Source organism: Salmo salar, chromosome 15, assembly GCF_965601325.2.
Source record: "Salmo salar chromosome 15, fSalSal1, whole genome shotgun sequence".
Lineage (NCBI taxonomy): Eukaryota > Metazoa > Chordata > Actinopteri > Salmoniformes > Salmonidae > Salmo > Salmo salar.
In genome coordinates this window covers 48,476,960-48,621,138 of record NC_138305.1, presented here as the reverse complement: position 1 = coordinate 48,621,138, position 144,179 = coordinate 48,476,960, and the positions used below count along the sequence as shown (strand labels likewise).

Here is a 144,179-nt window from a genome sequence, read left to right as displayed (position 1 = left end):
CTGACACTTTTTTTTTGCAATTTCACTTGGTTTTAAGAAACGTACGCCACCAGTGATATAATTCCTCATGCTCATTCAGCAATTGCAGGGGCATGATAAAACATGAACAAAGGCTCCCACACCTAACGACTTGGTTTTTAAAATGATATGAGCAAAAAGTATTCCACTTTATTTGGAATGGCAAGTCAGACAAAATTAAACAGGCCTATTTATATAATGAATATTCGGAGGGCAGAAATTATTAAATATTAAAGCATTGGACCTCTCACTAAAGGCTTCAGTCATACAAAAACTATTCTTAAATCCGAACTGGTTCTCTAGCAGATTAGTAAGAAATGGTTCACCCAGAGTTAAATAACGGCCTTTTCCCTTCATTCACATTACAACCTCTCACTTTCGGTTATTTGAAAATGAAATCATCTCCAAAATATCGCTATTTTTAAAACAAGCTGGTTGAAATTTCAGCTTAATCCACCAGAAAAGACAGACCAAATATTAGAACAAATATTATGGTAGAACTCAAATGTAGTAATTGATTTTAAAAAAAATCATTATTTGGGGAAAAAACTATAAAAAACTAATCTTTGTAAATGATATAATAAATAGGACTGGTGTAGTTGTCACACATGCAGTTAACAAAAAATATATGGAAATGTCTGCTCTATCCAAAATTACAAACAACTGAGTGCAGCATTACCACAAAAATGGAGGAGACAAGTGGGAAAGGGGAGAAGGTAAGAAACGTGTCTGTCAGTCCTGCATTAAAGACCAAAATTGGCTAAATAAATAAATAAATAAATATATCAGTTTCATTTATAGACCAAAAAATGGACAGCTGCGCCATACAGGTTGCAAAATAGCTCGGAGGACATTTTCAATGTACCGATTCTATGGCACAATGACACCAGATTAAAAACATAGTTTTTCTATTTAAATTATTATACAACAATTTTGCAACCAATAGAATGTTATATGTATGGGTGATACACAAATCCCAGCTCTGCAGATTTTGCTGCGAAGAGTCAGAATCATTAGATTACTTGTTTTGGTACTGCCCATATGTAGCTTGTTTTTGGTTGCAGGGTCAGGAATGGCTGAAAAATTGCAACATTTAATTGGAGCCAACTCTGCAAATAGCACTGCTGGGTGTTTGAAAAGTCATAGTCAATAGTAATTTATCTTTGCTTATTTGAGCTGTTCTTAGCCCTATTTGGTAAAAGACCATATTATGGTACCTTCTGTACACCACTCCTACCCTGTGACAACACAACTGATTGGCTCGATCGCATTAAGAAGGAAAGAAATTCCACAAATGAACAAGGCACATCTGTTAATTGAAATGCATTCCAGGTGACTACCTTATGAAGTTGGTTGAGAGAATACCAAGAGTGTGCAAAGCTGTCATCAAGGCAAAGGGTGGCTACTTCGAAGAATATAAAATACATTTTGATTCGTTTAACACTTTTTTGGTTCGTACATGATTCCATATGTGTTATTTCATAGTTTTGATGTCTCACTATTATTCTGCAATGTAGAAAATATCAAAAATAAAGAAAAACCCTTGAATGAGTAGGTGTCTAAACTTTTGACTGGTACTGTATATATTTACAATAAATATAAATGGGGGATTGGAAATGATGCAGACAATTACATTGCTAGAAGCCACAATATATCTGCAATATTAAAGCTGATTAAAGCAGTAAAGTGACTTTATGCGCAACATTACATTCTACAGCGACACTTCTCTGTGTAGCCCGCACATACGCACACGGAAAAGTATAGCTCGAGTCACACAACATGGAATATAACGTTGCGGATAAATTTCGGAATGACACAATTGCATGTGTATAACATCTAAAGACCTGCATCACTATACGGCGTCACTTTTAAAACGATGTATTTGGGTGTTTTTGGAGCCTTTGTTCATGTTCTATCATGCCTCTACAACTGCTGAACAAACATGAGGAAGTATAATCGCTGGTGGGGCATGTTTCTCAAAACCAAAATATATATATTTTTTAAGTGTCTCAGCGCTTTTTTAACATTAACGTTACATCCAAAACACAGATTTGGTAAAAAAAAAGTGAACTTGTCCTTTAATACCTTTATTCATGTATGTAGTAATATAACCTACACAGTAGATGGCATGGTTTACGCATATTCAAAGCACTCGTAATCTAGATTCTTAACATTTTTATATGTAGATCAGAACGGTCCTTTCCTACGTATTTCAGAAACACTGGCCAAAAAAATCTGTCGGATTTATATGATCCTGGATTGCAAAATAAGGGATTACAGAATCCGTATAATTTTGATCAAGATTAAACGTTTTGAAAAACCGGGTCCAGAAGATACAATATTGAGCTTGCTTCATTGGAAAATCTGTGAGGAACAAATACATTTTGACAATGAATATGATTTTATATATATGTATATATGTTAGGCATTCTAAAGCTAAAAATTGCTAAATTTCCCCTGAGGACATTTTAAGTCCTGGATAAACCATATTAAAAAGTATGGTGCCTATAAAGACACTCAAGTGCCTTCACACTTAAAATTGGGGTTCTGTGAGTACTTTTATATTTCGTTTCTGTTTTGGTAAGTAATAAGTACTACCATAAGTTTACGCAACAACAATAGGTGTCTCGCTCTTTTGAAATGTGTAACATAACTCATTTCTTTTTAGATGCTCCAGCTTCTACCCTGCTCTGCAGGTACTTATCCAACTCTGCCTGTTTCTTCACAGCTTCTTGCGAGATCTTTGGAGCACCAGGGAAACACACCAGCACCACACTCATGTTGTCCCGGCTTCCCTGTTCAGAGAAGAGAGTTGAGCAGAGAGGAAATGCAAGTTATGCATTTTGCTATAAAACATGCTTTTGTAAAAACTCTGAAATGATGGTTATTTGAGTGGATTTACATGGACATACTGTATGTAGCGTGAACAAAATCACAAGACGTCTCTTGAATGCCTTCAATTGACCCTTCTCCAAGCCCCGCCCCAGAATTTTGGGCAACTAATCGTAGCGCTCTAATGGATAGCAACGACTGACACCTCAGACAAGCTCACATTTGAATGGCATGAAAGCCAGTGAGGGCTATGGCAACAAAATATGTTTTCCTCAAAATGTACGTTTGAATTGCTAAATAACTGAACAGTACACCAGGAGTACTTGCTACTGTGATTATTGAAAAGCAGAGTCTGTTGGGAGTATTTTTTTCTAATCCAAAATTATACATTTGTTACATTATTTGCTAGCTCAGCTGGTTAGATGGTCTCATTGACAACAACATGTTGATACGCTAGTTAGCTAGCCACTTAATATAACTTGTTTTCTCAAAATGTTAGCTAGCTAAGTTAGCAATGTTATGAATACAACTCCCATCTGCTATCAACATTACAATACGATTTGAGAGCACTAGTTAGCTCCAAAAGTGGTTATAGCTTTGACTGAATGCTGACAGTGAATTAAGAAGCCATTCAGTGGCTAGTTACACTACAAACATAATTTATACAAGTTCCCGTGAAGCAACTTTAATGACAGTCCACCACAACATACCAAAGAGTTTCCTGATTAGCAAGGGGTAGTCTGCGTTTCATTTCTTTGTGTAATAGAAACACAGTTTCACCAGTGCTTGAATGGGGAATTGGGCTTCCTGGGAAAATGTTGTCCGAGCTTGCAAGGGGGGCGGACCTTAGCGAAGGGTCAATTAGTAACTCTAGAATGTAATAAATTCAAGGCATATATTAAATATACAGCACATTACATTTTCTAACAGTTCATTCAAAACTTCAGTCAAAAACCAAGCCAATGTTTTTAAATTGGATTTGTGTGGGGAGGAGTGCACATTTAAATGAGAAAGGACATAGAATTGGGATTGAAAGCGGTGTTAAAGCGCCTACTCTTGTGACAAATGCCATGGGATCTTTAGTGAAGAGTGGAGGGCCCGCCAACACTACTTCCAACAGCATTGGGTCCCGTCCTAGGATTGACCAGGCCCAACACTGCTTAGCTTTAGAGGCAAGACAGCAGTGGGATGCAGGGTGGTATGGCTGCTGGACATCTAATTTGATATCTGATAAAAAAGTCTTGAAATTGAAGCTGGCAAACACTTGAATTTATCTTGATAGCTTTGTGAGGTACCACTAACTATCTGTGCTTGACTGTCTGGCTGATTTACAATCATTATTTAACTGAGCCATTTACACTGAACAAAAATATAAACGCAACATGTAAAGTGTTGGTCCCATGTTTCATGTGCTGAAATAAAAGATTCCAGAAATATTCCATAAGCACAAAAAGCATATTTCTCTCAAATGTTGTGCACAAATTTGTCTACAGTGAGCATTTGTGAGCATTTCTTAGCCAAGATAATCCATCCACCTGACAGGTGTGGCATATCAAGAAGCTGATTAAACCGTATGATCATTACACACGTGCATCTTGTGCTGGGGACAATAAAAGGCTAAAATGTGCAGTTTTATCACACAACACAATGCCACAGATGTCTCCAGTTGACATGGTGACTGCTGGAATGTCCACCAGAGCTGTTGCCAGATAATTGAATGTTAATTTCCCGACCATAAGCCGCCTCCAACAGAATTTAGCAGTACGTCTAATCGGCCTCACAACCGCAGACCAGGTGTGTGGGTGAGCGGTTTGATGATGTCAACGTTGTGAACAGTGTGCCCCATGGTGGAGGTGGGGTTATGGTATGGGCAGGCATAAGCTATGGACAACGAACACAATTGCATTTTATCAATGGCAATTTGAATGCACCGAGATACTGTGACAAGATCCTGAGGCCCATTGTGAGGACGATTTTTTAGATGCATATCTGTATTCCCAGTCATGTGAAATCCATAGATTAGGGCCTAATGAATTTATTTCAATTGACTGATTTCCTAATATGAACTGTAACTCAGTAAAATCTTTGAAATTGTTGCATGTTGTGTTTATATTTTTGCTCAGTATACTAAAAAACAATACAGTCCGCAGAAAATCACAGTCGTTTTGTAGTCGAGTCACTAAACGTCGAGTCCCAAGTCCCCTGTGCTCGAGTCACGAGTCCCTATGGCTAAGTCCGAGTCCAAGTCTTAGTCACCAATGGTTGAGTCACGAGTCCAGTCAAGAGTCCCTATGGCTGAAGTCCGAGTCCAAGTCTTAGTCACCAATGGTTGAGTCACGAGTCCAGTCAAGAGTCCCTATGGCTGAAGTCCAGTCCCAGTGCTCAAGTCCTGGTCCAAGTGCTCAAGTCTGAGTGACTTGGTCTGAGTTTTGAAGTTCGACGTGGTTCCAGTCTCTTCTATTTTTCTGTTGCATATTTGACATTGCGCCACAATCTTTGCACCATCGGTTGAAAAACTTTTGAAAGCTAAACTAATGATTTGGCGTGCTTTAGACATATTTGGCATTTTGGTTAGTGCTGTTTTTTTGCTCGCTCGTACTGCCGTGTTGCTGTCTCAATGCTCGTCTGTTGTTAGATTCGCGCCTCTATTGATTTGGCTCGGATTTGGTATAAGAAATCTGCCAGAACTTACTAGTATCCGGCTGGCGGGAAGACTTTCATGAAAGCATTGAAGTAACGCAAATATCTTTCTCCTGTTGGCCAATGGTCATAATCGCCTCCAATATGCAATAGCTTATGAAACAAATACATCCTTCATACACACATATTTTTTATATATTGTTCAATAGTTATGTCAAATCAATAATGATGTTTTGAAGGGATGAATGGTCTCTAAACGGAATTGGCTATTGCTCCTGTTAGATTTACCAGATTACTATTTACAATAATTGTAACATGCTATCAGCTACTTTTTTGTAATCGGCAACTGATATTTCTGTATGTTTTTTAATGCAGAGGGAAAACTAACAGGAGTCCTGTCAGAAACTGGCTATGGTATGCAGGTGGGAAATTGGGAGGGTAGAGCGAGACAACAAATTCAAAGACAGCCTACTTTTCTATACTCAAGGGGAGAGGGAGACAAATAGACTGTTGTTTTACTATTAAACTCAGTACTATTGTTTTCAATTTCGTAAAACAGTTTGTATTTCTTAACCAGGCAAAGATAAATAGTAGGCTGGTGCCTGGTGGTTGCGGGGAAGCAAAAGAGTCGCTTGCGCGATGTGTAGCTTTCGATCGAAGGCGGAGCGAAGCCTACCTGTCTGCAAACACACATTGCTTGCTTGCCCCACAGCTCACCAGCTGTTGTGGGCTGTGTGTGGCGCATCCTTCCCACTGCTAGAGAACAGAACCCTCACTCCACCCAGTAGTGCTAATATTCTGCTTATCATAGTAGCCTATCTGGTTCAAGTGCAAATACAAGTGGCAAGAAGTCATAAAAATCCAGGAAAACTCCTGGACTCGAGTTGGCCCATAGTGTTCCATCTCTGGGAAATATGCTGTAGTAGCCAATTCAACAGCAAAGCACACTTAAGTAGACTATTCAAATCTCCTCTCCATTGTAAAACGTTATCTAGCTGACCTTACCTTGTATAAACATGTGTCAACAATCTCATTGCACACTCTCTCCAAGTCCTCTGTCACCTCTAGACGTAAACGCACAAAGTCACATAGCTCCTCATTGGCCATCACATCCCAGATGCCATCACACGCCAACACAACAAACTCGTCATCCGCCTCAGATCTTTCAATCTCATACACCTCTGGCTCAGGCGACACAAGCTGCTCTGTGGGGCCCTTGCCATGTACACATTTATAGTCAAAGTCACCAAGGGCCCGAGACACAGCTAGCGAGCCATTAACACGTTGAATCATGACAGAGCCACCGGCATTCTGGATGCGCTCCTTTTCCAATGGATTGCTGGGCTTGTGATCCAGCGTAAAGAAATGGACCCGGCCTCCCCTGCTGAGGAGTGCCCGTGAGTCGCCACAATTGATGAAGTACATGTGGCGAGGTGAGATCATGACTCCCACTGCAGTAGAGCCGCTGCGGTCCGCACCATGCTTACGCTCCGAGATAGCTCGCATCTGCTCATCAATCTGCAGGAAGCCAGTGCGAATGCCACTCTTCACACTCTCCACAGATGGCTCGGGTCCATGCCTGTCCAGAATTGCCCTGCCCTCCTCTTCTCCACCTCCTGGTCCTGCACCCCCACCCCTGAAATCTGGGTTGCTGGTGATGTGCTCTAGCAAGTGCTCGCAGCAGTAGCGGGCCACCTGAGAGCCAGCATGGCCGTCATACACGGCAAAAAAGGACCAGGGGTTGAGGCCATGGGGCAGGCCAATGACAGCCGTGTGTGTATCCTCCATCTCTACCCGCCAGCCCTGCATGCTGCTCAGGCCATAGCGTAGGCCGTTTCCTTCTCCGTGGGCATTGAACTTCTCCATCTTTGGCTTGTCCAAAAATGCCCCCATTTCTTTTTTGGGTAGCTTTATCCTATAAAATGATAACAAGAAAAATGTGCTAATCAATTAAGTTGCCTTTGCAGAACAATCAAAAAAATGTAAGTGATCATGTTTGTAACTATTTCTTTCCTATCACTGTCTAGGCCAGAGGACAGATTTACTTTTGTGGTAGCACAAACACTATTTCTTCTTTGCCTGAAAGGCAATTACTGCTGAGCAAAAATTTGTCAGAAGACATCTGTCTAACGATTAACATGCAGTAAACTAAAGCATGTAATAGTTTTGATGTGTGCACAATGTTAATGCACAGCACAATCACATTCTTCTCTTATTACTGACAACGGTCTGTAAATCAAACATTCAATTGAACACTGTCATTCCACATTCACGTAGTCTGATTAAACAGGCTGTAATACAAAATTAATTGGTACAGTATATACAGCCTGAAACTAATACCTGCAAAATCATATAAATGTTCCTTACAAGCCAGAATGTTGAATAAAATTTAATTTAAACTTACTCTTCTGGTTGTCTTTGCGGTTTGTCCTTCAACTGCCCAAATTTTTTGACAGAATATTCACAGGAAAGTATTGTATAGTTTTATATATGATATTTGTTTTCCTTTCGCCAATAGATATTGAACCAAGCCTGCCATGACAATGAATATATTCTGAATCAGGGGAGGCTGGAGAACAATCCACACATTATTTGAATTGAATTTTAAGTTTTTTTGAAGATTGAAAAAGGTTGATTGTTCTCCATCCTCTCCTGATTCAGAATTTACCATTTTCATTGTCTTGTCATGCTTGGTTCAAAAGCTATTAATTATAGAACCAAATATCAAATATTAAAACTTTCTCTCATCAATAGCTAGTGAACCAAGCATGTCATGGCAATGAAAATGGTATATTCTGAATCTCTTCATATTTATACATTTTTTTAAACAAAAAAGTCTGGATTGTTCACCATCCTCCCGATTCAGAATATACCTTTTTCATTATCATGGCATGCATGGTTCAATAGTTATAGATGGGTTAGCTGACAACATCACGAAAATGATGTGTGCGCTTCCAAGGGGCAGAAGTCAGCATGTTGTGATTCTGGATGGCCAGATTGCTAGCAAGAATGACAAGAAACTGTGGGGAATCGTAAAAAAAAATGTTTTAACCATTATTTAACTAGGCAAGTCAGTTAAGAACAAATTCTTATGACGGCCTACACCGGCCAAACCTGGACGACGCTGGGCCAATTGTGCGCCGCCCTACGGGACTCCCAATCATGGCCGGTTGTGATATAGCCTGGATTCGAACCAGGGTGTCTGTAGTGACGCCTCTAGCACTGAAATGCAGTGCCTTAGACTGCTGCGCCACTCAGCTTGTTAATCTTGTTATTGATAGCATGTCTTGTTTTGAGGTGTTTTGACTGATTTCAGGTCAATGCAAATATGGCTAAAATTCGCTAGCTAGCTAACCAAAACATGTAACGATGTACACTACATGACCAAAAGTATGTGGACACCTGCTCGCCGAACATCTCATTTCAAAATCATGGGCATTAATATTGAGTTGGTCCCCCCTTCGGTGCTATAACAGCCTCCACTCTTCTGGGAAGGCTTTCCACTAGATGTTGGAACATTGCTGCGGGGACTTGCTTCCATTCAGCAACAAGAGCATCAGTGAGATCGGGCACTGATGTTGGGCAATTAGGCCTGGCTCGCAGCCGGCGTTCCAATTCATCCCAAAGGCGTTCGATGGGGATGAGGTCAGGGAACTGCGCAGGCCAGTCTAGTTGTTCCACACCGATCTCGACAAACCATTTCTGTATGGACCTTACTTTGTGCACAGGGGCATTGTCATGCTGAAACAGGAAAGGGCCTTCCCCAAACTGTGCCACAAAGTTGGAAGTACAGAGTAGTCAAGAATGTCATTGTATGCTGTAGCGTTAAGATTTCCCTTCACTGGAGCTCAGGGACCTAGAGGGAACCATGAAAAACAGCCGCAGACCATTATTCCTCCTCAACCTAATTTTAGTTGGCACTATACATTGAGGCAGATAGAGTTCACCTGGCATCCACCAAACCCAGATTCATCCGTCGGACTGCCAGATCGCGAGGCGTGATTCATCACTCCAGAGAACGCGTTTTCACTGCTCCAGAGTCCATTGGCGGCGACCTTTACACCACTACAGCCGGCGCTTGGCATTGTGCATGGTGATCTTAGGCTTGTGTGCGTCTGCTTGGCCATGGAAACCACTTTCATGAAGCTCCCGACTAACAGTTATTGTGCCGACGTTGCTTCCAAAGGCAGACGAGTTTTACGCGTTACACGTTTCAACACTCAACCGGTCGCGTTCTGTGAGTTTGTGTGGCATACCACTTCGCGGCTAAGCCATTGTTGCTCCTAGACGTTTCCACTTCACAATAACAGCACTTACAGTTGACCAGGGCAGCTCTAGCAGGGCAGAAATTTGACAAACTGACTTGTCGGAAAGGTGGCATCCTATTTTAGTGCCAAGTTGAAAGTCACTGAGCTCCAGTAAGACCATTCTACTACCAATGTTTGTCTTTGGATATTGCATGGCTGTGTGCTTGATTTTATACACCTGTCAGCAACGGGTTTGGCTGAAAAATCCAAATCCTCTAATTTGAAGGGGTGTCCACATAGTTTTGTATATATAGTGTATTTGAGAGACAAGTGCTCATTGTGCAAATGTATTTATGTTTTCAATAAACATCGGAGACTAAATAAAGCTTACTAGTTGTCAATAATCTAAGCCAGCCCCATCTGTTTTGCCCCATAGTTGCAAACGGCTCAGTTTTGTTGCTAAACAACCAACAGGTCTATTGACGAGAGAAAAAAATACAAACTTTACCTGGGTGCTGAACCAACCATATACCTACTGGCTCTCTAAAAAGTCAGGTAAACAATACTTTCCAGTAGATATTTTGTCTCAATTTTGAAGCAGCTGAAGGACAAACTGCACAGACCATTGGTAGAGAAAGTTTAAACGTAATTGTATTCAAAATTCTGGCTTGTAAGGGACATGAACACGATTTTGCAGGCATACGTTTCAGGCTGTGTATAACAGCCTGTTTAATTAGACTACGTTCACAGCATCCTGAATGCACCGCTAGATAGGTGGAGGTTGATGGGAGATGGGTGGGATAAATGGATGAAGGGAAGTTGGAGAGATTTATGGATAAAAACGGGTTAGAAATGTTTATGGATGTCAGGTTTGAGGGGTTAATGGATGGATAGAGATTGGAGGGGTATGCTTGATGGATGACAAAGCTTCAGCGTACAGTTTAATAAGTAACTAGCTATGATATTAAAACTGAATATCAGAATATAGGCCTAGCATACACCTAGTGGAGCTTTCTTGATGAAACAAACATACTGATGATGTAATACACAGCTTCAAATCACGTTAAGAGTAACGTAGTTAGCGAACGTTAGCTAGCTAATGTTGCTGTCATCATGACTTGTAATTTATTGATAATTAAATATATCAACAGTAATGCTTATTACTGTACCTAGTTTTGAGACAATTTCGGATGCATTTTGCCCCACTGCTTAGTAGCTCGCTAGCTACATTTGACTCTTGCATGGAAATATTACATCACAAGCTCTGTTTTGTCACAACGCCCCTAGCTAGCTTTAGCTAGCCGGTTAGCTAGCTATCTAACGTAAGTTAGTAACCTTACGTCGTAAGGTAGAGCTAGCAAGCTACCTTGGTTGGCATGCAACAACAAAGATGCTGCGTAACGCTAACTAAAATGAACTAGCTACTTACCAAATCCTCTAGTACCTATGGCTATAACGTTAGGGAATTCTGGCAGGTAAACAAACTGCTAACTTATTGGTTAAAAACCTAGCTAAAGTAGAATCTGAAAAAACAGATAGTAGTGGAATACTGTGAATGAAACGCCAACGTCAGTGCCTTGACCACCGTCAAGTGAGTAGCTTTAGCGATGAGGAGCAATAGGCGGTTCGTCTTCAAAATAAAAGTCCCACATTGAACCCAATGACGTGTAACCCATTGTCTTACGTCAGATAGCCTGCACTGAGAAGGCTTATGACTCATTTTGTTGCATCTTTTTTGGCATTGTATTCATGTAAGAAAACTGTGTCAAGACATCAGTAGATTTATAATTGAACACATTTATGAAGATCTTACACTATTGTGGAGAGATGTACTGCTTGGATTCTTTACCTATGATAGAAATAAGCTGAAACATTTTTATGTAATTAATTTCATTATTCTTTTGGAATAATGATAATGATAATGAAAATTTCATATTCACAAATGTAAATTTACAAACAAAAAAAAACACATTTTCTTACCTTACAAAAAGAAATTGAACTGTATTTTAAGACAATTAAATACTCTACTAACAAAAAAAGCAGTTAGAATTTTTGTGTATAAGTGTCCCTTAAGGTATAAGTGTCCCTTAAGGTTCTTATGTAATGTGATATTGTACCCCTTACCCCAATTGTCCATTGTATATTATTCATATATACTTGTGTTCCCACATGTACTTCCTGTATTGATTTGTTGTTAATAAAATAACATAATAAAATGACTCATTTAATCAATAGACACGTTGATTAACTTTTAATAAATAATTCATAAAAAATTAAAGGCTTGTAAAAAAAACAAACATTTTAAGACCAATAATAAAAAATACAATGTTGAAACTGGTATGTTCAGAATATTGGCCTGTAAATGGGGGGAAAAAAGTGCTTTGTAAAGCACTAGCGGTTCTGGGGGGGCCAGTGCCCCTGTGACAACAATTTTAGACCCCTTGTGGCCCCCCTAAATGTGGAGTATGAAATCATTTTTACATAACACATTTTTGCTATCTTTCTTTTTTTACATCAGTTATTAGACAGTGGCAACGCAGAACAGTCATTTAACCCACACATTTCTAGAGCGACGGCTTTAGGCGGAACACAACAGTATCGTACCTCATGCAAAACGATATAACAACAATAATGTCTAATGTAACTGGCCCCTCTAACAGTACAACTGGCCCCAGCTTGGCCCCCCCAGTTGAAATGGTCTAGAACCGCCACTGTTGTAAAGTAGCATTCAAAGTACTCAATAGGGTCTGTACAACAGATGCAGTGGCAGGATTTGAATGGGTGATCATGTTGCCACGGAAAACAGATTGCCTCCATTCGAATGCAAAATCTATCATTTGCATTCTGGAATATCTGAAGAAAGTTTTAGAATCGCTGCCAGTGGGCAGCTGGAAGCTGTATTTGTAGAACGCTACTGTGGTCCACTGCGCCAGCTCACAATCATGTAGAGGAGGCTACAGCGTATCTCAACGGAATTATTATGTGGAATATAATCAACGGACATAGGGGTTGATTCATTTCACGTTAGGGCAAATCAAGTCTGACATTTTTAAGTGGAAATTACAAACTTTAGAAGCTTTATAAAGCCTTGAATACACCACAAGTTTGCCTAGTGTTGGTGCTCCTACAAACAGCCTATTACTGTATAGCCTAGTGGATCTACGAAATCAGGCTGGTTTAGACTCAAAATAATTAGCTAGCTTGTTAGTAATGCAGTAGTATAAAGCTGTCATTTACATTCAACAACGTAGTTATGGTCTGATCTGTTTTTGACAAGTAACAGAGCAAATGTTTAGTCCATTCACACTTTTCTGCTGATGGAATAATGCTTTACTGGTCATTACCTGCATCCGTAATGGGTCAGCGGTCAAACGACCTCCACTCATCACTGTCAAATGCTCCCTGAAACATTTCAGTGAGCAAGCCTTTCTAATCGACCTGGCCCGGGTATCCTGGAAGGATATTGACCTCATCCCATCAGTAGAGGATGCCTGGTTATTTTTTTTTAAATGCCTTCCTCACCATCTTAAATAAGCATGCCCCATTCAAGAAATTTAGAACCAGGAACAGATATAGCCCTTGGTTCTCTCCAGACCTGACTGCCCTTAACCAACACAAAAACTTCCGGTGGCGTTCTGCATTAGCATTGAACAGCCCCCGTGATATGCAACTTTTCAGGGAAGTTAGAAACCAATATACACAGGCAGTTAGAAAAGCCAAGGCTAGCTTTTTCAAGCAGAAATTTGCTTCCTGCAACACAAACTCAAAAAAGTTCTGGGACACAGTAAAGTCCATGGAGAATAAGAACACCTCCTCCCAGCTGCCCACTGCACTGAGGATAGGAAACTCTGTCACCTCTGATAAATCCACTATAATTGAGAATTTCAATAAGCATTTTTCTACGGCTGGCCATGCTTTTCACCTGGCTACCCCTACCGTGGTCAACAGCACTGCACCCCCCACAGCTACTCGCCCAAGACTTCCCCATTTCTCCTTCTCCCAAATCCAGTCAGCTGATGTTCTGAAAGAGCTGCAAAATCTGGACCCCTACAAATCAGCCGGGCTAGACAATCTGGACCCTTTCTTTCTAAAATTATCTGCCGAAATTGTTGCTACCCCTATTACTAGCCTGTTCAACCTCTCTTTCGTGTTGTCTGAGATTCCAAAAGATTGGAAAGCAGCTGCTGTCATCCCCCTCTTCAAAGGAGGGGACACTCTTGACCCAAACTGCTACAGACCTATATCTATCCTCCCCTGCCTTTCTAAGGTCTTCAAAAGCAAAGTTAACAAACAGATTACCGACCATTTCGATTCCCACCGCACGTTCTCCGCTATGCAATCTGGTTTCAGAGCTGGTCATGGGTGCACCTCAGCCACGCTCAAGGTCCTAAACGATATCGTAACCGCCATCGATAAGAAACAATACTGTGCTGCCGTATTCATTGACCTGGCCAAGGCTTTCGACTCTGTCAATCACCGCATTCTTATCGGCAGACTCAATAGCCTTGGTTTCTCAAATTATTGCCTCGCCTGGTTCACCAACTACTTTTCTGATAGAGTTCAATGTGTCAAATCGGATGGCCTGTTGTCCGGGCCTCTGGCAGTCTCTATGGGGGTGCCACAGGGTTAAATTCTTGGGCCAACTCTTTTCTCTGTATACATCAATGATGTCGCTCTTGCTGCTGGTGAGTCTCTGATCCACCTCTACGCAGACCACACCATTCTGTATACTTCTGACCCTTCTTTGGACACTGTGTTAACAACCCTCCAGACGAGCTTCAATGCCATACAACTCTCCTTCCGTGGCCTCCAACTGCTCCTAAATACAAGTAAAACTAAATGCATGCTCTTCAACCGATCGCTGCCTGCACCTGCTCGCCGTCCAGCATCACTACTCTGGACGGTTCTGACTTAGAATATGTGGACAACTACAAATACCTAGGTGTCTGGTTAGACTGTAAACTCTCCTTCCAGACTCACATCAAACATCTCCAATCCAAAGTTAAATCTAGAATTGGCTTCCTATTTCGCAACAAAGCATCCTTCACTCATGCTGCCAAACATACCCTCGTAAAACTGACCATACTACTGATCCTCGACTTCGGCGATGTCGTTTACAAAATAGCCTCCAATACCCTACTCAATAAATTGGATGCAGTCTATCACAGTGCCATCCGTTTTGTCAACAGAGCCCCATATACTACCCACCACTGCGACCTGTACGCTCTCGTTGGCTGGCCCTCGCTTCATACTCGTCGCCAAACCCACTGGCTCCAGGTCATCTACAAGATTCAGCTAGGTAAAGTCCCCCCTTATCTCCACTCACTGGTCACCATAGCAGCACCCACCTGTAGCACGCGCTCCAGCAGGTATATCTCTCTGGTCACCCCCAAAGCCAATTCCTCCTTTGGCCGTCTCTCCTTCCAGTTCTCTGCTGCCAATGACTGGAACGAACTACAAAAATCTCTGAAACTGGAAACACTTATCTCCCTCACTAGTTTTAAGCACCAGCTGTCAGAGCAGCTCACAGATCACTGCACCTGTACATAGCCCATCTATAATTTAGCCCATACAACTACCTCTTCCCCTACTGTATTTATTTATTTATTTATTTTGCTCCTTTGCACCCCATTATTTCTATTTCTATTTTGGACTTTCTTCCACTGCAAATCTACCATTCCAGTGTGTTTTACTTGCTATATTGTATTTACTTTGCCACCATGGCCTTTTTTGCCTTTACCTCCCTTATCTCACCTCATTCGCTCACATTGTATATAGACTTATTTTTCTACTGTATTATCGACTGTATGTTTGTTTTACTCCATGTGTAACTCTGTGTTGTTGTATGTGTCGAACTGCTTTGCTTTATCTTGGCTAGGTTGCAATTGTAAATGAAAAATTGTTCTCAACTTGCCTACCTGGTTAAATAAAGGTGAAATAAAAAAATTAGGCTACATGAAAAGTTATCAAAATATATTAACAGCATTACATCTTTTTAACAGCATTAAAACAATTTGGGCTGACTAAGGCTGTGCGCTTTTGCGGATGACAGACCGCTGTATCACGCAAACATGCTCAGGAAACTCTGCCAGAGCATCCCATGCAAGTTGACAGTTAAACAAACCAACCCGGCACTTCTCCCTGGCTGTCTGGGCTCATGACATCAGAGCATTAATATAAAATGTTAATATCTTCAGCTGTCTGTGAGTGATGGAAAAAAAATTGACTTCGGTTACAATTATTTGAATAATTCAATGAATGTTTTGTGCACAAAGGTGGTTAAAGTGTCTTATTAGGAAATTTGACTTCACTATTGGGCCATCTATAGGAATTCTCTTTTTGGGCCAGATTTCAGTTAAACTCCATTACCGAAGCTGACCTGTAGGTACTCTTCAAAGCGTCTTTCCAGATCAGAACCCTGGGGCCTTGCTAGAGAGATGATGTTTTGTTTTTACAAAGTTCTCACTGTCGCAGTGTGCGTCTGTTTATGTTTCATAGCAAATCATGCTGCAAGATAAGTTGCAGCAGACAATGCTCTCTAATGGGTTTAGAATTTGGGAAAATTGACAAGTGGATGCGTGTGTGCATCATGTGTGCATCATCTAAATTCTTATTTTGCCCAAAACAGTGGTAGACTCGAGTGATCACTGTCTAACACATCAGCAAGTAGCCACTCGACTGCTCAAGTGTTAAGTTTGAGATTCAGCCTAAATCTGTTGTGTTTTAGGAATAGGCATAGAATTACTTCTAGAAATAAGTTCCGTTGTAGCAAGTGAAGAGGGTTAAACCAAGGCCTTATACCTTTTAAAGGGTTAATAAATTATGTTATGGTAAACTGTAAGGTCTCCTCTTCAGGAGACCTCTCTGTGTGTGTTAAAACCTGTTTTTTGAGTGTTGTGACCTTCAAACACTATCAGAAGGCGTCTACATTCAGACTCCCCTTGTCTGGATCCCACCGTGGTTATCTGGTTTTCTGAGAACACAAGGCTGCCACAGACCTGATGAAACTGGCCACCTGTCAGAAGATGCTTACACTCGTTCACATTTTTATGACTCTATACTTGTGATGAAAGGTCAGGTTTCGGTCAAACCCACTTCTGTTGTTGCCAGGGAAACTCACACAAGGAGGACTGGGAGAGGCTATATGAGTTACATGATGTCTTAGACATTTTGCAGAACTTGGAGAGAACTATCATATACTGTTATTCTGTACTCTGTACTGACTTCTGCCTACAATTGTATTACTAAAGGAGTATCTTAATACTAAACAAAGAGTCTGTGTTTCCTTTCCATTACTAATGCATGTTTGATAATTATAAAGACCTGATCATTTGTTGAAGAAATTGACCAACACAAGTCGGATAAGATAGTAAACATATAAAACAGCAACATTGACACATAAAGGATACAAATGCAAGATAAATGTAAGAGACACATTTTTATTTAAGTCCTTAAGAGTCTATTGACACACATGTGCATCAATCTAAGTAACATAATTAAAAAAATGTTTTTGCATGGGCTGAGTCTCAATCCACTCCATCCGCCTATGTCAGCCTTCTGCATCTGCGGTGGAAGGTGTCCGAGCTACAGCGGTTTGTCAAACCATGAGACATCCGGAAAATTGGTCTTCTCACGAAAATGTCTGTAGAGTCCGAATTGTTTGGGCTACAAACTAATACCCCACTATGAAAAAAATAAGTGTTAAGCAAATCAAAATATATATCATATTTTAGATTCTTCAAAGTAGCCACCCTTTGCCTTGATGACAGCTTTGCATACTATTGGCATTCTCTCAGACAGTTTCACCTGGAATGCTTTTCCAACAGTCTTGAAAGAGTTCCCACATATGCTGAGCACTTGTTGGCTGCTTTTCCTACACTCTGCGGTCCAACTCATCCCAAACAATCTCAATTGTGTTGAGGTTAGGTGACTATGGAGGCCAGGTCATCTGATCCAGCACTCCATAACTCTCCTTCTTGGTCAAATAGCCCTTACACAACCTGGATGTGTGTTGGATCATTGTCTTGTTGAAAAACAAATGATAGTCCCACTAAGCGCAAACCAGATGGGATGGCGTAATGCTGCAGAATGCTGTGGTAGCCATCCTGGTTAAGTGTGCCTTGAATTATAAATAAATCACTGACAGTGTCACCAGCAACGCACCCCCACACCATCACACCTCCTCCTCCATGCTTCACGGTGGGAACCATACATGCAGAGATGCAGAGATCATCCGTTCACCTACTCTGCATCTCACAAAGACAAGGCGGTTGGAACCAAAAATCAACATTTGGACTCATCAGACCAAAGGACAGATTTCCACCGTTCTAATGTCCATTGCTCGTGTTTCTTGGGTCAAGCAAGTCTCTTCTTCTTATTGGTGTCCTTTAGAAGTGATTTATTTGCAGCAATTCGACCATGAAGGCCTGATTCACGCAGTGTCCTATGAACAGTTGATGTTGAGATGTGTCTGTTAATTGAACTCTTTGAAGCATATATTTGAGCTGAAATTTCTGAGGCTGCTAACTCTAATGAACTGATCCTCTGCAGCAGAGGTAACTCTGGTTCTTCCTTTACTGTGGCGGTCCTCATGAGAGCCAGTTTCATCACAGCGCTTGATGGTTTTTGGGACTGCACTTGAAGAAACTTTCAAAGTTCTTGACATTTTCCAGATTGACTGACCTTCATGTATTAAAGTAATGATGTACTGTCATTTCTCTTTGCTTATTTGAGCTGCTCTTGCCAAAATATGGACTTGGTCTTTTACCAAATAGGGCCATCTTCTGTATACCACCCCTACCTTGTCACAACACAACTCATTGGCTCAAATGCATTAAGAGGGAAAGAAATTCAACAAATGAACTTATAACAAGGCACACCTGTCAATTGAAATGCATTCCATGTGATTACCTCATGAAGCTGGTTGTGAGAATGCCAAGAGTGTGTAAAGCTTTCATCAAGGCAAAGGATGGTTACTTTGAATAATCTCATACATAAAATATATTTTGATTTGCTTAACACTTAACACTTTTTCTACATGATTCCATATGTGTTATGTTGTAGTTTTGATGTCTTCACTATTATTCTACTATGTAGAAAATAGTACAAAATTAAGAAAAACCTTGAATGAGTAGGTGTGTCCAAACTTTTGACTGGTACTGTACATGTTATGTACATGTAGGTAGGGGTAAAAGTGTCAAGGCAACAGGCACATGTAAGTAGAGATAAAAGTGACTAGGCAATCAGGATAGATAAACAGAGTAGCAGCATCGTATGTGAAGGGTGTGTTTGTGTGTGTGTGTGTGTGTTTGTGTGTGAATGTTGGAGTGTCAGTGTAGTATGTGTGAGTGTGTGGGTAGAGTCCAGTGAGTGTACAGAGCCAGTGGAAGAGAAGTGCAAAGAAAAGGGGGGGTCAATGAAAATAGTCTGGGTAGCCATTTGATTAACTGTTCCGCAGTCTTATGGCTTGGGGGTAGAAGCTGTTCAGGAGCCTTTTGGTCCCAGACTTGGCTCTCCGGTACCGCTTGCCGTCCGGCAGCAGAGAGAACAGTCTATGACTTGGGTGTCTTGAGTCTTTGACAATTTTTAGGGTCTTCCTCTGACACCCCCTGGTATAGAGGTCCTGGATGGCAGGAAGCTCTGTCCCAGTGATGCACTGGGCCGTGCGCACTACGCACTAATACCGCAGGTTGGGACAAGCTTGGCTTGGGTGAGGTAAAGGGGGGAGAAGGAGAGGGATGGGTTTGGCTTGGGAAAGAGAGAAGGAAGAATTTATATATACTATACTGCTAAAAAAAATAAAGGGAACACTAAAATACACATCCTAGATCTGAATGAAATAATCTTATTAAATACTTTTTTCTTTACATAGTTGAATGTGCTGACAACAAAATCACACAAAAAGAATCAATGGAAATCCAATTTATCAACCCATGGAGGTCTGGATTTGGAGTCACACTAAAAATTAAAGTGGAAAACCACACTACAGGCTGATCCAACTTTGATGTAAAATCCTTAAAACAAGTCAAAATGAGGCTCAGTAGTGTGTGTGGCCTCCACGTGCCTGTATGACCTCCCTACAACGCCTGGGCATGCTCCTGATGAGGTGGCGGATGGTCTCCTGAGGGATCTCCTCCCAGACCTGGACTAAAGCATCCGCCAACTCCTGGACAGTCTGTGGTGCTGTAAGCACTGTGGGCTGTAAGCACAACCCCCACCTGTGGACGTCGGGCCCTCATACCACCCTCATGGAGTCTGTTTCTGACCATTTGAGCAAACATATGCACATTTGTGGCCTGCTGGAGGTCATTTTGCAGGGCTCTGGCAGTGCTCCTCCTGCTCCTCCTTGCACAAAGGCGGAGGTAGCGGTCCTGCTGCTGGGTTGTTGCCCTCCTACGGCCTCCTCCACGTCTCCTGATGTACTGGCCTGTCTCCTGGTAGCGCCTCCATGCTCTGGACACTACGCTGACAGACACAGCAAACCTTCTTGCCACAGCTCGCATTGATGTGCCATCCTGGATGAGCTGCACTACCTGAGCCATTTGTGTGGGTTGTAGACTCCGTCTCATGCTACCACTAGAGTGAAAGCACCGCCAGCATTCAAAAGTGACCAAAACATCAGCCAGGAAGCATAGGAACTGAGAAGTGGTCTGTGGTCCCCACCTGCAGAACCACTCCTTTATTGGGGGTGTCTTGCTAATTGCCTATAATTTCCACCTGTTGTCTATTCCATTTGCACAACAGCATGTGAAATTTATTGTCAATCAGTGTTGCTTCCTAAATGGACAGTTTGATTTCACAGAAGTGTGATTGACTTGGAGTTACATTGTGTTGTTTAAGTGTTCCCTTTATTTTTTTGAGCAGTGTATAATGTCCTTTTATGTATTTTTGTGACTTGCAAACCTGATGTAAAATATGCTAGAGTTCTGGACAGATTAGGAGAGTATGTTGATTCATTATTATTCCTTGTAAGATTCAATGGTGGTTATTGGTGAGAGTGGAGAGTGGCTCTACCCAAGGGATTGGGATGGGGTGATTGGGAGGGCATCAGACACTTCTCTGAAGTATATTTGGAGTAGTCCAACCTGAGACTAATACACCAGGTATTCCTCTTCTGTTCCCATGCTTGAGACCAGGCCTTGATTACTATCTGTTACAATGGTGCCAACATTTTGTGGCTGTTCTTTCAGCGGGGGACTAGGTGAATGTGTCATCCGACGGTATGGCTAGTTATATTGTTGTCAAAGACCTGACTAGGCCCAACACCCCACCGTATGGCTTGTTATATGGTTGTGTCAAAGACCTGACTGGGTCCAGCACCCCACGGTATGGTTTGCTATATTGTTGTCCAAGACCTGACTGGGTCCAGCACCCCACGGTATGGCTTGTTATTTTGTTGTGTGCGTGTTTGTGTACTGAGGAACATGTAACTCCAGAAGAAAGCCACTTTCAATTTCCTTACAGTATGTTGGGGGCTTTCATCAAGGTAAGTGTTTCTTGGTGTTTGTGTAACAGTGTAGGTTCCGTCCCTCTCTTCGCCCCAACCCGGGCTCGAACCAGGGACCCTTGCACACATCAACAACTGACACCCCACGAAGCATCGTTACCCATCGTGCCACAAAAGCCGCGGCCCTTGCAACGCAAGGGGAAACCCTACTTCAAGTCTCAGAGCGAGTGACGTCACTGATTGAAACGCTATTAGCGCGCACCACCGCTAACTAACTAGCCATTTCACATCGGTTACACTCACCCCCCCTTTGACCTCCTCCTTTTTTCCGCAGCAACCAATGATCCAGGTCAACAGCATCAATGTAACAGTGTAGGTTCCGTCCCTCTCTTCGCCCCAACCTGGGCTCGAACCAGGGACCCTTGCACACATCAACAACTGACACCCCACGAAGCATCGCTACCCATCACGCCACAAAAGCCGCGGCCCTTGCAACGCAAGGGGAAACCCTACTTCAAGTCTCAGAGCGAGTGACGTCACTGATTGAAACGCTATTAGCGCGCACCACCGCTAACTAACTAGCCATTTCACATCGGTTACATTTGCGCACACAGCACATACCGTATAAGCCTGGGATATTGTTGGGGGTTACCCTGGGGGTCGGGTGTGGGGCTACACCAATGCCATGATTACTGTGTATATGCAATGCGCAATGATGGAAAAGTACTGGGTAAATGGAGACGTACTGCTTTAGTTCTCAGGCTGAAAATTGTCTGCATCTCCTGATAGTCACGCAGACTCAAGGCCGAGATAGTGGAGTGAGAAACCACAGTGTAGACATGTTTTTCTCATCTTAGATACTTTGTATCTAATCCAATGCAACAATGTTAAGGTATGATTGACTTAGGTTGTCCACACCACTAGTATTTAGAGCGTTGTCTCCTGTTTCGCCACACAGATCTTTACTATAGACTACTGAGGTACTCTGTATGTGAATCTCTGTCTGCAATTGCATTTTATTTCTAAAGAGTTTTATACCATGGTTCCTGTGTCTTTGTCATCTATCTGGAAGACTGATTGTTAAAGGAAAATGACATCACCCCATGCAAACGACCACCCAACAACATCAACCATTCAAAGTTGTTCTTAGTGGGAGTGACCATATAATTCTGTGGGAGTGACCTTACTGAGTAAAGTATTTGTCATCAGGCTATGTTAAATAAAGGTAACACTTTTAAAAAAATGAAGAAAAAAAGTCCTTTGCTAGCAAAAACATTCCCACCAGTCGTCACTAGTTAACACAGCGACAAAGTCATACTTATGACTAAACCCTGCCCTTTTCCACAATTTTTCTTATTATTAAAATTGTATTTGAAACCTAACCCTAACTAATGAAGGCCAAGTTTGATGTGTTGGTCCACCAGACCTTCCATGCATTTCAGCGGAAGTATCTGGGAACGAGATTAGGTGTAATGTGACTTCACTTTAGAGCGTGTGTCATCCTTCAGCACAACATGTCACCCTTTATAAAGCACATGTTTATATCATCTTTGACATTGGTGGTTATGTCACACAGTTATGCCACATATATGAACCCTTTATAAAGCATGACATACTGTTATAGATGCTTTGTAACACATTTATGTAGTGCTTATGAAGGCATTATGAAGGCTTTATGAAGCCTTTATAAGCTGAACGTAATTTATAGTGTGACCAAAAAGGTCATATCACAAAATGTATATTTTTGACATCAGAGCAATCTTAAGGGAATCCTATTTGAGTAAGAAAAATATATTCATATGATAGGTAAGATATATAAAACCTTGCAGAGAGCCTATCCAACTGACAATCTCATAGAAAGAAATATAAACTATTGGAACCAAGATTTAAAAATAACTGATATTGGCACAAGATGGAGGGAAGGTTGGAACAGATAGTGCCTTTCAGAAAGTATTCACACTGTCTTCATACGAAGGAGACCAAAGCGCAGCGTGTGTATCGTTCCACATTTTTATTTTAACTTTGAAACTATGCAAGACATACAAATAAACTAATAAACAAAACAAACCATGACGAAGAGGTGCAACATACACTAACTCAAAATAATCTCCCACAAAACCTAGTGGGAAAAACAACAACTTCAATATGATGCCCAATTAGAGACAATGATGACCAGCTGCCTCTAATTGGAGATCATCCCCCCCAAAAAACATAGAAATACAGAAACTAGAACCCCACATAGAAATACAGAAACTAGACAAAAACCTCAACATAGAAAAAATAAACTAGAACCAACATAGACATAAATAAACTAGACAAAACCCCTGTCACGCCCTGACCTACTCTACCATAGAAAATAAAAGCTTTCTATGGTCAGGACGTGACAGTACCCCCCCCCCCCCCAAAGGTGCGGACTCCGAACACTCAACCTTAAACAACAAAAAAAAAACAGGGAGGGTTAGGGTGGGTGTCTAATGTCTGGTGCAGGATGAAGAACCTTCACAACCCGCGGATCCTCCTGCATCGGAGGCGGTTCAGGTGCGGGACGAAGAACCCTCACATCCTGCTTATCCGCCAGCATAGGAGGCGGCTCCGATTCGGGGCGTAGCTCCGCCAGCTGATCCCTCCGCTTTCGTGTCACCGGACCGTGGATCATCGCCGGAGACTCCGGACCGGAGGCTGCCGCCGGAGGCTCCGGACTGCGGGTCGCCGCCGGAGGCTCCGGACTGGGGGCCGTCGCGGGAGGCTCCGGACTGGGGGCCATCTCGGGAGGCTCCGGACTGGGGGCCGTCTCGGGAGGCTCCGGACTGGGGGCCGTCTCGGGAGGCTCCGGACTGGGGGCCGTCTCGGGAGGCTCCGGACTGGGGGCCGTCTCGGGAGGCTTCGGACTGGGGGCCGTCTCGGGAGGTTCCGGACTGGGGGCAGTCTCGGGAGGTTCCGGACTGGGGGCCGTCTCGGGAGGTTCCGGACTGGGAACTGTCGCCGGAAGCTCCGGACTGGGAACTGTCGCCGGAAGCTCTGGACTGGGAATGCGCACTGGAGGCCTGATGCGTGGGGCTGGCACAGGTGGTGCCAGACTGGTAACACGTACCTCAGGGCGAGTGCGGGGAGCAGGAACAGGACACACCGGACTGGAGAGACTCACTGAAGGCCTAGTGCGTGGAGTCGGGACAGGTGGCCCCAGACTGGTGACACGCACTTCAGGGCGAGTGCGAGGAGCAGGCACAGGGCATACTGGGCTGTGGAGGCGCACTGGAGGTCTGGAGCGTAGGGCTGGCACAATCCATCCTGGCTGGATGCTCACTTTAGCCCGGCAAGTGCGGGGCGCTGGCACAGGACGCACTGGAGACACCGTGCGTATCACCGCAAAACATGGTGCCTGACAGGTCACACGCTCCCTAAAGCGAGTGCGTGGAGGAGACACAAGACATACCAGACTAGGGAGGCGCACTGCAGGCCAGATGCGTGAAACTGGTGCATATGTCACCGGACTGGTGTCACGCTCCTCAGCACGCCCGCTCTGCAGCGCTCTAAATGCCAATACCTCTCTCCGGAATCTTGCGTCGAGTTCCTCACTCGTCTCCCTGACTGGCTCTGGTTCACCCCTCGGCTCTCCACGGTAAGCACGAGGAGTTGGCTCAGGTCCCAAATCTGACTCCACAAAACTCCCCGTGTGCCCCCCCCAAATGTCTTTTTGGGGTTGCTTCTCGTGCTTGCCTTGATGATATAACGCCTCGTAATATCGCCGTTCTGCTCTCGCTGCTTCAATCTCCACCTATGGATGGCGATACTCCCCTTCCTGCCTCCAGGGTCCTTTCCTGTCCAATATTTCCTCCCATGTCCATTCCAGTTTACCACGCTGCTTGGTCCTTTGGTGGTGGGAGATTCTGTCACGGTTTTCATACAAAGGAGACCAAAGCGCAGCGTGTGTATCGTTCCACCTTTTTATTTTAACTGTGAAACTGTGCAAGACATACAAATAAACTAATAAACAAAACAACAAACCGTGACGACATACACTTACTCCCACAAAACCTAGTGGGAAAAACAACAACTTAAATATGATCTCCAATTAGAGACAACAATGACCAGCTGCCTCTAATTGGAGATCATCCCAAAAAACAACAACATAGAAATACAGAAACTAGAACCAACATAGACATAAATAAACTAGACAAAAAACCCTACATAGAAAAAAGAAACTAGAACCAACATAGACATAAATAAACTGGACAAAACCCCCTGTCACGCCCTGACCTACTCTACCATAGAAAATAAAAGCTATGGTCAGGACGTGACACACACCCCTTGACTTTTTCCACATTTTGTTGTGTTACAGCCTGAATTTAAAATTGATTAAATTGATACCCCATAATGTCAAATTAGAATTATGACTCACAGCTGTAATCACTGCCAAAGGTGATTCTAGTGGTTAGAGCATTGGGCCAGTAACCAAAAGATTGCTGGATCGAATCCCTAAGCTGACAAGGTAAAAATCTGTTGTTCTGCCCCTGATCAAGGCAGTTAACCCACTGATCCCCAGGCCCTGAAGACGTGGATGTCGATTATTGCAGCTCCCCGCACCTCTCTGATTCAGAGGGGTTGGGTTAGTTGAAGGCATTCAGTTGTACAACTGACTAGGTAACTCCCTTTCCTTTTCCTTTCCTTTCTACAAAGTATTGACTTTCTACAAAGTATTGACTTTCTACAAAGTGTTGTATTTCATTTTCAATAAGTTTGCAAACATTTCTAAAAATATGTTTTAACTTTGTCATTATGGGGTATTGTGTGTAGATGGATGAGGAAAAAATCTAGTTAATCAATTTTGAATTCAGGCTGTAACACAGCAAAATGTGGAATAAGTCAAGGGGTATGAATACTTTCTGAATGTTCTGTAACTAACAAAATGACAGTTAATGAAAATATACGCTTAGTCCAGTATAAACAAAAATATATCATTTTCATACAAGAAACAAAATTCACAAATTCAACAGCACTAATGTCAGAGTCATGTCTAAAGTGTAAAACTAACAATGACTCAATAATCCATGCCTTCTGGGAATGCTATGAAGTAAAAAAAAAAATGGGTGGAGTTAGAAAGTTGGCTGACAGAAATATTACAATGTAAATGTACTTTTAATCCGTCTGTCTGCATATTTCAAGACATGGTATATGAGGGTGCAGTGAGATACCTGATGGGTTGGAGGATACTTTTCTCATCAATCATCTTGAAAAAACGTATACAACCAATCCTCCATCGTTAATACAGTGGAATGGTCAATGCTTATTATCTAAATGTTGAAAGTGCATGGGTGATGAAGAGAAACAAAACAGTGCAGTTTGAAGCCATGTGGTGGAGAGTGAGACGAGTGATGGAGATGGGGGTGTGAGCAGCTGGGTCTGGGCAGGTGTGATGTTGTTGATGTTTGTGTATGTCTGTATGCTGTCGTTTGTATGTGTATGTATGTTTTGTATTGTTTGACAAACAAAGAAGAAGGAAGTATTCCACAGGTTCTGTAGCATCTATATATGGTGTCTTTTCATTGGGTACTGGTTAATAGGGACCCTCTGAACACATCGACAAACGTCTCCCACTAAGCATCGTTACTGATCGCTCCACAAAACCCACAGCCGATGCAGAGCAAGGGAAACAACTATTTCAAGTCTCAATCGCGGGTGATGTCACCAATTGAATGCTATTAGTGCACACTGCTAACTAGCTATAGGCTACGCATGCCGGTGGATCTGATGCTGGTGACAGAGCAAGAGATGCATTTTGACAAGCCATCATTGCCAGTCATTTTCAGATTTGCTATTGTCCAAGAGTTCCAACTGCCTATTTCCATAGTCCTATTTTGTATACTACATTATTGATGTTTTCCTTTTCAGCAGGGAACACCGAATCTGACTTAAAATAAAGACCATCTGTAATTTGGCTACGGAAACAAATTTCTTTATAGTTTCAGAGATAAAACAATTGATCAAAAGGCACTGGTAGGCTCTGTGATAATACATATGGGAAGATGTCCAAGGTTATCTATAATTTGCCTATGTTAGACGTGCGTTTTATCTACTTATGTGCGCAGGCTTATGTTGTTGCAGGAAGTTGGTTTTATATCAGAAGACTGAAATTAGCCTATTTGTAATAGTCAGTACTAGCAATGAATGACCGTGTCCTGAAAGGTCACTAGGTTACCTATGAAAGAAGTAACCAGTTATTTGACATGGTCTATCATGTATGTAATAAACTAAACACTGTTGTACAAATAAAAAAGTTGAAAAAAAAACAAGTACAGTACAGTACAGTATAATGTAGAAATTCTATTAGCATTGACTGCTATTAGCATTTTTTTGTACTTCAATCGAAATCATCTATGGCCGTGTCTAGACTTGACAATTCATGCGACTTTAGTATTCTAATCGTAGAGTTCTGATCATGAAATTCCGAATGCGTCATTCATCTACACCTACATTTAAATGTGTCTACCGTGTCTACAGTGTGTCCGGATTCTCTTTTCTTGCACTATATTCAAATGACAGTGTGCATTCTCCAAATGGTGGAATAGGCAAAATATGATACAACAACTAATGGCAGTAGCTAACTACTGTAATTAACTAGCCAGCTAACCTATGTGGCTAGCCAGGCTAGCAAGCAAAAGGGCTTGCATAACTCTAAATATCAGCTTGCTGGCTAGCATTTATGTGGCCAGCAAACACGTTCCTCACACGCTAGGAACGTATTTCCTCCAACGTTATAATGAAAAGGTGCCTCTCGGTCCCAAAACACACATTTTCTGGAGACTTGTGGGAGGAGTGCTGACTGAGGAGAAATCCACACACAATGCCTCCCTGACCACCTCCTGAAGTAGTCAGAACACAAAGTGACTTTTGTGCTTCTAAAGTGCATTCGGAAAGTATTCAGACCACTTGACTTTTTCGTCATTTTGTTACGTTACAGCCTTTTCCTAAATTGATGAGAAAAAAAAATTAGCATCAAAATACTCACAATACCCCATAATGACAAAGCAAAAACTGGTTTTGTATACATTTTTGCTAATTTATAAAAATTAAAAAAACTGATATCACATTTACATACGTATTCAGACCCTTTACTCAGTACTTTGTTGAAGCACCTTTGGCAGTAATTACAGCCTCGAGTCTTCTAGGGTATTTACATTTACATTTAAGTCATTTAGCAGACGCTCTTATCCAGAGCGACTTACAAATTGATGCATTCACCTTATAATATCCAGTGGAACAACCACTACAAGCTTGGCACACCTGTATTTGGGGATTTTCTCCCATTCCTCTCTGCAGATCCTCTCAAGCTCTGTCAGGTTGGATGGGGACCCAGCTAGCAATGAGGAATCGGCCCAGAAGAATCCCTATTCTGGGAGGCCAGAACTGATTGAATCGGACCGGATTCGGGTGTTGGACTCGGCCCGGAATCAAAATGAATGACTGCCCAGAATCGGCCCTAGTACATCAGGCCGTTTCTGTCCACCGAAATTCAACTGACTTTGCCGGCATCTTACCAGAATCCCCCCAGAAACGGCCGAATGCAAATAAATATATACACAATTACCCGATTGAGTAATTTTAAATATGACTATTATAAATTTGATACATACAAATTATACCCATCCACAAACAAACATTTTGTGTCAGAGGAAACACCATACACCTGGTGACTGTGTCAGCATGCATGCGCCTGGCCCGCTACAGTGCGATGGGACAAGGACATCCCGGCCGGCCAAACACTCCCCTAACTTAGACGACGCTGGGCCAATTGTGCATCACCTCATGGGTCGCAAATGGGTCTTCCAAATGGACAATGACCCCAAGCATACTTCCAAAGTTGTGGCAAAATGGCTGAAGGACAACAAAGTCAAGATATTGGAGAGGCCATCACAAAGCCCTGACCTCAATCCTATAGAAAATATGTGGGCAGAACTGAAAAAGCGTGTGCCAGCAAGGAGGCCTACAAACCTGACTCAGTTACACCAGCTCTGTCAGGAGGAATGGGCCAAAATTCACCCAACTTATTGTGGGAAGCTTGTGGAAGGCTACCCGAAATGTTTGACCCAAGTTAAACAATTTAAAGGCAATGCTTCCAAATACCACTTGAGTGTATGTAAACGTCTGTCCCACTGGGAATGTGATGAAAGAAATAAAAGATTAAATAAATCAATCTCTCTACTATTATTCTGACATTCCACCTTCTTAAAATAAAGTGGTGATCCTAACTGACCTAAGACAGAGAATTGTTACTACGATTAAATGTCAGGAATTGTGAAAAACGGAGTTTACATGTATTTGGCTAAGGTGTATGTAAACTTCCGACTTCAACTCTAAGTGTCAAGTGTAGACATGACCTATACATAACTTTATTGAGCTACACAATCCATTTTAGATACTAGGATGATTTGGACATGAAGCCGAAATGTTTTAATATCTGTAGGGTAATGTGGGGTAACTGCCCCACCTCCTCAGATGATTCTCACAGAAACCAGTTCATGTCACTCATTTTTTCCAAAACTCCCTGGCTGCCACTATTCTTGCTCAACAAAAATGTTGATCTGTCTCATCTACATTTTTTAAGTCACTCTAACAAAACAATTCTGAGGTTAGTTGAACTAATATTTCGTCATTTATAAAAACGTATATATATATAATCTAATTAAGTTAGATCTATATACTTTTTATAGGGCAGTTACCAGTTACCTTTTCTAAAAACAAAATGTAATTAAATAACTAAAAAGTTTAAACTGTAGCCACTTGTTTCCACTTATTTAGTTTGTTTGCCTAAGCATGACCATCATCCACATACCTACACTTTACCAAACTTTGCTTTTTTGTGTCAGCAACTGGACATTGAGTGTCATTGGATTTGTGCCACAAAAAAAGTTAGCATTTGAAAACAGTGGCCAGGTAAACAAAAGCAAAGCAGCCATTACTCTCATACCTTGTCCATAGACTGCTTTATAGGGTAAGGAAACCACTATGTAATTTGGGTGAACTATCCCTTTAACTATTTTAAATCTAAAACACATTAATTTAAAAAACATGATTAAGTAAACATCTTAATTTATATTAATTTGATATTACTTGACAGATATTACCGCACTGTTGGAGTTCAACGCCACTTTAAACGTGTACATGACACTGCAACAAAATTTCCCCATGGGGACAATAAAGTCAGTAAGTAAGTAAGAAAGACAAACATTTTGCTACACCGCAAAAATTACATCTGCTAAATATGTGTATGTGACAAATAAAATTTGATTTGATTTCTGTAAATTCACCAGTCGGGTGCCAGCTAGCTGCCTGGAAGGCAAATCATTATTCTTCATCTTCATCTCCAACATTAATTTCTGCAATTCCACATAATAATCACTCATTGAGATATGGAATCACTGCATTTGGAAAAACTTCACTGTTTGTGTGTAATGGGGTGAAGCCTGTAATTATCATCAGGCTACCGAAGTCTTTTCTTCATTAGGTTAAACCTGCACATGCCGCTGACTTGCGAACTCCTGAACTAGCCATTCAGCCAAACTCCTAGTTTTGACAGAGCAACCATGTTTAACTTTATGCACAGATACACGCTAAACCACACGTAAAACCTCCTTTTCCATGTAAAAAACATTGCCTTGCTCAAACTACCGCTGTCCTGGCCAGATGCAAAGAAACTCATCCATGCCGTGATCTTCTCTCGGATCGACTACAGCAACGCACTGTTTGGGGGCCTCCCAGGCAAATCACTACAGCACTGCTCTGCTTTCTTGACATCGCTATCAACAAAACAAGTACAGGCCCTAGTTTTGTCACACCTGGACTACTGTCCAGTCATCTGGTCAAGTGCCACAAAGAGGGAGAAACAGAGCAGCCCAGAGAGCCAGCATTGACATGTCAATCTCTCCTGACTCAAGGTGGAGGAGAGATTAACTGCATCACTGCTTGTCTTTGTGAGAGGTATTGACATGGTGAAATCACGAGCTGTCTGTTTAAGCAACTAGCCCACAAGACATGCCACTAGAGGTCTCTTCACAGTCCCCAAGTCCAGAACAGACTACGGGAAACGCACAGTACTACATAGAGCCATGACGACATGGAACTCTATTCCACATCATGTACCTCAGTCAAGCAGTAAAATAAGGTTAAAGAAATTGATAAAACTACACCTTATGGAACAGCACGGACTGTGAAGAGACACACACACACACACACACACACGCATTCACACAGCATTTGCAAACACATGCTAATACATGCACGCTTCACACACATACATTTTAATACTGTTATTTTGCTGTATTATTTCTTTTTATTCTAGATATGTTAAGGTAGAGTAGTGTGTAATAATGTGTTGTGTTTTGCATTGTTTTATTGTATGTAATTTTGATTGGACACCAGGAAGAGTAGCTGCAGCCTTGGCAGCAGCGAATGCGGATCTGGAATAAATACAAATACAGAGGCTACAACTAATTCAGAATAGTGCTGCCAGGGCCGTGACCAGGAACAAAAAAAATCAGACATCATCACCCCCATCCTGGCCCAACTCCACTGGCTACTAGTCAACTGCTTATGTTTAATGCCTTGTATTGATCCCCACCTACATCAGCCACCTCATTTCAATCTGTGAGGCACCTCGCACGTGCACTTTTAAAACATACTCTTACAGACTGTCTTTCTCATACTGTAGGCTTGGTCTTCATCTAAATGTATTTTTAGCACCGAGCCTACTATTGCTATTTTTTCCTGCCTTGACTACCTCATCACTAAAGTGTGATTCAACATCACCTCCACGACATAAAGCGTAGCCGTGTGGCCAATGCTAAGTGATAGTGCAATAGCGATAAAACTTAAAATTAGAAATGTATAGTGTCAAACTATCATGTTTTTTATTTATTATCATGTGGGTGTCATGGTTGGATCTAAAGCACTCTATGAATTTGAGACGGTAACATTTTACTTCCTGAACAAAACTGTTTCGAGTCTGTGTCAAGGAGATGGAAATGTTACATCATGTTAAAGGTGGACCCAGCGAGATGATGTTGCAACGAGCAGCACCGCAGATTTTGGTTGCGTTCCCTTGCTCAGACGTAGAATGCATCAACCAATGGTGGTGATCCACGTCATCGGCTGTGCAGTCCGGTACCAGATTGCTTTAACATATGATGTGGTTAGCTGATACGTAAAGTAGTTATCCAGGCGTTGTAAGATCTGGCAGGCATCAGCTACGTCTGAGCACAGGAACACACCCATTACGCAAGACTTTATTCTCACACAGTCACACAGAATATCTTTGCATTGGTCCTGCTGCTACGGGACCTCGCGCTTCAATGCTCTTAGTAGTAGTCTACTTTAAATGCTTCTATTTTTTAAAGGTCATGAACAGTCAAAATCATGTCTTTCATGAAGTTGGATGATATTTGGATGAAACCAGATCAAGGTACGATGACCAAAGTATGAAAAATGACTGTTGCTTCTACATTGATACATTTTGATCACAAAGTTACTGGTCCCCTCCCCCGTCTCAAACACTTGGATTCAGGAGGCGGGATTATTAAGTGGATAGGGTGAAATCACCCTAACTATCATTTTAAAACACCAATTGTAACATGATATTCTCTGAAATTGGAATAAATTCTGGCTTATAACCAACATCGGAGAAGACATGTTCAGTCTGCTGAAATGTACCTTTCAGCAAGACAATAAGCTAAAACACAAGACCAAATATACACTGGAGTTGCTTACCAAGACAACATTGAATGTTCCTGAGTTGCCTACTTACAGTTTTGACTTAAATTGGCTTGAAAATCTATGGCAAGACTTGAAAATGGCTGTCTATCAATGATCATCAATCAACTTGAAAGAGCTTGAAGATTTAAAAAAGAATAATTAGCAAATATTGTACAATCGCAGCTGTGCAAAGCTCTTAGAGACTTACCCAAAAAGACTCAAAGTATTGGAGTTGGAATACTTATGTCAATGAGATGTTTCTGTATTTAATTTTCAATACATTAGCTAAAATTTCAAAAAACATGTTTTCACTTTGTAATTATGGGGTATTGTGTGTCGAGCAGTGATTGAAACAGGACATTTCGGAAAAATGTTATGAATGCCGACAGATCATTTGTTCGTTTCACTTTGTCATTATGGAGTATTGTGTGTAGATGGGTGAGACAAAATATATATTTAAACCATTTTGAATTCAGGCTGCAACACAACAAATGGCAGTATGGAACAAAGGGGGGGGGGGGGGGTCGTTCAAAACTCTGACGCAGTAGTCATGTCAACACATCTGTCACTGCTGCTGTGAACTGCATCACAAGTGACATGCTAAATGGGAGATGTATATAAAAAAAATCATTGATGCATTGATGTTGTTTGAGTTGCTTTGTGTATCACCAAATTTGCACGAGATGATTTTACTGCAAGACTGCATCCAATTTACTTGAAATGGCAGTGGAAATGCCTTTGTGCGCAAATACTGATATAATAAGCAATAAGGCACGAGGGGGTGTGGTATATGAAAAGTATCGGAATTGTCTTTAAAACTGACATAATTTTGCACATGACACAAAGCATTTACTTTAAGCAGTCACAACACTTTACATTGTATCTAGTGTGCATTATCACTGAGACATATTTTCTTACCAATGATATTCATTATTGCCAGGGGATGGAACCAATAGGAAGAAAATACCACAGATTAACTGTAGTGAGCTAAATCAGGGTCACACAGAGTTTCTTGGTAGTCTTAAACAAATCTACTTTGAAACAGAAGTATCCACCTCACACACATGGTTACGGGCTTAAAAAAAAGAAGACCTGAACCATGTCAGATATAGAGTTGGAATGTATTACATTTTGAGTTTCCATCCCAGTATTACACTTTAAACTCAGCAAAAAAAGAAATGTCCCTTTTTCAGGACACTGTCTTTCAAAGATCATTCGTAAAAATCCAAATAACTTCACAGATCTTCATTGTAAACACTGTTTCCCATGCTTGTTCAATGAACCATAAACAATTAATGAACATGCACCTGTGGAACGGTTGTTAAGACACTAACAGCTTACAGACGGTAGGCAATTAAGGTCACAGTTATGAAAACTTAGGACACTAAAGAGGCCTTTCTACTGACACTGAAAAACATCAAAAGAAAGATGCCCAGGGTCCCTGCTCATCTGCGTGAACGTGCCTTAGGCATGCTGCAAGGAGGCATGAGGACTGCAGATGTGGCCAGGGCAATAAATTGCAATGTCCGTACTGAGACAGTGCTACAGGGAGACAGGACGGACCGCTGATCATCCTCGCAGTGGCAGACCACGTGTAACAACACCTGCACAGGATTGGTACATCCCAACATCACACCTGCGGGACAAGTACAAAAACCCAAACCAAACACACACCTATATATAGGACTCTCAATCAGAGGCAACTAGAAACACCTGCCTCCAATTGAGAGTCCAACTCCCAAACCTAAACATAGAAAAACTAAACTAGACAGAACGTAGAAATACATACAAAACACAAACCTCTGCCACGTCCTGACCAAAACTAATACAATTACTCCCTCTGCTGGTCAGGATGTGACACTACTAGCTTCCCCTCCCCCTGACTATATCATTATTTAGAAACACATGAAGATGGACTACTAGGTTATTAAAATAACAGCAGGCCAAAAAGAGAATCATATTCTCACATTATTTGACTGTCTTTCTGTAACATAGGTCTATTTTGAAATAAAGAGCCGTACTTGTGAGGTCAGTGATTTTTTTTATACATTAGCCCACACATTAACTTGTGAAGAGCAGTAGGCTATTGATGGACATACTAGTGCAGGGTGCGAGATACTACTGAACTTTTATGGGTGGGGATTTTGGATAGAGAGGGCTCTACCTTCGGCTGGAGCTGAGGAGGCAATGGAGCCTAGATGTCAATTTCAGTGTTTAAAATTTGCCGCTATGGCATTTTCTACCTCTTGCGCAAAGTTTGTCAATTTACCTGTTTAACATCAGCTGGCTTGCACTGAGAGGGAGGAATTCACATATTTGAGGTGAGTCCTTAAAAGCAATCGCAAAAGTGACAATTTCATGCAGCGCAATGGGGAGATATAAGACCCACCAAAAGCATGTCTTAGCGGTAACAAGGTTGGCAATGGCATAGACTTTAAGAGTGTAAGTACAGCATATCCGGCCGTGACGCACAGTCCTGAATATGACATGGAACAAGATATGTGTTTTTTGTGTTTTTTGTTCTGGTGAACCACATATTTAGGAACATAAAAAATGAATGTGTTTTTTTCTCCATTTTGCCGTCTCCTAAAATTAGTTTGGTTTTTAGTCGTGCCCAATGTATTCGTCAAGTAGCCAAGTCTATCAATAAAGGGTTTTGCTCGTGGGACTGCCTTGAAATAAATCTTAATCACCAAAGCTTTATTAAAAGATCACGTTTGGGAGCAACAAAACAGTAAGTGGACATCCCCTTTTAATCCCCCCCCCCCAAAACAACCTCAGACTGGGAAAACACGTTTTGAACGGTCATCCAACTCTGAATTCCAAGTCGGGAACTTGGGCCTCTTTCTAGAGCTCCGATCTGAAGATCACTGACGTCATGAGTCATCCTTGTTTTTTTTCCAAGTTCCCAGTTGTCTTGAAAGCACCATAAATCCAGAGAATGCCAGACTTTGATGACAAAGTGTGATGACAAAATTTGCCCACGAAGGACCACCACGACACCTTCCTGTTCAAGTGAGCACAGTACAACAAAGTGAGTCCAAAAATGTATTGTATGCTGCTGCTAAATTAAGTGTATGTTGTGTAGTACGCTGTTAGTAGCCCATGTGCCTGACCCTAATAATTTGGTCCCTTTTCCCCTCATAACTTTGCCTGTTTTAGAGAAATGTCATCATCGAATATTGTAAGAGCTTTCATTAATATAACGGAGCTGGAGGGATGGCTGCCATTTTACGGGCTCCTAACCAACTGTGCTATTTTGTTAGTTTTTTCGCATTGTTTGTAACCCATTTTGTACATAATGTTGCTGCTACCATCTCTTATGACCGAAAATAGCTTCTGGACATCAGAACAGCGATTACTCACCTCAAACTGGATAAAGCTTTTTTCTTTAATGAGTCAGACATGAAGTATATACTGCTTTGTCAAGACAAGGCCCAAATCCCTGTCATCAGCATGAAGAAAAGACAGAGGAAAAGGGGGAGGAGGGCGGGGTGCCTTGTAAGAATTCACCGACGAGTAGGTAAACCACCACTTACTTCCATATTATTGGCCAACGTGCAATCATTGGAAAACAACCTGGACGATCTACGATTAAGACTATCCTACCAAGAGCACATTAAAAACGAATATCTTATGTTTCACAGAGACGTGGTTGAACGACGATATGGATAATATAGAGCTGGCTGGCTTCTCAGTACATCGGCAGGACAGGGCAGCTACGTCTGGTAAGATGAGGGGCGGGGGTGTGTGTCTATTTGTCAATAACTGCTGGTGCGTGATGTCTAATATTAAAGAAGTCTCGAGGTATTGCTCGCCTGAGTCAGAATACCTCATGATAAGCTGTAGACCACACTATCGACCAAGAGAGTTCTCATCTATATTATTCATAGCTGTCTATTTACCACCATAAACCGATGCGGGCACTAAGACCGCACTCAACGAGCTGTATAAGGCCATAAGCAAACAAGAAAATGTTCATTCAGAAGCGGCACTCCTAGTGGCCGGGGACTTTAATGCAGGCAAACTTAAATCCATTTTACCTCATTTCTACCAGCATGTGTGACGACCCTCTCTCTCTTTGTTCTTGTTCCTTATTAGGATGCCGGTGGGCTGAGATGGGAGGGTCGTCAGCTACATGGGAAACACCTGGGCCCGGGTGTGTCCCAGGATAAAGGCACCTCTTCCACATTCATTGGGGAGACTCTCTCCATGCAGACACCTTGTTGTTTTTGGTTGTTGTTTGTTTGGTGGCTTTTTGGTTGTTTGCTTTGGCACCTTTCAACACCTTGCATTATTACATTCATGAATGCCAAACACTCACTTACACTACTGATTACACACACCATGGTTCATTGTTCTTAGGTTACTTTAGTTAATAAATATATATTTTGATACTCCTTGTCTCCACGTTGTCTCCCTTTTGTTGCGAACTCTGAGCCGGTTCGTAACACATGTCACATGTGCAACCAGAGGAAAAATAACTGTAGACCACCTTTACTCCACACATAGAGACGCATACAAAGCTCTCACTCGCCCTCCATTTGCCTAAACTGACCATAATTCTATCCTCCTGATTCCTGCTTACAAGCAAATCAAAAGCAGGAAGTACCAGTGACCCACCCAATATGGAAGTGGTCAGATGACACGGATGCAACGCTACAGGACTGTTTGCTAGCACAGACTGGAATATGTTCCGAGATTTATCCAATGGCATTGAGGAGTATACCACCTCAGTCACTGGCTTCATCAACAAGTGCATCGATGACATCATCCCCACAGTGACCGTACGTACATATCCCAACCAGAAGCCATGGAATACAGGCAACATCCGCACCAAGCTAAAAGCTATAGCTGCTGCTTTCAAGGAGTGGGACACTAATCCGGATGCTTATAAGAAATCCCGCTATATCCTCAGACGAACCATCAAACAGGGAAAGTGTCAATACAGGACTAAGAATGAATCCTACTACACCAGCTCTGACGCTCGCCGGATGTGGTAGTCCTAAAAATATTACGGACTACAAAGGGAAACCCAGCCGCGAGCATCCCAGAGATGCGAGCCTACCAGACGAGATAAATGCCTTTTATGCTCGCTTTGAGGCAAGCAACACAGAAGTATGCATGAGAGCACCAGCTGTTCCGGATGACTGTGTGATCACGCTCTCCGTAGCCGATGTGAGCAAGACCTTTAAACAGGTCAACAGACAGATTACCAGGACGTGTACTCAAAGCATGCATGGAACAACTAGCAAGTGTCTTCACTGACATTTGCAACCTCTCCCTGACAGTCCAAAATACCTGCATGTTACAAACAGTCCACCGTAGTCCCTGTGCCCAAGAAAGCTAAGGTAACGTGCCTAAATGATTACCACCCCATAGCTCTCACGTTGGTAGCCATGAAGTGCTTTGAAAAGCTGGTCATGGATCACATCAACACCATCATGCCAGAAACCCTAGACCCACTCCAATTCGCATACCACCCCAAAAGATCCACAGATGACACAATCTCAATCGCACTCCACACTGCCCTTTCCCACCTGGACAAAAGGAATAGCTATGTGAGAATGCTCTTCATTGACTACAGCTCAGCATTCCCCACCATAGTCCCCACAAAGCTCATCACTAAGCTATGGACCCTGGGACTAAACACCTCCCTCTGCAACTGGATCCTGGACTTCCTAACGGGCCGCCCCCAGGTGGTAAGGGTAGGCAACAGCACATCTGCCACGCTGATTCTCAACACTGGGGCCCCTCAGGGGTGCTTGCTTAGTCCCCTCATGTACTCCCTGTTCACCCACGACTGCATGGCCAAGCTCAACTAAAACAACATCATTAAGTTTGCTGATGACACAACAGTGGTAGGCCTGATCACCGAGAATGATGAGAAGTCAGAGACCTGGCAGTGTGGTGGCATGACAATAACCTCTCCCTCAATGTGAGCAAGACAAAGGAGCTGATCGTAGACTATAGGAAAAGGAGGGCCGAACAGGCACCCATTAACATTGATGGGGCTGTAGTGGAGCGGGTTTAGGGTTTCATCACCAACAAACTATCATGGTCCAAACACACAAAGACAGTTCTGAAGAGGGCATGACAACACCTTTCCCCCCTCAGGAGACTGAAAAGATTTGGCATGGGTCACCAAATCCTCAAAATGTTCTACATCTGCACCATCCTGACCGGTTGCATCACCGCCTGGTATGGCAGCTGCTCGGCATCTGACCGTAAGGCACTACCGAGGGTAGTGCGTACGGCCCAGTACATCACTGGGGCCAAGCTTTCTGACATCCAGGTCCTATATACTAGGCGGTGTCAGAGGAAGGCCCATAAAGTTGTCAAAGACCCCAGTCACCCAAGTCATAGACTGTTCTCTCTGCTACCGCACGGCAAACAGTACCGGAGCACCAAGTCTTGGATCAAAAGGCTCCTTAACAGCGTCAACCCCCAAGCCATAAGACTGCTGAACAATTAATCCATCCAAACTATTTACATTTCCCCCCCTTGCTGTTTATTATCCATGCATAGTCACTTTACAAATTACATCGACTAACCTGTATGCCCTCGACTAACCTAGCTCTTCGCTGGCCATGGCAGAACACTGACATTCCGGTCTTGCAGGAAATCACGCACAGAACGAGCAGTATGGCTGGTGGCATTGTCATGCTGGAGGGTCATGTCAGGATGAGCCTGCAGGAAGTGTACCACATGAGGGAGGAGGATGTCTTCCCTGTAACGCACAGTGTTGGGATTGCCTGCAATGACAACAAGCTCAGTCCAATGATGCTGTGACACACCGCCCCAGACCATGATGGACCCTCCACCTCCAAATCGATCCAGCTCCAGAGTACAGGCCTCGGTGTAACGCTCATTCCTTCGACGATGAACGTGAATCCGACCACCACCCCTAGTGAGACAAAACTGCGACTTGTCAGTGAAGAGCCCTTTTTGTCAGTCCTGTCTGGTCCAGCGATGATGGGTTTGTGCCCATAGGCGACGTTGTTGCCGGTGATGTCTGGTGAGGACCTGCCTTACAACAGGCCTACAAGCCCTCAGTCCAGGCTCTCAGCCTATTGCAGACAGTCTGAGCACTGATGGATCGATTGTGCTTTCCTGGTGTAACTCGAGCAGTTGTTGTTGCCATCCAGTACCTGTCGCGCAGGTGTGATGTTCGGATGTACCGATCCTGTGCAGGTGTTGTTACATGTGGTCTGCCACTGCGCGGACAATCAGCTGTCTGTCCTGTCTCCCTGTCTGCCCTGTCTCCCTGATTTTTGCGAATTATCTTTGAAAGACAGGGTCCTGAAAAAGGGACTTTTCTTGTTTTGCTGAGTTTATAACGAAGTTTGGTTCAACGGCAACGCGTCATTGCGTCTTTTTTATCCTGTCCATGAATTGGCCAAGTAGCCTATCAATAAAAGGATTTGAAATTGTCTATTCATGAGAGTGCTTTGAAATGTTTTGGAGGTTTTTACAATTCACATGCCTGCATACCTAATTTTGCAGGTTCAAGTATCTACCCAATTTTCAAGGACGTGCTCCTCCAAATATTTACATTATTCAGTCCTATAATGCCATATCAACAGCGGATTTATCTTGCCTATTTAGAACGAGCCTTGCATATAAAATACACTTAACATTTTTGTATGAAACATATTTTTAGCATAACAAAAAACTAAGGGGAGTGTATGGTTGAAATCACATTGTATTAAACACCTCTGCATTAAACAGCTTAGTAAGTTCTAAACACTACTATTTGGTCTTTAAACATAACTAAATCATGTTGTACTGGAGGTGGTAATTGAGAAACTAAGGCACAGATTTAATCACGCAATAATATCAAATTTAGAATACATTTGTGCTAATCATCTCATGAAGATTTATTTACCTTAGGTCGGGTTTTTTATTCATCTCTACATGCATCGTTATAGTGTGCTTGTAGTTTTTATAGTGTAGTCTGCAGTTTTTAGCTTCATTGTTCATAGTGTACATACATATATTCTGTTTGTCTGCCTGTATATTCTGTTTATTGTCTGCCTGTATATTCTGTTTATTGTGTGCCTGTATATTCCATTTATTGTCTGCCTGTATATTCTGTTTATTGTCTGCCTGTATATTCTGTTTATTGTGTGCCTGTATATTCCATTTATTGTCTGCCTGTATATTCTGTTTATTGTCTGCCTGTATATTCTGTTTATTGTCTGCCTATATATTTTGTTTATTGTGGCAGCACCATTTCAAATTCCTGTTGCAAATTGTGGTGGCAGAATTTAGTGTGAGCTGTTGTAACTTCTCAAAGGATATGTTCTGTGTTGGACTGTGATGTCAGATTGTTCTTTATTATATTGACGGATTGCTTCTGTATTGACGGATTGCTATTTAGAACGTGCCTCGCATATAAAATACAAATTATAGGAGCCTAATATTTTTTTCTTACTTCTTGAGAAGTGTGAATGTGCTGCGTAAAAGACATTTAGGCCTACTTGTTGAAGCCAAGAATAACAATGTGGACTTAAAACATCCCAAACCTATTTAGCAAAACTGGGTGCATTATAAAAAAATCTAGTAGTTTATTTTCGACTTAACAAAGGTATTGTTGTTTCAGCCAAAACGTTTTAAGTGTTAGCTGGTTATTTAGCACCCTCCATAATAATTTGGCTAATATTTTTTGGAGAAGGTAACAATCAAGTTCAAGTTTTATTACAGGAACATAGCATTCAATACAAACTGAAATCCATGAGCATGCTAGTGGAAACGGATTGTACCAGAGTTAGCTGATTTTGAATGCACTGCTAACCCGCGGAAGACATATTTCAGTTGAATACATTCAGTTGAACAACTGACTAGGTATACCCCATTCCCTTTAACCCACCGGACAAAACTGGTTGAATCAAGATTGTTTCCACATAATTTCTACCAAAAACATATATGATGACATTGACTCAACATGGAAAACTGATTTGCAAAGAATCATCAACATAAGGCCATTTCTTATTTTTTTCACCCAACTTTTAACCTAAATCCAATGACATGGTGACCTTTTCGTTGATTTCACATTGAATTCACATTAGTTGAAACCTCAACCAAATGTAATTCAAAACTAGATGTTGATAAGATTTCTGTGCCCATTGGGAACTGATACAAACTGTTTCCACTAGCATTGCTACATTCTCCAAAAGTCAGATTCTGGACATTGCTATATGACCAGCTAACACATTTCTAAATGGTTTGGTTGAAACAACACCCTAGAGAAATCTAATTAGCTAAAACTGGCTAAAATCAAACATTTTGTTTGAAATATTATTGTGCTTGCTCATATTTCAAAGCACACGGTGAAGGTTCAGATGACACCAATACAGACTAAATGTGTCTTAAATGAGGCCGTGATAAGACCAAATGTCCCAACAAAAATAATTTCTCAATAATCCTTGAGCAAACAAATGTCAAATATTCCAAAATGTTTTCTTCCAAAGTACCTTTCTATTAACTCAATTTCAGAAATATCCAAAACCTAATGGTATATTTTTGTTCCAGTTTCACTGTCACGTGTGCTCCCTCTCCGGCCTCTAGGTCACCAGGCTGCTGGTTATGGCGCACACCTGTCACCATCGTTACTCTCACCTGGACTCTATCGCTTCCCTGATTACCTTCCCTATATTTGTCACTCCCTTTGGTTCCTTCCCCAGGTGTGATAGTTTCTGTTTCATGTCTGTGTGCTGTTAGTGGTTCTTGGTTTGTATTATGTTCTGTTATTTTATTAAAACACTCACTCCCTGAACTTGCTTCCCGACTCTCAGCGCACAGCGTTATATTCACACTGAATGACCCATAGTCGGGAATTCTATCAAACGTATTCTGCAGAAATCACATTGTTCCTGTGCAACAGCTAACAACATTTGAATGAATGTAATTAGACAAGATAAAACAAAGTTATTCTGATTTTAATGAAAGTTGTACATTTTTGCAAACACAAACAATAAATGTGTGTGCGGACTGAATCAGCATCTTGAATCTGGCCTAGTCATGCTTACAAAGTCTTTATATAGTGTCGGCTCTGTGTTCATGTTTGTTATATAAGGTGTCTTATCAAGGCAATTTCTGTAGATATGTCAACTTTCCAAAATGCATTCAATCAGTTGTGGACATGGTCACTCTCTACACAAAGTGGTGGCTAACAATATGATATGGGAAACAATGAGGATGCTTCCATTAATTTCCATCTGGGAAAATAAATCTCAAGCACATGCACGAAAGTCCTCTCTATGCAAGCATAATCCACAAACAGTTTTGTATCTTTGTAAAATTGGAATTAACATTTTTGTATGAAACATTTATAGCATAACAAAAAACTAAGGGGAGTGTATGGTTGAAATCACATTGAATTAAACACCTCTGCATTAAACAGCTTAGTAAGTTCTAAACACTACTATTTGGTCTTTAAACATAACTAAATCATGTTGTACTGGAGGTGGTAATTGAGAAACTAAGGCACAGATTTAATCACACAATAATATCAAATTTAGAATACATTTGTGCTAATCATTATCTCATGAAGATTTATTTACCTTAGGTCGGGTTTTTTATTCATCTCTACATGCATCGTTATAGTGTGCAGTCAGTAGTTTTTAGCTTTATTGTTCGTAGTGTACATACATATATTCTGTTTGTCTGCCTGTATATTCTATTTATTGTGGCAGCACCATTTCAAATTCCTGTTGCAAATTGTGGTGGCAGAATTTAGGGTGAGCTGTTGTAACTTCTCAAAGGATATGTTCTGTGTCGGACTGTGATGTTATGCCTTTCATAGACTCCTGTTATGTCTACATCCTAAAAGAAGGCCATTGTGTTCTGGAACTGTTGCTGGTATAAAATAACTGCTGTGTAACAATATGATTGTATTATCACCTCCCACTATATAAGGGACATGGAACCATTAACTCTGAGTTCTTCCCTGTGAAATCAGAGATACATCTCCCCTGTAACTGCTTGATTAAATATTTTTCTATTAAATCATTAAATCATCTCTGCCTTAATCTTTGGATTGAGTTTTCCACAGCAAAATGTATTTCTTTGCGAATAAAGGTGATTCTGATTCTGTAAATTAAACAGTCACAGAGGCTATTTGCCTAAACAGGGCCTGTTTTCATGTCAGTCTGCATTGATATACTGAACATTTGATCAATTAAAACAGCTTTAGATCTTATCAATAAAGGTTTGTAGTGTTAGACTATACCTGTGTATCAAGCATTTCTTTGTTTTGGGCCCACACTGGTAACCAACCTTCTGTCAATCGGTACAGTCAGGTTGAACATCTGATCAATAAAAACAGCTTTAGATCTTATAAAGTTGTGTAATAACAACCAGGAAGCCTACAAGATGATTATTGCCTACTCTAAGCATTGCACTTTGCAATCACAAATATGAATCAGTGATTTTCAATCTTCTGACCTACTAGTGGATCACGATATGAATCAGTGATTTACAATATTCTGACTTACTAGTTGATCACGATATGAATCGGTGATTTACAACCTTCTGACCTACTAGCGGGCCTTCTGTCTGATTCTTATTGTCAGATTGTTCTTTATTATATTGACGGATTGCTTCTGTATGGGGTGGTCACAACAACCCTTAAAACCAGGGCTGCCAACACAAAAATAAGTCCAATTCAAATGTTAACTAAAGATTAACCATGGCTGTGTTAACCTAAGCGAGGGAAGTTGGAAAAGGTGGCCTGAATCCAGTTTTTTTTCGGTAACGTATTTGTTTATGTGACCCAAGCTCTTACAAATCGCTTTACTCCTTAGCTGTTTGTGCTCGGAATAGAAGGTCTATAGACTGGACCTGGGAAAAGCAGACTCAACGTGAAAGTACATCAACAAAGTCAAAAACTGTTAAATCCCTGTGCTACTGTACTGAAGGTACTGTACAGTGAAAAATCTGTATCTTAAAATAATTTATGCATGCAGTCAACTGCATAAATGTACAAGCAATTGCAATCCAAAGGTTTCTTTAAAATGTCTTTGGCAGGCCAGAATCCAGCTGGACATGCAAATGGTTATTTACACTAAAACTACTTCCCACCTAAATTCTGTGTCCAGTTTCCTCATCTTGTCCATTAAAGAAAAAGATTGGGCACGGAAGTCGGTACAAATAAATACATCCATTTTTTTTGTCATTCAAAAAGGTCCATCGTCTCTCTCAATGTCCGGTGTGACAGGTCTTGACACGGTGAAGATGTCCTGGCATTTGATCTTAGCCTTGGGGGTAGAGGTCTGCGGCAGTGAGAGCCTCCTCTTCTCAGACAGCAATCTCAGGATCTCACTAACTTGGGCTTCAAGTGTTGATAAACGGCCACTCAGCATCTGGATATCTCCCTTCAGCTCCAGCTTGGCCTCTTGGAGAGTGGACTGGAGCAGCACCTGTTCAGACATCGGTTGGAAGGGGTGGCCAAGCACGCCCACACTCCCAACCCCGAGGTTGTGTTCAAAAGGACTTCTCCCCATTGGACTCCGCTCATAGGGGCTTGGTGCGTCCCCTGCCCTGTCGATCCGAAGATCACTCTTGGTAATGCCGCTGTCGCAGGAGTCTGTCTTGTGGAGTGCGCTCTTCTCGTCGCTCCCCTCTCCTGTGCTGCTGGCGCCACCCCCGCTGCTGCTCTCTCCACCTTCTGCCTCCTGGCTCTTGCTGTCATCAGTCAACTGTTCTGAGGATTGGGACACGTCACCCCATTCCTCCTCTTCTTTCTGCTGTGGCCCTTCAGGTTCATCGGGGGCCAGGGGCACCGCCGCTGTAGTAGCATTCTTAAACTGCATCCAGCCTTGACCACCACCTCCACACCTGGGCCGTACCAGACTGGTGACCCTCAGGCAGTTCTGGTCCACCACACTGGGCTTCAGCTCCTTGACCTCGTGACAACCAGTGTGAATGGGCTCCACAGTGTGGACATAGGCCAGTGAACTCTGCAACGGGGTGATCTGGGAGACAGTAACTACACTGGAGCCACCGCTGGTAGTCCCTCCACCAATGCCAGGTGCCCCATTCTGCATCGGGGAGCCATTTTGGTGCTGCAAGGGGTGAGTCTGACACTGTTGGTGTGGGAGATTGGTAAGGGGGTGGTGGTGCTCAACCTGAAGCCGGTTGCGCTCCAGGTCAGGCTGAGCTTGGATTGGCATGTGAATCTCTTTCTGCTGCTTGAACTTCTGGAAGAGCCTGCGAACCGGGTGGTCAACAGGAATGGAGAGCATTACTTCATTCTTCTGCTGCCGGCGCTCTTCCTCCTCCTTCTTCACATCGGCGATCTTTCGGAAGATTATCTGCAGAGATATTGAGAGGGGAAGAGAGACGTATGCGTAAGGACAGCCTGGTGAATCAGAACATGCCTTAATCACAAGTACTAGATTTTACAATCTAAATGTCTTTTATACTGTCTTGCATATACTACGCTTCTGGCAAGGCATGTTTTTCCAACCACCGTACAATTAAAAATATGATGCTATAATTTAATGGGATGAACACAAAAAATGATAATTGTGATAAATATTTCAACAACTAGCAACTAAACGGAGCACCAAAACAACTCATGCACATACTGAACTCCACAGTGTTAGTGATTGCATGTTCACTAGATACAGTTTTGCCATTACTCGCAAATTATTGAAGCTAAAATATAAACTCGAAGAGGCATAAACTTGTGCTGCATTGACCTAGAGAAAAACAAATCACTGTTAACAAAATAAGATTTAAGTTTATAGATTTTTCAGTACTAACGTCTAGCGACATTACAGACGGACACCAAATTGTATTGAGAGAAAAAATACAAAAATGCACATCTATGATAGTTACAGATTTAGCAGATCTGTATTTTCCAATCACCGTATAGTGCACTATGTCAATATTGTTGCACACAGTGTAAATCTGCTGGTAAACATCTCATAATAATGCTCATAATGCTGATGCACCTGAAGTAAAATGAAAATACAATTATAGCAAATGATAGATCATTTTATCTAATAACTGTTGAGATTGTCACATATATATTTTGTTACATACACTATGGTAACACCTTGAGTTTAAACAATGAAAGACTGACACCTAGTGGCATATTTAATATGACATCAGCAACATCTTTGATGACTCCCAACCAACGTGACATCGGTGACAGGCTATTGGGTAATGCATATCTGATAGGCATACATAGAATGAAATCGTCTTCACCCCCTTCTCTCCATCTCTGTTCTCTTTTGACTCTGGGTTTCTGTGCTGCCCTTAGTGATGCTTTGATTACATACAGTATTAATTTCGATGGCATTAATACATTTTTCAGTCCTCTTACTGATAACCCAGGCAGTCATAACCAGACCAGCTTCACAAACTACAGTGGACACATAGTTGCATCTTGGCTTTCTACTCTTTATATTAACGAGGATAAGAGCACCTTCTCTAGGAACCATTTGGGATTATTGTATTTGATAAAACCACAATAGAACCTGAGGCATCTCATTATGTGGGATTTATTTTTAATTTGTGTTATGTCTCGTTTCTTTATCTATCATTTAAGTTAATACACAGAGGCTACTACTCAAAGTAATGTTTTTCTCACTGTCAGTTCAGGCAACACTGGACTATCTTTGCGAGACCTTCAGGCACTCGATAGAGGTAAAAATAGAGCAGCAAGTACCGCTTGTTATCTACTCTGGAGAAAGGGTTCTACATGGAAGCCAAAATGGTTCTTCCTGGAACCAAAAAGGGTTCTTCAAAGGGTTCTCCTATGGGGACAACAGAAGAACCCTTTACGGTTTTAAATAGCACCTTATCCTCCAAGAGTGTAGTAGCTTTAGAGACTAAGAGTGGAGGAGAGAAAGATCAAAAGATAGTGGCTGCCAAGGGTAAGTTGGGATCATTTGTTTTCTGCATTAAATCGAGGCAATCAGGAGTGACAAAACAGCAGGGGGGACTTCGTTTTTCTTGGATAGACATCAAAAAACTGAAACATTTTTGTTTTTGCATACAAACCAGCAAAATACTTGATATTTAGATTTTCACATGTGGATTGGTGTTAAATGTGGAATGCCTGTCATTGGCCAAATGCACAGGCAACATTTCCTGTCCCTTACAAAATAGGAGTTCTAAATCCATTCTATTAATCTGTTGTCTATTCATTAATCTATTAATAGCTGTTCATACCGTGCCACAGTGCCAAGATAAGTGAGTGAGCTTCTGTGATACCCAGGCCGTGTCCAGAATTTATTTTTTGTGATCTTGGATTTCCTATTATTTTTCTGTATACTTCCATGGTTGGTTTCATTGATTCTCCCATTTAATTTCCCCTAATTGACAAATACTTTTTTTCTACTACTTCCAAGTCAGTTGTAGAGGATCATTTTTTTTTATTACCCCTTTGTCTCCCCAATTATGTGGTATCCAATTGGTAGTTACAGTCCTGTTCCATCGCTGCAAAGGTTGAGAGCCGTGCGTCCTCCGAAACACAATCCAGCCAAGCCGTACTGCTTCTTGACACAACGCCCGCTTAATCCGGAAGCCAGCCGCACCAATGTGTCGGAGGAAGCGCGGAACACCTGGCGACCATGTCAGCGTGCATTGTGCTTGGCCCGCCACATGAGTCGCTAGTGCGCGATGGGACAGGAACATCCCTGCCCGTCCAAACCCTCCCCTAACCCAGACGACGCTGGGCCAATTGTACGCCGCCCCATGGGTCTCCCGGTCGCAGCCGGCTGCAACAGAGCCTGGACTCTAACCAGCTTCTCTAGTGGCACCGCTAGCACTGCGATGCAGTGCCTTAGACCACTTCGCCACTCGGGATGCCGCAGAGGATCATCTTGAGTGAGGTGTAGAATCACTGATCTACAAATAGTATTCCCTGCCAAATAATAGATTTTGTGAAACCAAGATTCGCAGAGCTACGCCTCCCCTGGCTCGGGCTATACCCCCACCCCTGGAGCATATTAGGGGTTAAGTGCCTTGCTCAAGGGCACAAATGGCAGAAGGTGGCACCTGAAACTCTGATGTAAGTTAATAAACAGAGGCTACTACTTCAAATAATGTTTTTCTCACTGTCAGTCCAGTGTTGCCCAAACTAATGTCATTGTAACGGCTCTGGCCAACACAGTCATCTTTGTGGGACCTTCAGACACTTACAGTTTTCACCAATTGTTAACACACATTTGCTGAAACTACATCTCAGGTACTCAAAACTCTCAACACAAAACACAAAACAGTTAGCCAATTTCCCCAAACCCCACAGATATCTTGCAAAATAAAACACATGAATCAAAATCATGTACTCCCTGCTCAAAATGAAACTCTGCATATAAATGAGACACGCACATCAAATGAATCTAACTTAGTGAAACCCAGATCACACTAATGTGACATATTCAAAACACTACTATCAGAACCTATTTCACTGTAAAGACTAAGATTTTGCTGTGATACTGTATATATTGTGTGTACTCAAACAAGAAAGGAATACAAATGCAAAAATGTATGTTTTATATTTCAACATGACTCAATACATGTCAAACAGCACACACACAGTAAAAATGCAAACATACAGTAAATATATTTTGCATATGTAAAGGAAGAAAAATAGTCCTATTTGTACTACTGTACTGTATGTTAGATCAATCGTACGGAATAGATAAAGAAACTGTCAAATCTAAATTATAAGTCAAGAAACAAATACAAAATCAGTCATGTCTGTTGTTTTGGTCCGTCCACAGATTTTCATCAACATCACAGGCGATATTCTCCTTGGCCAGACAGCAGGGGAAATATCTTCTGGCATTACACATCCACCCCTGACAGGACTCTGCTGGAATATCACCACAGGCCTCCTCCATTGCCTGGAGAAGGGTCATACGTTCATGGGGTTTGCGATCATACACCTACCGCCGCCATGCTGAAAACAACTCATCAATGGGGTTGAGAAATGGGGAATATGGTGGGAGATAGAGAATTGTAAACCTAGGATGGTCATGGAACCAGTTGTAGACCTGAGCATCCCGATAGAAAAAGATTGTCGTGTAAGGTGTTCAGGAAATTAAGGAGATGGGCAGTGTTGTATGATCCCAAGGGTGGCATGGCGATGGAGGACCCTATTGTGGCTCATAGCTGTACATATGGTGACATTTCCCCTGCACTGGCCAGGTACCTCAATGATGGCACGTTGACCAATGATGTTCCTTCCTCTCCTCCTCGTCTTCGCCAAATTGAATCCAGCCTCATCTATAAATTTGATTTCCTGGGGCATGGGACTTGCATCCAAATCCATGATTCTCTGAAATGACAGTGAATACTGTAATTGCTGTATAGTAAAGTTCACTGGCAATGTTTCAAGAGTGTAATACTAGTACATTACTTACTTGCACATATTTGTACCGTTTATCCTTCACTCTTTGGGAATTCCTTTCAAATGGGACTCTGTAGATTTGCTTCATTCGGCGATAGCGTTTCTTAAGGATGCAGGCTATGGTTGGAAAATGGCAGGGTTTTCAATAATCTGTTGTCGGATTTCCCGCAGTCTTATGGCATTTGCACAGTGGCAGCCTCCTGTTAGTCTGTAAATAGACGCGTTCTACCTCCAAGTGGTGATCGTCTTTCAGTTCTACAATAACAAAATAGCATACAGTACAGTGAACACTACAGTAATACAGTATAAAATATAAACATGTTACAAAGTAATATAGCTCTCAATTTCATACATACAGTAATACATGAAACATTGACTTTGTTTCCCGTTTCAGTATGTATTGGAATCTACTGTCTTTACTGTGCTTTACGTTGTTCTACTGTCAAGTAGTAAAAGTAGTAGATAGGTCCAATGTCTGCAGTACATACCTACTATCATTTTGGAACGTCCAGATGATGGATGCTACGGTGAAGCGGCTCAGATTGGGCTGCACTCTCTGCCCAACCTCTCTCAAGGTCAGACCATGGTTGAAGACATGGTCCACCACAGTCGTCCGAATTTATTGGTCTTCCTCCACCTCTACCTCCACCTCCATCTCTACCCCTACCTCCACCCGCACCTCCATCTCGATCTCTCTCTGCCAATTTTGCTTCCATTGTTCTCGAAATACAGAAGTACTCACCTGTGGCCTTTTTATCCATACCAAAGGTGTGATTGCAAAGTGAACATTTACGCATTTAATGTTTGCACATGTGAAGAGTGAAAGTGATCAATTGGTAATTGAAATTAGCTTGTTGAAGAGTGTTGCTTTTCATTTGCACACAAGAGATTTTAGCTGTGAAGGTTATGCCAAAGGTAGAGAATTGTGTGTTGTGTTTGGCAAAATGTTTGGTATAGAATTGCAATCTGAGTGTAAAGCAAAATATGTGCCAGTAGTATTGCAGATTTGCTGTATGGTTCTGCTAAATGAGTTACAGGTTTGGTATAGAATTGGGAAAAACTGTAATAGAGGTAAAAATAGAGCAGTGCTTGTCCCTCGTTATCCCTTCATGGTCTTTTAGCACCCCTAAATGTTCTGCCATTGCATGTTACTTCTCATCAACCAGGGAGCCTCCTGGGAAACAATAAATCCAGCCCCCCCTGCCACTTCAAATTGATTCAACTGCCACATTTTTACTTAGTCGCTTTAGAGACTAACTGTGGGGGAGAGAAAGATCAAAAGACAGTGGCTGCCAAGGGTACGTTGGGATAACTTGTTTCTGCATTAAATCGGCGCAATCGGGAATGAGAACACTTTTTTTCTTTCTTGTATATAAAATAAATCTACTGAAAAATGGCTTGTTTTTGCATATAAACACCAAAAATACTTGATATTTAGATTTTCACATGGGTGGGGCTAAATGTGGAATGCCTGTCATTGGCCAAATGCACAGGCAACATTTCATGTCCCTTACAAAATAGGAGTTCTAAATACATTCTATTAATTAATCTATTAATATCTGTCCATTATGTGCCGTAGTGCCAAGGTGAGTGAGTGAGTGAGTGGGTGAGTGAGTGAGTGAGTGAGTGAGTGAGTGAGTGAGTGAGTGAGTGAGTGAGAGAGAGTGAGTGAGTTGCCGTGATGCCCAGGTCCTGTCCAGAAACAAGAAAATTCTGATCTTGGATTTGCTATTCTTTTCTACATAATGCTGCGTTCGTAACCAACTGGGAGGTGGAAATGTACCACCAATGAAGTTGTAAATTCCAGTTGGATGCATTCACGCGCTTTGTTTTATTTTTATTTAACTTTTATTTAACTAGGTAAGTCAGTTTAGAACAAATTCTTATTTACAATGACGGCCTACCAAGAGCCAAAAAAAGCCTCCTGCCAGGACGGGGGCTGGGAAAACTCTTTGAGAAACGTTGATTGGCTAATAGTCAACAAGTTGCGTGAACAGTAAACTAAAAGTACAGCTATCATTCTTGTAAAGAAATTATAATGAAAAAAAAACATTAATTGATTGCTTTTTATAAATAATGTTTTGTTGTTGCATTTAACTGCAGAAAATTATGTTATCGAGGTCATTTCCTTAGTAGGTGATGTCAGAGGTCACCATGTGGGAGAAGTGGGAACTCAGGATCAATGTTCCCTCTATTTTTTTCCGGCACTGAGCAAATTTCAGGTCTTCTGAGCACAAACTTGAAGATTGTGAAAATTCTGTGCAACTTCCAGCACCGGGTGAACACTGAGGATGTATTCGCTTTAAGTTACACTATTAGACAGTGGTCAAGTAAGGTACTGTGGCAATTTGATCATAACGTAGGCCTACCAGAGTAGCTTAGCATCAAAAACTATTGAGAAAAACCATACCTTAACGTTTTAATAACCTCTTAAGGATTGGACCCCATACATACATTTTATGTATGGGTGGTCCCAGGAATTGAACACACTACCCTGGCATTACAAGCACCTTGCTCTACCAACTGAGATATAAAGGACCACTGTTGTTTGATGCAAGAAACCACTTTACAAAATAAAATGCATTATTATTCCCATACCATTATTACAGAGAATCAGACAAATCATGTTACCCTCTGCCTATTGGCTATTTAGCTTCTTCAAGACTTTTTTTAAATACAAAAATGCCCCTTTAAGACAAAACAATTGTGAAAGATGTCTAGAAATGTACAAAGGATAAGAACAAATGTGCACACTTGGCAACATGCAGCTCTCGCTTTGATCTCAAAACAAGTGTATCTACTCATGACCGCTCATGCTGTAAACACAGTCCAGCTCCATGTGAATGGCACAGATCCATATATGGCAATGGCCTATTTGCATATAGGCCTACTGTAGCTCTGATTGTTTTTTCTGCGCTGGTCTGTGTAGAGTACGGGCTGAGTCTTGAGTGTCAATGCAATAGAATCCTACTCCGATGCCTACAACAAAATCTCTTGCATAGTTAGTTCTGCGAACGAAGTCTTGCATAGTTTGTTTTGTTTCCGTATGTTGCATTGAAAGTGGATAATATTGCGTTGATTCGATCACAATTCCCACAGTAAAGGGAAACGTAGTGCGTTCACTAAAGGGGAAAACTCTAGAAAGTTGAGTGAAGTTGTTCAATCTCGTGCAGGTTGATATTTCTTCTGTGCGGCAGTCCCGGGGAGTTGCGTTTCCTGCAGATTAGAGGGAACATTGCTCAGGAAAAACAGACGAGTTTCTCACTACTAATTACCAGTTGGAGGACCGTTCAAGTGGATTTGTCCCAGTCGTATGTGACAAATTCCCACTTGGTCATGAACGCAGCACACTTCCATGGTTGTTTTTTTTGTACCTTTATTTAACTAGGCAAGTCAGTTAAGAACAAATTGTTATTTACAATGACAGCCAATGGCTTGCTCAAGGGCATAAAGGCAGAAGGTTGCACCTGAAACTCTGATGCCATCAACCCTCCAGTTGCCAGCTTACTCCCGCCAAATTTTTCCTTGTCCGTTATTGGGTCCAAAACAGCAAAGCTCTGGTTACTGGCCTACTGAAATATCCAACAATTCACAGACGACTCCCAACGTGACATCTGTGATAGGATATTGAGTAATATATATCTGATGGGCGTACATATAATGAAATCGTCTCCATCCCCTTTTTCTCCATCTCTGGACTCTTTTTGACTCTGGGTTTCTGTGCTGCCCTTAGTGATGCTTTGATTATATACAGTATTACTTAGATCAGTGCATTCGGAAAGTATTCAGACCCCTTGACACTTTTCTAATTTTGTTATGTTACAGCCTTATTTTAAAATTGATTACATTTTTTTTCCCCCTCATCAATCTATACACAATACCCAATAATGACAAAGCGAAAACAGGTTTGTAAATGTATTACAAATAAAAATCAGAAATACCTTATTTACATAAGTATTCAGACCCTTTGCATTGAGACTCAAAATTGAGCTCAGGTGCATCCTGTTTCCATTGATCATCCTTGATATGCTTCTACAACTTGATTGGAGTCTACCTGTGGTAAATTCAATTGATTGGACATGATCTGGAAAGGCACACACCTGTCTATATAAGGTCCCACAGTTGACAGTGCATGTCAGGGTACCCAAAGAAATTCTGCAGCATTGAAAGTCCCCAAGAACACGATGGCCTCCATCATTTTTAAATGGAAGAAGATTGGAACCACCAAGACTCTTCCTAGAGCTGGCTGCCTGGCCAAACTGAGCAACTGGGGGAGAAGGGACTTGGTCAAGAACCCGGTGGTCACCGTGATCGAGCTCTAGAGTTCCTCTACGGAGATGGGATAACTTTTCAGAAGGACAACCATCTCTGTAGCACTCCACCAATCAGGCCTTTATGGTAGAGTGGCCAGACAAAAGCCACTCCGCAGTAAAAGGCACATGACAGCCCGCTTGGAGTTCGCCAAAAGGCACCTAAAGAACTCTCAGACCCTGAGAAACAAGATTCTTTGGTCTGATGAAGCCTAGATTGAACTCTTTGGCCTGAATGCCAAGTGTCACGTCTGGAGGACACCTGGCACCATCCCTACAGTTAAGCATGGTGGCGGCAGCATCATGTTGTGGGGAGGTTTTTCAGTGGCAGGGACTGGGAGACTAGTCAGGATTGAGGCAAAGATGAATGGAGCAAAGTACAGAGAGATCCATAACAAAAACCTGCTCCAGAGTGCTCAGGACTTCAGACTGGGGCAAAGGTTCACCTTCCAACAGGACAATGACTCTAACAACACAGATAAGACAATGCAGGAGTGGCTTCGGGACAAATCTCAATGTCCTTTAGTGGCTCAGCCAGAGCCCTGAATTGAACCCAATCGAACATCTCTGGAAAGACTTGAAAATAGCTGAGCAGCGACGCTCCCTATCCAACCTGACAGAGCTCGAGAGGATCTTCAGAGAAGAATGTGAGAAACCCCCAAATACAGGTGTGCCAAGCTTGTAGCGTCATACCTAAGAAGCCTCAAGGTTTTAATCGCTACCAAACGTGCTTCAACAAAGTACTGAGTAAAGAGTCTGAATACGTATGTAAATGTATTATTTCCGGTTTTTATTTTAAATACATTTGCAAAAAAAAAGTTTTTTTGCTTTGTCAATATGGGGTATTGTGTGTAGATTAATGAGGGAAAACCCCAATTTAATCAATTTAGAATAAGGCTGTAATGTAACAAATGTGGAATAAGTCAAGGGGTCTGAATACTTCCCGAATTCACTGTATAGTGTATTTTTCTTAAAGCTTGATGAGAGCATGATTGTTCAGGGAAGGATGCAGGATAGTTGCTTGGTTTTGGAACATTCTCAGCACATTTAAGGAACTTAACAAAAAAAAATGTCATAGTTTAACTGAACATTTTCTAAAAGTTCAAATGTGGTTACATTTAATTTATATGTTGGTAATGTTCTAGGAACATTCTCCCACTGGTTTGACATTGACAATGTTCTCAAATAGTTCAGAGAACTTTAAGAAACAAATGTTCTTCTGTGGTAATTTCAGTACTTCAGCATAACTTTTCCTACAGGTTTTCTCATGATTCTATTTAAAGTCATGTTCTCAAATTGTTCAGAAAACGTAAAAACTTTCCATAAAAACACACAAGAAAACTTTTGTAAATTTCAGAGAACGTTCTAAGAATATTATTTAAAAACATATGGACACACCTACTCATTCAAGGGTTTTCTTTATTTTTACTATTTTCTACATTGTAGAATAATAGTGAAGACATCAAACTATGAAATAACACATGGAATCACGTAGTAACCAAAAAAGTGTTAAACAAATCAAAATGTATTTTATATTTGAGATTCTTCAACGTAGCCACCCTTTGCCTTGATGACAGCTTTGCACACTCTTGGCATTCTCTCAACCAGCTTCATGAGGTAGTCACCTGGAATGCATTTCAAATAACATGTGTGCCTTGTTAAAAGTTAATTTGTAGAATTTCTTTCCTTCTTAATGCATTTGAGCCAATTAGTTGTATTGTAACAAGGTAGGGGGAGTATGCAGAAGATAGCCCTATTTGGTTAAAGACCACGTCCATATTATGACAAGAACAGCTCAAATAAGCAATCACAATCACCCATCATTACTTTAAGACATGAAGGTCAGTCAATACGGAAAATTTCAAGAACTTTGAAAGTTTCTTCAAGTGCAGTCCCAAAAACCATCAAGCGCTATGGTGAAACAGGAAAGGAAGACCCAGAGTTACCTCTGCTGCAGAGGATAAGCTCATTAGAGTTAACTGCACCTCAGATTGCAGCCCAAATAAATGCTTCACAGAGTTCAAGAAACAGACATATCTCAACATCAACTGTTCAGAGGAGAGACTGTGTGAATCAGGCATTCATGGTTGAATCGCTACAAAGAAACCACTACTAAAGGACACCAATAAGAAGAAGAGACTTGCTTGACCCAAGAAACACGAGCAATGGACATTGAACCGGTGGAAATCTGTCCTTTGGTCTGATGAGTCCAAATTTGAGATTATTGGTTCCAACCGCCGTGTCATTGTGAGACGCAGAGTAGATGAACGGATGATCTCCACATGTGTGGTTCCCACTGTAAAGCATGGAGGAGGAGGTGTGATGGTGTGGGGGTGCTTTGCTGGTGACATTGTGATTTATTTAGAATTCAAGGCACATTTATGCAGCATGGCTACCACAACATTCTGCAGCGATACACCATCCCATCTGGTTTGCACTTAGGACTATCATTTGTTTTTCAACAGGACAATGACCCAACACCTCTAGTCTGTGTAAGGGCTATTTTACCAAGAAGGAAAGCGATGGAGTGCTGCAGAAGATGACCTGGCCTCCACAATCACCCAATCTCAACGCAATTGAGATGGTTTGGGATAAGTTGGACCGCAGAGTGAAGGTAAAGCAGCCAACACGTGTTCAGCATAATTCCTTCAAGAGTATTCCAGGTGAAGCTGGTTGAGAGAATGCTGAGACTGTACAAAGCACTCATCAAGGCAAAGGGTGGCAACACCTTTTTGGGTAGTACATGATTCCATATGTGTTATTTCATAGTTTTGATGTCTTCACTTTTATTCTACAAATTAGAAATTAAAATAAATAAAGAAAAACCCTTGAATGAGTAGGTGTGTCCAAACTTTTGACAGGTACTGTCATATACATTCTGTTCTCAGTATCAATAAAACTCGCTCTATCCTCTATCTTGCTAAGTGTGTTAGCCCCACACACTAATTATCCACACCTGATCTCAATGAGTGCTTGTTTCCTTTGAAGTTGGTTCTGTTTGAATCAGGGCTGACCCCATTTCGCCGACTGGTCGATTGTTTGGTCGATAGGCTGTTGGTCGGCTGAGATTTTTTTTGCAGAGTGGTCACAAATGTATTTATTATTCATAGCACGCGTGGCAACTGTCTGAATCGTGCCTAGAATCATCCATTGCGGAGGCCACAGTGAAGGCACAGTCCGGCCACGTTGTGTGCGCGAGCATTGCAAATTATTATTATACCAAATACACTGCACAAAAAAATAAAGGGAACACTAAAACAACACATCCTAGATCTGAATGAATGAAATAATCTTATTAAATACTTTTTTCTTTACATAGTTGAATGTGCTGACAACAAAATCACACAAAAATAATTAATGGAAATCCAATTTATCAACCCATGGAGGTCTGGATTTGGAGTCACACTCAAAATTAAAGTGGAAAACCACACTACAGGCTGATCCAACTTTGATGTAATGTCCCTAAAACAAGTCAAAATGAGGCTCAGTAGTGTGTGTTGCCTCCACGTGCCTGTATGACCTCCCTACAACGCCTGGGCATGCTCCTGATAAGGTGGCGGATGGTCTCCTGAGGGATCTCCTCCCAGACCTGGACTAAAGCATCCGCCAACTCCTGGGCAGTCTGTGGTGCAACGTGGCGTTGGTGGATGGAGCGAGACATGATGTCCCAGATGTGCTCAATTGGATTCAGGTCTGGGGAACGGGCAGGCCAGTGCATAGCATCAATGCCTTCCTCTTGCAGGAACTGCTGACACTCCAGCCACATGAGGTCTAGCATTGTCTTGCATTAGGAGCAACCAAAGGGCCAACCGCACCAGCATATGGTCTCACAAGGGGTCTGAGGATCTCATCTCGGTACCGAATGGCAGTCAGGCTACCTCTGGCGAGCACATGGAGGGCTGTGCGGCCCCCCAAAGAAATGCCACCCCACACCATGACTGACCCACCACCAAACCGGTCATGCTGGAGGATGTTGCAGGCAGCAGAACGTTCTCCACAGCGTCTCCAGACTCTGTCACGTCTGTCACGTGCTCAGTGTGAACCTGCTTTCATCTGTGAAGAGCACAGGGCGCCAGTGGCGAATTTGCCACTCTTGGTGTTGTCTGGCAAATGCCAAACGTCCTGCACGGTGTTGGGCTGTAAGCACAACCCCCACCTGTGGACGTCGGGCCCTCATACCACCCTCATGGAGTCTGTTTCTGACCGTTTGAGCAGACACATGCACATTTGTGGCCTGCTGGAGGTCATTTTGCAGGGCTCTGGCAGTGCTCCTCCTTGCACAAAGGCGGAGGTAACGGTCCTGCTGCTGGGTTGTTGCCCTCCTACGGCCTCCTCCACGTCTCCTGATGTACTGGCCTGTCTCCTGGTAGCGCCTCCATATTCTGGACACTACGCTGACAGACACAGCAAACCTCCTTGCCACAGCTCGCATTGATGTGCCATCCTGGATGAGCTGCACTACCTGAGCCACTTGTGTGGGTTGTAGACTCCGTCTCATGCTACCACTAGAGTGAAAGCACCGCCAGCATTCAAAAGTGACCAAAACATCAGCCAGGAAGCATAGGAACTGAGAAGTGGTCTGTGGTCACCACCTGCAGAACCACTCCTTTATTGGGGGTGTCTTGCTAATTGCCTATAATTTCCACCTGTTGTCTATTCCATTTGCAGAACAGCATGTGAAATTTATTGTCAATCAGTGTTGCTTCCTAAGTGGACAGTTTGATTTCACAGAAGTGTGATTGACTTGGAGTTACATTGTGTTGTTTAAGTGTTCCCTTTATTTGTTTGAGCAGTGTATATAGAACATGTGAACATGTAGGCTGAGCAAACATTTAACAGAGAACACAAAAGAACAAAAAGCAAAGGACTTCTTTGCACTTTGAGGCGCTGCGCCTTTTTTTATGTTTTTTAAGCTCCAACTCCTCTCCGAATGTACCAACAGTCTGTGGATCATGTCATTGTAAATACATTGGAGAAGGCCTGCCACTTAAGTACTGTGCTCAGTTTGTAATACCTTGTCAATGAAAGTATATTGGCTGGTGGGGAGAGTGGGTGCACCGAAAGGTCAGAGTGAGATGAGTTGAGAGGCACCACACAACGTGTCTGATGCCCTCCCAGCTACCCCGTCCCAATCCCTCGGCTAGAGCACATCTCCACTCTAACCAATGACCACCATTGGATGTTAGCTATAATGGCAAAAAAATTATAATAATGACTCGACGTCCTCTCCTAATCGGGCCAGAACTTATTCATTTTACAGAAGGTTTGCAAGTCACAAAAAAAAACAATTACATTGTAGTATAGATACATCCTTATTTTCACCCTCTCCCAAGCCAAGCTTATCCCTCTCCACTTCCCCCTCCCAGTTTTCCTCCCCCCTTTAACTCACCCAAGCCGAGCTTCCCCTCTTCCCAAACCAGATCAAGTACCCTCCCACTTCCTCCTCCACCGACTTACCCACCCAAACCACACATACACTGGCACACACATACACTTGAGAGAGTATTTTATCTTTCTGTAATCGAGACCATGTAATATCTAACAAAAGGGTATTTTTTCAATTAATGATCTCTTATGGTTTATTTGACCAATTTTATCAACACTGCCCTGAAAATATTCAACTCATAATTTCATTTTGATTCAACTAACTCCTCCATAGAGTATCCATATATACTGAACAAAAATATAAATGCAACATGTAAAGTGTTGGTCCCATGTTTAATGAGCTAAACTGAAAGATCCCAGAAATGTGCCTTATGCAGAAAAAGCTTATTTTACTCCAATTTTGTGCACAAATATGTTTACCTACCTGTTAGTGAGCATTTCTCCGTTGCCAAGATAATCCATCCACCTAAAAGGTGTGGCATATGAAGAAGCTGATTAAACAGAATGATCATTACACAGGCGCACCTTGTGCTGGGGTCAATAAAAGGCCACTCTAAAATATGCAGTTATGTCACACAACACAATGCCATAGATGTCTCAAGTATTGAGGGAGCGTGCAATTTGCCTGTTAGCTTCAGGAATGTCCACCAGAGCTGTTGCCAGAGAATTTAATATTCCAAACGGCCTTACAACCGCAGACCATGTGTAACCCTGCCAGCCCAGGACCTCTACATCCGTCTTATTCATCTGTGGGATCGTCTGAGACCAGCCACCCGGACAGCTGATGAAACTGAGGATTATTTCTGTCTATAATCAAGCCCTTTGTGGGGAAAAACTCATTCTGATTGGCTGGGCCTGGCTTCCCAGTGGGTGCGCCTGACTCCCAAGTGGATGGGCCTATGCCGTCCCAGGCCCACCCATGGCTGCGCCCCTGCTCAGTCGTGAAATCCATAGATGAAGACTTAATTCATGTATTTCAATTGACTGATTTCCTTATATAAATTGTAACTCAGTAAAATCGTTGAAATAGTTGAAATTGTTGCTTTATATTTTTGTTCAGTATAAAATATAGAAACCAGACAACAAAGGTTCAAGCCTCTAAACTTGATAAATCAACATATCCCCAAGCAACTGGGAGGTTGTGGGCCCATGGACGAACAAGACAACCAAAAGGATCCTTTTGGAAACAAAGTTGAAAACTTTAGAAGATCAATTGGACCTGCACTGTTTTTACAAATACATGTTATTTAATCATTTCCCCCACACCGCTCGCAAGCGTGAATGAGCGTCTTTGTAGCCAGGATCTAAAATAGAACTTGATTCTATTTGAGACGCTCCACAAGTCCCCTCCTTATTGGATATCAGGAAGATACAGACCCATGTGGGTGCTTGAAAGACAAACGAGGAGAGATTAATTGAAGAAAGGTGTAACATAGGTTGTGAGCTCTGCAAATGCAACGACTGTAATAATAACACATCAAATGCATTAACAGAAATAAAACAATTACCATAATCAAATTGTCACGTCCTGATCCTAGTAAGATGTCATTTTCTATAGTAGAGTAGGTTAGGGCGTGACAGGGGGTGTTTTTGTGTTTTTCTATGTTTTCTATTTCTATGTTTAAGTTCTAGTTTTTCTATTTCTATGTTGGGATTGTTTGGGTTGATCTCTAATTGGAGGCAGCTGATCCTCGTTGCCTCTGATTAGAGATCATATTTAAGTAGGGGTTTTTATTCCTGGGTTTTGTGGGTAGTTGTTTTCTGTTTAGTGTATTTCACCTGACGGAACTGTTGTCAGTCATTTTGTTCTAGAGTCTTCATAATAAAAGTGAATATGAGCACTATACACGCTGCGCTTTGGTCCCCTTTATACGACCCACGTTACAGAACTACCCACCACAACTGGATCAAGCAGCGTGCTCGGGAGGAGATGGACACCTGGTCACATCAGGAGTGGATAGAGAGGAGAGACTGGACTTGGGGCCAGGTAATTGAGCGTTATCGGAGCCTACCTGGGAAGCACGAGAGGCTACAAAAACGGGGCACATGGAGCAGTCGGCAGAGCCGGGGAGCAATTTGGAGAAGGGAGAAATGGGAGAGCTATTGAGTTGGTTGAGGACGCACAAGTTTTTCCCAAAGGAACGTGTCGTCAGTTTGGTGCCACCTGAGTCAGCTCCCCGTACTCAACCTGAAAAGTGTGTGGAAGTTCCGGAACAAGTGATACCGGCGATACACACCAGGTCTCCAATAAGTCTCAACAGCCCGGTATGTCCTATTCCTGCTCCTCGCACTCTCTCTCCAGTGCACCTCCAAAGCCCAGTATGTCCTGTGCCTGCTCCTCGCACTCTCCTCTCAGTGCGTATCCATAACCCGGTACAGCCAGTGCCTGCTGTGAGCACTCGGCCTTTAGTGGGTCTCCCCAGTCCGGTGAGACCGATTCCTGCTCCTCGCACTCTCCCTCCAGTGCGCCTCCATAGCCCAGTACGTCCTGTGCCTGCTCCCCGCACTCGACCTGAGGTGCGTGTTACCAGTCTGGCGCCACCTATGCCAGTCCCACGCATCAGACCTCCAATGCGCATCCCTAGTCCGGAGCCTCCAGCGACGCTCCTCAGCCCGGAGCCTCCAGCGACGCTCCTCAGCCCGGAGCCTCCAGTGGTGGTCTACAGCACAGTGATTCCGGTAAGGATCTACAATCCGATTCCTCCAATAATGATCTACAGGCTTATGTTACAGAAGCAGAGGAATCTACGGGCAGAATGGAGGTTTCACCCTGAGCCAGAGCCACCTCCGTTGCTGGAGGATCGGGAGAAGAGGAAGGTTCTGGGTGTTGCATTTGAGCCGCCATAGATTTGTCACCCTCCCTACCCTCCCTTTGGTTTTTGTGGTTGTTTTGTTGAGTTTTGATTTGTTGCATTCGGAGTCTGCACCTTTGGGGGGGAGGGTACTGTCACGTCCTGATCCTAGTAAGATGTAATTTTCTATAGAGTAGGTCAGGGCGTGACAGGGGGTGTTTTTGTGTTTTTCTATTTCTATGTTGGGATTGATCTCTAATTGGAGGCAGCTGATCCTCATTGTCTCTGATTAGAGATCATATTTAAGTAGGGGTTTTTCTTCCTGGGTTTTGTGGGTAGTTTTCTGTTTAGTGTATTTCACCTGACGGAACTGTTGTCGATCGTTTTGTTGTAGTGTCTTCATAATAAAAGTGAATATGAGCACTATACACGCTGCGCCTTGGTCCCCTTTATACGACCCACGTTACACAAATAAACATTTTACATTAGAAATGATGGGGATTAACGGTAAATGTACTACTGGTGATATATGTAATGGGGAATTGATAGACACTAACAAAGGGCAAACAATTCACACAATGTTATGAAACAATGAATGCACACGAATTGGGAGGAGAGCACATTCTGGAGAGAAATGTGCCTTGTCAATCTTAGCTACACTCCCCTTTTTGACAACATTTAAAATGATACCCAAGACACATTATCTTCACACATACTGTAGGCTCAAGGAATACTCTAACAAACGATGTCCAAAGTGGTAGCCATTTATGGAAATCCCAATAAATTTTGTAACTAATGCAATTTCACACCATCGTGCACATTTATATTTTGTTTATCCACAACAGGCACAATCATGACATGCAGGTTAAAATACCAAACTCAATTACCGTAAATTCCGGACTATAAGCTGCAACTTTTTTCCCAGCTTTGAACCTCGCGGCTTAAACAATGACGCGGCTAATATATGGATTTTTCCCGCTTTCAATTTTTTTTTCTCCAAAAAAACACATTCTGTGACGTGCTCAGTTTTTTGGCAGCATGAAGCTTTCATTAGACCAATGAAATTGCCGAACGGGTTAAGGTCAAACAACTTTTTCGTTTACTGTTTAGATTAAATCGAGCGCTCTCAAACTTCCAATCATTCTGATTACGGTAGTCATTTTGTCACCCTCATCATGGCAAAGACACGGAGAAATGCATATGATGCAGCTTTCAAGTTGAAGGCGATTGATCTGGCTGTTGGAAAAGGAAATAGAGCTGCTGCACAGGAGCTTGGTCTTAATGAGTCGATAAGACGTTGGAAACAGCAGCGTGAGGAATTGACTCAGTGCAAAAAGACAAAGCTTACTGCAAATTTTTTATTTTTTGTTACAAGCCGTGTTTAGTTAAAGCCTATTTTTGTTACAAGCCGTGTTTCGTTAAAGCCTGTGTAAAGTTCATTTGTTTCAATGTACCGGTAGGCACCTGTGGCTTATAGACGTGCGGCTTATTTATGTTCAAAATAATACTTTTTTTTTAAATTCAGTGGGTGCGGCTTATATTCAGGTGCGCTTAATAGTCCGGAAATTATGGTATATTAATTTCGGGCAGGTCAAAACACACAACATTCATTGGCATTTAGCTAGCAAGCTGTTGCTAGCTAGTTTGTCCTGGGAGATGAACTTTGTGTTATTTTACCTGACATGCATATGGTGCTGTTTTTTTGTAGAATTTTGACCTGGAGTAATACAAAAGCGTGTGTTTCTCTACTCTGACAGATAATCCACAGACCATTTTTATGCACTACGCGCTTCAGCACTCAGTGGTCCTGTTCTGTGAGATTGTGTGGCCTACCACTTCGTGGTTGAGCCGTTGTTGGTCCTAGATGCTTCTACTTCACAATAACAGCACTTACAGTTGACCGGGGCAGCTCTAGCAGGGCAGAAATTTGACAAACTGACTTGTTAGAAAGGTGGCATCCTATGGCATCCTATGCCAGTAAATGGACCATCTTGGAGGTGCTTAAATGTGCATCACTTCAGTCAGAACTACTGGGTCTGCTCTAGTCTCCATCCCAATGAGGCTGTCGTGCCTGACGGTTTACTTCCTCACGTGAGACTAGATCTGTGCCATCAGGTACAGATGGCGCAAAAGCAAAAAACAAATTGTTATTAACTTCTAAATAAACAAATCTTAACAGTCATTGGAGCATGGGACCTGATAAACTGGACAACTAGATCCAACAAGAGTCGAAGGAAAGAGTCCGAGGGATACACTAGCTAGAACCTTCTCATGGTGGATCTAGTAGGACGAAAAAGCTTCCCCCATGTTTTTCATCAGGTTCTACTGAAGGTGATCAGGCCACAAACAGGGTGTATCACAAAGCATGATGAAATTAATTAGCCAGCTACAGTAATTTTGAGAAACATTGATAAATAGTTTGGTCTTTTTTTTTTGTCAAATTAACCTTTGATAAGCATAGCTGGAGCTTGCTAGCTAGTTAGATTCCATGCCAATTTCAAGTCTTTCTAAACTAATATCTGACTAAATCGGGAAATATGAAATTATTTCTGAATGAAAGTTAACTGGCTAATGCATCATGCTTTGTGACATTATGTTAACTAGCTATCCCCAGTTAGATAATGTGTTTTCACTTATTGCATCTGCATGCTTGTTGCGTTCTCCCTGGTTTCCACTAGTTACCACAAGCACAAAGTAAAAATTGGCTAAATCGTATAAAATTAATGAAAACCAAAATTACCTTTTTGGTCTTATGTTAAGGTTAGGCATAAGGTTAGCAGTGTGGTTAATATTAGGGTTAAGGTTAGGGTTAGGGTTAGGTTTAAAATCAGATTGTAATACAATACATTGTAGAAATATGCGGGCTATATGACTTGATAGCTGTGGTAACTAGTGCCAACCGTTCTCCCTGGTGCTGGCTGCTCCTTCTAAATAGTATAATTTAATCTGTTCAAAAAAGTGGCAGCATGTGCAGCAGTCATTCGGTTTTTGACATACACCTCCCGCCCTGGGAATTCAGCCAATCAGAGGCCGCAGTTGTCAATGTAAATGTCCATTTTATATGTTTGAAGATTCAATTTTGTGATGTAAAATTCCATAGGAATGCATATCATAACACATAATTACTCTACATTAAAATATATTCTTACTATGGGGCCATAGCAGATTGGTCTGATACTAGAATACTAAATGTATCAAGTAATATAATTGGCCTCAATAAACCCAACATGGGATTTTACTACATTATAATGGAATGTATGGAGCAGGTTTAATCAAATCAAAGTTTAATGGTTGCGTACACAGTTTAGCATATGTTATAGTGGGTGCTGCGAAATGCTCGTGTTACTAGCTCCTAACAGTGAAGCAAAAATGTCAAAAAAGTGCACAAATAATAATCAAGAAATCAAGAATGTCATAACAAATCCAGTTGACAACCCAAACATCTGTCACGCCCTGATCTGTTTCACCTGTCCTTGTGATTGTCTCCACCCCCTCCAGGTGTCACTGATTTTCCCCAGTGTATTTATCCCTGTGTTTCCTGTCTCTCTGTGCCAGTTCGTCTTGTATGATTTTCCAAGTCAACCAGCATTTTCCCCGTTCTCCTGCTTTTTGCTATTCTCCTTTTTCTAATCCTCTCGGTTTTGACCCTTGCCTGTTTCTGGACTCTGTACCCGCATGCCTGACCATTCTGCCTGCCTTGACCACGAGCCTGTCTGCCACTCTGTACCTCCACTCAGTACAAAATGCAAGATACAGTAGTAGATACAGTGCATTCGGAAAGTATTCAGACCCCTTGACTTTTTCCACATTTTGTTACGTTACAGCCTTATTCTAAAATTGATTAAATCGTTTTTTTTCCCTCAGCAATCTACACACAACGCCATCTCCTCCCAAGGAGCCACCATTGGAATGCTTCATGGTCTCATGGAAGGGTTCCAGACCTTGGCCGAACGACATGACCTAGCATTCAACACATTGCTGGAGCAATTCCGCAGGTTTTCTGTTAGGCAGCCTACAACAATGGTAACCTCCCAGCCCCTCAGTAACACGGCTGTTAGCAATTACGCCTCCCGCTTACCTCCCCCAGAACACTTTGATGGAGCTTCGGCACCTGTCGGGGGTTTCTCCTCAGTGTTCCCTCATCATCGAGCTGCAGCCCTCCTCCTTCCCCTCGGACCGCTCTACGATAGCGTACCGCATCACGCTGATGTCCGGGAGGGCTCTCGCCTGGCCTATGCCAGTATGGGAACAACAGTCATCCGTATGCTTCAGTCTGGAGGAGTTCGTGGCGGAGGTAAAGAAAGTTTTCGATGCTTCATTGTCCGGGAGAGAGTCTGCCCAGAAGTTACTCCAGCTTCGGTAAGACTCCCGCAGTGTGGCAGACTATACGGTGGATTTGCGCATGTTGGCAGCTAAGAGTGCCTGGAACCCTGAAGCGCTGTTCGACATGTTCCTGCACGGAGTATCGGAGTAAGTAAAGGACGAGCTCGCAGCCCGGGAACTACCGAAGGATCTCGACTCGCTCATCGCCTTGACCATTCGGATCGATGGGCAACTATGGGAACGAAGGAAAGAGAGGTGATACAATTTCACTCGCCCGCCCAAGGATTCCACCACGCCTCCGATGCATCCCGGAATGCCCCGACAGCTCCATTGCCGAGAGAACGCGAGGCTACCAGAGTTCCCATGAGAGTCTCCGAAGTCTGCCGATTCACCTCTTTCCGAGCCAATGCAACTAGGCAGAGCTAGGCTGTCTCCAGCCAAATGGCTATACAGGCTTCACACTAAGAGTTGCCTGTATTGTGGGACTAGTCATTTCGTCTCCACCTGTCCACTAAAAGACCAGGCTCACCAGTAGGAGCGAGTACTCTGGTGGGCCATGCGGAGAACATTTCCTCTCCCCTTACTCAAACCCATTTTCATGCCAGTTTGGTGTGGGGGAACCAGTCAAAATCTCTACGGGTACTCATCGACTCTGGGGCCGATGAGAGTTTTATGGACGGTACCTTTACATCCGAGGTGGGCATCCCCAGTCAGCCCCTCTCCATTCCCATGGACATTAGAGCGCTGGACAGGCTCTCTATAGGCCGGGTCACCCACAATACCACCCCCATCAACCTACGTGTGTCAGGGAACCACAGCGAGACGATCCAATTCCTGCACATTAAGTCTCCTCAGGTTCCCGTGGTATTGGGATTCTCTTGGCTCCAGCAACACAAATCCTCTTATTGACTGGTCTGCTGGTGCCACGCTGAAGTCAGCGCAGCCTGCCCCAGGACGTCTTCCTGTGAGCTTGGAAGTTTCCCCGGACCTGTCTGCCATTCCTGCGGAGGGCAAGGACCGCTTCTCGCTGTGAAGATGGCGTTGGTGGAGTGGAGGCACTGGCTGGAGAGGGCGGAACATCCATTCATTGTGTGGACCGACCACAAGAACCTGGAATATCTCCGCACCGCCAAGCATCTCAATTTCAGGTAGGCTAGGTGGGCCCTGCTTTTCCCACAATTCAACTTCTCCCTCTCATATCGACTGGGATCCAAGAATGTCAAGCAGGATGCACTGTCATGCCGCTATAGCCCCATGGCTACAACCCCGGAACCCGAGACCATCCTTCCCACCTCGTGCCTGGCGACAAACTTTCCCCCCGGCTTATCGGCCCTTTTCCCATCTCCAAGGTCATTAGCCCCTCTGCTGTTCGTCTTCTGTTGCCCCGTACCCTCTGTATACATCCCACTTTTCATGTGTCTAGAATCAAACCCATGTTTCACAGCCCTTTGTCTCCTGTTTATACAAGTTTTCCACTAGTGTGTACAGCAGCATGTCCGAGTTGGTGGAAGTTGACTCTAGATTTAGAAATCCCAAAGCCAACGCTGGCTACACTCATGAACTTCTCAGCCAGGTTTGCTGTCATGACTGACTTAGCGAGGTCATCTACAAACCACAGCACTGACCATTTCTATATCAAGTGTCAACTCCCTCCTCCCAAGACATGCTTCTGTGCAAATCAAACAGACCTGTGAAAGTCTATTGTAGAAAATAGTTAAATGGATTGAATTACACAGACCAACTCAGACCAAACAGTATCCCTGGGAAGTATTTTTGACAAGTTAAATGGTCTCTCTTCCTATGTGACACACGCTCGTAATACTGCAGGCTCATGGACCTCAATTTGAAAACATAAACTCAATGCATTCATGCTCGAGTAGAATGTCTTACGAACCGTAGGAAAGGAGACATGAGACATGAAGAAAGACATTGAGAGGAAGAGAGTGTACACATTCTGGACACCTCAGACTGAATTCACCTACAGTAAATGTGCTCACTTCAGCCTAAGTCACTCAAACTTCATAATGTGGTTAAATTTTTTTTAAACGGTTTTAATTTTCTCATAACAGTGTTCTGTAAGAGGAATTAAACAATGAAGCGCAATCATGCATCCCACCAACACACACACACACACACACACACACACACACACACACACACAGTCATATTTTTCTAAATATGAAATTATCAACTGAACCTGCCCCAAAAACTCTAAATGTGCAGAAGCTGAATTGCAATATAGAACGTTCTACCAGCTGAGATAGGAATCGGGTGTGCTGCTGTCTTGTCTGTTGTGTTAATGAATGTGCATATTCCTTACCCGTTTGCGCAAATTGCAGGTGAGAATTAGGTTGCGGGAGAATGTGTTGGCAAAAGCAGTGTAGAACTCCAACACCTTCAGCAGAGCATCTCTCCGAATTACGTGCAAGTCGCAGTAGGTGAGAGCCCGCACATTGGCACAAGCATGTGCCAGATTGGCTTCCTTCCAGAAGACATCCCCAAACACATCTCCCTTACCTGGGGAACAGGAAAAGTAGCATTACTTTGAAAAAAACTCACCCAAAAACAATTTGTTACTAGTTAGGTTTCCCTCCAATTGGTGACAGATTTTCATGCGAATATTCTAAAATATGCAAATTTTCCCACCAGTGGTGTGTTTCCACCAAACGGACTTTCTGCTGATAAAAACCAGTACCTGATGATGTAGTGCACACAAACGTCAAAATCTAAAGTTCAATGTGTAATTTTGTCGCAAAAACTGTTGTATTAAATAGCAAATGTGCCTACTCTGATCTTGGCACATGCGCTTTAGCCAACAGTTTACAGATACAGTGCGGGTAGGCTGTCCGGGTTGTCCGGGCAGGCTAGTTTACATGATGAGATTATTATGGATAAGAGAATATTTGTATTTGTCAAATGACAGTCAAGCATTGATCATCATGTCACCAGAATAAGACCATCAATATTTATTGGAAAGTAGCATCAAGCTCATCACCGTGCACTTTCGCCACTCTGTGAAGTTCATCATAACTTATTTCATGTGTAGCCTAATAAACTGCATGGTTTCCCGAGTCGTATTCTGGTCGTAGTGTGAGGACCACACACCATATCATCGCATGACTCCAAGTTATATGATGCTTATTATATACATATTTGTGCATAAAGGCATTTCTACCACCATTTTTCAAATAGTTCATTTTACCGACACAAAAAGATCCCACCCTGTCGAACGAACAAATTATCTGTTTGCATTTAAAAAATGAGTTGGTTAGTGTCATCAACAGAGTAACTTAAGGAAAAGTGTTGCTTTGCCACCCTCTCCAGCCTTTCAAACTTAAAGGCTTGGTTCAGTCAAAAATGTTAATAGACCAATAAGAAACAGCGTTCCAAACCTCTCTGGCAATAACATTTTGTTTTCAGTTTCCCCCTCCCTGCTCAGGCCACTCCAAGAGTAAAATTCTTGCATGAGAAATGGTTCTTTGCTCAGAAGCTATTTTTGTTTCAACTTAATTGGTAAGCAGAAATGATTTGATATTGAGATAAAAACAGTGGCATTGGGCCTTTAAGCACAATGACAGAGCACAGTGATTGTTGTGTGTGTAGTTATTCCACAATTCAAACTCTAGAACTTGGTAGAGGGAACACTTCAGGGAGTTTTAATGGCAACTCATGCAAGGAAGATTCCCTGCTGTTCAATGGTTATTGTATTGATTCTCAAAAAATCGAATTCATAGGCAGTGTTTAAAAAGCTGTTCGCCGGCATGAAACACAACATTTAAAAAAACTCTGGTTACTCTGATTAATCCATCAGTGACAAGCAAATACATTTACAGACAGTCAGCAACAATACAGTACACAGTAGGCTCGAGTGGACCAATCACCGTAATCAGTGGATTTTTAACCGATTGTGTTCAAAGCCAGCGAACATTGGGGGCAGTTCACCAAAATTACACATTGGTTTCCTTACCCTGTAAGCAGTCTATGGACAAGGTATGACAGCAGGTATAGCAGCATTTTCTAATTTCATGTCCAAATTATCCTAAAGTATGTCAAATTGATTGTGTAGCTCAATGAAGTTACTTATTTTCATTTGGACAATGTGTGCCACAAATTGTAAAACGTTAGCGTTTGGAACAGTGGCCAGATTGGTGTACCTTGCATGAGCTACCTTTAAACTCGCTGAAGTGTTCCCCCCTTGCCTTTCGTATTCGTAACTGATGTGTGTATTTTGTATTCTAACAGAGATTATTTGAAAAATAGACCTTCGTCTCAACATGACTCCCTGTCAAAATAAAGAAATATACATATATTTTTTTATATAAAACATAGATATCTCTCATACCTTGTCCATAGACTGCTTACAGGGTAAGGACATTTGGGTGAACTATCCCTTTAAACACTGCTGAACTTTGTCTTGAGAGCATAGTATAACTGTCCTTCCCTATAATAACAAAAATCAATCTATTGCTTCAAAATGTCAATTTCATAGATTGTCATTCCATGAACAGCACCATCAGGGTATTTTAAGACAAACATACGTGCCCCTCTCAGTTTAATCCTTAATTGATTCAGAATTAATCAGGGGTGCCACAGATCCCAGTGGTGCTTACCTAGAATGGCGATGACCTCGTCGTCCTGAATAACTTCCAATGACCCGGATACTACAAAACAAAGTGTGTCCACACTTTCGCCAGCGTGGAATATGAGGTCCCCTGGGGCGCAGTGTGTGGTTTGGAACTCAACTGCTAGAGAGCGCAAGCAGCCATCACTGGCCAGTCGAAATGCTGGGTGCTCATTGAACACCTGTCTATTAAGGTGGACACAGATGTCTGCTCGCATATCTTTGGGACAGATTGACAGGACCTAAAAGGGAGGGTACAAGAGCACAATTTGGTCACACTAACGCTGGGATAGTGTTAAAAACAAGTTACAGAGCATCTTCAACAAGAGCAAGCTCAAAAATTATAAATAAGCTTTAAGTCAGGGGTGTCAAATTTATATTGCTCCAGGGGCCACATTCGTGGCTTGCCACCAAACTGTAAAAACAAATACTCCTGTGTCTATCATTTTGGGGATTTTCGATGCTCCCTGACTGTTTCGATTTTTCAAGGCTTGTTAGAGGCTGAGACACAGTGAATAGATATATACTGTATGATTCCCTGATATAACACACTGAAGCCAGTACATTTTAATATGCTGGTGAGAATCACATTGGCGTGTTCCATTTTACCACACCATTCTTGAAAAGAAAACAGTTCTCAATTCAAGCAAGGTTATAGAACAGTGACTGGTGTAACTGTAACTGATTTTAAATGTACTTTTCGTATTGAGCCGGCATTTGCAGCCTTTATCATGAATGCGATCACTGCGAAAGCGGGAACATTGCCTTTAAAAGCTGCATTGTTGACAGCTTTATAGACTGAATCCCAGCCTATGTATTTTAAAATGTATTCAATGGAATCCCAGTGTCCTCATGTTGTAAAACCTATATTTACGGTTATTGATAGTAAAGTGGCAGGAAAGTTGAGCCCAAAACTTAATTGCTTACAGACCTGGGTTCAATGACTACAATATTTGAAATAATAAAAAATACTTCAGCTGTGTTTGATTGAGATTGCCTAGACCAGGGGTTAGCAACAGGTGGGAATTCAGCAAAAATACTTTTGGGGGGGGAAATCTGTTCCCAAGTATTGCCACGAATAAAAAAAAAGAGACATTTGATTCTAGCTCTGAGTCTCTACTATTATCCAATGTAAAAAAAAAAAACGTTTCAAATTTTGCAACATAGGATCGAATACAGGTGGTGGGTCACACACCTTAGGTAATTGAGGATTTTCTTAAATGGAGGCCACAGATGCTCAAATCTAAGATCATTTTAATAGCACTCTTAGTTTTTATTGATCTGTACAATATATGAAATCATTTTGCTTAGTTTCCAGCATTCAAAATAATAGATCTCTTTAAATCAGCAAAACATGTCACCACAACTTTACTTATCACAACTGGACAATTTGCCAGGCCTAAGTACTATAAACAATGTATAAACATTAAGTGGCAATATGTTAATTTTTGGGCGACCCGACCAAATTTACATAGAATTGTGAGTTATAGATCTATCATTCTCATTGAAAGCAAGTCTAAAAAGCAGTAGATATGTTCTATGTGCGTTATGTCTATGCTTCCCGTTCTTAAGTTTTCAGCTTATTTTGTCACATAAACTGAAATTAGGCAAACTATTCGAGTTTTAGCAACCAGGAAATGGCAGAGAGATTTCTGCACATAGCAACTTTGATATATGATATGACATATCACGTTTATTTATTGTTGTTTATTGTTCAATATTTTCATTAATAAACAGTTCAATATAAACAAAAACATGTATGATGTGTAACTAAACTCAGCAAAAAACGAAACGTCCCTTTTTCAGGACCCTGTCTTTCAAAGATAATTCGTAAAAATTCAAATAACTTCACAGATCTTCATTGTAAAGGGTTTAAACACTGTTTCCCATGCTTGTTCAATGAACCATAAACAATTAATGAACATGCACCTGTGGAACGGTCGTTAAGACACTAACAGCTTACAGACGGTAGACAATTAAGGTCACAGTTATGAAAAGTTAGAACACTAAAGAGGCCTTTCTAATGACTCTGAAAAACACCAAAAGAAAGATGCCCAGGGTCCCTGCTCATTTGCGTGAATGTGCCTTAGGCATGCTGCAAGGAGGCATGAGGACTGCAGATGTGGCCAGGGCAATAAATTGCAATGTCCATACTGTGAGACGCCTAAGACTGCGCTACAGGGAGACAGGACGGACAGCTGATCATCCTCGCAGTGGCAGACCACTTGTAACAACACCTGCACAGGATAGGTACATCCGAACATCACACCTGCAGGACAGGTACACAATCCCTCCATCAGTGCTCAGGCTGTGTGCAATAGGCTGAGAGAGGCTGGACTGAGGGCTTGTAGGCCTGTTGTAAGGCATGGGCCTATGGGCACAAACCCACTGTCGCTGGACTTGACAGGACTGGCAAAAAAGTGCTCTTCACTGACAAGTCACAGTTTTGTCTCACCAGGGGTGGTGGTCAGATTCGCATTTATCGTCGAAGGAATGAGCGTTACACCGAGGCCTGTACTCTGGAGCTGGATTGATTTGGAGGTGGAGGGTCCGTCATGGTCTGGGGTGGTGTGTCACAGCATCATTGGACTGAGCTTGTTGTCATTGCAGGCAATCTCAACGCTGTGCGTTACAGGGAAGACATCCTCTTCCCTCATGTGGTACCCTTCCTGCAGGCTCATCCTGACATGACCCTCCAGCATGACAATGCCACCAGCCATACTGCTCGTTCTGTGTGTGATTTCCTGCAAGACAGTCAGTGTTCTGCCATGATCAGCGAAGAGCCCGGATCTAAATCCCATTGAGCACGTATGGGACCTGTTGGATCAGAGGGTGAGGGCTAGGGCCATTCCCCCCAGAAATGTCCGGGAACTTGCAGGTGCCTTGGTGGAAGAGTGGGGTAACATCTCACAACAAGAACTGGACAATCTGGTGCAGTCCACGAGGAGGAGATGCACTGCTGTAATTAATGCAGCTGGTGGCCACACCAGATACTGACTGTTACTTTTTTAATTTTGATCCCCCCTTTGTTCAGGGACACATTATTCAATTTCTGTTAGTCACATGTCTGTGGAACTTGTTCAGTTTATGTCTCAGTTGTTGAATCTTGTTATACAAGAATTATTCAAGAATCTTGTCATACAAATATTTACACATGTTAAGTTTGCTGAAAATAAACGCAGTTGACAGTAAGAGGAGTGTATTTGTCATTTTAAAGTGTTTTTCATGGTTGTAAAGGTGAGGGATGCAAATGCCACAGCAATTCAAGAACATCCCATTTATTTCTGGAATAATTCCTAAAGTTTGGAAAGCAGGACATGTATTTCCTCGTCACAAGGGCGGGAACCCTACTGACCTAAACATCTACCACCCTATATCAAAGCTTTCATGTTTGACAAAAATATTAGAAGCATTGATACTCTCAACTTCTCTCCTTGATATTTAAAAAAAAAAAAACTTTTCTCCCCAATTTCTCGATATCCAATTGGTAGTTACAGTCTTGTCCCATCATAAACAACTCCTGTAAGGACTAGGGAGAGGAGAAAGTCGAGAGCCATGCGTCCTCCGAAACACGACCCTACCAAGCTGCACTGCTTCTTGACACACTGCTCGCTTAACCTGGAAGCCAGTCGCACCAATGTGTTGGAGAAAACAGCATACAACTGGCGACCGAAGTCAGCGTGCATGAGCCCGGACCACCAAAAGGAGTAACTAGTACTACATAGATTCTGCTGAATCACAATGATATTGAATGCTTTTTTTTTTTACAAAGAAATGCTAAAAAGCGTTCAAAAGCATTCTATACTGTGGATTATTCATCATGATTGCATAGACTGTTCTCTGTCGGACTTGATAGCAATGCTCTTGATTCAAAATGTACTTCAGTGATAGATCTCAATGTAAAATTGCTGACTGTGTCAACTCACAATTCTTCGAGGTCACTAAAGGTATTCCTCAAGAGTTCATTTTCAGGCTAGTATTATTCACACTATATACAGTATAAACTATATGGGCCATTCTGTCTGTTCTTGCTCGGACAAGGCTTATTTGTCCAAGGCTTACTTGTCCAAGGCTTACTTACTACTTACTAAATGATATTGTGTCCTTAGTGAAAATCTGTAAGCTACACTTCTATGCTGATGATACTGTGCTGTACTCATCTGCCTCTTCTGTGAACTAGGCTATACCTAATCTACAGACTGCTTTACATGTCAAAAGCACTTGTTGAGCTTAAACTGGTACTGAATGCTGATAAAACAAAGTACTTCACAGACTTACATATCTGCACGTTAAATGGAGCCCAAATTGAGCAAGTCCCCTCATTTACAGAGCATTCGAAAAGTATTCAGTCCCCTTGATTTTTTCCACATTTTGTTACATTACAGCCTTATTCTAAAATGGATTAAATAAAACTAATTCCTCATAAATCTACACACAATACCTCATAATGACAAAGCAAAAACAGGTTTTCAGAATTGTTTGCAAATTGATTAAAAATAGAAGACTCTTTGTTATGAGACTCGAAATTGAGCTCAGGTGCATCCTGTTTCCATTGATCATCCTTGAGATGTTTCTACAACTTGATTAGAGTCCATCTGTGGTAAATTCAATTGATTGGACATTATTTGGAAAGGCACACACGTGTCTATATTAGGTCCCACAGTTGACAGTGCATTTCAGAGCAAAAACCAAGCCATGAGGTTGAAGGAATTGCCCGTAGAGCTCCGAGACAGGATTTGCGTCAAGGCACAGATCTGGGAAAGGGTACCAAAACATTTCTGCAGCATTGAAGGTCCCCAAGAACACAGTGGCCTCCATTGTTCTTAAATGGAAGAAGTTTGGAACCACCAAGACTCTTCCTAGAGCTGGCCGCCTGGCCAAACTGAGCAATCGGGGGATTAGGGCTTTGGTCAGGGAGGTGACCAAGAATTTGATGGTAACTCTGACCAGGTTCCAGAGTTCCTCTGTAGCGACGGGATAACCTTCCAGAAGGACAACCATCTCTGCAGCACTCCACCAATCAGGCCTTTATGGTAAAGTGGCCAGACGGAAGCCCCTCCTCAGTAAAAGACATAACAGCCCGCTTGGAGTTTGCCAAAAGGCACCTAAAGATTGGGCAAAGGTTCACCTTCCAACAGGACAACGACCCTTAGCACACAGCCAAGACAACGCAGGAGTGGCTTCGGGACCCGATCGAACATCTTTGGAGAGACCTGAAAATAGCTGTGCTGCGATGCTCCCCATCCAAAAAAACTCCCCAAATACAGGTGTGCCAAGTTTGTAGCGTCATACCCAAGAAGACTCAAGGCTGTAATCGCTGCCGAAGGTGGTTCAAAAAGTACTCAGTAAAGGGTCTGAATACCTGTGTAAATGTGATATCAGTTTTTTTTAAACATTTTTAATACATTTGCCAACATTTCTAAAAACCTGTTTTTGCTTAGTCATTATGGGCAATTGTGAGGGGAAATAAACAATTTAATCAATTTTAGAATAAGGCTGTAACGTAACAAAATGTGGAAAAAGTGAAGGGGTCTGAATACTTTCCGAATGCACTGTAAATACCTTGTCATTGGATCGTTGACAAGTTGTCATTTAAAACACATGTAGATGAGCTAACAAAGACACTGAGAATCAAACTGGGCTTCTACTGCAGAAATAAGTTGTGCCTTTCGCTTGATAGTAGAAAACAATTTGTTCAGTCAACTTTTTTGTCAGCCCTAGACTATGACAACATAATCTATATGAACGCCGCTGTCACTTCTTTAAACTATTGGATACTGTTTATTATAGTGCACTACCCTTTATTAGATGTGACTGATTTTGCACATACAATTGAAGTCGGAAGTTTACATACACTTAGGTTGGAGTCATTAAATCTCGTTTTTCAACCATTCCACAAATTTCTTGTTAACAAACTATAGTTTTGGCAAGTCGGTTAGGATATCTACTTTGTGCATGACACAAGTCATTTTTCCAACAATTGTTTACAGACAGATTATTTCACTTATAATTCACTGTATCACAATTCCTGTGTGTCAGAAGTTTACATACGCTAAGTTGACTGTGCCTTTAAATAGCTTGGAACATTCCAGAAAATGATGTCATGGTGTTAGAAGCTTCTGATAGGCTAATTCAATTTGAGGTGTACCTGTGGATGTATTTCAAGGCCTACCTTCAAACTCAGTGCCTCTTTGCTTGACATCATGGGAAAATCAAAAGAAATCAGCAAAGATCTCAGAAAAAAGTCTGGTTCATCCTTGGGAGCAATTTCTAAATGCCTGAAGGTACCACGTTCATCTGTACAAACAATAGTACGCAAGTATAAACACCATGGGACCACGCAGCCGTTATACCGCTCAGGAAGGAGACGCATTCTGTCTCCTAGAGATGAACATACTTTTGTGCGAAAAGTGCAAATCAATCCCAGAACAACAGCAAAGGACCTTGTGAAGATGCTGGAGGAAACCGGTAGAAAAATATCTATATCCACAGTAAAACGAGTCCTATATTGACATAACCTGAAAGGGCTCTCAGCAAGGAAGAAGCCACTGCTTCAAAACCACCATAAAAAAGCCAGACTACGGTTTGCAACTGCACATGGGGACAAAGATTGTACATTTTGGTCTGATGAAACAAAAATAGAACTGTTTGGCCATAATGACCATCGTTATGTTTGGAGGAAAAAGGGGGAGACTTGCAAGCCGAAGAACACCATCCCAACCGTGAAGCACGGGGGTGGTAGCATCATGTTGTGGGGGTGCTTTCCTGCAGGAGGGACTGGTGCACTTCACAAAATAGATTGTATCATGAGGCAGGAAAATTATGTGGATATATTGAATCAACATCTCAAGACACCAGTCAAGAAGTTAAAGCTTGGTCTCAAATGGGTCTTCCAAATGGACAATTACCCCAAGCATACTTCCAAAGTTGTGGCAAAATGGCTTAAGGACAACAAAGTCAAGGTATTGGAGTGGCCATCACAAAGCCCAGACCTCAATCCTATAGAAAATTTGTGGGCAGAACTAAAAAAGTGTGTGCGAGCAAGGAGGCCTGCAAACCTGACTCAGTTACACCAGCTCTGTCAGGAGGAATGGGCCAAAATTAAACCAACTTATTGTGGGAAACTTGTGGAAGGCTACCCGAAACGTTTGACCCAAGTTAAAGAATTTAAAGGCAATGCTACCAAATACTAATTGAATGAATGTATGTAAACTTCTGACCTACTGGGAATGTGATAAAAGAAATAGAAGCTAAAATAAATAATTGTCTCTACTATTATTTTGACATTTCACATTATTAAAATAAAGTGGTGATCCTAACTGACCTAAGTCGGGGAATTTGTACTTGGATTAAATGTCAGGAATTGTGAAAAACTGAGTTCAAATGTATTTGGCAAGGTGTATGTAAAATTCCAACTTCAACTGTATCTCTGATCTGTATCAAAAAGTGGGCTGGCCGTCTCTGACAAGTCATAGAACTTAACATTGGTTTATATACAAAGTTCTCATGCTAAAACTGCCATATTACCTCACATCGCTCCTAACCTACAGAAGTTCAAAATACCTTAACTCGCTCACAGAAATGGCTAACTGTTGACATTCATCTTGTTGCCACTGATTTATAGGTAACTGACATAAAAAAGGAAACACTTCAGTAAATGAGCGATACAAATTATATTTAAAGCAGTTGCTTCCACACAGTTGTGGTTCCTGAGTTAATTAAGCACTTAACATCCTATCATGCTTAAGCTAATTGTGACGAAGCTGACTCAGTAGCACTCGTCACGAATGCTCATTATTTAATTATTCTTACAAATTGTTTAGCGCATTCATGTTTCCCCATATGTAGTAATTCATTTATCCTAAATGTTCTGTATATACTGTTGTTCTTTTCCTCTTTTGTCAGTATCATGGCAAGGCTAATTTTGTGTTGAGGAAATGTTTAGTCGAGTTGCATTGTGACGCATTTCAGTTTAATTTTTAAATGCAGAAATGTACCATTTTGCAATTCACCCAGTGGATGCGATGTTCTGGTGCACATGAACACTTGCTACACTGACGGGAAAGAAGTTTGTTTATTTCCATATTGTAATGTGTGCGTCGCAGGTGCGTGGCTCCATAAGTAATACGTTTTGCCGTCTGTTGGCCTTCAGAACTATTGTTTTTGAAATGTGTATTCATTAATGTAAAGTATTCCCTCTTTGAGGATAAGCCAGGAATGTTTAAGATGTTCATTTAGACGGAATATGTAAATGTGGGTACAATGTTACATGATTTAATATGTCATATTTGGGTAAAGAGCCCCATGGTTAATGATATGGTCCATAGGGAGGAGACATAGGTATAAAGGTACCTGTTCAACCTGTGAGCAGGAGGGATTTATTTTTATTTTTTTAAATGTTTTTGTCATTTATCAGACACTCTTATCCAGAGCGACTTACAGTAGTGAATGCATACATTTCATACATTTTTTTTCTGTACTGGTCCCCCGTAGGAATCGAACCCACAACCCTGGCGTTGCAAACACCATGCTCTACCAACTGAGCCACACGGGTATGTGAGCTGGGTGGGGAGGTTGTCCATTGCCTGGAATACCCTAACCTGATTTAGTTGGTTCGAAAGGGTAGGCCTGATTGAGGCTTAGGGTTTTAATTTATATTCAAAACCTGCATTTTGGTGTTTACTTTATTTTGTCAGTTACCTGTAGGTGAAACGACCTTAAGGTTTTATGTGCTGCATACATGGAATGAATTTCAGGACACTCTGAGATTAGACTGCCTAGTACCTTTCAGTCATTTCAGGGCATTGGTGGGAGACATGTTCACAGAGTAGTGTATGTATTTTTTGTCATTGACTTCTGAAATCTTGATGGGCTGCGGAAACTGTAGGGGGAAACGGTTTGGTTGATTGCATTTCGTATTAATACTGTATGTGTTTTTTTTTTAATTCTTCAGGGCTCGTTTGTAAAAGAGACTTGGGTATCAATATGACTCTCTATTGAAATAATGGTTAAATAAAGTCTGGTGAGTTAGTGGATAAGTCAGGTTGCTGTCAACCAAGTGGTTGTGAGTTCAAATCTGAGGTGAGGTTGAGGTCCCAAGTGCGCTCACTGTTTAGTTGAACATGCACAATGTATGTCATGTTAACAGTGTAATGCAAACCAAAGCTTTCTAAAACGGCTCCATTAACCTAATGTTGTAGGAACTTACTGTTAACTTGACAAAAAGACGTCACACAAACATTAGCCAATGATGTTCATATGATGTCCTGTCAAAAACAAACATTCTTGGGACTTTCTCTCTCCAAATGTTCTTATATCCATTGTCTGTGTGCCATGGAAGAAATGTTTTTCCAGTGAGATTTTAAAAACACGAATGTGATGTTCCCACAGTAACGTTACCTGTAGACCAAGTTGTAATCTGATTGGAATGTTCCCTAAAGGTTTGGGAGTTTGTCCAAACCACTACTTAACCCTAACTAACTTAATCGCAATAAACCATCCATTTGATTCATTATGACCATTGGCTGTGCCCCACAGTCCCTCGCCAATCCGTAAACTTAATGGAAGTGTACAATATCTACAACCGCTGTTCCATGCGGAATGAGACCATCAGCTGGACAGCACTTTATGTTAAATCAATACTGTCTGTTCTGTTTAATGTACACTCCTTCAGCGTGGCAATAAAGACGATGAATCAGGAAATCAGTCACGTTCTGACTGGTATAATTATGTTTAATAATATAATCATGACCCAAGAGTTGACCTTACCCTGCATTCAGACACGATAAAGGAGTTCCTGTCATGCTTATTAAAGCTGAACCAGCATTACCAACCATATACAGTAGAGTGGACTATCCTATTCCTGCTCCTATTGCCCAGCACAGCGAAATCAATGGCCAAAGCGGCTGTGGAAGCGATAAAAAATAGAACACTGCTGCCTCCACTTATCCAAAAGCATTAAACTTATTTTATGATCATGTTTTGTACTTCTGTTTTGCATTTCGTAGTTGTATATTATGTGTATATTCTTGTAACTACAGGGCTCATCTGTAAGAGACACCATGATATAAGCATGACTCCCTGTCAAAACAAAGGTAAACATTTTAAAAAAAGAATGATTGATTGAATAGATGTAATATGGTCTTAGGTATCTAATAATATTTTTCCACTGTGATGCGGAGCTAGAATCAAACATTATGTTTTCATGAAAAGCCTGGTTCCACATCCTTCAAAATAAAGTCAAATCATACTTTATTTGTCACATGCGCCAAATACAACAAGTGTAGACCTTACCGTGAAATGCTTACTTACATGCTCCTAACCAATAGTGCAGTTCAAGAAGAGTTAAGAAAATATTTACCAAATAAACAAAAGTAAAAAATAATAAAAGTAACACAATAAAATAACAACAACGAGGCTATGTACAGGGGGAACCGGTACAGAGTCAGTGTACGGGGGTACAGGTAAGTTGAGGTAATTTGTACATGTAGGTACAATCAGTGAGTAGCTGCAGGGTACACAACAAATGGAGGGGGGGTGTCAATGTAAATAGTCCGGTGGCCATTTGATTAATTGTTCAGCAGTCTTATGGCTTGGGGGTAGAAGCTGTTCAGGAGCCTTTTGGTCCAAGACTTGGTGCTCCGGTACCGCTTGCCGTGCAGTAGCAGAGAAAACAGTCTATGACTTGGGTGATTGGAATCTCTAACAATTTTATGGGCTTTCCTCTGACACTGCCTATTATATAGGTCCTGGATGGCAGGACCTACCCTCTGTAGCGCCTTACTGTCAGATGCCGAGCAGTTAACATACCAGGCGGTGATGCAACCGGTCAGGATGCTCTCGATGGTGCAGCTGTAGAACATTTTGGAGATCTGGGGACCCATGCCAAATCTTTTCAGTCTCCTGAGGGGGAAAAGGTGTTGTCGTGCTCTTCACAACTGTCTTTGTGTGTTTGGACCATGATTGTTCGTTGGGGATGTGGACACCAAGGAACTTGAAACTCTCAACCCACTCCACTACAGCCCCGTTGATGTTAATGTGGGCCCTGTTCGGCCCGCCTTTTCCTGTAGTCCACAATCAGCTCTTTTGTCTTGCTCACATTGAGGGAGAGGTTGTTGTCATGCCACCACACTGCCCGTTCTCTGACCTCCTCCCTATAGGCTGTCTCATCGTTGTCGGTGATCAGGCCTACCACTGTTGTGTCGTCAGCAAACTTAACGATGGTGTTGAAGTTGTGTTTGGCCACGCAGTCGTGGGTGAACAGGGAGTACAGGAGGGAACTAAGTACAAACCCCTGAGGGGCCCCAGTGTTGAGGATCAGCGTGGCAGACATGTTGTTGCCAACCCTTATCACCTGGGGGCGGCCCATCAGGAAGTCCAGGATTCAGTTGCAGAGGGAGGTGTTTAGTCCCAGGGTCCTTAGCTTAGTGATGAGCTTCGTGGGCACTATGGTGTTGAACGCTTGGCTGTAGTCAATGAACAGCATTCTCACGTAGGTGTTCCTTTTGTCCAGGTGGGAAAGGGCAGTGTGGAGTGCGATTGAGATTGTGTCATCTGTGGATCTGTTGGGGCGGTATGAGCAATTGGAGTGGGTCTAGGGTACCCGGGAGGATGCTGTTGATGTGAGCCATGACCAGCCTTTCAAAGCACTTCATGGCTACCGACATGAGTGCTACAGGGTGGTAATCCTTTAGGCAGGTTACCTTCGCTTCCTTGGGCACAGGGACTATGGTGGTCTGCTTGAAACATGTTGGTATTACAGACTCAGTCAGGGAGAGGTTGAACATGTCAGTGAAGACACTTGCCAGTTGGTCCGCGCATGCTTTGAGTACACATCCTGGTAATCTGTCTGGCCCTGTGGCTTTGTGAATGTTGACCTGTTTAAAAGTCTTGCTCACATCGGCTACCGAGAGCGTTATCACACAGTCATCCATAACAGCTGGTGCTCTCGTGCATGCTTCAGTGTTGCTTGATTCGAAGCGAGCATAAAAGGCAATTAGTTCATCTGGTAGGCTCGTGTCACTGGGCGGCTCACGTCTGGGTTTCCCTTTGTAGTCCGTAATAGTTTTCGAGCCCTGCCACATCCGACGAGCATCAGAACCGGTGTAGTAGGATTCAATCTTAATCCTGTATTGACACTTTGCTTGTTTGATGGTTCGTCTGAGGGCATAGCGGGATTTCTTACAAATGTCCAAATTAGTGTTCCGCTCCTTGAAAGCGGCAGCTCTAGCCTTTAGCTCGATGCTGATGTTGCCTGTAATCCATGACTTCTGGTTGGGATATGTGCGTACGGTCACTGTGGGTACGACGTCGTTGATGCACTTATTGATGAAGCACTTATTGACTAAGGTGGTATACTCCTCAATGCCATTGGATGAATCCCAGAACATATTCAAGTCTGTGCTAGCAAAACAGTCCTGTAGCGTAGCATCCGCGTCATCTGACCACTTCCGTATTGAGCGAGTCACTGGTACTTCCTCCTTTAGTTTTGATGTAAGCAGTAATCAGGAGGATATAATTATGGTCAGATTTGCCAAATGGAGGGCGGTGGAGAGCTTTGTATGCATCTCTGTCTGTGGAGTAAAGGTGGTCTAGAGTTTTTTTACTCTGGTTGCACATGTGACATGCTGGTACAAATTTGGTAAAACTGATTTAAGTTTGCCTGCATTAAAGTCCCCGACCACTAGAAACGCCGCTTCTGGATGAGCATTTTCTTGTTTGCTTATGGCCTTATACAGCTGGTTGAGTGCGGTCTTAGTGCCAGCATCAGTCTGTGGTGGTAAATAGGTGGCTACGAATAATATAGATTAAAACTCTCTTGGTAGATCGTGTGGTCTACAGCTTATCATAAGGTACAGGCGAGCAATACCTCAAGACTTCTTTAATATTATACATTGCGCACCAGCTGTTATTGACAAATAGAACCCCAACCCTCGTCTTACCAGACGTAGGTTGTTCTCTGTTCTGCCGGTGCATGGAAAATCCCGCCAGCTCTATATTATCCGTGTCGTCATTCAGCCACAACTCGGTGAAGCATAAGATATTACAGTTTTTAATGTCCCGCTGGTAGGATAATCGTAGAACGGATGGCAGTGGGAGTTTACTCGCTCGTCTACGGATTCTCAGAAGGCAGCTCGACCTGCGCCCTCTTTTCCTCTGTCTTTTCTTCATGCAAATGACGGGGATTTGGGCCTGTTCCCGGGAAAGCAGTATATCCTTCTCGTTAGACTCGTTAGAGGAAAAAGCTTCTTCCAGTTCGTGGTGAGTAATCACTGTTCTGATGGCCAGAAGGTATTTTATGTCATAAAAGACGGTAGCAGCAACATTATGTACCAAATAAGTAAAAAAATAAGTTACAAACAACGCAAAAAAACTAACAAATTACACAGTTGGTTAGGAGCATGTAAAACGTCAGCCATCCTCTTCGGCGCCATCTTACTTATATGTAAAAGCAACCAGTACATACAGGGATACAAGCTCAGACTGGTATTCAAAGGCTGTGTTTAGACAGGCAGTCACAATTCTGATATTTTTTCCACTAATTGGTCTTTTGACCAACCACATTCCCAAGACTGCTCTAATTTCCCCACTACAAAATGTACACCTTGAGCAGGAATGAGATGGGCAGTGTTCAGCCATAGTCTTTGCATATTACTTTCACAGTGGAGACCGCCCTCGATGAGGCTTAAGGTAAAGTTTGTGAAATACCATAACCATTTGCAGAGGAAAACCATGCATCAGCATAACTTTTTCCAAGACTGCTCCAACAATTATTTAGTTCTAAGTCCCATTCCTTGTAAAGCAAATACAAAAAAGGACCAACAAATGAGGCTGTGAGTCCCATTAAGATGCCACCAATGTGCCAGTTTCAATATTGGTATCACAGTGGAAAACTCAGATTCTCTACTGTCACAAACTAAATCTCTCTACACAAGACCCTGAAACAGAGACAGGAGATCTAGGACTGAAAGAGCAATATGGTTTCTGCCCACTTACCCTATCTGTGTCAATGCCCTTGGACATGGCCCAAGTAGAGACGATGTAATCCATGACCCTCTCGCTCAGCCCCTTTGGCACCTGGTAAAGTTTGAGAAAGTCACGCACATTGTTGAGCATCTCGTGGTAGCGGTTAGTGTTGGTGTACATCTGCTGGAAGATGGTGGTGACGTTCCCAAAAATGGTTGCATACAGTAGGGCTGGAACACAAATAGGCAGAGGGAGGGGTTATTAGCAACATGCATTGCAAGAATGGAGTGGTGTCTGCTTGAGTGTTTCAATGCTAACAGGAGTGCTGCTTACATAGGTGGTAGTGAAGCCATTTGTAGTATATACTAACATGTCAGCACATTAAGTAATCATGGGTTATGGCACTTAACTCAGTCGTTACTGTAAGAGGAAGACTAGCCTATAAATAAATACATTTGCTTTGGTTTTGGGATCATAATTTGTCTGTAAGGGCTGGAGTTGGCCTAGCTCAGGCCTAAAGTCATCGGCCACTAAAGGCCAGGCTTTAGTTTTTAGGCCCAATCAAAACTCTACTCCACTTTTGATTGGCTAATTGTATGTAAAAGGAACCAGTGGCGGTTCTAGACCATTTCAACTCGGGGGGGGGGGCCCAAGCTGGGGCCAGTTGTACTGTTAGAGTACTGTTAGAGGGGCCAGTTACATTAGACGTTATTGTCATATCGTTTTCTTCACTGCATTGCAGGCATTAGCAGGCAAAAGACCATGTTCATAACCATTAGTGTTCCGCGTTGCCATTGTCTAATCAACGGATGTAAAAAAAGAACGATAGCAAAAATTAGTTGGGTAAAAATTATTTCATACAGGGGGGCCACAAGGGGGTCCAAAATTGTTGTCACATGGGCACTTAGTTAACCTTTATTTAACTAGGCAAGTCAGTTAAGAACAAATTCTTATTTACAATGATCTCCTGATCCCTGAAACCTTCCCACAATGTTCTGGGAATGGTGCGGGATAGTTGTTTCGCTTTGGAACATTCTCAGCACATTTAAGGAACATGATGAAAACATACTGTTCTTGGTATTTTATTACTTTAACAGAATGTTTCCTAAAAGTTCAAGCATGGTTACATTTCAATTACATTTTTGGTAATGTTCTAGGAACATTCTCCAACTCATTTGACATTGGGAATATTCTTAAATAGTTCAGAGAATGCTAAGAATCAAAGTTCTTCTGTGGGAATTTCAGTACTTCAGCATAACGTTCTATTTAAAGTTATGTTCTCAAATTGTTCTTACGATAAGAAACAACGTTCTTCTTTGGGAATTTCAGAGAACGTTCTAAGAATGTTATTTAAAAGCATACATTCCGTTCTCAATGTTAACAAAACTCACACTATCCTGTATCTTGTTAAGTGTGTTCAGGTGTGTTGGCCATGCCCACTAACTGGCCACACATGATCTTAATGAGCATGTGTTTCCTTTGAAACACATGGGTCTGTTTGAATAGACTAAAATGAACAGCTTTTCTGAGAAAAAAAAAAAACATTGCATGCTAGCGCCTACCTGCTGGCGCAGTGGACTGATTCCATGGATAAAGGACAGTAGAGCATTGGGTCGAATCTCACTGACGCCGTGTGCTTGGAGTTAAAAACTGTTAACCTAAGCTAGCAGTATTATTGAAACATTCAGAGGAAGTTATTAAAAAACCTCACAACATTTTGAGAATGTTCTCAGAAAGTTATTTAACTACCTTCAAATAACCTATAATTTCGATTCTCAGAACGTTAATATAACCTCCCAGGAAAACATTCAGGGAACCATAGTAACCTCCCTGCAACCTAAAAATGTACGTTCCCAGAACAAGCTACATTTTCACTTCTGTTCTCAGAACATTTAAAAAAAAAATTCAGTTTTACCTGTCAGGAAACGAATTGCTTCATTCCCGGAACCAATGGGAAACCAAAAATGTACGTTCCCACAACTTCCAAGGAACCAAATGTGATAGCTGGGCATTGTTGTCTATTTGCACATCCATCGCATTAAGAAGCAGAAGACACAATAACAAACTGCCTCCAATTACATGAGCTAAAATGAGTCAGTAGTGCATTTGCAAGCCTTGAGCATAAATAAACCTCTTGGGAACTGTATTTTAAATAGACAACAATTAGCTTTTCCATTACACTCTGTAACTCCCCTGTGAAGTACAAACAAGTAGCCGTTAGATATAGACATGTCCTAATATGGAATGCACATTTGCTCAGCAGGAATACTGCATTCTGGAAGTTGCAATGACCCAAATGAGTCAGTTAGTATTGCTTATCATGAATTCTATCCACTCTGGGGAAAGAGGATAACCTCTACTCTGTTCTTTGGGTGGTTTATCTATCTAACTTGAGGAGTCTATGTTCATTCATCACATCTAGGCCTGCAGGCAGCCAGGCACAATCCACTTCTGCACCTTATTTTCTCCTTTCTTTCCTCCTCTTTCCACCCTCACATCTTGCCAGGCCGTCATTGTAAATAAGAATTTGTTCCGAACTGACATGCCTGGTTAAATGCAATGCTGATGACAACTGCTCTGTGGATTGCTATACATTTGTAATGCTTCTGACATGGGGGATGATAGGTTATTCATGTGCTTTCTGAAGGCAAGACCACTCTAGATTTCTTACATATTTTTCTTATTATTATTCTGCCCGCTCTAGCACTTAAACGATTTAAGCTATAAACATGAAACCAACTTTTAAATGTGCAGATGGCCCCAGCTTAGATTGTTTAAGAAAATATTTTTGATAGCCTTTCTAAATGTTAAAAAATGTAAAATTCTTAATTAATTGATATAATTCTTACTAATAACCCTCATAAATACATGCCTAGGGGGTTCTTTGCTTATGATCTCAGTGATCACTGCCTTATAGTGTGTATTAGAGACACTATGCAAAAAAAAGTCTGAACCTTGTCTAATAAAGAATAACCCTAAAATGTTGCTAGTTTTGTTGCCACACCCTTGTTTATTAACTTTTTAAGGCTGTGTAGTTTCCTTTTTTGTTCGATTACAAATGACTTTGAGTCTTGCGCTCTTGCCGCCACATCACTGGCGTATCGGTTTGATTGGTTTAGTTACAGACTCATAGGGTTGGGAAAGTGTTTCTCTTGTCTTATTCTGATCTTTGAGACAATACCATTTTGAGTTAAGCAAATATTATACCAGTGTGATTATTTTGTTCCGATTACATTTATAAGGGACACAAACAAATAACAAAGGCTTCAGTTCTCTATTGTTATTTTCAGTTTTCTATAGTTTGAACCTGTTTTGAAATAACTCGTCGCCTCCGATTTAGGAAAAACAGCCTTTAGTTTTTATGCGCCGTACACATGGAACAAATTTCAGAATACCCTACGTTTGGACGCTCTTGTGACTTTTAGGCCTTTTAGGGTATTGGTAAAGGAACTGTTCTCCGACAAATGTACGTGTTTCATTTTTTTCCCTTGTATTTATGTATTGTTGCATTTCTCATGCTTCTGCCTTTGTTTGTTGTAATTTGTATCACTAGTTCCTTATTATGTACCTAATATTTTCTTAATCTTTTTGTGAAGCAGGGCTCCTTTAAAGTATAATTTTAAAGTATAATTTTAATGCTGTGAATCAGGGTGAACAATACACACAGATTGAGAAGACATGCTACAATTGCCTTCTCTTGGCTGGACTGGCATATGACTTACTGATCTGAACCGGAAGAATTACATTCATCCTGCTTTCTTGTAGTTTCAATTCTAGTCCCATTCCAAGTCAATAACACACTCTCATCACAGTGCAGTAACTGGGTCCCTGAGGCAATGGAAACTAAAGCACCATAGTCTCAGATTATTGTGCAATTGCTCTGTAATGACAGATGATTTGTATGGATTGCAGTGGAATTCCTAATACATTGGTGGAGAGTCTTTCGGCACGCCAGTAAAAGTACTCATATTCGCCTTGGACAGAAGTGTGGTCCAAGTGGTCCATCAGTAGACGACAAGTGATTGCTTTGAGAATAGAGGCTGTGCTGACTAGCTTGCAGCATCCTGTCTTACTCACAAAGATTGAGCATCCTTTTAGATTTGGTCAAATGTATTACTCTTTCCGTGAGACCAGAGACGCATGTGACTATAAACTCCAAGAAACTAATGTTCTAATGTAGATTAACCTTGGGAATTTGGGGTAAAGAATAGATTTGGTAAAATGCTCTACTCTTTATGTGAGACCAGAGACCTGTGTCTAGAAACTACAAGAAACTCAAGAAACCATTGTTGTAAGAGAACCATGGAAATTTGTAAAGAATAAAAATGTTGCAGTGAGTATTGATGTTGTAGATAGACCTGAAATAGTCAATAGTTCATAATATGATCATAACACTGTCATGACACATATATTTAGACCTGTTGTGACATATATTGCATTATTTTATGGCTGGTTATGACCAATACATAAGATTGTAAAAAGTGGCCTCCCGAATGGCGCAGCGGTCTAAGGCACTGCATCGCAGCGCTAGAGGCGTCACCACAGATCCGGGTTCGATCCCGGGCTGTGTCACAGCCGGCCACGACCGGGAAACCCATGAGGCGGCGCACAATTGGCCCAGCGTCATCCGGGTTAGGGGAGGGTTTGGCCGGCTGGGATGTCTTTGTCCCATCGCGCTCTAGCGACTCCTTCTGACGGCCGGGGGCGCATGCACACTGACTTCGGGTCCCCTTCTGTACGGTGTTTCCTCTGTACGGCTGGCTTCCGGGTTAAGCGAGCAGTGTGCCAAGAAGCAATGCAATTTGGCGGGGTCGTGTTTTGAAGGACGCATGGCTCTCGACCTTCGCCTCTCCCGAGTCCATACGGGAGTTGTAGCGATGGGACAAGACTGTAACTATCAATTGGATATCACACAATTGGGGAGAAAAAGCGAGAAAAAATTCAAATAACAAATACATTTTAAAAAAGTGTAAAAAGCAACAAAACCTACCACGGTCGTTATTTTATGGCTGGGGCAAAGGTTCACTTTCCAACAGGACAACAACCCTAAGCACACAGCCAAGACAATGCAGGAGTGGCTTCAGGACAGGCCCAGCCAGAGCCCAGACTTGAACCCAATCAAACATCTCTGGAGAGACCTGAAAATAGCTGTGGAGCGACGTTCCCCATCCAACATGACAGAGCTTGAGAGGATCTGCAGAGAAGAATGGAAGAAACTCCCCAAATACAGGTGTGCCAAGCTTGTAGCGTCATACCTAAGAAGACTCGAGGCTGTAATTGCTGCCAAAGGTGCTTCAACAAAGTAATGAGTAAAGTGTCTGAATACTTATGTAAATGTGATAGTTTTTTATTTGTGATAAATTAACAAACATTTCTAAAAACCTGTTTTTGCTTTGTCATTATGGGGTATTGTGTGGAGATTGATGAGAAACATTTTTTTAATCAATCAAACATTTGGAAAAAGTCAAGGGGTCTGAATACTTTCCAAATGCGCACACATTGATGTCACACATGCACCTACCCCAATGCTCTGTTTCTGATGGCCGAGATGAATGAAAGAGCAGATTTTAGGAGCAGGAGAAGACACCCTCTTTTTGACTGATGACTGATATAAGGGCATGTACGTGATAGACCTATCTGGCTTATATGATTATGATGGTCATAATGCTTCTTGACAGTGTCATAAAGGGCATGTTCTTAGTCAAAGTAAAGTGACACAGGATGGCCATAATGTTATTAAAAATATGATGGAGAAAAAAAACATGACTGTAAAGAATTCGTTACAACAACAACAAAGTTCTTAAGAAAAAACTTTAAAATTAAAGGAAACTTCTTGGCAGGGAAGTTTTTTAAATAAATGTGGGTTTTGACACGCTCTTGTAGGTGTCATAACCAGCCATAAAATACTGCAATACATGTCATAACAGGTGTAAATATATGAGTCATGACAGTGTTATGACCAAATTATGACAGGTTATGACAAGTTATGCTACAGTTATGACATGGTTATGACCGTGTCATAACGTGTTATGGCTCTCGGTGTCAAGTAAAGTGTTATCGGAAGTTGATCAAAACCAATGGCCAAACAACCTGGAGATGCATTACCCAACATTAAAAGGTTCAATATGTTGAAATTGCTCCACCATTAACTGGTTTCTAAAATTCTAAAATGTTCGCCATATTTCAGTTTATGTTACAAAACAAGCAATGTACAGAGTAGAGCAGGGGTTCTAAGATTTTTGGGCTTGGTGGGACAAAATATAATCTGAGTGGTGGGCTGCGAACCAAATAAATAGACATTTTGTATTTAGTAATATAAAAAGGTAAACAATAACTTTCTAGGGTCTTTAAACAATACCTTTTTAGTAAGAAATCATAAAGTCACACTTCAAACAATCAAATTGTAGCCATATAACGTCACAAATAAAAACACATTGAGTCCCATTATTAAAGATACAATGTAAAAAATGTAACCATTGTGGCACAGAAACTGCAACCACGTTTCTATGTTCATAAGGCTAATAACTTAATATGTTTCAAATTACTTGAATATGGGAAAGGTGTAACAATTTGTATTAGCAGCAGGAAGTCACTAAAATGCATCAGAAAGGTATTGGAAAGTCCAGGAAAACATAATGGAAGCTCATCGGGCAGAAGCGACTCTAGCCTTTTGGGGGCCCTAAGCAAGATTTGGTTGGTTAGTGAAAGTAAAAAGATGCAAAAACAAAACTTAAGAAGGGGAAGCATAGAAATAGCACATATAGAATGGATCTACCGCGTATCAGACTTGCTTTCAATGAGAATGACAGATCAATAATTCCCAATTACTGTATATCTGAATTATATTGGGCGCGCACAAAGCAACGTAATGCAGCTTTCACAAGTTAAAGTCCGCGTTCCAGACTATCTGCAAAGCTGCACAGTTAACTAATGATTGAATGAAGTCATCTAGATCAGAGGTTCCCAACTTTCTATTTTCCGGGGACCACCAAATCACAGTCAAAAGCTCATTAAGACCACCATTCGCGGAGTCAAATAATTTCATTACATAAAAAGTCTTGCCTATCAAATGTATAGTCAATTTTATCAGTGAATGTAGCAAAACTATTATTATTATAAACAATTGGCATTGCGAAAAGTATTGTAAAATTGCTTCTAATACCAATAATACTACCAACAATTATTATTGTTTGATGAAAAACAATCTATTAAAAAGAAGAATTCGCGGACCACCTGCAGTACCCCGGGTCTGCGGACCACAGGTTGAAAACCACTGATCTAGATTGCAGTTGGGCATCAGACTGCAATGCCATATTGATGTGGTAACTGACATGTAAAACACTTATCCAGGCATTATGAGAGTTGGGGCACGACTGCAATGTAGGTAGAAACGACCAATCGCGGCTGATCTTTTGAGTGGATCAGGGCTTCAAATCAAATGGACCTCTGTCCTTGTCGGGATATATTTATGTGCAGAGTAGTGGGCTGTTCAATGTATAGCTAATGAAATGGGTGGGTTGAAACTTCCTCCTCTCCACCCAGAACATGGTGATACATTCCAGCCCGTGGCCTCAGACAGCTCCTGTTGTCTAACTCTTCATTATTCAACTTCCCCTTTCAGTCATTTAATAGACAGCAGTCCTTACACCGCTGTCTAATTACGTCCCATAAGGCATGACACATGAATCCAATCATGCCACTGAGAGATGGAATGTGGCAAGTCACAAGGGACCCAGGAGAACTACTTGTGTCTGGATCAGTGTGGTGATGATTGCCTGATAGCGTTCTGCATACAGTGAGGGAAAAAAGTATTTGATCCCCTGCTGATTTGTACATTTGCCCACTGACCAAGATCAGTCTATAATTTTAATGGTAGGTTTATTTGAACTGTGAGAGACAGAATAACAAACAAAAAAATCCAGAAAAACGCATGTAAAAAATGTTATAAAATGATTTGCATTTTAATGAGGGAAATAAGTATTTGACCCCCTCTCAATCAGAAAGATTTCTGGCTCCCAGGTGTCTTTTATACAGGTAACGAGCTGAGATTATGAGCACACTCTTAAAGGGAGTGCTCCTAATCTCAGTTTGTTACCTCTCTAAAAGACACCTGTCCACAGAAGCAATCAATCAATCAGATTCAAAACTCTCCACCATGGCCAAGACCAAAGAGCTCTCCAAGGATGTCAGGGACAAGATTGTAGACCTACACAAGGCTGGAATGGGCTACAAGACCATCGCCAAGCAGCTTGGTGAGAAGGTGACAACAGTTGGTGCGATTATTCGCAAATGGAAGAAACACAAAAGAACTGTCAATCTCCCTCGGCCTGGGGCTCCATGCAAGATCTCACATCGTGGAGTTGCAATGATCATGACAACGGTGAGAAATCAGCCCAGAACTACACGGGAGGATCTTGTCAATGATCTCAAGGCAGCTGGGACCATAGTCACCAAGAAAACAATTGGTAACACACTACGCCGTGAAGGACTGAAATCCTGCAGCACCAAAAAGGTCCCCCTGCTCAAGAAAGCACATATACATGCCCGTCTGAAGTTTGCCAATGAACATCTGAATGACTCAGAGGACAACTGGGTGAAAGTGTTGTGGTCAGATGAGACCAAAATGGAGCTCTTTGGCATCAACTCAACTCGCCGTGTTTGGAGGAGGAGGAATGCTGCCTATGACCCCAAGATCACCATCCCCACCATCAAACATGGAGGTGGAAACATTATGCTTTGGGGGTGTTTTTCTGCTAAGGGGACAGGACAACTTCACAGCATCAAAGGGACGATGGACGGGGCCATGTACCGTCATATCTTCGGTGAGAACCTCCTTCCCTCAGCCAGGGCATTGAAAATGGGTCGTGGATGGGTTTTCCAGCATGACAATGACCCAAAACACACGGCCAAGGCAACAAAGGAGTGGCTCAAGAAGAAGCACATTAAGGTCCTGGAGTGGCCTAGCCAGTCTCCAGACCTTAATCCCATAGAAAATCTGTGGAGGGAGCTGCAGGTTCGAGTTGCCAAACGTCAGCCTCGAAACCTTAATGACTTGGAGAACATCTGCAAAGAGGAGTGGGACAAAATCCCTCCTGAGATGTGTGCAAACCTAGTGGCCAACTACAAGAAACATCTGACCTCTGTGATTGACAACAAGGGTTTTGCCACCAAGTACTAAGTCATGTTTTGCAGAGGGGTCAAATACTTATTTCCCTCATTAAAATGCAAATCATTTTATAACATTTTTGACATGCGTTTTCAGGATTTTTTTGTTGTTATTCTGTCTCTCACTGTTCAAATAAACCTACCATGAAAATTATAGACTGATCATTTCTTTGTCAGTGGGAAAACGTACAAAATCAGCAGGGGATCAAATACTTTTTTTCCTCACTGTACATGTCCAGAGAATTCAGCGTCAGTGTGACCCACCTTGGCAGGCAGGGCAAGAGAAAATAAATATAAAGAAAATAAAGTGGGAAATTGCTCAGAAGTGCAGACAGTGAAGGTTAGAAGGTGCAATGTGAGAATGATGTGGAGAGAAAATAAAATATTACATTGTACAAAATCTTGAAGAAGATGTCTCAACACTGACAGAATTGCCAAGTAGGTTCAAATTTGATTGATGCATTTCACGACGTGGACCTTTTGGGGTGTATATCGTGGCTCCCCCCTCTCTCACTCTCTCTCCCACATCAGGTTTATACAAAGGTCATATATTCCTGCTGGAAACGTTCTCTCTTCCCTGCCATGGAGTATGGAGGGAGAGAGCCTATGGAGAACAAAGCGCTCCTCTTTAGAAACTCCTAATCCCCAAAATGGGAGAAATAAACAATATTTATATTTTTGAGAATGTGGGAATGGTCCGTGGACACTTAAGGGACAGTCATGTCGAGTGTGTTTCATTTGGTGATCTCATGAAGGACAGGAAACACACATAACTATATCTCTTAGAGTGTACATTTCCTAGCTGTCAGGTTTACTTCTGAATGTTGTATAAGATGGATGAATAAGTATAAGTACACTTTTGAAAAGATATCAATGTGATTTAGTCTTCTCTATGAGAATTGGTTGTTTTGTGGTTACTAACGCACAGTCAGTAGCCACGCCCAGGTGGGCACAAACATGATGAGACGGCCCCTTTTCTACCCAAGTATAAAAGCCCCCGTGACGCAATTCACACCAGACCACGCAAACCACGGTGTAAGCTAAGGTTGCAAATGGTTGAATTTCTAAGACCAAAACATGCCTGGTGACGCTGGTGTGTGAAGTGGTTTAAACTACAACTCTACCAGAGGACAAGACCAGCGAATGTGGAGATCATTCCCACATTGAAATGGCTAAGAAATCTACAAAGTAAAGAATCATTATTCAGACTGCAGCTGAGTAAATACTTTAGTCTGGTAAATGCATCCGATTCTAAGAAGATTTCCGAATGGTACTCTGAAGTAACTATTCTAACAACCTTCGACTTTGATCGCTTATGAACACAACCAGAGACTTTCTGTCGACTCTCTCCAGCAGACGGACCGGCGACCACAGAGAGAGACAACAAGACATACACTCGTAAATATGTACATTGCTATTTATTTTCGAATGAGTGGTCGTTCATGTAAGGTATTAGCTATTTCTATGAGTGTAGTTATCAGCTATGAGTTTCCCGCGCTTGAGCGGTCCACACCCCATTTCCTTTGTCTACCAAGCCGTCATATCGGTTTCATCCGCTAGGGACTTTTTCTTTGTATCATGTAATACCCCATGTATGAACTAATTGTGTGTTTTTTCATGTATTTATATGACTTGATTAGTGAGCTAATAAATAAATAATTAAACCAATTTGTATATAGCTGATTCATAATTTATGCTAGGGTTCGTGCAGATATCCAAGGGTTTGCGACATTCAGTAATGAGAACTGATGAGGTAATAACAATTCATTAATAATCGACTGTGTGATAGGATATGAAAATATCTGAAGAGTTATATTCGGGAAATTGATACTCTATAAACAACATTTTTCTGTGGTGCCCCAACTTCCTAGTTAATTAAAGTCACATGATTAGTTTAATCACTTAATTAAATTACACATAGAGAATTTATTTGATAATATAGTCTTCACATTTAATGATAGTCACAGACACGACACACACCTGTGTATTAGCATAGTAAAATAAATCCCCATCAAAATCCATCTGTTTAGGGCCTCCAGAGTGGCTCAGTGGTCTAAGGCACTGCATCACAGTGCTAGCTGTGCCACTAGAGAGTCTGGGTTTGAGTCCAGGCTCTGTCGCAGCTGGCCATGACCGGGAGGCCCATGGGATTGTGCATAATTGGCCCAGCGTTGTCCGGGTTAGGGAGGGTTTGGCCGGCAGTGCATGCTGACACGGGTGTATGGCGTTTCCTCTGACACATTGGTGCAGCTAGCTTCCGGGTTGGATGGGCATTGTGTCAAGAAGTAGTGTGGCTTGGCTTGGTTGGGTTGTGTTTCGGAGGATGCATGGCTCTTGACCTTTGCCTCTCCTGAGTCCGTACGGGAGTTGCAGTGATGAGACAAGACTGTAACTACTACCAATTGGATACCATGAAATAGGGCTGAAAAAAAATCCATCTGTTTAAGATAGAGATATATTTTTTTTGCATGGGCTGTGTCTCAATCCACCACATCCGTCGATGTCAGCCTTCTGCATCTGCGGTAGTCTCAAAAACACGACCCTAGGCAACACAGTGTCATGACGTGACCCTTTCTGGGTGTAGATCGTGGTTTCCCCTCTCTCACTCTCTCCTACACCCACCCTCAGGTCGTAAATTCCTGGCGGAGACTCTCTCCACCTTTTCATGCAGAGAGAGAGACCACAGAGTGAACAAAGGATTTCACGTGGCCAAACTCCTAAATCCCCAAAAAGGGAAAATGAAACTATATGTCCACTTGTGAGAATGTGGGAAGGGTACGTGGACACTTAAGGGACAGTTATGTTGAGTGTGTTTCCTTTGGTGACCTCACGAAGGACAGGAAACACACATAACTATATCTCTGAACGTGTACATTTCTCAATTATGGTGTTTGCATCTAATTCTTGTATAAAATGAATAAGTAAAGATGAAACTATTTGTGAAATGATGCAATGTGATGTTAAACCTTTAATGTGAGAGAATTGTATTCCTGTTAGGGCTTGGTAATTGTGGAGGAGGAATGAGGCGCAGGAACCAGCGAACACAGGGTAGTGGTGTTTTTAATATACACTCACCAAAAAAAAACAAATGTTCCCACACACAGGGGAGAAAATACATGCGGCGTACAACAACGTCGACATGAACACAAGCCGTCACACAAGAAACAATCATTAATCCCGCACGAACAGGAGCGGGCCAGCTAAACTAAATAGCCCCTCTAATGGCTAATTGACCACAGGTGTCACAAAATAAAAAAAGGGAAAAGCAAAAGGGAATCGGTGGCAGCTAATAGGCCGGTGACGACGACCGCCGAGCGCCACCCGAGCAGGAGGGGGCGCCACCGTCGGTGGGAATCGTGACAATTCCCTTTAAAGTTTAACTAAGTCATTGGCCTGCCCCCGTGAGCACAGATCTGGCGTCATGGAACCGCCTTTTCTATTGTTACGAATAAAAAACCCTCCCGAGGAAATACTCTTCAGAATAAGCAAACCCACAGTGTGAGCTGTGATTGCGAATAGTTAAGACCACGCATACCTCGGTGTAAACTGAGGTGGCACAGGTTTGAGTACCAAGATTAGAAAACCATACCACGTGGAGCATTGGCTACACGGCTGGAAATGGTTAAAGTCTGAGACTATCGATTCCTACAGAAAAAGAGCAAATCTTAGATACGAAGTACTAGTCTGCAGCTAGAAATTATGTAAACCTGGGATGCGAATACCAACAACTGCTGAAAGATGTATTCTATGAGAACATTTCTGAATGGTACTCTGAAGTATCCATGAAACCATGAAATACTTCGATCTTCAGGGAAAACAGAAATAGAGAGAGAGACTCGGATGAACTCTCCAGCAGACGGACTGGATTCCAACAGAGGAGACAGCAATAACATACACCGTAAATATGTGCTTGCAATTATTCTCGATTGAGCGGCCGGTCTTGTGCGAAGGATTAGCATTTCAATGTATAGAATTATAGACTGTGTAATTAATCTATTTAGTCTTTCCCGCTCTTTCTCAGTCCACACCCCCTTCCCTTTGTCCACCAAGCTGTCATATCGGTTTAGCCCACTAGGGAATCTTCCCTATCATTGTTAGTAATCAAGATCTACTGTTTGTTTGTTTATGCATTAATGTGATTATTTATTTCGTTAGTAAATAAATGATTAAGCCAATTGGTGTATGGATGATTTATAGTAAAGGCTGGGTTCGTGCAGATAACCAACTATTTACGACATTCAGATGAGACTGACGTGAGGTAAAGAATAATTAATTAATAGAAGACTAATTGATCAGATATTCAAATATCTGAAGAGTTATATTCGGAAAAGTATAACATTGTAATCTGAAGATTTTCCGTGGTGCCCCGACTTCCAAGTTAATTACATTTACTTGATTACTTTAATCACGTAATAACAATTACAGAGGATTGATTTGATAAAATAACAGTCTTCACCTTTAATGATGCCAAAGACACAACAACAGTAACTAGGTTTCAATGATGGACTCTTTTGGCATAGAGGATCTATGTCACTGCCTACGTCGATAAGGGGGAGTGAAAAAAAATCTGGGGACTCACCGAACAAATCACGAGGCAGACATGACAGAAGTTCGCGATTCTAAATCCAAAGTTTGCAGGCAAAACCTTTGCAGTGGTTTTAGTTAATGTACACTACATGACCACAAGTATGTGGTCACTTGCTCGTCGAACATTTCATTCCAAAATTATGGGCATTAATATGGAGTTGGTCCCCCCTTTTCTGCTATAACAGCCTCCACTCTTCTGGGAAAGCTTTCCACTAGATGTTGGAACATTGGTTCTGGAACTTGCTTCCATTCAGCCACAAGAACATTAGTGAGGTTAGCCGATTAGGCCTGGCTCGCAGTCAGTGTTCCAATTCATCCAAAAGGTGTTCGATGGGGTTGAGGTCAGGGCTCTAAGTAGGCCATACTCGACAAACCATTTCTGTATGGACCTCGCTTTGTGCACGGGGGCAATGTCATGCTGAAACAGTAAAAGGCCTTCCCCAAACTGCTGCCACAAAGTTGGAAGCACAGAATTGTCTAGAATGTCATTGTATGCAGTAGTGTTATGATTTCCCTTCACTGGAACGAAGGGGCCTAGCCCGAACCATGAAACCCGAACCACCCCAAGTTCATTATTCCGCCTCCACCAAACTTTACAGTTGGCACTATGCATTGGGGCAGGTAGCGTTCTCCTGGCATCCGCCATACCCAGATTAGTCCATCGGATTGCCAGATGGTGAAGCGTGATTCATCACTCCAGAGAACGCGTTTCCACTGCTCAACGCTTGGCATTGCGCATGGTGATCTTAGGCTTGTGTACGGCTGTTCGGCCATGGAAACCCATTTCATGAAGCTCCCGACGAACATTTCTTGTGCCGACGTTGCTTCTAGAGGCAGTTTAGCTGAATCCACTCATTTGAAGGGGTGTCCACATACTATTGTATATAAAGTGTTGTTGATGCATTAAAAATAACCTCCATCATGCGAGCTACTAGTCTGTATTTTATTCAAGTGAACAAAGTAGTGATGTTGGCAGTGACGTAGTTCCTCTAATAGTCCATAATTGAAACCAGACTGTAGTCACTACATCTGCGGACGAAGGTGGCAGAGCTACAGTGGTGTTTGTCAGATCAGGAGACATCCCGAAAATTGGCCTTCTCATGAAAAAGTCTGTAGGTCTGAATGGTTTGGGCTAATATGACCCCTCTATGTAAAGATGAGACTCTCACGAACATGATGTTGTTCTCTGTTTTGCTCTAAAACCCCCACAGGTGTTACGAAACTCATCTGAAGGTAACCTGGTACCGGGTCGAAAAATCTATAGAATTGAATAGGGCATTTCCATGTCAAAGCTAACATACGGGTCAAAACATACCTTCTTTTGATTTATTTTTTGACTATCTGATTTCCATGCATGAATCTGTTATTCAATGTATTTTTATGGGCTAATAGCAGTAAGGCCAAATTAAATGTTTCATCAAATATGTTTTATATATTTGTTTTTGATACCTACAGGGGTCCTAAAATTCTAAATCAAATAGCTAAATTATCCTTGGTATGACCATCTTAAAACAATTCCATATGTTAGCTTAGTAGAAACTCAGCCCAGGACCCTTAGACTAGGGGGTTCACTTTACTTATTAGATCTCGGGTCATAGGTAGCCTAGTGGTTAGAGTGTTGGACTAGTAACTGAAAGGTTGCAAGATCAAATCCCCGAGCTGACAAGGTAAAAATCTGTAGTTCTGCCCCTGAACAAGGCAGTTAACCCACTGTTCCTAGCTGTCATTAGAAAGTAAGAATTTGTTCTTAACTGACTTGCCTAGTTAAATAAAGGTAAAAAAAAATGGCATTGGGCAGAAACTATAAGATTAGCAACCCTTCACTGGGTAACTCTATTTCTCTTGCCACAGCTCACTGAAGAGTCCGCACAAAGGAGCAGCAACCCCTGACCTGAGAAAAACTCTTGCATGATGTTACAGCACTTAATTAATGCAGTGCCTTCACCACAGAGTCCAATCGACTACTTGGAGCTGAGCCTCATTCGAATGCAGCCTGACAGGAGGCACAGAGACATTGGAGTAGACGTCTCAGAAAGAAAAGACTACAAAGCAGAGTAGGTTACAGACAATTTCAATTAACATGCACTGCACTGATCTGGAACATCATTTTATATATATATATATATATATATATATATATATATATATATACACACACACACACACACACACTATATATATATATATATATATATATATATATATATATATATATATATATATATATATATATATATATATATACACACACATATATACACACACACACACATATATATACACACACACATATATACACACACACATATATATATATATATATATATATATATATATATATATATATACACACACATATATACACACACACACACATACACATATATATATATATATATATACACACACACACACACATATATACATATATATACATATATACACACACACACACACAGTATCAGTCAAAAGTTTGAACACACCTACTCATTCAAGCGTTTTTCTTTATTTTTTGTAAATTATTTTCTACATTGTAGAATAATAGTGAAGACATCAAAACTATGAAATGACACATATGGAATCATGTAGTAAGCAAAAAAGTGTTAAACAAATCAAAATATATTTTATATTTCATATTCTTCAAAGTAGCCAACCTTTGCCATGATGACAGCTTTGCACACTCTTGGCATTCTCTCAACCAGCTTCATGAGGTAGTCACCTGGAAGGCATTTCAATTAACAGGTGTGCCTTGTTAAAAGTTAATTTCTTTCCTTCTTAATGCTTTTGAGCCAATCAGTAGGGTTGGTATACAGAAGATAGCCCTATTTGGTAATAGACCAAGTCCATATTATGGCAAGAACAGATCAAATAAGCAAAGAGAAATGACAGTCCATCATTACTTTAAGACATGAAGGTCAGTCAATCCGGAACATTTCAAGAACTTTTAATGTTTCTTCAAGTGCAGTCACAAAAACCATCAAGTACTCTGATGAAACTGGCTCTCATGAGCACCGCCACAGGAAAGGGAGTTACCTCTGCTGCAGAGGATAAGTTCATTAGAGTTACCAGCCTCATAAATTGCAGCCCAAATAAATGCTTCACAGAGTTCAAGTAACAGATACATCTCAATATCAACTGTTCAGAGGCGACTGCGTGAATCAGGCCTTCATGGTCAAATTGCTGCAAAGAACTACAGTCCTTTGGTCTGATGTGTCCAAATTTGAGATTATTGGTTCCAACCGCCGTGAGATGCAGAGTAGGGAAATGGATGATCTCTGCATGTGTGATTCCCACCGTGAAGCATGGAGGAGGAGGTGAGATGGTGTAGGGGTGCGTTGCTGGTAACACTGTCCATGATTTATTTAGAATTCAAGGCACACTTAACCAGCATGGCTACCACAGCATTCTGTAGCAATACGCCATCCCATCCGGTTTGTGCTTAGTGGGACTATAATTTGTTTTTCAACAGAACAATGACCCAACACACGTCCAGGCTGTGTAAGGGCTATTTGACCAAGAAGGAGTGATGGAGTGCTGCATCAGATAACATGGCCTCCACAATCACCCGACCTCAACCCAATTGAGATGGTTTGGGATGAGTTGGACCGCAGAGTGAAGGAAAAGCAGCCAACAAGTGCTCAGCATGTGTGGGAACTCCTTCAAGACTGTTGGAAATACATTCCAGGTGAAGCTTGTTGAGAGAATGCCAAGAGTGTGCAAAGCTGTCATCAAGGCAAAGGGTGGCTACTTTCTTGGTTACTACATGATTCCATATGTGTTATTTCATAGTTCTTATGTTTTCACTATTATTCTACAATGTAGAAAATAGTAAAAATAAAGTAAAACCCTTGAATGAGTAGGTGTTTCCAAACTTTGGACTAGTACTGTATATTTACAGTACTGCCATCAGGGTGCAAACTGAGGTCTTAAAGGTTGGGCAAAGAGGTGAATGTTTTTATACCATAAATAGATTGATTTACTTTATTTTCCCCAAATGAACTTCAGGTGTGGCAAGTCGAATAAGATATATGTATACTGCTCAAAAAAATAAAGGGATCACTTAAACAACACAATGTAACTCCAAGTCAATCACACTTCTGTGAAATCAAACTGTCCACTTAGGAAGCAACACTGATTGACAATAAATTTCACATGCTGTTCTGCAAATGGAATAGACAACAGGTGGAAATTATAGGCAATAAGCAAGACACCCCCAATAAAGGAGTGGTTCAGCAGGTGGTGACCACAGACCACTTCTCAGTTCCTATGCTTCCTGGCTGATGTTTTGGTCACTTTTGAATGCTGGCGGTGCTTTCACTCTAGTGGTAGCATGAGACGGAGTCTACAACCCACACAAGTGGCTCAGGTAGTGCAGCTCATCCAGGATGGCACATCAATGCGAGCTGTGGCAAGAAGGTTTGCTGTGTCTGTCAGCGTAGTGTCCAGAGCATGGAGGTGCTACCAGGAGACAGGCCAGTACATCAGGAGACGTGGAGGAGGCCGTAGGAGGGCAACAACCCAGCAGCAGGACCGCTACCTCCGCATTTGTGCAAGGAGGAGCAGGAGAAGCACTGCCAGAGCCCTGCAAAATGACCTCCAGCAGGCCATAAATGTGCATGTGTCTGCTCAAACGGTCAGAAACAGACTCCATGAGGGTGGTATGAGGGCCCGACGTCCACAGGTGGGGGTTGTGCTTACAGCCCAACACCGTGCAGGACGTTTGGCATTTGTCAGAGAACACCAAGATTGGCAAATTCGCCACTGGCGCCCTGTGCTCTTCACAGATGAAAGCAGGTTCACACTGAGCACATGTGACAGATGTGACAGTGTCTGGAGACGCCGTGGAGAACGTTCTGCTGCCTGCAACATCCTCCAGCATGACCGGTTTGGCGGTGGGTCAGTCATGGTGTGGGGTGGCATTTCTTTGGGGGGCTGCACAGCCCTCCATGTGCTCGCCAGAGGTAGCCTGACTGCCATTAGGTACCGAGATGAGATCCTCAGACCCCTTGTGAGACCATATGCTGGTGCAGTTGGCCCTGGGTTCCTCCTAATGCAAGACAATGCTAGACCTCATGTGGCTGGAGTGTGTCAGCAGTTCCTGCAAGAGGAAGGCATTGATGCTATGGACTGGCCCGCCCATTCCCCAGACCTGAATCCAACTGAGCACATCTGGGACATCATGTCTCGCTCCATCCACCAACGCCACGTTGCACCACAGACTGTCCAGGAGTTGGCGGATGCTTTAGTCCAGGTCTGGGAGGAGATCCCTCAGGAGACCATCCGCCACCTCATCAGGAGCATGCCCAGGCATTGTAGGGAGGTCATACAGGCACGTGGAGGCCACACACACACTACTGAGCCTCATTTTGACTTGTTTTAAGGACATTACATCAAAGTTGGATCAGCCTGTAGTGTGGTTTTCCACTTTAATTTTGAGTGTGACTCCAAATCCAGACCTCCATGGGTTGATAAATTGGATTTCCATTGATTATTTTTGTGTGATTTTGTTGTCAGCACATTCAACTATGTAAAGAAAAAAGTATTTAATAAGATTATTTCTTTCATTCAGATCTAGGATGTGTTGTTTAAGTGTTCCCTTTATTTTTTTGAGCAGTGTAGAGATATATATATATATATATATATATATTTATATTTATATATCTGGATAAAGATATATAAAAATATATAAACAGCAACATTCACACATGACATATACAAATGCTTACTATATATACAAGATTAACATAAATCACAAACATCTATTTCCATTTAAAAGCCTACCGATGCCAGTGCTAAACTGTTATTGGCTCTCATGATTTTAAGAGGTTAACCTCTCTGGCGCAGGCGTTCCGCTAGCGACCCACCTCGACAACATCCGGTGAAATTGCAGAGCGCCAAATTCAAAATACAGAAATACTCATCATAAACATTCATAAAAGATACAAGTGTTATACATCGGCTTAAAGATAAACTTCTTGTTAATCCAGCCGCTGTGTCAGATTTCAAAAAGCCTTTACGGCGAAAGCATAACATGCGATTATCTGAGGACAGCGCACCGCTTACAAAAGCATACAAACATTTTCAAGCCAAGTAGATGAGTCACGAAAGTCAGAAATAACAATAAAATTAATCACTTACCTTTGATGAGCTTCATCTGGTTGCAGTCACAAGAGTTCCTGTTACACAATAAATGTTTGTTTTGTTCGATTAAGTTCCTCTTTATGTCGCAAAAACTCAGTTTTGTTGGAGCATTTTGTTCAGTAATCCACTGGCTCAATGGCGGTCACAACATGCAGACGAATACATCCTAATAGTACCAGTAAAGTTCATCAAAACATGTCAAACGATGTTTATAATTAATCCTCAGGTTGTCTATTGTCTAAATAATCTATAATATTTCAACTGGACAATAGTGTCTTCAATAGAAAGGAAAAATAACGAACGGCGCACAATCGGTCACGCGCGCAAAGGAGCTCTGCTTCATTCTGCATGTCACTTACAATATGGTCTCCTTCTTCCTCACTTTTCAGAATACAAGCAATATCTAAAGACTGTTGACATCTAATGGAAGCCATAGGAACTGCAATCTGGGTCCTAACCCAACACATACTGTATAGGCAGGCAGTTGAAAACTACACACATCAAAAATATCCCCCTTCCCTGATGGATTTTCCTCAGGTTTTCGCCTGCCATATCAGTTCTGTTATACTCACAGACATTTATTTAACAGTTTTGGAAACTGTCAAGTGTTCTCTATCCAAATCTACCAATTATATGCATTTCCTAGCTTCTGGGCCTGAGTAACAGGCAGTTTACTTTGGGCACGCTTCTCATCCAGATGTCGAAATACTGCCCCCAAGCCATAACAAGTTTTAAGAGTATTTGACATTTATTTTGGGAAAAATTGTTGAAAATAGTTTAAGTAGTATTAGTATTTTTAAGAATTCATTCTAAAATTGTATTTGGTTTTACAAGTAGGCATTGAATACTGCAAATAGAAGTATTTGATTTGGCCAGTCTATTTGAAAATACTAAAATACAAAGAACAAGTATTTAAAATACAAATATTTAAATAATAATTTATCTGAACCTAGGTATGGGCAAAAGACATCACACAACATTGAATGTGTGTTGATGTGCAATTGAGCTGTTAACTAATGTGCATCCGAATAAAGAAAGTTGCACACTCCATATATAATCTACCAGTACTTTATCAGGTATTTACCAACATTTCGGCATCACTGTGCATCCAACATAAAACAAAAAATGTACTTGCTAAGATACAGTTGTGAATATTTTCTAACTTTACATATAAATGGTCTATAGGCCAGTATTGACCACATATTCTAAGTGACTGCATCATGTCTACCCCAAAACATGGGTCCTGGATTCAAACATGTAGGCTCAAGCAGAAATAATCTTTTAAAGTAAATTGCAAAGTACAGGTTTATGTCTCCATTCTTTATCTCTAAACCTTACGTGCACAGGACTAGTTTTTCTTTGTGTTTAGCTATTTGGTTCATTATGAACAGAGAACAGCGCAGATACAGACTACATTTTACCTCAACACAGATTTATTAGGAATTGCAAGAGTTAGCCAACCCTCTGAGTGGGTATGGTATCCCGTACTTCTTCTATAAGTTAGTAACAATGTTAGGTAATGAGGGAGTTTTTGCATAAAAGTTTTATAATTGAACAGAATGCGTTGTTTCTACCTAGTTGATGCCAATGAGGGCCACCTCCCTTCCATTTTTATATGAACAGAGGCTCCCAAGTGGCGCAGCGATCTAAGGCACTGCATCTCAGTGCAAGAAGCGTCACTACAGTCCCTAGTTTGAATCCAGGCTGTATCACATCCAGCCGTGATTGGGAGTCCCATAGGGCGGCGCACAATTGGCCCAGCGTCGTCTGGGGTAGGCCGTCATTCTTAATAAGAATTTGTTCTTAACTGACTTGTCTCGTTAAATAAACGTAGAATTATTTGTTTAATTTTTTAAAATAGAGTACAGTATATTCTGGGCTCTAGAGCTCCTCAGAATAGCACAGCGGTGCCTCACCCATGGGGGCTTTTGATCCTGGGTCTCACTGGGAACAGGTATCCCCTGTCTCACAAAAGATCAAGATGGTGATGAGTAAAAGAACTTTGCATACGTTTGCAGTCTAGTGAGCCCTGGATTATGCATTATGTAATCAAAACAAAATTATTCAATGAGCAAAGTAGATGCAGCACACTGATCTAATGTAATTTACAAACACACAAAACAGGGCCAAAATGAAAATAGAGAAATAAAACAAATGGATGTCAGCAGACAGGGGATACCTGGTCCCAGTGTGACCCAGAATAAATACCCTCTGTGGGTGAGACACCACTGTGCTACCTTGAGCAGCTCTAGGGCCCAGAATATGACTCGCTAAGTCAGCATACAGTACTCTATTGCCTCTGTTCAAATTAAAATGAAATACTCGCCAGTACCGAGGTGTTGTGCTGAGCCCCAGCCAATTGCCACTGGGCTATTCTGTTCAAAGTGGGTGCATCTGTGTGTGTGTGTGTGTGTGTGTGTGTGTGTGTGTGTGTGTGTGTGTGTGTGTGTGTGTGTGTGTGTGTGTGTGTGTGTTGTTTGTGTTGGAAGAGGCGAGTTGGGAAGATTGTTATGTAAGGTATGTGTTATTATTAATTAGATAGGACAGGTCTCCTGAGCTCCATCCTTGGCCCAGTGACGTTGGTGTTCGCCCACACTTATATAGACACACACACACACACACACATACATATCTCTGCCATCCCTGTCTCCTTTGAGAGAGATGGACTAAAGCGGGATCTAAATACAAACAACTTGGAACAAAAGCCCCAGAGCTTTTCCTCACACAAACAGATATGCAATTTATACCAATGTGATTAATGAACATAGTATGACAGCAGGTCGGGCAACGAACGCTTAATAGGATAAAAATGCATCTGACGTGCGGTCAGACGGATCCGAACTCTAAGGGTTCGATTAAATCGGTATAGCAGAACTTCAGCGTTATAGCACCGATATAACATCAACTCGCTCGAATGTCTGATTGATCAATGCTACTCATTTGACTCTTAAAACAGCAAACCATTAGCCATTAGATTAGTCATTTAGTATTACCTGCACAACCACACATTGCAGGAGAACAATGGAAAAGTCATTATTTTGGCCGGGATTCAATTCATAGCATGCTGGAAGGCCGACACTGAGATTTATATATATATTTTTTTTTACAAATCTTGTGTTGAAAAAAACCCTCCAGAAAAACAAGTGTGAGAGAACTTGCGCTTCTTACACATTTTAGTGCATTCCAGCATGATTTTTCTTTCCTTTCCTCCCCTAAAAGCATGAACGTCTTTACAAATCTAGCCCTACCATCCTAACCCAGCCAAACCATAAACACAACAACTTTGGCCTAATGCAACAACTCTGATCCTTCATTAATCTAATCCAAAGCCAGGCCATATTGTATCAGTCCCTCATGGCTTAATTTGCGCTGGGGTTTCAGGCATTCCCCAAAGCCTCTAGCCTTGATGATGCAACCCAAGCGCCTCTTGATCTAATAATTATTTTTGACTGCTCTGATTCAAATCAAAATATGTTCTCAAATATCCCCTCTGATAACTCCACTGCATGAAAGATTGTGTTAAACCTACTGCCAATCTCTTAATTTCATGAGTAAGCACAAAAGTGGTGATTGCTCCATAGCTGTATGGACTTACGGTACTCTCCACAGCTCTTTTGAGCTCCTACTGCCCTGAGGTTGTGGCTTCAAAGTTCCCTGTGCAGGGTATAATATCTTCATATAATCTCATCACGATCCTGACATGAAACATATTATAAGCCTTACAATAACCCCTTTCACACAGAGGGTTTTTACTGTTTTTGTATAGGGGGGTAAAAAACTGCAAAAACCCAGCACAAGACCTAGTCATGGAACCTGTATAAAACAGGTTATGAGTCTGTCTGCAAACAGCAGGTAAATAACAGGCTGTTTGAACAGGGGCCCTTCAGTATTATGGTCAATTAACAAAAAACTATAGAAGAAGCTAGGGGTAATACATGCTTATAACAGCAAGGAAAGTACTATAGTGGTTAGTTAGTGATTAGCATTAGCACGTGTGGAGCTCATGTGGTAGGCACATGAGGAGGCGTTTTGCAGAGATAAAGATACACAAACTAATAGTATAATATAGAAAACATGTGGATTTATATGGAGAAGCAAAGTTGAAAGCAGTCGTTGTTGTTTCTTGGCTGCGTGCATTGGCCTAGCTAACATAGGCATGCAGACCCAGACTCTCATGCAGACCCAGAACTATGCCTGCTTGAGTGACAGGGGGCAGGGCCTGATGTGAGTAGGAAGCAGCCGCAATAGGAGAAAGAGGGAGACTGGAGAGAGATGACAAACGCAGTAAACTGTAAAAGGCTTTACACGTAGCTGAGTGAGGTTTCAAAAACTCACAGCCTCTTATGATATGCATTTTTTAAATTTAACTAGGTAAGAACAAATTCTTATTTACAATGACGGCCTACCCCGGCCAAACCTGGACAACGCTGGGCCAATTGTGCGCCGGCCTATGGGACTCCCAATCACGGCAGGAGGTGATACAGCCTGGATTCGAACCAGGGACTGTAGTGACACCTCTTGTACTGAGATGCAGTGCCTTAGACCGCTGCACCACTCGGTGAATGGCATACGGCACATGTCAATATCACAATTTGAAATAAAAATTGATTAATTGTGCAGCCCTAGACTATGTTCCATACTCTATCCGGTAGTTGCACATGATCATTGGTAGTCTTTCTTGGCTTGAACTGTAGAATTTTAGTTGGCGAGGAGCCTTTCAACTTTGCGCTATTAGCTATTGTAAAAGAGAATAACCTACCTAGTTTCACAAAGTCATAGATAAATATGAATACTTACAGCCCACCATCATCATCGCCACAGAGAAGATCTTCTCGCCGTCTGTTGTGGGAGCGATGTTACCAAAGCCGATGGTGGTGAGACTGGTCATGGTGAAGTAGAGAGAGGAGATGTAGAGCGTGTCCTTGCTTGGGCCGCCCTCCCACTGGCCAGAGCCGCTGGCGTTGTAGCGGTAGGGTGAGCCAATGCTCGTGGCCAACTGGTAGAGCCAGCTGTCTGTCTTGATTGTGTTGGTGGCTTCGTCAATGACCTCGTAGTCCCCAATGCTGTACCAGATGCAGGCCAGCCAGTGGGCCACCAGGCCGAAGACGCACACCAGTAGAACTAAGACCGCCGCCCCGTACTCCAGGTAATGGTCAAGCTTCCGGGCCACGCGGCCCAAGCGGAGAAGTCGGACCACCTTCAGTGAGCTGAAGAGGCTGCTGAGGCCCTAGAGACAGAGAGAAAGGAGAACGATAGAGGAGATGGAGATAAATATAGAGAAAGATAGGGAGAGAGCAATTGCAATATGGTCCACTCATACATCAATTTAGACCTAGGTCTGCGAGCTTCGGGCGCAAGCTTTGAACCACTTGTTTTTGGGGGTCACGGGTCAAAAAAGTTTGAGAACCACTGCACTAGACAACACTGGACAACTAGAAATAATCCAACTTAAAAAAAAATGCATGCATGTATGCATGCTAATAGTCACTCTTTTTGTTCAATTATGTGGCACAATTTCATGAGGACAGGGAATTTGTCAGTGAAATCGTCATGCAACTGTGGGTGTATTTGTAATATTCTCCTATGGACTCAGTGCAATTAAAAAGCACTGAAGCAAACTGTAAAACAAATACTCAACTCTAATGAGAGCCTTGAATCAGCTGCTACTGAGGTTTACTCAGCTCCACAGCTCTAGAAGGGGCCATGATTACACAGCAAAAATCTGATCTAAATCAGTAAACAGGTTCAGTAAAAACACCTTATCTTTTTTTGTTAACAAAAATTCAAGAAATGTATGCCTTGTTTAATGCACCTGGTGTACTAACCTTTGTATGCACTGCTTTTAATCAGTAGGTTGTGCAGCCTGAGTATCACATCAGAGTTAGAAAGGAAATGTGACCTTAATTACAAATTCACCTCATCGTATGAATACCTAGAAAATCATTAATGGATGATTATAGGGAATAACTTTCAGATAGCAGGCCAGTATAGGAGTTTTCAGAACCCAATGTACAGTACAGCTTAATCCCACCGGATCCATAACCATAGAATTCTCACCCTCTCAAAAGGCAAGGCAACCAGGAAGTCTCAAGACTTGTGAGGCAAGTTATGATAGTATTTTACACTACAATCTCACATGGAAAAATTCCAGCTAGATGGATGGACAGCCCAAAGCTTCAGAGAATCCTGCCTCACTCTGCCGGCCTATGGCTCTTTTATGTAATGACTTTCATGTATTTGGATGGAAATATATGAGTTTATATGGGGACTGTATGGATGAATTCCTCCAACTCCTGTACTTCTGCTCTCTCTTCATGACAGGTAGCATTAAAAAACTAACATGTTTGCCCCTGTCGCTTGTACATTAGAGTTCCCATTGTCCTAACAACTTCAACGCCTCCATGCTCAACTATCCTCTTTATGCCTTATTTGTAATTAATGTAGCCTCTAAGCTCAATGGGCTACTTAAATTATATTTAGTGCCATGTCAAATGTATTCCATTACCCATGAAGAATTATCCATTAATAATTACATTCAGTAATAACTCAGTCACTACACCCTCCACCAATGTGTACCACCACAGACATCATGTTGACTATTGCTGTAGATGGATAGGTTATTCATGTGCTAGTCATTATCATTGTTTCAGGTAAATCGCTTTAGGGTAAAGAGCTATACAGTAGTAGCCCACTGTACCAGACAGTGACAATGACAGAAGACAATACGATACACACACACACACTCCCATACAGCATCACAGTACCAATTCCTTTCTTACAGGAGGGAAATGCTGACTCTGCTAGGCATAGACCAGCATCTTTTAAAGCTACAGTCTGCGATTCGGAAACCAATGAAATGGCTACCCCACCACTCTTTTTGGTATACAGCACAGGAAAGGGGCTAAGGAAATGTAACACCTCTCAGACTCTAAAAGGACTGACAGTCCATGATATCCACATTATAGTTTGAACCATGTTCAAGCTATACTGTACATTTGTCACGCCCTGACCTTAGAGAGATGTTTTATTTTCCTCTAGTTTGGTTAGGTCAGGGTGTGACATGGGGTGGGTATTGTATGTTTTCTATTTCTTTGTGTTTTGGCCAGTATGGTTCCTAATCAGAGGCAGCTCTCTATCGTTGTCTCTGATTGGGAATCATACTTAGGCAGCCTTTTCCCCACCTGTGTTTGTGGGTAATTATTATTTCTGTGAGTGTTTTGTGTTCACCACAGTTGCGTCACGGTTCTTTCTGTTTACCTGTTTATTGTTTTGTTCGGTTTTCTCCAATAAAGAATGTGGAATTACCGGCACACTACGCCTTGGCTGATATGACTGGGGTTTGAAGATAGCGAATGTGACAACATTGTTGGTTCTGATGGGGTAAGGCAGTTGTACTAAGCTCAAGTTATATTCATCAAGAATCAATGACTATATATCATTCATTTAAAAGTCAAAACATTTTGTGCCAATCCCAGACTGTAGCTGTAGCATAATAATACTTTCAAAAATAAGGTTCTCTACATTTTTGCTGCTCAAAAAACTAAGCGAAGAAAATGCTGCAATATAGCATTAGCTATGAGTGGCAACCAAGGCTGGGGTCAATTCCATTTAAATTCAGTCAATCTAGGAAGTAAACTGAAATCCCTATTACAATCATCCTCAAGCAATTAGGAACATTGGAATTTCAGTTGACTTCCTGAATTGACTGACTTGAAAAGGAACTGACCCCAAACCTGATGGAGGAGTTGAGACAAAGGCTGTGACTGAATTCTATATAGCATAGCTGCTTACTAGAAGTATAGCTTATGTGTGTACTAACCATAATACATACTATTTAGAAAATTCTGGTGACGATGTGAACAGTATGTAGTAAGTGACAAATATCAACATACTATGGCTCATTAATACTGAGGAAGTGATGTCTGTTGTGCAATGAATCGTGTTCCCTGCTATTATTATATATATATATATATATTTTTTTTACAGCCCCTCACTTATGTGATCATCAGCTGTTGTCAGACACATGGGTCTGAAAAGAGGACTCTCTTCCTTGAATGTGCAGTAAATTCATACTAGATGAAAATCCCAAAAGTATGACATCCCAGCACTTAAAGCATACTCCATTTTTAGAACTTTTCACTAGAAAACCCTCTATTCTCGCATACTCAAAAAGCCTACTAAACAGGACATACTATACATGCAAGTACGAGAATCCGGTCACAGCCTAAGTGAAGGCACATAGACAGGCATGTCAAAGCCACAGAGGGGAAGGGAAAATCTGCTTACTGGGAGAACTGAGTCTTCTGCCCTTGTGGCGTTCCTCTGCGAACTGGATGACTCGCGCAGGTGCCCCATTGCCGAAGAGTCTGAGATGGGATCCTTCACAGAAACATACAGACAAAATATTTATTATCACTCGTACACACTTGCCATTGGTATTCATATACAAATGAATTCAATAAAAACAGGGGAGAGGGATAGGGGATAGCACCTAAATGAACAGAAAATCACGAGTTAATATAACAACTTACATTAGTAGGACACTACAGAAGTTCACCAATTGAGGAAAGACTAGGTAGGCTCATTTGATCATGGGAGGATAGCTTTCTATACATTATCTATCTACTATTGTATATTATCTATTTACCTTAATATATATTTAAATCTATTGAAATGTTATATTGTTCAACCCCCACACAACTGTTTAAATTCACTTGAAATGTGGTGACGTCTGCTGGAAAATGTATCTTTCATTAGGCATGAATACCAGTCACTAAACACCAATATTGCCATTTCTCCAATAAGGGAATGATTAAGCTTATTGCATCATTAAGAAGCCATTTGTATTGGTGAATAATATGTTGAGGCAAGGGGATATGCCTCTCTTTAGTGAAGTCAAGCATCTAAGTCAAGCAGGACCCTGCAATGAATGAATCAATACTGTTAATAGTTCCAATCTACACACGGTATAACTTTCATTTTACTCCAATTGTAACTCATAAAGAGTAAAAGCAACAGAGCACTCCCTCTCAGACATCTATAATTCACTCTTGAGTGGGTTATCTCTCTTATACAACACTCAATAATGTATCAACTATGAGTTTAACGCTTGTTCCAGACCAGGTCTGGAATCAGTGAGTTGTTTCTATAATGCAGCCAACAGAGTAGGGAAGCAGTGATTTCAGAGCTTGTGTTTTGAAATAAATAGAGGGCCAGGTTTTCAATGTCTGAAAGTGGGTTTTGACAATAGTGACACCTTTTATGCTTTTTACATCAATAGGTGACATCTTCTGTCCACAGAACAGCCTTCCCAGTGCACAAAGTTGACCTAAGTAACCCATAACATTTCATATTGATTGGTTGGAACTTAATTCAAAATGGTTTTGTAATGGTTGTGATTGTATGGTATACAACACATTTTAACACTGTATACTATAAATCTGCATTCAAATTCATCGCCCCCCTCAGTCACCATGAAAACAAACGCTTAATAGGTACATGCTGCTGCAATACAGTATTTTTGCACATTGCGATGATAGCTGTTTGTAAATCATCAAACTAAAATAGAGTAAAACAGAAGTAACTCATTCACCATCTTGGCAGAGATCTACCACTATTTACGGTGCTTACATTTTCATTAATGTATATAACCCATGTTATTAAAGGGGCAATCTGCTTTTAAAGCTAGAATCCTTAGTTCAAAACGTTGTTACAGTCTTTGGTTCTTCCATTTACCGTAATTTCCGGACTATTAAGCGCACCTGAATATAAGCCGCACCCACTGAATTACATTTTTATTTTGAACATAAATAAGCCGCACGTCTATAAGCCGCAGGTGCCTACCGGTACATTGAAACAAATTAACTTTACACAGGCTTTAACGAACACGGCTTGAAACAAAAATAAATAGGTTTTAACGAAACACGGCTTGTAACAAAAATAAATAGGCTTTAACGAAACACGGCTTGTAACAAAAAAATAAAAAATTAGCAGTAAGCTTTAGTTGTCTTTTTGCACTGAGTCAATTCCTCACGCTGCTGTTTCCAACGTCTTATCGACTCATTAAGACCAAGCTCCCGTGCAGCAGCTCTATTTCCTTTTCCAACAGCCAGATCAATCGCCTTCAACTTGAAAGCTGCATCATATGCATTTCTCCATGTCTTTGCCATGATGAGGGTGACAAAATGACTACCGTAATCAGAATGATGGGAAGTTTGAGAGCGCTCGATTTAATCTAAACAGTAAACAAAAAAGTTGTTTGACCTTAACCCGTTCGGCAATTTCATTGGTCTAATGAAAGCTTCATGCCGCCAAAAAACTGAGCATGTCACAGAATGTTTTTTTGGATAATTTCTTTTTTTAAGCGGGAAAAATCCATATATTAGCCGCGTCATTGTTTAAGCCGCGAGGTTCAAAGCCTGGGAAAAAAGTTGCAGCTTATAGTCCGGAATTTATGGTATATTTCGAGGTTTGGACGTTAGCACGTTGGGCGCACCCATTGGTGTCACCTCATTAGGCAGTATGTTTTACACCTGTGCTGGCTTGTCATCTCGTTAGTCAGAAGGTGTTCACCTGTGCTGGCACAGGTGATATTTAAGAGCGGCTGGCCCAGTGCTCCAGTTGGCTTGAGAGATGTGGAAGGTTACCACCTTCAGTTGGCTCTCCCTATTTCGATTTCTAAAGAAACAATCCTTTATCTGATCTTCCCTGTTTTTGTTTTGCTGCACTTTTTGGTCTGCTGTCTAAGTTTGGTGTAGGTTTATATTTTTTGTCTCTTCTTGGGCAAATTTAGTGGATGCTCATGGTGGGTGTCTTAGGTCCCAGCTATTGTTGGTAGTCAACTTTCAATGGACACCCCAGGATTGTCTTAAAACCCCACCTGTTTCATTTTGGTTGTTGAGAGTGACTCTTTGTTAGTTCCCCCTTCTGTTTTAGCAACAATTTTTGGTTTTCTTGCTGGAGAATGTAACAGCGTTAACCCCGTCTCTGTTTTGGTAAAAAGCTGCAGGATGGGCCTGGAGAAATGTAACCACTCTCACATTCATATACAGAGCTATGGATGTGGTGTCTATCGTCGTGATGTGTTTTGTCCTATATTTTTATTTTTAATCCCAGCCCCCATCCCCACAGGAGGCCTTTCACCTTTTGATCGGCTGTCATTGTAAATAAGAATTTGTTCTTAACTGACTTGCCAAGTTTAATAAAGGTTAAATAAAATAAAAATGCAAGGACTGACCATCCATGATATCAAAATTAATGTAATCATGTTATGAGGCTACAGTGTTTGTTTACATTTACATTGCTTACAAAGAGTAAAACAAGCTTATGTTTTGGGATCTGATGGGGTATGACAGTTGAACTAAGCTCATGAAGCATTTAAGTTATATTCTTCAAGAATCAATGGGTCTATATCATTCATTTATAAGTCCAAAAAGGGATGTAGCAACTACGTGCTCTAGTTTAAGTGTTTGATATACTGTGCACCCATTGTTTCTTAATGTGCCTCATGAGCTTAGTTAAACTGCCGTACTGCATCAGAACCCAAAATATAAGCATGTTTTACACCATCGTTTGTACATTTCTTTTAATTCTAAACAAACACTGCATAGCCTCAAAATGTGGTTCATTTTATCTGATGGATGGTCATTATTTGCAGCCATAGCTCGGTCTATGAATTTGAGAGTGGTTACATTTCTCCAGCCCCATCCCTTAGCTCTTTACCAAAACGGAGGCAGGGTGGTCGTGTTATTGTTTGAACTGCAAATTGCCTCAAACACTTGAAATATTACAGTTGACCTCAAATGACTGTGTGTGTGGACTGTGTGAGATTGCCCTATGGGATGAACACAAATGTGTGTGTGGGATGGAGAGCTCTCAGCACTCAGGACCTGAGGCCTACACTGCTTTGAATTTCCAAACAAACACAAACTAACCCCATTCACATGCACACTGTTACGTGCACACAGAATAGGCAGGAGACTAATAAAAATATGAACAGCACCAAAATGCTTTTAAAACAATTAATGCACTGATTTTAACATTCACCAAAATGTGTTGTCTGGGAGTGGCATCTCAACAAAATTGTATAAGCTAGTGTCAGCCAAAGGATGATACATTTAAGGTCAACTACTATTGTATCTGTGAGGGTGACAATAATTGAGGAGTGACATTCTTACAGCTGGTGTGTGCTCCTGGACTGCTGTGGTCTTTTGTATGAGATCCCACTCAGTGGAAACACACACCTTGCAGGGCTCTGGGTGGACAAAGCTTTGAGAAAGAATAACGAGAGGCAATATTGATTTCCCATGAGTCTCTCTCCATTCCGGAGTCCAGTTTCTGTAATGTAAACTATGAATACTCCAATATTCTCTCTCCTTTACACCTCTGGTGTTCTTACCCTTTCCCTCTTGTTCTGTATTTCCACACACCTCTTCTTTCCAATCATTCTTTACTCACCCCTGCTCTCAGCTTCCGAATTATCTCCATCCACATTTGTCTCCATCTCTGTCCTTCTGACTCTCGCTCCCTTACTGTCTCTCTCTATGTTTCTCTTCCCAGAGCCTATATTGCACTCACACTGATATAAAGGTCTAGCAGCTTCTGCAATGTCCTAAGGGGTGTGTATGAAGGGTTTCCATGCCCCCAAGGCCTAAGTAGCACATTTCAGTGCCCGTCCAATTTAAAGCAAGCCCATCCATATTTTTATCCACACAAATTATATTGAATAACTTGAAAGGTAAAACGAGTATAAAATGTATTGCAAAACAAAACTTTAAGAAAATTGTGTTTTTCCATATACAGTGGCAAGAAAAAGTATGTGATCTCTTTGGAAATACCTGAATTTCTGCATAAATTGATCATAAAATTTGATCTGATCTTCATCTAGGTCACAACAATAGACTAACACAGTCTACTTAAACTAATAACACAAAAACAATAATACATTTTCATGTCTTTATTGAACACACCGTGTAAACATTCACAGTGCAGGGTGGGGAAAGTATGTGAACCCTTGGATTTAATAACTGGTTGACCCTCATTGCTGCCAAAGAACGTCAACCAAATGTTTTCTGTAGTTGCGGATCAGACCTGCACAACGGTCAGGAGGAATTTTGGACCATTCCTCTTTACAAAACTGTTTCAGTTCAGCAATATTCTTGGGATGTCTGGTGTGAACTGCTGTCTTGAGGTCAAGCCACAGCATCTCAATCGGGTTGAGGTCAGTACTCTGTCTAGGCCACTCCAGAAGGGGTATTTTCTTCTGTTGTTGATCTACTTCTGTGTTTTGGGTCGTTGTCCTGTTGCATCACCCAACTTCTATTGAGCTTCAATTGGCGGACAGATAGCCTAACATTCTCCTGGGAATTCATTTTTCCGTTGATGAGAGCAAGCTGTCCAGGCCCTGAGGCAGCAAAGCAGCCCAAAACCATGATGCTCCCTCCACCATACTTTACAGTTGGGATGAGGTTTTGATGTTGGTGTGCTGTGCCTTTTTTTGTGTGTTCCTTACAAACAACTCAAGTGTAGTTTCATCTGTCCACAGAATATTTTGCCAATAGCGCTGTGGAACATCAAGGTGCACTTTTGCAAACTTCAGACTTGCAGATTGTTTTTTTTGGACAGCAGTGGCTTCTTCCGTGGTGTCCTCCCATGAACACCATTCTTGTTTAGTGTTTTACTAGTAGACTCATCAACAGAGATGTTAGCATGTTCCAGAGATTTCTGTAAGTCTTTAGCTGACACGCTAGGATTCTTCTTAACCTCATTGAGCATTCTGCGCTGTGCTCTTGCAGTGATCTTTGCAGGATGGCCACTCCTAGGAGTTGCAACAGTGCTCAACTTTCTCCATTTATAGACAATTTGTCTTACCTTGGACTGATGAACATCAAGGCTTTAAGCGATTCTTTTGTAACCCTTTCCAGCTTTATGCAAGTCAACAATTCGTAATCTTAGGTCTTCTGAGATCTCTTTTGTTCGAGGCATGGTTCATATCAGACAATGCTTCTTGTGAATAGCAAACGCAAATGTTGTGAGTGTTTTTATTGGGCAAGGCAGCTCTAACCAACATCAATCTCGCCTCATTGATTGGACTCCGGGTTAGCTGACTCCTGACTCCAATTAGCTTTTGGAGAAGTCATTAGTCCAGGGGTTAACGTACTTTTTCCAACCTACACTGTGAATGTTTAAATTATGTATTCAATATAGACAAGAAAAATACAATATTTTGTGTTATTAGTTTAAGCACACTGCTTTTGAAGATGGCAGCCGGAAAGTTTGGCGTGTTGGCAGCGTTTTTTATCCACGCTTTTATATTAACGTTTATAGATACTGGCCCCTTTTATGCATCAAGTCAATGTCCTTTTGACAAAGTATGCGGTTTTAATCAGAAGATCAGGTTCGAAGACCAGATTGGCACTAAGCATTTTGGCCACTTTGGCCTCCAAAAGGGTGATTATGGTCGGGGGAAAACGCCAAATAGATGGTGGAAACCTAATAATTACCCTATGCCTGTTGCTGTTTGGAGATGAACATCAGTGCCCTGGCCCGTTTTTTAGCGATAAATCCATTCGCTATAATAGAGAGGGTCAGAAGGGAGAGCGCAACGACCATCTCTTTCAAATGCGAGCGCGAATCCTGGATGGAGCTTCATTGCGGCGATTGGACTGCACAGAGTCAACACTCATCTCAAGTGAACAATTTCAGCTGACAGTTCCAATAGAGGAGGAGAACTTAACTCTAGAAAATGTAATCTCAACGTTAGAAGTCTTCTTCCTAAGAGTGAGGAAATTTGCCTACTTTCTAGTAACTGTAAGGTGGGAGAGCTTTGCTTTACCGAAACATGGTTGGATGGTTCGATAAAAACGCTGAGATTGAAGTTGAAAATTATGTAGTAATTAGAAGAGACCGCAATCACAAAGGCGGGGGAGTTTGTATTTATGTAAAATCAGATATTGGGTTCAACTATAGATCAGATTTAAACCATGATGAGATTGAAGCTGTGTGGTGGGACATTTTATTACTGAAATGTAAACCTATTATAGTTGGAACCTATTATAGACCACCAGACCAGTACAAGTTTGATGAATTGTTGGAGAAGACTTGTACAGACTTTGATAAATCAGAGGTTATTGTTACTGGTGATTTTAATACAGATATGCTCAAAAAGGCCATGCTACTTTTAAAGCTCTTAATCATTTTTGTAATCTATTTATACCAGCTGATTACTGAGCCCAACAGGGTCTGTCCTTCTACCCAAACCATCATTGACCTTGTGTTGGTGTCGGATAGATCAAGGATATCAAACAGTGGGGTTGTAAACTATGGGCTCAGTGATCATTCCATCATTTTCTGTAGTAGGAAGGTTCGGAAAAAAGTTTTTAATTATCATAACTTAATAAAAATTAGGGCTATGAAGAATTATAGTGCAGATATTTTTGTTATTTGTCTGAGCAAATTAGACTGGTCTGCTGTATTGAAATGCAAAGAGGTGGAGAAATCCTGGGGCAATTTTAAATAATTGTTTTTACATGCTGCAGATAAGCAGGCTCCAGTAAAACAGGTTAGAATTAAGCAAATAACAGAACCATGGATAAATTATAACATTTTAAAGGCAATTAAGCGTAGAAATTAACGCTTTCTGGAGTTTAGGAAATCCAGGGCAGATTATATATTTATAGACTATAAGAAATTAAGAAATGAGGTCAACAGGATGATACAGAAGGCCAAGAAAGAATATTTTAATGCCAAAATAGTTGAAAATGGGAACAATCTGAGTAAATTATGGAAGTGTCTGAAGCTGTTAGGTTACAGTAACAGATTAAAGACCAAAGCCCTCAATCTTAGGTTGGACACAGCTCAGACAAGACCATGGTTGCAGACAGTCTGAATAGCTATTTTACAACTAAAGCTAATACATTAGTTAGCAAGTTACCTTGTCAATCAGGTTGCTATGGGGAGAGTCATGTCCAGCAGTTTTACTCACAGCAGGGGATTCAAGTAACGGATTTTTCATTTGAAAAGGTGTCTGAGTCAACTGTGCTAGAGAGGCTGAAAGAACTTGACCATTCCAAAGCAACTGGCCTTGACAACATTCCTGACAGATTTCTAAAGGATGCTGCGGTAATTATCACCCCCTGTTTAACTCACATTGTGAATCTGTCTATTGAACTAGGGTGTTATCCCAGTGAACTAAAACTTGCAAGGGTCATTCCTTTATATAAAAAGGGAATAAGTTAGATCATGGAAACAATCGTCCTGTCTCAACCCTGTGTGATTTATCGAAGGTCATGGAAAATATTATGTTAAAGTAGATTGACAATTATATTTCCTTACATAACCTATTCTATGAGCTCCAATCTGGCTTCAGGAAATCCCATTCCACTGACACCCGTCTACTATATCTGACTGATCACATAAGGAAGGAAGTAGATGGAGGGAGATTTTTAGGTATGGTTATGTTAGATCGCCAAAAGGCGTTCGATACAGTGGATCATGACATTCTGTTAATCAAACTAAGAGCCATGGGCTTTAACAACTTAGCAGTAAAATGGTTCAGCTCTTACCTTCAAGGAAGAAAACAGATGGTGGATGTGGATGGGACCCTGTCTAAACCCAAAAGCTTGAACTGTGGGGTACCCCAAGGGAATGTGCTGGGTCCACTTTTATTTCTAATTGTATATAAATGATCTGAAATCTGCCTGTACATGTGACCTTTTAGTATATGCGGATGATTCTGCACCGTTGGTTTCTCACAAAGACAAAAATGTGGTTGAGAAAGCCCTCAGTGTTGAACTTCTGAATGTCAGTAAATGGCTATATGACAATAAGCTGTCACTTCACCTTGGAAAAACAGAGTCCATCTTGTTCGGGTCCAAAGTGAAACTGAGGAAATTCCCAGATTTGAAGGTGGTAGTAGATGACATAGTAGTCGCAGCAAAAGAATATGTTGAGTATCTTGGATGTGTGCTAGATAACCATCTGACAGGGGAGAGCATGGCACAAAATGTTATCGCCAAAGTGAACCATAAAATTAGGTTCCTGGCTAGAACCTCCAAATATATTGATAAGAATGCAATGGGGACATTGGTAGGGGCTCTAGTTCAGTGCCACTTTGATTATGTATGCTCTTCCTGGTACAATAGTGCCCCCCAGATATTAAAAAATAAATTGCAGACATCTCAGAACAAATTAGTCAGGATTATTCTTAAACTTCCAGCACTTACGCATCTTGACTATTCCCACCTTGAAAGGCTTAGATGGCTTAAAGTGGAGGAGAGAGTCACTCAGATAAAATTGTGTCTTGTACATCAGATTGTCCACAGTAAGGTCCCCAGACACTTGTGTAACTACTTTAACTTAGTAAGGGATAACCATAACTATTCAACTAGAAGGAGTCAAACAGACATTTTTCCTTTTAGATTTAAAAGTGGTATGGGGAAAGAAACATTTTTATACTCAGCTGCCATTCTTTGGAATAATCTTCCAAAGAATTTGAAACGTATAACCTCTATAGGTAGTTTAAAGTTCTCACTGAAAAAATTGCTAAATAGTAGCATGTCTCAAAAGTGAGTGGTAAGATTAAAGTAGGTGGCAGAGAGAGAAATGCCTGGGATAGCATATGGTCTGCCTTTTTGGTGCCTGTTGTTTATTATATTGTGTGTGTGTGTGTGTGTGTGTGTGTGTGTGTGTGTGTGTGTGTGTGTGTGTGTGTGTGTGTGTGTGTGTGTGTGTGTGTGTGTGTGTACATATATATATGTACACTACTGTTCAAAGATTTGGGGTTACTTAGAAATGTCCTTGTTTTTGAAAGAAAAGCACATTTTCTGTCCATTAAAATAACATCAAATTGATCAGAAATACAGTGTAGACATTGGTAATAGTGTAAATGACTATTGTAGCTGGACACATCAGATTTTTTATGGAATATCTACAGAGGCCCATTATCAGCAACCATCACTCCTGTGTTCCAATGGCACGTTGTGTTAGCTAATCCAAGTTTATCATTTTAAAAAGGCTAACTGATCATTAGAAAACCCTTTTTCAATTATGTTAGCATGGCTGAAAACTGTTTTACTGATTAAAGAAGCAATACAACTGGCCTTATTTAGACTAGTTGAGTATCTGGCGCATCAGCATTTGTGGGTTCGATTACAGGCTCAAAATGGCCAGAAACAAAGAACTTTCTTCTGAAACTCGTTAGCCTTCATTTCTCAGAAAATAATAGACTATTTCATGCAAGAAATTGCCAAGAAACTGAAGATCTTATACAATGCTGTGTACTACTCACAGAACAGAACAGTGCAAACTGGCTCTAACCAGAATAGAAAGAAGAGGAGCCATACAGGCATCTGACCGGTACAGTTGAAACCAGGATTCATCCGTGAAGAGCACACTTCTCCAGCGTGTTAGTAGCCATCGAAGGTGAGCATTTGCTCACTAAAGTCGGTTATGATGCTGAACTGCAGTCAGGTCAAGACCCTGGTGAGGATGACAAGCACGCAGATGAGCTTCCCTGAGATGGTTTCAGACAGTTTGCACAACCAAAGGATTTCTGTGCAAACCCACAGTTTCATCAGCTGTCCGGGTGGATGATCTCAGACGATCCCGCAGGTGAAGAAGACGGATGTGGAGGGCCTGGGCTGGTATGGTTACACGTGGTCTGCGGTTCTGAGGCTGCCAAATTCTCTAAAACGATGTTGGAGGCAGCTTATAGTAGAAAAATTACCATTCAGTTCTCTGGCAACTGCTCTGGTGGACATTCCTGCAGTCAGCATGTCAATTGCAAGCTCCCTCAAAACTTGAGACATATGTGGCATTGTGTTGTATGACAAAACTGCACATTTTAGAGTGGCCTTTTATTATCCCCAGCACAAGGTGCACCTGTGTAATGATCATGCTGTTTAATCAGCTTCTTGATATGCCACACCTGTTAGGTGGATGGATTATCTTGGCAAAGGAGAAATGCTCACTAACAGGGATGTAAACAAATTCGTGCACAAAATTTGAGGGAAATAAGCTTTGTGCGTATGGAACATTTCTGGGATCTGTTATTTCAGCTCATGAAACATGTGACACACACTTTACATGTTGTGTTTATATTTTTGTTCAGTGTAAATAGTATATCCCACACATGTATTGTATTGTAATATATGTTTTCCCATATAAGCATGAAGGAAAGGTATGTGGGCAGCTTTGGAAGAGAAGAGAGACTGCATTTATTGTTAGGCTAATAACCTCTATCCATCTTCTCCCATCCATACAGGAATTAAAAGGGCAATACTGACAGAGACAAGAGCTTGCCGTCCATGTTGATTCCTACATGCCAAAGCAAGACTCTGTCTATTGGACTTTAAGTGCATCAAAATTGATTGAACAATATCCCAAGCCCTAGATGTCACCGAAAAGCACCCCATTATTGAAATCTTGGCTGATGTTTAATTGCATTCCACCCATGCTGAGGATTCACCTACTAGTAAGCCTCAGAAGGTAAATGATGCATGTTGCCTGGGAAACAATCAAGCTAAGACTAAAAGTAAATATATCACTGTGCTTCTCTGACATACTTAGACTTAACTGAGCCTCCCCTTTTACTCTCTGACTTGACTGGGGGACCACATTTCAGATCAATCTTTCTGAGGACAAAAAGGTTAAAAAGGTATACTGATTGAGTATGCCCTTGGTCAAAAACTATGGAGAACAACATTTCAAGTATGTTCAGGGCCTACCTCATTTACGTTTTCAAAGGCATTGATGATGTCATAGGGCAGGCAGGACAGCAGGTCAATGACGAACCAGGTCTTCAAGTAGTTCATTCGAATCAGCTTTGGGTCCGAAATGACCTCTCCACCAGGCCCAACGAAGGTGGTGTGGAAGTTGAGCACAATGTCCACAAGGAAGATGACATCTACCACGCTGTCCAGCACGAGCCAGGCCAAATTGTTCTGCTTGGTCTTGAAAGAGACATTGTAGGGCACCATGATGGCTGTGTAGAAGGTGAGGATGAGGATGACCCAGTCCCAGGTGGTCTTAAAGGTGCAGTAATGGAGGATGATGTGGGGCGGCGTCTTGGGCGCCTCCTGCTTGTACTGGGGGAGAATGTCCGAGCCCAGCTGGAGAGCCTGAGGTCCACATAGAAAAGAGGAAGGCTGTTAAAGTAACCCTTTATATTACAATACTGTTTCAGATGTTATTTACCTGATATCTACTTGCAGTGCCAATAATAAGTATTCACCTCCGTTGTGTTACAAAGTGGAATTGAAATTGATTTCATTTAGATTTTCTTTGTCATCGATCTGCATAGACAAATACTCCATAATGTGAAAGTGAAAACTACATTCTATAAATGTTTACAAATGTAAAATTAAATATAAATAACTTAAATGTATTGGTTGTAAAATGATTTACCCCCTTTGTTATGGGCAAGCCTAAGTTAGTTAATGAGAAAAAATTGGGTTAACAAATCACATAATAAGTTGCAGGGGTCAACATGATTTTTGAAAGATTACCCCATACATACAACCTCTGTAAGGTTCCTCAGTCGAGTAGTGAATTACAAGCACGGAGTAAACTACAAAGACCAGGGAACTTTTCCAATGCCTCATAATGAAGAACAGCGATTGATCAATGGGCAAAAGTAACAAATCAGACACTGAATATAAAAATGGGGTAATTATATTATTTTATGCTAATACAATTGTTCTGTGAAAGAGATTCTGTTTAACAGGTAATAACTTTTTTCTCAAAGGTACACCCCTGTTTTCAATACCTTTCAATACCTCACCTGGCGAGGATAACGACACTGAGCCTTTTCCTAAAATGTTTTATGAGATTGGAGATTAAATTGGAAGTGACTTTACACCATTCCACCATACAGAATCTTTCCAGATCCTTGATATCCTTTGTCTGCGCTTATGGACTGCTCTCTTACAATGTTCAAGTCCGGAGACAACAAAATCACACAAAAATAATCAATGGAAATCCAATTTATCAACCCATGGAGGTCTGGATTTGGAGTTACACTCAAAATTAAAGTGGAAAACCACACTACAGGCTGATCCAACTTTGATGTAATGTCCTTAAAACAAGTCAAAATGAGGCTCAGTAGTGTGTGTGGCCTCCACATGCCTGTATGACCTCCCTACAATGTCTGGGCATGCTCCTGATGAGGTGGCGGACGGTCTCCTGAGGGATCTCCTCCCAGACCTGGACTAAAGCATCCGCCAACTCCTGGACAGTCTGTGGTGCAACGTGGCGTTGATGGATGGAGCGAGACATGATGTCCCAGATGTGCTCAATTGGATTCAGGTCTGGGGAACGGGCGGGCCAGTCCATAGCATTAATGCCTTCCTCTTGCAGGAACTGCTGACACACTCCAGCCACATGAGGTCTAGCATTGTCTTGCATTAGGAGGAACCCAGGGCCAACCGCACCAGCATATGGTCTCACAAGGGGTCTGAGGATCTCATCTCGGTACCTAATGGCAGTCAGGCTACCTCTGGCGAGCACATGGAGGGCTGTGCGGGCCCCCAAAGAAATGCCACCCCACACCATGACTGACCCACCGCCAAACCGGTCATGCTGGAGGATGTTGCAGGCAGCAGAACGTTCTCCACGGCGTCTCCAGACTCTGTCACGTCTGTCACATGTGCTCAGTGTGAACCTGCTTTCATCTGTGAAGAGCACAGGGCGCCAGTGGCGAATTTGCCAATCTTAGTGTTCTCTGGCAAATGCCAAACGTCCTGCACGGTGTTGGGCTGTAAGCACAACCCCCACCTGTGGACGTCGGGCCCTCATACCACCCTCATGGAGTCTGTTTCTGACCGTTTGAGCAGACACATGCACATTTGTGGCCTGGAGGAGGTCATTTTGCAGGGCTATGGCAGTGCTCCTCCTTGCACAAAGGCGGAGGTAGCGGTCCTGCTGCTGGGTTGTTGCCCTCCTACGGCCTCCTCCACGTCTCCTGATGTACTGGCCTGTCTCCTGATAGTGCCTCCATGCTCTGGACACTACGCTGACAGACACAGCAAACCTTCTTGCCACAGCTCGCATTGATGTGCCATCCTGGATGAGCTGCACTACCTGAGCCACTTGTGTGGGTTGTAGACTCCGTCTCATGCTACCACTAGAGTGAAAGCACCACCAGCATTCAAAAGTGACCAAAACATCAGCCAGGAAGCATAGGAACTGAGAAGTGGTCTGTGGTCACCACCTGCAGAACCACTCCTTTATTGGGGGTGTCTTGCTAATTGCCTATAATTTCCACCTGTTGTCTATTCCATTTGCACAACAGCATGTGAAATTTATTGTCAATCAGTGTTGCTTCCTAAGTGGACAGTTTGATTTCACAGAAGTGTGATTGACTTGGAGTTACATTGTGTTGTTGAGCAGTATATTTTACATGTGATAAGGCCACACAGAGGGTCAGAGATTATTACAGACACCTGTGATAATCTGAAGGACCTAAAATGGCCACTAGATGTCTTGTGATAGATTACATAAAATCCTTGAAATATACCAACATTTTGTCATTTTACTGGTAAACTTCGAAAGTTTCCAGTAAAATACCTTTCATTTGCGACCATACCCAGGACCCAGTGGAAGAAAAATAGCCCCATAACATCAAAGATCCACCACCATATTTTACAGTAGGTGTGGATTTCTTTTCTGCTTATGCATCCTTATTTTGATACAGAACCCACTACTGGTGTGGGTGGCCAAAGAGCTCTATTTCCATGTAATCTGACCATAGCACCGGTTCCAATCCAATTGTCAATGCCATTCCGCTAACTCCAGGCGTTTACGTTTGGATGATATGAAAATAGAGCTCTTTGGCCATGCACACCAGTGTGTCCAAAGAAAGATGCATATGCAGAGAAGAACCCCATACTTACTATAAAATATGGTGGTGGATCTTTGGTGTAATGGGGCTATTTTGCTTCCACTGATTCAGGGGCCCTCGTTAGGGCCAACGGCATCATAAACTTTATGCACTACCAGGTCACTTTAGTCAAAAACCTGGTTTCCTCTGCCAGGAGGCCGAAACTTACTTCCTTTGAGAGTATTTTTATACATATCTATTTTACCACTTAGACATAAAATCACTTTATAAATCTTCTTTATAGTGTATTAAAATGGTCTAAATGTTAGTTTTGGTCCCATATCGCTTGCACCCAATGACTACATCGAGCTTGCAACTCTACAAACTCGTTGGGTGCATTTGCAGTTTGTTTCGGGTACATTTGTAGTTTGTTTTGGGTATATTTGTAGTTTGTTTTGGGTATATTTGTAGTTTGTTTTAGGCGTATTTTGGGACATTAGTAACTAAAAGGTGATTTTGAGTAATTTTCTTTCTAAATGAACAGAGAAGATGTATCTGAACACTTAAATTCATCCTGATGCTGCCATGATTAAGAAAATGTAAGAATGGATCATGCATGATGATGAGTAAGAAAGGCACAGATGCTAACCTCTCACCATTACCAATAAGAGGAAAGGTTAGCATTTTGGGGAGTATCATAGTTGTGCCTCTAACTTTCTCACTCATCATTATTCATGATTGTTCTCAGAAACATGAGTATTCAGAAACATCTTCTAATCTCACTTACAAAAAAGTGACTCCAAAATGACAACTGACATCATTCACTACTATTGGGCAAGACATGACACAAACACACCCAAAACAAACGCATCTAACGTATTTGTAGAGTCACAACCTTGATATAGCTATTGTGTGAAATTATATGATAATTTGGCCAAATACTTCTGACTTCTTCTGACAGGGGTACTAGGTACATCAAGTGATTTTATGTCTAAATGGTCAAACAGATACGTATGAAAATACCCTCAAATGAAAGGTAACATTGTGAACTGTCGAAAATGCTGTAGTACAGAGCCAACATTTTTAGATGTATCTTGACTGTCCAAATACATATGGTCAGGACTGTATTTTTCTTTTCCAGTGAGATGCTCACCTCAGCCAGTCTGGAGTGCTTGTGGCTGACCTCGTTGACTTGGTTCATGGGCGTCAGCTGCTGCATGTTGCTGCGGCTGTTGCTGGTCAGTGCCCGCGTCAGCCGGGCAAACTTGTTCCATCCTGCCAGAGATGAGCAGAAGACCATTGAGCAAAATCACCACAAAAAAAAGATATTCTCTGACCGCCATTGTCTTAATCTTTCACTGCCTCATATTGAGTCTGCTTCTATCATATATTTACTTACATCAGAGAGGCCATTAGTAAACTTAAACTGTAGGTCTCCTCTTATGGACAAAAACTTCCTGGAAGACCACATTTGTAGGCACAATCTGCAGTGACTCTGGTCTCAGAATATAGGGTCTCCCAGCTTCTATAAAGGATATATAGCTAATGCCATACCACCATTTGGTGTATTGCATGGACAAAAGCGAGAAAGCCTAATTTTCACCACCTGAGGCAATCTAATTCAGATATGATGTGTGTACCAAAGGGGTGTACTACAAAGTGAGTTAGAGGATATAGTTGTCTGATTTGGTCAACAATGAGTTCAACTCGGGATAACCGTTGACACGAAAGTAACTCACCTTTTAGCAAGGTACATTTCTATGGCAACCAATCCTTAAGATCTAACACTAACCTGCTCTGTGGCAGGCTGACTCAGGGCTAACTCCACTTATCCTGAATGAAGTGTTTGAGCCGCGAGTTGAGGACCAAAGAAATCAGATTCCCTCCCTCGCAATGATTGCATCATCATCCAATTTATTTGATTTGATAAAAGTTATTTTATCAATAGGAGTGGGAAAAAAGGTGCACCAATGCACACCAAAGATGGCATTAACAATAAGTAATAAAAGATACCGGGCACCTCTACTAGCCTATTTCACACCATAGCCTGCAGAATTTGCAAGATCATTTTTCTTTTAATGTTGATTTGGCAAATATGGAAATGTGGCACTCACTCACCAATGGATTGGTGTTTCAGCACTGTCTAAATGGCGAATTCAGCTTGCTGGGCTTATCCACGTGTGACATGCGAGCAGTTACAAGCCTGGCTGGAGTTAACGGCAGGTGGAGGATCCTCCTTCATAACATGGATGAAGCCTGAGCTGGAATGTGAAGCTAACTGAAGTTGGCTAACATTATAAAATCCTGAGTAGATCTAGCTGGCATCGTAGTGTACCACTCTGCTCTCCGTCTATAACCTTACATGTCCCTGTCAACAAGCTACAAACATAACCAACGCTCTTTTCTTCTGGAGCTTTTAGAAAGATTGTAATGCCCTGAGGGACCTAATAAGAGTACAACATCTCCTTTTGCCTTCAAACTGAATGGCAGCATTATGGTGTGAGACATGAGAACCCAGCTGAGCATCTCGTTTGATGCAATCCCTATCATACATTATTTAACAGCCAAAAGTTTTCTTTTTAACCACTCTCCCACAGCTTTGGGAGGCTGATGACTTTAGCCTTCGGAGTTTTGGAAAAGAGAGACGCGCAGAATGCATAGTTACAAGTCCAGATTTCTCTCAAATGATCGTTGACTGCTTCTACGCACGCCAATGGTAGGTTTCGCAGATAAAATCTGGTTTGCTTGGATAAATAAAAAAGATGTTAAAGTTCCATTGAAGTCATTTTGGTGAATGTAAACCGATAACAACAAGAACATATGACATCACTAAGCCAAGTCCCTTGTGGACTTTTTTTCTCTGCCCATCACCCCAACAATGCAGAGAAAAGCAAGCAGAGAAATACTGAAGCACAGACACATTAAATCATTCAAGGGTTAAGGGGGTGAACTCAACCATGTTCAATGATTGGTGGGGCGGATTAAAATAGTTTGCTGGCCTGTCTCAGCCCTTTCAGTTCAGCACGCAAATAAAGTGTGAGCCATATGGGAGGGCAAAAAAAGTAACTTATTCAGGCCAACCTCTCTAATGCTAACTGTTTGTTCTGTATACTATGTGTATCACACAGCAGTGTGCTTGCAAGGAATTAAAGCCCCACTACTTGGCTAGCTATAAAGCTGAGGGATGGCAGTGTTTCCCATTTATGCATTTATAATGTAGATGTATGCCCCAGGAAGTCCCCGTCCGCCGGCTGTTTAGAAACAATGCAGTAAATGTTGGGTTATGATGGGGTTAGACAGCTCATGAGACATTCTTCAAGATACAATGGTTATATCATTCATTTAAATTATAAAAAAAACTGCTGTCAAATATCACAGTGGGCCTTTAAACAAATGAAAATTCCAGTTACTTAACATTCAGTCATCCTGACAGTTGGTGTACCCCATTTCTCAACATAATTAACAGAATGAGGTCCAGTTGGCTGTTAAATGAATGAGCATTCCTTTTGTGATGGACATAAGCAGTTGCATCTGTCACTCCATCAAATATGAAGTGAGTTGTCCTTGCCATCTGCTTGCCATTACATACTTAGTCACACTGCTGCACATGATCCCCAGGGATGTGTCGGTGTGGACCCAGGGGGAGACGCACACATCCATCTATTCAGACAAACAACATCTGGGCCAATAAGTACAGTGTGTGGCCATATCACATGTAGCTACAGTATGCCCTGTAAACCAAATATGCTTATGTGAGTGTTTCCAGAACATTTCCTTAGATTGTCAGCAAAGGTGTAAGGACATTGCCAAAAAGTATCAGTATAAACATAAATTCTGTCCAGTTTTACGCATCATCAAACAATGTTCGTTTTAGGGTGCTCAGAACATTCCCTTGATGGTGCAAGAATGTTCACAAAAAGCTATTTTGTTGTTCTTAAAAAGTTCCCAAAACATTCAAATAGACTATCGCATATCCTTTGGCCGTGATGAAGCCAAATATGTTTTCCTTTTGCTTGGGCCAAGAGGGTAAAGGGTTTCTCTCAAATGAAACACCTTATATATTTTGATCACAGCTCTCTGTTGATAGACAAACTACACAGTTTAATGTTGCTGCTAGCAAGAGAGACCAACAAGAGAGAGGAAGGTGGGTGAAGGAAGAGATCTCACACTGCACATAAATCACGTATACCAGAGGAGAGCCCTGTCACTCAGTCTTCCATTCTCTAGAAAGAACCATGGCCAGACATAAGCTGACAGCTTATCTGTCTTGCAACACTCCTCTGCTGCTGAAGTTTGTGGCCTCAAGTGCATAACATGTGATCTCCAAGAAGCCCTCTGCTATCAACCTTGTAGTGATTAGTTAAAAACATCTCTGGGTTTTAAGATGCCAGGACATCCCTTCTCTTATCAAAATAAGGGCAACGTGCAAAGCCTTACAGCATAACTAATGACACCTCTCACCCACTCCATGACCAATGCAAACTTCAGACCCGGATACAAAGCCCCACTTTACAGATCCGCCAGAACGCAACAAAATAAAACATCCAAGCAACCATCAGCCTACTGAACAAGGGACAACAGCATGTTCTATTAGTTGACAGGTAGCAAACTCTTAAAGGATGTGCGAGCCATATACACATCCCAAATCATCAAACAGGTCCTGGGCCAATAATAGATTATTTGAATACATAAAGAAAGCCCACACACAGTATGCCCCAGCTGCTTGGAAGTCACCCACAACACACTAGACAACTTTATGGCTGCAATAGCCTTCATTAGGTCACATGGGAACAGAATATACTTTGTTCAGGCTTTTTACTTAATTGATATTAGGTCTCTCACCCTTGGTGGATTCGTCCTCAATAGGCTGCTTGAAGACAGTTATGTCTTTGAAGGTACACAGGAACAGAACCACCTTGTCGTTCTCATTCCTGATGGGAGCCACCTGCATGTAGAGCCATATGGGCGTCCCTGCAGGAACCAAGGAAGGAGTGTAAAAGGCTACATAATAGGACAATATGTGGTATCATTAGGTAATCTCTGGTACTGCTTTCTATTTAAACACAAATGGTAACTACAGATGTAGGCTCTTAATTTGAGCCAGTTTACTACAGCAGGAATATAAACCTGCAGCAACAGAAAATTGTAATGCAGATTATAATTAATGGACATTTTTGTCGTGGTTCATACATTTCTCATAAGGGGAAATCAATTCTGAAATTTGTAATTGGAAATTACAAACTTCAGAAGCTTTTTAAAACCTAAAATACACTACAAGTTTAAAATTTCCTGCATTGCACAAAAGTTATCCTGCAACAGGGTGATCAAATTAAGATCCTACATCTGTACCTGGTACTAAATGGAGCTTATTGGGGCTTATTTCAATAGATCCCAATGAATACCAAAGAAACAAAGAAGTGTTTTGTTCATAAACTCAGCAAAAAAAGAAAGGTCCCCTTTTCAGGACCCTGTCTTTCAAAGATAATTCGTAAAAATCAAAATAACTTCACAGTTCTTCATTGTAAAGGATTTAAACACTGTTTCCCATGCTTGTTCAATGAAACATAAATAATTAATGAACATGCACCTGTGGAACGGTCGTTAAGACACTAACAGCTTACAGATGGTAGGCAATTAAGGTCACAGTTATGAAAACTTAGGACACTAAAGAGACCTTTCTACTGACTGAAAAGCACCGAAAGAAAGATGCCCAGGGTCCCTGCTCATCTGCGTGAACGTGCCTTAGGCATGCTGCAAGGAGGCATGAGGACTGCAGATGTGGCCAGGGCAATAAATTGCAATGTCCATACTGGGAGACGCCTAAGACAGCACTACAGGGAGACAGGACGGACAGCTGATCGTCCTCGCAGTGGCAGACCATGTGTAACAACACCTGCACAGGATCGGTACATCCAAACATCACGCCTGCGGGACAGGTACAGGATGGCAACAACTGCCCGAGGCTGAGAGAGGCTGGACTGAGGGCTTGTAGGCCTGTTGTAAGGCAGGTCCTCACCAGACATCACCAGCAACAAAGTTGCCTTTGGGCACAAACCCACCGTCGCTGGACCAGACAGGACTGGCAAAAAGTGCTCTTCACTGACGAGTTGCGGTTTTGTCTCACCAGGGGTGATGGTCAGATTTGCGTTTATCGTCAAAGGAATGAGCGTTACACCGAGGCCTGTACTCTGGAGCGGGATCGATTTGGAGGTGGATGGTCCGTCATGGTCTGGGGCGGTGTGTCACAGCATCATCGGACTGAGCTTGTTGTCATTGCAGGCAATATCAACGCTGTTTGTTACATGGAAGACATCCTCCTCCCTCATGTGGTACCCTTCCTGCAGGCTCATCCTGACATGACCCTCCAGCATAACAATGACACCAGCTTTACTGCTTGTTCTGTGCAAGACAGGAATATCAGTGTTCTTCCATCGCCAGCGAAGAGCCCGGATCTCAATCCCATTGAGCACATCTGGGACCTGTTGGATCGGAAGGTGAGGGCTAGGGCCATTCCCCTCAGAAATGTCTGGGAACTTGCAGGTGCCTTGGTAGAAGAGTTGGGTAACATCTCACAGCAAGAACTGGCAAATCTGGTGCAGTCCATGAGGAGGAGATGCACTGCAGTACTTAATGCAGCTGGTGGCTAGACCAGATACTGACTGTTACTTTTGATTTTGACCCCCCCTTTGTTCAGGGACACATTATTCCATTTCTGTTTGTCACTGTCTGTGGAACTTGTTCAGTTTATGTCTCAGTTGTTGAATCTTGTTATGTTCATACAAATATTTACACATGTTAAGTTTGCTGAAAATAAACGCAGTTGACAGTGAGAGGACGTTTCTTTTTTTGCTGAGTTTATATTGTGCAATTACAATTTCACCAAGTTAATATCTGATTATTTCTATGTCATAGAATAGACTGCTACCAATTTTGTATCCCTTTACTTCTAGATATACACCATTGATACTTAGGAATATTGCAGGTGGAATTGTTACATAAAGCACCTTTAAGTGTATAATCATAAAATGTCAGTGAGAATAGAATACTGTAGAATAATGTGTTTTTTCCCTGGAGGGAACTTCAGTAATAAAACGTTTCTAAAAACAGAAGCCACTTTAACCCCATCCTTACAGGGGTAAACCCCTAAGCTAAATTGACAATGATAACTAGTGACATCTTTATACTCACTGTTCTTCTTATAGAGCAGCACTTCAAAGCAATGTGATTCATAGTTATCAAAGGTCTGCCTGACTTCATCTATTGTGTTCTTGTCTGTCAGGTCCCCATACATGAAACTGCGGGAGCCAAAGAAGGAGAGGGTCAAAAAGGCATGGTAGGTAGGGTTAGTTTGAAAGACAGATGGGGAAAACAAAGAGAGAGGGTTAGTCGTGCAAACCTGTGTGGCATGAACATTCACACAACAGACACCATTTTATCACTCACTGAACTGTAATTTTGCTCATGGGATCGTGATGACATTGACTGTCAAATCCTATAGATACAGTGTTTGCGTTGAACAAAAGAGAGGCCTGAGTAAACAAGAGGGAGCTGACAACACGATAACCTCCCAACCCTAGGTGAACTGTGGATGAACATGGAACATTGATGCAACATCAGAGTGATTAACCTTTTAAAAGCTGTGTTTTGAGTGTTTGAGCAGCATTTCCTAAATGTTGGTAGTTCTATCACTCCATATCATGATTCAATATTTCATATTTTGATTTCAACATTAAATTCAAATTCTAAACATCCCTAACCTGCTCTGCGGATGACCATTTTCTGCTCCCTGACTGCGTTGGGTGTGTCCAGTTATACACATCATCACACAATGTTAGTTTTAGGGAGCACAGAACATTCTTCAAAAGTTCCCAAAACATTCAGACAGACTATTGCCCATTCTTTGACCGTGGTGAAGTCAAATGTGTTTTCCTTTTGTTTGGGCCAAGAGGGTGAAGGTTTGCCCCAACAAGAGGCTGTCTACCTGGCCCAGAAAAAAATATTCAAGTGTGTTTAAATTGAGGAGTTGAAGATGTCTAATGTTGGAGATGGTCTTAACCTCAAACCACAAGGCAACACCTCGATTAGGCTGATATAAATCCTTATTATTTTGTTTGATTATTTAGAATGTTAGTGTATTTTTTTCTATATAGCCTACACTTTCTCGTTCTGAACTTAGTGCCTTCAGAAAGTATTCACACCTCTTGACTTTTTCCACATTTTGTTGTTACAAAATACTCTGTTAAAGTGTCAGACAAATGCTAAAAAAAATGTTTTTAATGAAGAATAAAACACTAATATATATCTTGATTGAGTCAATACATGTTAGAATCCCCTTTGGCTTTTTGGGTAACTCTCTAAGAGTTTTGCACATCTTATACAATATTTGCCCATTATTCTTTTTTAAACTCGTCAAGCTCTGTCAAGTTGGTTTTTGATCATTGCTAGACAGACATGTTCAAGTCTTACCACTGAGTTTCAGCAGGCCACTCAGGAACATTCAATGTCGTCTTGGTAAGCAACTCCAGTGTATATTTGGCCTTCAGTTTTAAGTTATTTTCCTGCTGAAAGGTGTCTGTTGGAAAGCAGACTAAACCAGGTTTTCCTCTAGGATTTTGCCTGTGCTTAGTTCTATTCCATTTATATTTATCCCCCCCAAAAAACGATCTAGTCCTTGCCGATGACATGCATACCCATAACATGATGCAGCCACCACCATGCTTGAAAATATGGAGAGTGGTACTCGGTGATGTGTTGTGCTAGATTTACCCCAAACATAATGCTTTGTATCCATGACAAAAAGTGAATTTCTTTGCCACATTTTTTGCAGTATTACTTTAGTGCCTTAATGAAAACAGGATGCATGTTTTGAAATATATGTATTCTGTACAGACTTCCATCTTTTCACTCTGTCAATTAGGTAAGTATTGTGGAGTAACTAAAATGTTGTTGATCCATCCTCAGTTTTATTCTATCAGCCATTAAACACTGTAACTGTTTAAAAGTCACCTGTTGGCCTCATGGTGAAATCCCTGAGCAGTTTCCTTCCTCTCCGGCAACTGTGTTAGGAAGGACAGCTGTATCTTTGTAGTGACTGGTTGTATTGATACACCATCCAAAGTGTAATCAATAACTTCACCATGCTCAAAGGGATATTAAGTGTCTGCTTTGTTTTTTACCCATCTACCGATAGGTGCCCTTCTTTGCGAGGCATTGGAAAACCTCCCTGGTCTTTGTGGTTGAATCTTTACTTGAAATTCACTACTCGACTGATCTTACAGATAATTGTATATGTGTGGGATACAGAGATGGGTAATCATTTAAAAAATCATGTTAACCACTATTACTGCACACAGAGTGAGTCCATGCAACTAATTATGCGACTTGTTAAGCACATTTTTACTGAGCATATTTAGGCTTGCCATAACAAAAGTGTTGAATACTTATTGACTAAAGACATTTCAGCTTTTAATTTTGTATTAATTTCAAAAAATGTGGGGTATTGTGTGTAGATCAGTGGCACACAATCACAATTTAATCTACTTTAAATTCAGCCTGTAACACAACAAAATGTGGAAAAAGTCAAGGGGTATGAATACTTTCTGAAGGCACTGTACAACACGGGTGGGATATAAGGATGGGTAGGGTTTCGTGACAATGACCACAAGAGCCGCTCACCAATTTGACAGCTCCAACGTGTTATACCTCCGACATCGCCTAAAGAAAAAAAACAATCATATGCTATGCGATTGTCAGTTACCGCCGGTTAACACTGATCTGATCTAGGCCTAAGTCTACAAATTAAAGCCACTTCCGTCAATCCCTCCCATCCTCTCCAACCTTTATCTCCCATCATTCTGGTTACACTGATCACTATCAGGTGAAAAATCAAGTATTTTTATGGAAGATATCCCCATAGCAACAGCTTTTGTATCTTTGCCTATTTCTTAGGAAGGACAGTGTGCAGCAAGTGGGGGTTATTTTCAGAAGCCTCAGTACTGTCAGTGTCTGCAAGTTCAGTGTGCCCAGCTTCAGTAAAGAAACGTAAGCACTCTTGCTATGTGTCAAAGTATCTATTTGGTTCTGTGAGCATGCATAGACATCAAGGCATGGCAAAAATGAGGAGGGAGGGGTGTTGTAAATTTCATGGGGACAATTTAATGCTCCATCTCCTGCATGACAGCAAATCCCACTCCTTTGGGCATTACAAGTGTGCAGGACACCCTAATTAAAATACTTTAAATCGAGAATGTATCACGTCAAAGATATCTCACCATTTCCTCTCCAACAGTTTATAACCCATTAACGTTACTATTTATACAGTATGAATTACGCCTCCTCTCCCACCTCAGCACAAGCAAGCTGATGTTAGACTGTTAAATTGCCAATCCTTGCTTATATACACAAGGACAAGCCAGCTGTTTCGGCCAAGTAATTGAGCCTTCTTAATCGGAGTGATTCGTTAATATTAAATCCTGTATACAGGGCCCCCAGGACTGGAGCAGAGAAATCTTAGATTATACTATACAAATATACTGAACATTCCACCAAGTACAGACCGAGTTACAATTATCATTATTGTTTCATGAGTTCTTTGAGAGGGAAAAACAAAGTGTTAAAACAGCAGCAACTTATAACTGCACAATTTGCACATGCATTATCAAGTATTATTCACATAGGAAGTTGTTCAGCACTGTCAGTACATTTTTTGCATACATACACTGAGCGTACAAAACATTACAAACACCTGCTTTTTCCATGACAGACTGACCAGGCGATTTCAGGTGAAAGCTATGATCCCTTATTGATGTCACTGGTTAAATCCACTTCAATCAGTGTAGCTGAAGGGGAGGAAACAGGTTAAAGGATTTTTAAGCCTTGAGACAATTGAGACATGGATTGTGTATGTGTGCCATTCAGAGAGTGAATAGGCAAGATAAAAAATGTAAGGGTCTTTGAACGGGGTATGGTAGTAGGTGCCAGGGGCACTGGTTTGAGTGTGTCAAGAACTGCAACGCTGCTGTGTTTTTCACGGTCATCAGTTTCCCGTGTGTATCAAGAATGGTCCACCACCCAAAGGACATCCAGCCGTCTTGACAACTGTGCGTAGCATTGGAGTCAACATAGGCCAGAAAGTGTGGAACACTTTCGACAACTTGTAGAGTCCATGGCCCCAACAAATTGAGGCTGTTCTGAGGGGAAAATGGGGGAGGGGGGTGAAACTCAATATTAGGAAGGTGTTCCTAATGTTTTGTACACTCAGTGTATTTGTTTACAGATTTGTAAACATAAAAAATGTTATGAAAAGAAAAGCATGTGTGGAAGGGGTCAGGAATATAAGTACTACATAGATGCTTCACAAATCATCTATAACTGTATATCATGCTGTATATTCATAATGTGACATAACCATTCATTTATTTGTTCACATTTATTAATCTTTTATAGAACATGAAATAAGGTTACAGATAATTTGTGATTTATGCAGTGCTTACAAAGCCTATATGAATGCTTTATGAATCCAATCAATCAAACCTGACAGCAGAGGGGTTCTAATTAAAGCAATTTTTTTATTCAACTGTTTGTTTTTAAATGTGATCACAGAGCAATTGGATATTCTACATATACCTTGTGTGTACTAAAACTGGACTGTGAATGACCTGCTTTAGTCCTTTTCCCACTGTCAACTCACATTACATGCATGTGCAAACCGTCCGTGGATGTGTTAAGCTTCTGTGAACAGTAGAAATAAATGGGTGACAGGACAGGGACAGAGGCCCAGTTCTTACCTGCATGTACTGCTCCTTTGCATGACTTCTGCCCTGTGGTACCCCGACAGCTTACAAAACCCATCATTACTGTATACTACTGGCCATTCCACTATCTGGGCATTCCCCAACAGGAAACTTGTTTCTGAAACACAGCCATGGAAAAAAGCAGAAAATCTAAAGAATTATAGAAAGTGAGTTCAGTCCCAAATCCCAAAATGTACACAATTGAAGATAAATAACAAGTAAACCCACATTGCGGTTTAAGAGGTGATAACCACTTTAAAACTGACAGACCTCTCAAAATGTTCCAACTGTGGTCATTGTTATTGGATATTGACATGAAACCACACCTGCCCTCAAAATAAAGTGTTAACATTTGGAGCCTGTGCTGTGGAAAAATCCCATTGTTCCTTCACCACTTTTATCGCTAAATATGGAAATGGTAAATGGGTTGTTTGGGTATTTTGGGGTTGTTTTGAGTAGTTTTGAGTTATTAGTAGGACGCCGTAAATAACCTTGTTTTGTTTACACCCTGAACACTGTCTAATTAATCACAAGGCTAAACATAATTTGTTTTCTATGGTGCAGGAGAAATTTGATAATGCCTGTGCAGATTTGTGTCATATACAGGATTGATCATTTGATCTCATCTCGTTATCCTGCAAGGCAACTTTTGAAATAGTTTATGTTGATTTAGACTACAGTGAGCAATAGTTTCCCATTATTGGTTCTGGTCCTTTAAATGGTATACAACTGTGTGAGAGAAGAGAGGTTCCTTGCCCTAGATTGCAAACTGCCATCTGCCCAAAAAACCATCCTACTTAGATCACAGAAATAATACCAATAGGCCTATTAGTGTCTACAATGCATATGGGGAGCTGTAACATACTGTACAGTATTTGCTACATAGGGCATCGTACTATGGTGCCATACTATTCATGTTCTCTGTTTATTCTGACATCCCATTGCTCTTACAATTAGCTCTGAGTTGCTACAAAGAGATGTGTAACTACCTCTGTCGTCTCCCTAATCCACCCAGACTTACTGTCTTATGAACTCTAAAAGCGCCAACATATTTATATATTTGAAAGCTCCAAATTGGTAATGATTGCAGAGACACTGTCTGTCAAGCAGTAGCACTTTTCATGTTATGAATCTCTTGTAACACAAGCAAATGGTTTAAATTCCCCACCTCCAATGTTTTTTTTAATAATAAATATTTATAATAAAATAATCAATAATATATTTTTTCAATGTTCCCACATTTGAAGTTACATTTTATGTTTAAAAATATATGTTTTTAAAAGTTATTTTGATCAATTTCATCCACAGCAACTTGTCAAACTTTTTCTGTTATTAATTGAAAGTGTGTTTCTGTGATACTCAGAGGCTGAGAAATTGGCGATTTAGCTAATCTGACCTGAGAGGAAGAGGCAAAGTCCACGAAAATAACCCCACAGAGTGAATAATTTTTGTACGGAAGTCAATGAGAATGTCGAATTTGGTCAACAAAGAATAGAATTGCTAATTTGCTACGTGAGGCTTGATCTAATAGAAGTTTCGGAATAGTTAGGTTCTTACTAGGCTCGTCGTGAACCATGCTTCCCTAAAACAGTAAGCCTGGGTAAGTTCCACGGCAGAACTCAGCTAAAGTGGGGTCGAACCTCGATGTAAATCAGTGACGTCTCACAACACGTCAAAACAAGGAAATGGCTTGCTTGGGTGGATCTCCAAAGGTGCTCACCAAATTAGTGCGTGAGCACAAAAAAATGTCAAAACAAGCACTGGTGACAAAACCTTTTAGTGTTTGCAGCACATTGGTTTTCAAAGCATTTCTGTTATTTCGAGATGAGCTAAAGCTGCAGCAAGAAGGGAGAAATGGTTTACAATGCTGGCCATATCAATATTTTTATGTTGATATTTCTGAAGTGATATTTGACTGTAAAGGCATGAAGCATGAAGGACAAAAAGTATCTAGTCACAATGACGTTTGTGTTTAGAAAAGTCTGCTAACCTTGTACGTTACCTATGTATAACTAACTAGCTCGCTAATAGCTACAGTAGTTACATTTCTCTCACGATTATAAAGCCAACTATTTTTTTTTGAAAAACAGTCTATTATTATTGACCTAAAAGGTTAGCTGTGTTTGCCCAGTCGCTAGTGATTTATAGAGCACCCATGTGCTGTCTGTCCATGGGAACAACTGCACATCATTTTGCAATCAACATTGCTAAAATTAATCAAATACATTTAAATCAACTTCATAAAATGTTAACTGTAACGCTCATCTCCTGCAGGCTAATTGTCACCCTTATTTTCATACTGTACCTAAATAAAAAGGGTTGGATTTGAACTAAACAATGTTATATGTCATCACTTAAAAGGGATGTACAAAATCTGTTAGCCTCATATACATTGTCTACTGGTATAATTTTTAATTGAGAACATACACAAAATATTCAAAACATTAAGAACACCTGCTCTTTCTATGACATAGATTGACCAGGTGAATCCATGTGAAAGCTATGATCCCTTATTGATGTCACTTGTTAAATCCACTTCAATCAGTGTAGATGAAGGGGAGGAGATGGCTTAAAGAAGGATTTTTAAGCCTCGAGACAATTGAGACATGGATTATGTATGCATGCCATTCAGAGGGTGAAAAAGATTTAAGTGCCTTTGAACGGTGTATGGTAGTGGGTGCCAGGCGCACTGCTTTGAGTGTGTCAAGAACTGCAACGCTGCTGGGTTTTTCACACTCAACAGTTTCCTGTGTGTATCAAGAATGGTCCACCACCCAAAGGACATCCAGCCAACTTGACACAACTGTGGGAAGCATTGGAGTCAACATGGACCAGCATCCCTGTGAAACGCTTTCGGCACCTAGTAGAGTCCATGCCCCGACAAATTGAGTCTGTTCTGAGGGCAAAAGTGTGTGGGGGGGTTGTGGGGTTGTGGGTCAACTCAATATTAGGAAGGTGCTCCTAATGGTTGGTATCCTCAGTATATAGCTCAACATGTAAACAATGTGTGAGTTTAGCTATTCTCGGCTTGATGACAGATGCCCACAATGCCAGTAATGCCATCATACAGCAGGCCTATGGCTGCATTGGTTGATGCATGCCATATGATAAGCTGCAAAATGGATTGACATAGCTGATATACTGAGAGAGAGTGACAAGCAAATAAAACAGATTTGAGATCTTACAACTAGACAAAAATGAAATGTTTATTTGAGAAACAGACACATTAGAGACAGAACTCCTTCCCCTCTTTATTGCAGGATTGTGTTATGTGATTAATCAACATTGACACAAGTTCATTTTGAATAATAGTTTAACAATTAAAACAAGTTTAAACACTTGAATCCACATTTTATCACTTTAAAATGTACAAATAAGCCTACTCGTATGTCAGTGGAGGCTGCTGAGGGGAGGACGGCTCATAATAATGGCTGGAATGGAGTCAATGGAATAGTATAATACACATCAAAGACGTGGTTTTCATGTGGTTGATACCACTCCATTGACTCCATTCCATCCATTATTATGAGCCATCCTCTCCTCAGCAGCCTCCACTGTGGTATGCAAAGATTGGTCTAAACAACAATAGATCATTTAGTACTAGTATCATGTAGGCTATTATTACTAAAGCATCATTTCAGGTGAACAAATCTTCATACCAGCGATGACCAACCTTGCTCCACTGATCCCTGATCTACTGTAATCTATTCCTGCCCAGCAATAGCAGACTTGATTATAAACTCATCTGATGTTATACGTTAAATCAGTTGCGTTATTGCTGGGCTGAAACAGAACCCTGCACACCCAGCAGACCTCCAGCAGGGTTGGCCTGCTCCAATTGTAATAGATTTGTCCATTGTGCTTGATGTTTAACTGTATTTTTGCATACAACATTTGCAAACATAGGTAGACCTACACATATAACATATAGGATATACACTTCGTCTCTTGGGACATTTATTGGGACCTTTCTCTTCATCTGC

General features: G+C 41.6%; 2 protein-coding genes across 2 annotated transcripts in view; both read right to left on the bottom strand.

Moving 5' to 3' along the window:
• Positions 1-11,356, bottom strand: part of ppm1ab (protein phosphatase, Mg2+/Mn2+ dependent, 1Ab) — a 22,549-nt gene extending 11,193 nt beyond the window's left edge. Inside the window, exons 1-3 of the mRNA XM_045695773.2 lie at positions 11,167-11,356; positions 6,496-7,405; positions 1-2,813 (exon numbers count right to left, since the gene is read on the bottom strand). The exon at positions 1-2,813 is cut by the window's left edge and continues 11,193 nt beyond it. Of these exons, the coding sequence (XP_045551729.1) occupies positions 2,673-2,813; positions 6,496-7,383 (1,029 nt within the window). The 5' untranslated portion in view covers positions 7,384-7,405; positions 11,167-11,356 and the 3' untranslated portion in view covers positions 1-2,672. The remainder of the gene's footprint in view (positions 2,814-6,495; positions 7,406-11,166) is intronic.
• Positions 11,357-42,867: 31,511 nt separating this feature from the next.
• Positions 42,868-141,772, bottom strand: kcnh5a (potassium voltage-gated channel, subfamily H (eag-related), member 5a). The gene is made up of 11 exons (XM_082961485.1): positions 141,754-141,772; positions 140,191-140,314; positions 135,593-135,699; positions 133,247-133,375; positions 129,558-129,679; positions 125,313-125,705; positions 110,386-110,815; positions 85,726-85,925; positions 71,720-71,972; positions 69,430-69,626; positions 42,868-46,244 (listed from the first exon to the last, which is right to left on the bottom strand). The coding sequence occupies exons 1-11, from the start codon at positions 141,770-141,772 to the stop codon at positions 45,108-45,110; spliced, it is 3,111 nt and encodes a 1,036-aa protein (XP_082817611.1). The 3' UTR covers positions 42,868-45,107.
• Positions 141,773-144,179: the final 2,407 nt, after the last annotated feature.

Bases quoted from the DNA above. Each gene is read 5' to 3' on its own strand.
- kcnh5a (XM_082961485.1), bottom strand. The intron at 71,973-85,725 runs GTAAGTGGGCAG...CCTCCCTTTTAG, and splicing joins AGGGCATTGACACAGATAGG to GTCCTGTCAATCTGTCCCAA. The intron at 46,245-69,429 runs GTAAGGAATATG...ATATCTCTGCAG, and splicing joins CCTGCAATTTGCGCAAACGG to ATAATCTTCCGAAAGATCGC.